The sequence below is a fragment of the Rhipicephalus microplus genome, unplaced genomic scaffold (genome assembly GCF_043290135.1).
Source record: "Rhipicephalus microplus isolate Deutch F79 unplaced genomic scaffold, USDA_Rmic scaffold_21, whole genome shotgun sequence".
In the NCBI taxonomy this organism is placed as follows: domain Eukaryota; kingdom Metazoa; phylum Arthropoda; class Arachnida; order Ixodida; family Ixodidae; genus Rhipicephalus; species Rhipicephalus microplus.
Genome location: NW_027464594.1, coordinates 2340029 through 2484207, shown reverse-complemented (window position 1 = coordinate 2484207; position 144179 = coordinate 2340029). Strand labels below are relative to the sequence as shown.

General features: G+C 47.1%; 1 protein-coding gene across 2 annotated transcripts; it reads right to left on the bottom strand.

Annotated features, from left to right (window-relative positions):
* Window positions 1-26782: 26782 nt before the first annotated feature.
* LOC142785332 (uncharacterized) lies at window positions 26783-139569 on the bottom strand. 2 transcript variants are annotated; one of them, XM_075883796.1, is made up of 23 exons: window positions 139483-139569; window positions 78479-78530; window positions 73269-73656; window positions 63916-64041; window positions 63257-63378; window positions 56102-56643; window positions 55248-55653; window positions 54671-54768; window positions 53557-54466; window positions 53202-53426; window positions 52298-52501; window positions 51048-51718; window positions 48387-48587; window positions 47332-47784; window positions 44796-45003; window positions 43445-43927; window positions 41541-42524; window positions 40778-41098; window positions 34989-35231; window positions 34116-34379; window positions 32190-32418; window positions 30482-30695; window positions 26783-29212 (listed from the first exon to the last, which is right to left on the bottom strand). In XM_075883796.1, exons 2-23 carry the CDS (start codon window positions 78479-78481, stop codon window positions 29209-29211), a joined length of 7299 nt encoding a protein of 2432 aa, XP_075739911.1. In that variant the 5' UTR covers window positions 78482-78530; window positions 139483-139569; the 3' UTR covers window positions 26783-29208. The 2 variants fall into 2 exon arrangements, with proteins under 2 accessions (XP_075739911.1, XP_075739912.1); XM_075883797.1 differs by lacking the exon at window positions 139483-139569 and adding an exon at window positions 113382-113472.
* Between the last annotated feature and the right edge of the window lie 4610 nt (window positions 139570-144179).

Here is a 144179-nt window from a genome sequence, read left to right as displayed (position 1 = left end):
AATCGTCGCAGTATCGAACATCGGTCGCAAGAGCCTCGCTCGTCGTCACCTGCTCGCTACAGGTCACCGAGCCCAGCCTATTCACGCGGCGCTCCGAGGCGCCGTTCACCCAGTCCTGCAAGTCGGGAAAACTGAGTTCAGCGACCTCCGGAGGTGAGGCCGCTGACGCTGACTCTATGGAAGATCCTCCACTACGACGGCAGTGACGGCAGCAAAAAGATGTACAGATGCAGTCAAAAGTGGTACGAAGAGTGGTGACATCAAACATTGCGGTAACTGTGGACGACGAAGTAGTAATGGCGCTAATTGACACTGGAGCAGACACTTCCGTTATGAGCATAAATCTAGCCTGCAGGCTGAAGAAGGTTTCTACTCAGTGGGCTGGGTCGCAGATACGTACGGCAGGAGGCCATCTTCTTACTCCGGTTGGGCTGTGCACAGCGCGAGTCAGTATCCACGGAGTAACGTATCTCGAAGATTTTGTAATATTGCCGAGTTGCTCGAGGGACCTAATTCTCGGACTCGACTTTCTGCGTGATAATGGAGCCATGATTGATTTGCAAGAGTCGCAGGTGACGTTTTCTACGGCACACGCTTTAGCGCGCAGCCCTCACGGCAGTTACGTCAATGCTTTGAGAATCGTTGACGATGACATTACGTTACCGCCGAAGAGTAGCGTGTTCACCTTGGTAGCCTGCGACGTTTTTGATGAATTCAACGACTATAAAGGTATTGCTGAGGCAAATATCCCGCTGCTGCTCAAACGAAACATATGCATAGCTGATGCCTTGTTCGGTTAGAGAATAAACGCTCTCGAGTTCTGCTGACCAAATTCAGCAATGAGTTTCAGCACGTCCCTAGAGGAGCTACTTTCGCTTTCCTCAGTGAAATCACCGACTTTTTCAATATTGGCACATTGAATACGACTTCACTGCATGCAAAAGCTTGTGCTGACCTGGGAAGCCGCTTTCACATTAATCCAGGCTTGCCAGATTCACGAAAAGAGCGGCTACTAAACCTTGTGAGGGAATGCTCGGACTGCTTCTCCACAGCATCGAAAGTTCAGCGTACCACCACTACAAAACACCGCATTATTACCGAGGAGTCGGCGCGGCCTCTTCGCCAACATTCATACCGTGTGTCCCCGAAGGAAAGAGAGGTGATTAAGCGTCAAGATCAAGAAATGCTGAATGATGACGTCATTCAACCCTCGACAAGTCCGTGGGCGTCACCTGTTGTCTTGGTAAAGAAAAAAGACATCACACTACGCTTCTGCGTCGACTATCGACGGCTTAACAAAGTCACAAAACGCGACGTTTACCAGCTGCCATGGATTGATGACACCTTATACCGTCTACGCCATGCCCAGTTTTTTACATCATTAGATCTCAAGTCAGGATACTGGCAAATTGAAGTTGACAAGGGCGACCGTGAGAAAACCGCGTTCGTGACGCCTGACGGGCTCTACGAATTTAAAGTGCTGCCTTTCGGTCTCTGTTCCGCTCCTGCCACGTTTCAACGCATGATGGACACTGTACTAGCTGGACTAAAGTGGCAGACGTGTCTTGTATACTTGAATGATGTCGTTGTGTTTTCAATCACGTTTGACGAGCATCTGTTAAGGCTAAAAAGTGTCCTCGCTGCAATAAGGGGAGCAAACCTTACTATAAAGCCCGAAAAGTGCTACTTCGACTATCAGGAACTCAAGTTTCTCGGCCACGTGGTGAGCCCGGGGGGTGTTAGACCAGATCCGGAGAAGTTGGCTGCCGTTGCCGCTATCCCTCGTCCTGGAGACAAAAAGGCTGTTCAGCGATTCCTCGGATTCTGTGCGTACTACGGCTGTTTTGTCGAAGGATTTTCGAAAATTGAGGAACCTCTTACAAGACTGACACGGCCAGATGTACCTTTTGTATGGACGGAAAAACAAGAACAAGCCTTCGTAAAGCTGCGCAATCGACTGCAGACAGCTTCCGTGCTGGCACATTTCGACGACACTGCCGACACCGAGATCCACACAGACGCCAGCAACGTAGGAATCGGAGCCATTCTAGTGCAATGGCAGAACGGCGCAGAGCGTGTCATCGCTTACGCGAGCCGCAGTCTCACAAAAGCAGAGGCTAATTACTCTACCACCGAAAAAGAGTGCCTAGCAGTCGTTTGGGTCATTAGCAAGTTTCGACCCTACCTATACAGCCGGCCATTTCGAGCGGTCAGTGACCACCATTCGCTCTGTTGGCTTGCCAATCTACGGGATCCATCAGGCCACCTCGCCCGCTGGAGCCTCCGCCTTCAAGAGTAGGACATAACGGTGGTGTACCGATCAGGGCATAAGCATACAGATGCTGACTGCCTGTCTCGTGCTCCTATTTTCCTAACGTCATCTGACACTGTACAAGATTTACCGTTTCTTGGCATCGTCGATGTGGTGCGGATGACTGAGCTTCAACGTGCGGACACTGAGCTACTTCCTGTCATCCAGCATCTTCAAGGAGAAGACGTTATCGTTCCGCGCCGGCTCTCACGTGGTTTAACAACGTATTGCCTACGGAACAATGTTCTCTACAAGAGAAATCTTGAGAGCAGCCAGGAAACTTTCCTCCTCACCGTTCCAACGGAACTGCGTGAGGAAGTTTTGCAGGCATGCCACGACGATCCTTCGGCTGGTCACTTAGGCTTTGCTAGGACATTAGCGCGCATCCGACAGAAGTACTACTGACCACAGCTCTATTCGTCCGTTCTGCGATATGTCCGCACCTGCCGTGACTGTCAGAGACGTAAAGTTCCACTCGCAAAGTCCGCCGGTTTCCTCCAACCTTTACATCCACCTCGAGCACCATTTCAGCAAGTGCGAATGGATCTTCTTGGTCACTTTCCTATGTCATCCTCAGAAAATAAGTGGATAATCGTTGCAACCGACTATCTGACTCGCTATGCAGAAACCAAAGCTGTGCCTAAGGGAACCACAGTTGAAGTCGTCAGATTCTTTGTCCACGACATTGTTTTGCGTCATGGTGCACCTGCTGTTCTCATAACCGATCGCGGAGCAGCATTTACGGCAGAGTTATTGCAACAAGTCACCAAGCTAATGCACACCAACCACCGGAAAACAACAGCTTATCATCCACAAACGAACGGCTTGATGAAGAGGTTAAACAAAACACTGCCCGACATGCTATCTATGTATGTTGATGTAGAGCACAAAACGTGGGATGAATTTTGCCGTACGTCATGTTTGCTTATAACACCGCTGTGCAAGAGACCACAGACATAACACTATTCGAGCTGGTTTATGGTCGTCGCGTCACAACACCGTTAGACGCTATGCTCCCCGTAGACCAGGACAACAGTGGAAATAACAGCGTTGACGACATCGTCGAGAAAGCCGAGGGAGCCCGCCAGCTTGCACGGAACCGCATTCACGCGCAGCAAGATATCGACGCTCGCCGTTACAACCAAGGCCGAAGGAACGTCCACTATCAACCAGGTGTTACGTATGGGTGTGGACACCAGTTCGACATCGTGGGCTTTCAGAGAAGCTATTTCAACGCTACTTTGGCCCTTACGAAGTTGTGCGCTGCTTCAGTGACGTGAAGTACGAGGTAGTTCCCCAAAGCTCCGACACCACTTTAAACCGAAGACGTCCACGTCCAGAAGTAGTCCATGTAGTACGAATGAAACCGTACCACGCCCGCGAGTTATGAACACTTCGATTTTTTCCTTATTATCCTCAACAACGTGGGCATTTTTTTTTCGTTGACGTGATCTTTCTATTTTTCATGGCATTCTCTAGCATCTCAGTGAATCGACCGGGACGGTCGCTTTTGAAAGGGGGCGATTGACGCAAGGTCGGCTGGCAACTATAGTAGCCAGCCTCTGAGGAGGACAACGAAGTAGCTCTGGGTGCGCGTGCTCTGGTGTTCGCGTTGCTGGCCCTTGGGTTACGAAAGTAAACGCCCTATTTTGTACCTCTGTATCTGTGTCTTTGTGACAATATGACGGACTGACTGACCCGTTCAACAGTTTGGCAGCAGTGCGAATACAGCACGCATCTAATCTGAGCTGTCTGCAGTTGCAAGTATCTCAGATAGCAGCGACCAACGCATCCGGAGCGCAGAGGCGTCGTCTTCGATGTGGTGGCCCCTACGACTCAAGCAGTGAGGACAGTTACCATACCAAGACACGTGACCGACTACGGACTGGAAACTTTGCCACCAAGACGCTGCTTCAAATATGACGGACTGACTAACCCGTTCAACAGTTCGGCAGCAGTGCGAATGCAGCACGCATCTAATCTGAGCTCTCTGCACTTGCATGTATCTCAGATGGCAGCGACCAACGCATTCGGAGCGCAGAGGCGTCGTTTTCAATGTGGCGGCCACTTCGACCCAAGCAGTGAGGACAATTACCATACCAAAACACGTGACCGACTACGGACTGGAAACTACGCCCACCGAGACGCTGCTTCAAATATGACGGACTGACTGACCCGTTCCACAGTTCTGCAGCAGTGCGAATACAGCACGCATCTAATCTGAGCTGTCTGCACTTGCAGGTATCTCAGATAGCAGCGACTAACGCATCCGGAGCGCAGAGGCGTCGTTTTCAATGTGGCGGCCACTACGACCCAAGCAGTGAGGACAATTACCATACCAAGACACGTGACGGACTACGGACTGAAAACTACGCCCACCGAGACGCTGCTTCAAATATGGCGGACTGACTGACCCGTTCAACAATTCTGCAGCAGTGCGAATACAGCACGCATCTAATCTGAGCTGTCTGCACTTGCAGGTATCTCAGATAGCAGCGACTAACGCATCCGGAGCGCAGAGGCGTCGTTTTCAATGTGGCGGCCACTACGACCCAAGCAGTGAGGACAATTACCATACCAAGACACGTGACCGACTACGGACTGAAAACTACGCCCACCGAGACGCTGCTTCAAATATGACGAACTGACTGACCCGTTCAACAGTTCGGCAGCAGTGCGAATGCAGCACGCATCTAATCTGAGCTGTCTGCACTTGCAGGTGAGAATTACCTAAATAATAAATAATTCTACTGCGTAGCTGTCTTTTTCAAAACGCACTGCTGCCGAACAAAGTGTCCTTTTTTTCTCTCTTGTTGTGCTGCCATTCTTGCTACTAGTCATGGCACCATCTGTTATTAAGGACATAAAGGAGTTGGGAAGCTCATTGAAAATCTGAAGCTTGACTTGAGAACATGAATGAGGGTATTGAAGGAGAGCATGAAGTATTGCTCGGACACATGCGATGATGTGAAGGGCCTAAGCAAAGAGATAGCAGTACTCAGAGAGGAAGTGAGGGAAATGACAACCCTAAACAGAAAATTAAAACGGAGAATGAAAGACTGTCACAACGAATTGACGAATAGGAACAGTATCAACGCATGAACAATCTGGAAATTAAGGGAATAACAGAACAGGCTGATCCCATAAAAGTTGTGGAACGGATAGGGCAGTGCATTGGTGCCACGATTAGTCCGACTGATATTGACACCTGCCACTGGGTGCAGACTCCGAAGGCAGGAACTAAGAATATAATTGTTCGTTTTGTTCAAAAAAGTTAGCGAGATGAGGTTTTCACACTAGCAAGGAAAAAGTGGTTCAATGCAGCAACACTGGGATATCAGACTACAAATAATGTGTTCGTCAATGAGCACCTAACACAGGCAAACAAGAATTTGCTTGCAGCCGCAAAACAAAGAAGTAACGTGGAAGTACGTTTGGACGTCGAGAGGCAAAGTATGCGCAAGAAGGGACGACAACACTCCTGTTTTGTGCATAACTAGTCTGGACGACCTGTCCAAAACGCACCAGTAGAATAGACGGGCAGTGTCTGAGAGGCATTTCCAAATGGCAATCGAAAACAAAGAAAATGTATACTACACCTTGGGTAGACTTGCGAAAGAGTTAAATGAAGGGAATGCTTTGAGAGCCGTACATATTATTGTGAGAAGCATGAAAAATAAAGTAGAAGATCTGAGCATCTATTTCGAATCGACAGCAGTAAAATTCGATATTATTTGTATAACCGAGACCTAGATGATGGTACATGATCAAACTCCATTTTTTCCTGGCTATCATTTTGAACAACTGGTGAAGAACAAAAAGAAATGGGGCGGAGTGGCAATATATGTCAAAAGCACCCTTTCTTACTCTGTGGCTGAAGAACTCGCAGAAATTAGTGAGGAGGTCGAGTTGTTAACGCTTCAAATATGGAAAACAACAGTATCTGTTATTTACAGGCTCCCGAATGGGCAAAAATTAATTTTAATAATTTTTAGAGCGGTTGCTTCTACAACAATACCAAACAAGTGAACTCTCTATTATCACGGGTGATATTAACATAAACGTGGTCTCAGAAGACACATGGTCACATGAGATAAGTAATTTTGTTCTTTGTCATGCTTTGAAAAACTTTATTGATTTGCCCACAAGAATAACGGCAACTTCTGGTACTTTAATAGACGTATGCCTATCAAACATACGTGACATCAAAGCAGGTGTTCTAGTTTCTGATGTAAGCGATCATCTTCGGATTTTTCGCATTATCAAAATCAGCTACAATATCGGAAATGCACGTCGCCCAGCTCATTTTCATCGCGAGATAAATGATCAAACATTGGAGAATTTTAGGCTGTTGCTGTCAAAAGAACGATGGCAAGATGTTTATCGGGAATCCGAGGCTGGGAAGGCTTACAGTATTTTCTGGCAGCGTATGCGTGAATACTATGACATTGCTTTTCTATTGCAACAAGCTTATCACAGAAACAAAAAAGCAAGAAGCCTATGGGTAGATAAAAACTTGTATAAACGCATAAAACGTAAGAATTCAACATTTCACAAGTTTCTTAGAGATCGCGATCCAGAAGTGCTAAGGAAATATAAAAATATAAAAATAAATTAAACAGCGATATTAAAGGGGCGAAAGACGCGTACTTCGAGGATCTTTTCTATCGGCTGCGAAATCAACTAAAAAATTTTGGGAAGCAGTTAACAATCTAGCAGGAAGAACAAAAAGTGACCAATCCCACATAGCCTTGACGACAGCAGAAATCATAAAACTAGTTGGCGATATGAACAGACATTTTATAAAAGCGAGGGCTTATCCACCTGGTGCAGAAAGCAGTAGAAATAATAATGAAGTTATAACCGAGGTCAGTGAAACTATTCTCTTGAGACCAACAGACCCCAGCGAAGTAGTAGCAGTAATAAAAAAGCTAAAACGAAATGTAGCTGCGTGTATAGACAGAATTACTTCAAATGCAGTAATACATGTCGCGCATGAGATTAGCGAAGTGCTAGCCTATTTACTAAATTTAACATTAACTGGTGGAATTTTACCGAAAGAATTGAAGATAGCCCGAGTTACGCCAATCGACAAGGGGGGGGGGGGGGATAATGGACAATTTAGTAATTACAGACCAATATATATCTTAACTGTGTTTTCAAAGATTTTCGAAGATATAACTTACGTACGATTAGTTGCATTTTTTAACGCACGCAAGGTAAGTACAAAGAGTCAGTATGGCTTCCAAAAGAATAAATCCACTGAACAAGCACTCTTGTGCACCAAAGAGGAAATAATAATTAATATTGAAGACAAAAACTATACGCTTGGTCTATTTTTAGATCTAAAGAAGGCATTTGATTCTATAGATCACAAAATTTTGTTACAGAAGTTAGAGAAGTATGGAATTAGGGGTGTTGCAAGTCGGTTGCTGGTAAGCTATTTAAATAATCGTCAACAGTTCGTACGTATGCAGGATGTTTCGTATAGTTATCTAACGCTTGAACGAGGTGTCCCTCAGGGCTCTAAGCTAGGTTCGTTATTATTCATAATTTTCGTAAACTATATATTTAATATACCTCATTCCCCAGAATTAATAATGTACGCCGACGACACCAATCTACTTTTTAAATCACGGGACCTGAATGAATTAGAATACAGTGTGAATCACTACCTTGTAATAATAGCTTGCTGGATGAATCAAGCTAAATTGCAATTAAACGCTGAAAAAACAAAATTCATTATATTCAGGTCGCGCAATACCACCATCGATAAAGAAATAACCATTACTTATGCAGGAATGAAACTGCAGCAAGTGACAAACCATAAGTTTCTTGGAGTAACGTTTAATGAAGAGTTAAGCTGGAACGCGCATATTAGCCAACTATGTGTAGACTTATCAAAATGCATTGGTATTATGTACAGCATTTCTAAACTGATTCCCCTATGGCTGAAACAACAGCTATACAATTGCCTTTTTTATTCTAAGCTGTGCTATGGAGCTCTGGTGTGAGGAACAATACCAAAACTAACTACAAAAAACTTGTACTTCTACAAAAAAGGGTTCTCCGCATATACTGCAAACACCAAGGAAATTACGCAAACTTGAGGACAGCACCTTTATTTCAAAGATATCATATGCTTCGTGCGGATCAAGTCTATTACATGAAAATATTGCAAATCATATACAGCAAAAAATTGTATGAGCCCAACGAAGGAGCTAGACAACACACTTATCCTATCCGCCGAATCTTACGCCGTCCACAACGAACACGAGCAAATTATGGTAAACAAACTTTTACCCATCAAACAACTTGCACATTAAACAAATTACAACATAAGCCTTATTTTGATTGTACAGAAAAAGCATTTAAGGTACAAGTTAAAGAAGTGCTAATGCAGGAAAACATACTATTTGATGGATCCCAAAAATGGTGATGTTAGCAATGGTAGTAGTCGAGCGATGGAAATCTTGTACTGCATGTATTTTATTACCTATAAAATATAGTGGTATGTATCACATGTCTCTAATGTTCTAGTCTGATTCTTTCCTGTGTGATAGTTATTTAAGTATGTTATGTAGTAAGTATGTTACAAGATTTGTACAGACAGTCAGATTTAATTAGCATGATATTTTTGGCAGCTATTTTTTCTCTGTTGCTTCTTTTGTTCATGAAGTTCTGATGCCGCGAAAGCTGTTTTTTATTTTTATTTTTTGATGTACCAACTGTGTACAAGGGTGTTGGGTCCTCTGTCAGGCTATAAGCCTTTAGCCCCAACATCCTTTTGTTTCTTGTGTCTTGTACAAAAAAACAATAAAACAAATTTTGAAATAGAAATAATTGAATTGACGCAGGGACGGAGGGGCGGATGCATTGACGAACGCACGGACGGACGCACAAACAGACGCACGCACGGACGGGCGGATGGACGCATGGACAATCACACAGATGGACGCATGGACGGACGGAAGCAAGAACGAATGGACGGGCGAATGCTTCGCCCCGCTCTCCATCATTCACTCCGTGGATATGCTGCCAATTTTTTTTCGTCGCGAGAAAGGCGGTATGTGTTTTCAGCTCTAGTAGCTAGCGTGCACAGTTAAAAATGCTATGAAGTGAACAAAACAAACAGCGTTCTCGGCTCGGCGTTGGCGTTCCACAGCGGCGTCCCGAGCACACATTTCCGGAGGCGCGAGCGGATGGGTAAGTGGGGCGCAGAGAGTTGAGAGAAGGAGCGGCCAAGCACTGCACCTACCCTCTCCTAGACTCTCTCGCACCACATGCTCCTGTTGCTAGGAGCGAGGCTAAGCGCGCGCGCCCACAGCTGTTGCAGTGGGAGAGGGAGGTGGGCGGATCCCGAAGGACGCCTGACATAGCCCGACTAAGAAATGCATTCGCATTTAAAATCCACTCATCTCTACCGAAATATAATGATGATAGCGTATATGTATGGTCTACGCCACTCTGGAATTGGCCAAGAAACAAATAACTTGGACATAAACCTGACCCATGAGGAGCACGCGTAGCTCTGGCTATCGTATAGGGGAGTAGCCGTATTTTACTCGAGCCTTGCCTCGTATAATGTAAATTGAGTGACATAAAGTTACACAATGTGACACAATGTAACAAAAAGTAACGTAAAGTGACATAAAGAGTCGACGACAAAGCTAGGTCATAAGGTTCATAATATCTACGTCAACGTTGCCGACTACTATAGAGGGTTTGTACTGTAGGTGTTTTATATTGTCTCATCACAATTCTGATTGATATTAGTCTATTGTTAAACCTTTTTTTCGCGTGTTTCACGTATGTTACAACAATACCACATGTTTTCCCGGGTGTTGCCTGATATAATGTAAATTTAGGAACCTAAAGTAACATAAAATGACCTAAAGAGTCGACCACAAAGCTTGGTTCCAAGGTACATAATGTATACGTTGAAGTGGCCGAGCAGTTTAATTGTTAACGCTTGTATGGGGGGGGGGTGTAAAGAGTTTCTAGGCCACTATCCCATCTATTTTTATGGAAGCATGGTCTGGGGACATTTAACCACATCTGTACGTGTGTTATGTTCTGTCACAATTATAATACGTCTAGTGTTAAACTTTTTTTTGTTTCACATATCGTACGTTACCCAAGCGTTGCCCCGTATAAAGTAGCCGTTACAACGAATCTCGTGGACGGAGATAGATAAGCATCACGCTTAAAGGGGCCCACCAACGCTTCAAAACATCGGTGCTGACTGCATCAACACGGAGTGGCGTTTGCCAGCACTACTGCGATGGAAAATGACGACGGATGGGCGAGGCCTGTTATTGGATAGATATAACGTTAGATGTAATCGCGGCGTTGCATCGAAATAGGGAATCATAATTTAGGAGCGCAGCTCCCTAGACGAGCACGCCCCCACCGTCGAAGCTCCCTGCAACATAGATGCGGTGCCACCATAACAGGACCATAAGGCGATCCATCAATGTCAGACCCAAAGAGGCATTTTAAATGCGAAGCATTTCTTAGCGAACTTCAGCGACTTTGAGCGTATCTATCTATCTATCTATCTATCTATCTATCTATCTATCTATCTATCTATCTATCTATCTATCTATCTATCTATCTATCTATCTATCTATCCTAGCCACCTGCGACTTTTAGCTCTCCTGGCGGTCTCAATGATGGTATGGATACCAAACTTGGTACGGCAAAACATTACTGTATGATGAACACATTTGACTAGTCATAACAAGAAAAATCATGACATGTATGTCATGAATGTCAAGATTTACATTTCGTGGTCCTGCAACTCTTGCGGTGGTTTCGTTCACATGACATGTTGAAAAACTGGTATGGTATGACATGATTGCATGGCGAACACTAGCGACAGACCCTAACATAAAAATAATGACATGCGTGTCATGTAACAACATGACCACGTTCCACGCTCCCGATACGCTCACGGCCATTTCGCTAGCGTCACATATACCAAATTCAGTATTACAGTACGTGAATGGATGACGAAGGTATGTGACTGGTGCAAACATGATAATCATGAGATGTGTCATGTAATAACATGGCTACATGCCACGCTCATGATGCGCTGACGGCCGTTTCGCTAGCTTCACTTATACCAAATTTGGTAATATGAGACGTGAATGGTTGACGAAGGCATGATACTGGTGCAAACATAATAAACATGAGATGCGTGTCATGTAACAACATGATCACATGCTACGCTCATGATGCGCTCGCGGCCGTTTTGCTAGCTTCACGTGTACCAAACTCGGTATTACGTGATGCCAATGGATGACGAAGGTATGTGACTGGTGCGAACATGATAATAATGAGATGCGTGTCATGTGAGAACAAGACTACATGCCACAGTCAAGGCACCAATACATTTAGACGTGACATGGTGAGCGTGCTCGCCGGCGTTAATTTTGTCGCGTCACGCCGGCGTTGCCACACCAGGTGCTGGTCCTATATATATACCATATACTCGCAGGCGCACGCTGGCTGCGTTGCTTTGACGCATGCGCGTTTAACCACGTCCGGCGTCCCTCCATCACGAAAAGAAGGAGACGCAGCGTTGTCTGGCTAACACATGGGCGCGAAATGCAGCATGTCGCATTTCGCGCTGACGGACGCTGGTCACACCTGGCGTCACACTATAAGTGCTTGCGTTTTGCTAACGTAGCGTCGCTGTGCCCAGCGTGCACTACATTGGAAAATATTGGGCCCTTCATGATGCGCTCGCGGCCATTTTGCTACCTCCACATATACCAAATAAGGTGTTACCGTGACGTCAATGGATGACGAAATATATGACTGGTGCAAACATGATAATCCTGACAGGCATGTCATGTATGAACATGACAACATACCACGCTCATAGCGCGCTCACGGCCGTTTCGCTAGCTTCACATATACTTAATCTGATATCACGTGACTTGAGTAGATGACGAAGCTAAACGACGCACCCAAACATGATAATCATGACACGAAAGTCATGTACGGCATCATTTACCTCAACCTCGTAACGTTGTGCTGATTTTAAAGTTACATATGAACACTTCTCATTCATTCTTCGCATATCATCGATTCCCACTGTTCGTGGAATCTGCCAATTTTTTTAAGTAAGCATCGAATTAAAGGCACATATTATTGCAGATGTAGTCATCGATACTCTTCTCTTTAGGTTATTTAATTAGAAACATCTATCTTTTTATTTATGATTAACGTATATATATATATATATATATATATATATATATATATATATATATATATATATATATATATATATATATATATATATATATATATACAAACGCAAGCACGCGATAAAAAATTAAAAAAAATCTTTTAACAAAAATGTTTTTTATGTAGACAGAGAGATAAGAATAAAAGGCATATAACTCTACGAACCACAGTATAGCGGCGAGGCGATAGCAGAACAAATCGTGCAATACGTACAATCTCGTGGATAGCAGCACACCGGCCACATCTGAGGAAAAAAATAATGGGGGGGGGCAGAAGGTTTTGGGTAAAGCTGTATATATATATATATATATATATATATATATATATATATATATATATATATATATATATATATATATATATATATATATATATATATATATATATATATATATATATATATATATATATATATATATAGGTCGCAGGTTCGGTTCCTGCCCATGGCAAGATATCTTTTCGCCCACTTTTCTTTATGCGCATTTACATTACAATGCAGTCTAATAACTTCCCCTATACTTTCCTTGGCATTATTGTCCGTTAGATCTCATTAATATTGTGTCAAAACAAGGAAAAACTAGCCCTTATGTACACACTTCTCTCCCTTATATATATATATATATATATACACCAGAGAAGTTTTTATAATGGGCCAAACATATTCAGGAATAGATGAGATGCAACTTAGCGGTTGTCTTAATTTTATTTCCAACGGTTTCGACCCGTTGACTGGTTTTTGTGAGGGTTTGCGAACAACGGGTAGACCAGTCTTACTTGTTCGCAAACCCTGATGAAGACCGTGGTCCAGTGGTCAAAACCGTTGGAAATAAAATTAACTATTAGTTGTTCCTCATATATATATATATATATATATATATATATATATATATTAAAGAGGGCAGTGGGCATGGAGCTCGAGTATAGAAAAGGAAGAAGACTTGCTGTGATCGCAGGCTTTTGTTCAGTTAGCCCTTGCGCTAAATAAAGCTCTCGTTCACCGAGTCAACTCCTGCTTGTTCAACAACACGTTTCAAGTGGTGGAAGTGCTGGGTACATATTGTCCTCACCCTGGAACTTCGCAGCCGCACACTCCAACGACCTCCTACAATGACTGATCCGGGACCATCACAGGCCGCTAATCCAGGTCTCGCACCTGTGCCTGTCTTCTGCGCTGGCGCTCTCCGGCAGCGCGATCCCCCATATTTGGTGGCACAGAGGACCAAGATGTGGACAACTGGATTGCCGAGTATGAGCTGGTGAGCGCATACAATAAGTGGAACGCAGCCGATAAGCTCACAAATGTGAGTTTTTACCTGACCGACGAGGCAAAACTATGGTACAGAAATCATCAAAGTGATTTCAGTACCTGGTCGGAATTGGAAAAAACCCTTGCGGAAGTCTTTGGCCGTCCTGCTGTCCGCCGCCTTCGTGCTGAACAGCGCTTGCTGGGCGGAGTACAGAGAGCAGATGAAATTTTCACGAGCTACATTGAAGATGTGCTATTTCTCTGCAAGCTCGTCGATTCGACTCTGGACGAGGCAGGCAAGATCAAGAACATCATGAAAGGAATCGACGACGGTGCATTCCAAATGCTGGCTGCGAAGAGTCCCCAGGCGGTCGCCGAGGTGATTCAGCTCTGCCAAAGCTATGATGAGCTGCGTAGGCGGCGCGCTTCTACACGTTGCGCTGCTCAAGACACCGCGGACATCTCATTCCTCGACTATCGCCATGACACCACCGACCACTCTGCGTTCATGCCACTCATAAAGCAATTCATACGCGAGGAGGTCGCCCGGCAGCTACCTATAATCACAAGAACTACCGAGCCGTTGGCACCCTTGTCGCCTTCGATTCGCCAGGTCATTCAATCGCAAGTTGCCGAAGCATTGCCGCCAGCTCAGGCTCCACCAACTGTTACCGCACCACAAACGTATGCAGCCGCAGTTGCTCGGCCACGTGCGCCAGCGTCTCCGGCCATCTACGAAGCTACTCGCCACGTTTATTCGTCGACGCCACCTTCCCGCTCGCTGACCGTCCCGTCTCCGGCTGTATACGAAACAGCTGATAACGTTTATATGACGCCGCCGTCCGCACGACCATTTACGGTACCCTATTCAGCGAACAGTGCCCCTACCGTCAGCCAATGGCGCACTCCGGATAATCGGCGGATATGTTTTTCATGTGGCATCCCAGGCCACGTAGCTCGTCACTGCCATCGTCGCAGCTTCCCTTCTCACGACATTGCAGGGGCCTCACATTACATGCCCACCATGCCCACTCAGCCACGATAACCCGTTCCTGCCGATCCACCTCTAGACGTACGTCCCGGTCGCCGACCATCCGGCGCAAGCCGTTCACCTTCTCCTCGTCGTCGATCTATCTCTCCAATGTTACGTCGCAACAGCCCACCGCGAGGGGAAAACTGACGGGCGCAGTTCCGGAGGCAAGAACTGCGTTGGCAGCGAAAATTTCAAGACCTAACTGCTGTCCCCCGAACGAAATCGAACTCTATATTGATGGCATTAAGGTGCATGGACTTGTTGACACTGGAGCTTCCATATCTGTAATTAGCGAGAAACTGTGCTGAAACTTGAAGAAAGTGACCACGCAACTTACCGACCTATCTTTGCAGACAGCTACGTCCCATCATATTCAGCCTTCAGCTTTGTGCACTGCATGAGTCGTCATTCAAGGTGCGATGTACGTCGTCACATTTGTAGTTTTATTCCATTCTTCGCATGACGTTATCCTTGGGTGGGACTTTCTTTCGTCAAATTCTGCTTTGGTCGACTGTGCTCGTTCCGAACTCGCGTTATCAGTGCCGTGCTATGACCCCGACGATGGCGCTTCGTGTAGAGTGTTTGCTGCTTCTGACGCTGACATTGCGCCTTTCTCAGCTGTTGTTGTCTCGGTGTCATGTGCCTCCCCTCCGAAATCGCCTGTGTTGTTTGTGCCATCGGTCCCATCTGCGTGCCGTCGAAATATCATGCTTCCGTTTGCCGTCGTCATTTTTCGCAATGGTCACGCTGCCACTTATGTGTGCAATCCCTCGGACAGCCCGTCATCCCTACTACTTGGAGAATGCCTAGGAAGCTACGAACCTTACGAGTGCATTCTTCCGGCTACTATACCCGATTCTACGGTTTCGCTCCCAATTTGTGCTGTCACTCCTACCAACGCGCCTAACGATGCTCTGGACGTATTCTCGGATACCATCGACTCTGAGCTCGCACCAACTCAGCGTGAAGAGATTATAAATCTTCTACTCCGCTTTCGCTCTTCATTCGATCGTGACCAGTCAGGCTTAGGCCGAACCTCTTCGGTCGTTCACCGTATTGACACTGGTCAACAAGCCCCGCTAAGACAGCGTCCGTACCGTGTGTCATCTGCTGAACGCCGTGTCATCGACGAACAAGTGGACGACATGTTGAAACGTGGCATCATCGAGCCCTCCAACAGTCCTGGGCTTCACCGGTTGTTCTCGTCAAGAAAAAAGACGGATCCATCCGGTTCTGCGTTGACTACCACCAACTCAACAAGATAACGCGCAAAGACGTATACCCTCTGCTGCGCATCGATGATGCTTTGGACTGCCTACAAGGAGCAGAGTTCTTTTCTTCGTTAGATTTACGCTCCGGCTACAGGCAGGTGCCCATGGCAGAGGGTGACCGCCCGAAGACAGCCTTTGTAACACCGGATGGACTATATGGATTCACCGTTATGCCCTTTGGCCTCTGCAATGCGCCTGCCACTTTCGAAAGGATAATGGATACCGTTTCGCGAGGTCTGAAATGGAAAACGTGCCTCTGTTATTTGGACGACATTGTGGTATTTTCAAGCGACTTTGCGACCCACCTCAGCCGCCTCGAGCAAGTTCTTACGTGCCTTTCCACAGCGAGACTTCAACTTAACTTGAAGAAATGCCACTTCGGCGCTCGCAAGCTTGTAATTCTCGGCCATGTGCTTTCTAAGGACGGCATTCTTCCGGACCCTACGAAACTTAATGCAGTCGCGGCGTTCCCAAAGCCAACCACCATCAAAGAGCTTCGAAGCTTCATCGGCCTATGTTCTTACTTCCGGCGCTACGTCCACAATTTCGCCTCCATTATCGCCCCCTTGACCAATCTTTTTGCCGGAAGTTCTGATTTGTCAGCGTGGTCGCAGGCGTGTGATGATGCATTTCAGGAACTCCAACGGCTCCTCACCACGCCTCCCATACTCCGACATTTCGATCCGTCTGCTCCAACGGAGCTTCATACGGACGCTAGTGGTGTCGGGCTAGGGGCCATACTGGCCCAACGCAAGGATGGCTTTCACGAGTACGTCGTTGCCTATGGCAGCCGCACCCTCAGTAAAGCCGAGAAGAATTACAGTGTAACTGAAAAGGAGTGCCTCGCCGTTATTTGGGCAATCGGAAAATTTCGGCCTTATTTATATGGACGTCCGTTTGATATTGTAACAGACCACCATGCGCTTTGCTGGTTATCTTCACTAAAAGATCCTAATGGTCGGCTCGCTCGTTGGGCATTGCGGTTACAGGAGTTCGATATCTGTGGTATCTACCGTTCTGGCCGGAAGCATTCCGACGCCGATGCCCTGTCACGTTCGCCATTGGCTTCAGAGCCTGTCGGCTCACCTGTCTCCACCAGTGCTGCCTTGGCCATCAGCATTTCGGACATGCTTTCCGAGCAACACAAAGATGCTTAGATTTCTTCTCTTTTGGACTTTCTCTCAAACCGGGCGCCCGCTCTACTTTCCAGGACGCTTCGCCGTCAAGCAGGACACTTTGCTATTCGGGATAACCTGCTTTACCGCCGAAACTACAGCTCGATCGGCCGTAAGTGGTTGCTCGTCATCCCCCGACATCTGCGCTCTGACGTATGTGCCACGTTCCACGATGATCCGCAATGTGGCCACGCTGGTGTGTTAAAAACATACACTCGCTTGCAGCTGCGGTACTACTGGCGCGGTATGTACCGTTTCGTTCGCCGTTACGTAAGGTCTTGCTTTACGTGCCAGCGACGCAAAATGCCCACTCAACATGCCACAGGTCCCTTGCAGCCGTTGCCATGTCCAGCACGAGCTTTCGATCATGTCGGAATCGACCTTTACGGTCTGCTTCCCTATACTTTGTGTAGCAACCGCTGGGTCATTGTCGCTATCGACCTCCTAACGCGGTACGCTGAAACAGCTGCGTTACCTTCTGCTATCGCAAAAGACGTTGCGTGTTTTATACTGCAAAACCTGGTTTTAAGGCATGGAGCACCTCGGGAGTTACTAAGCGACCGCGGCCGCGTTTTTCTCTCCGATGCCATCAAAGCGTTGTTGAGCGAGTGTCGCATCATACACCACCCTACCACGGCCTATCACCCGCAAACTAATGGGATGACAGAGCGTTTTAATCGTGCACTTGGGGATATGCTGGCCAAGTACGCTTCATCCGACCAGTCAAATTGGGATAGCATACTGCCTTTTGTGACATATGCTTACAACACTGCAATGCAAAGCACCACTGGATTTTTGCCTTTCTTCCTTCTTTATGGACGCGAGCCATCATCAACAATGGATACCATACTTCCTTATCGACCGGACCCTTCAGAGATGACTACTGTTTCTCGAGCAGCAGCACACGCTTAAGAATGTCGGAAGCTTGCTCGTGCGTTCACGTCACATGACCAGACGCGCCAAAAACATCACCACGACGCGTCAACCACGTCTATGAGCTTTGCTCCGAACTCACTGGTGTGGTTATGGATTCCTTCTACTCCTCCAGGACTCTCCCACAAGCTTTCGTCCAGGTACCATGGCTCTTATCGAGTTGTACGTCAAACATCCCCTGTCAACTACCTTGGCGAGCCGCTGGATGCATCTCCGGACAAGCGCCGTCGGGGACAAGAAATCGTACAGATCTCTCGGCTCAAGCCATACTATGACCCTTCTGTGTACACCTGTCCCTATGTCGCCAGAATGGCTCCCTCATCGCCCGGGGTGATTGTGACGAGGGCAGTGGGCATGGAGCTCGAGTATAGAAAAGGAAGAAGACTTGCTGTGATCGCAGGCTTGCGTTCACTTAGCCCTTGCGCTAAATAAAGCTCTCGTTCGCCGAGTCAACTCCTGCTTGTTCAACAACACGTTTGAATATATATATATATATATATATATATATATATATATATATATATATATATATATATATATATATCTATATATATATATATATTTATATATATATATATATATATATATATATACATATACATATGTGTGTGTGTGTGACGCTATGATGAATGGGAGACGTGGCCTGGCTCATACGACATGTTTATTCCATTCTCTGACTTCTTCCTTCTCGGCTTCTACCAAACATCGCTACCTTCATACGTCATATATATATATATATATATATATATATATATATATATATATATATATATATATATATATATATATATATATATATAATCTTACAAGAAAACGTATATTTACAGATATTTACAACGATTACACGCGATGACAATGCCTGGCGCACTGGCGGGCTGGAACCAGTCTCTCTCCACTTCGTAGTCTTTTCTTTTAGCCAGGGACCCTCTACCGCTTTATGCCCCAATCCCACTACTGCCTTGTGGCACTACCCCGCGGCGTTAAAGCGCCGACCCGGCGCTTGTCACGAAAGGGGAGTGTTGGGTGACACATAAGGCTTCAGTCTTACGACGTGCACAACAGTGGATGGTGGTGGCATTGTGTGCGCTTCGTCGACGACTCGCTGTATCTCGTAGGTGAGGTTGGTGATCTTGCGAAGGACTTTGTATGGTCCGTCATAGCGAAATAAAAGTTTTTCGGAGAGGCCGATGTGACGACAAGGGGTCCACAAGAGTACGAGAGAACCTGGTGCATACGAAACTTCACGGTGGTGACGATCGTATCGATCTTTCTGAGAGGCTTGAGAAAGCATGAGTCGTTCTCGGGCAATCTTTCGTGCTGCGTCGGCTCGCTCTATGGCATCGCGGACGTATGTGACAGGGGAGCTTGAACCAGCGGGAAGGAGTGTATCAAGAGGCAGAGAGGGTTCCCGTCCATAAAGAAGGTAGAACGGGGAATAGCCTGCGGTGTCATGTCTGGAGGAGTTGTAAGCGAAGGTGACGTAGGGTAACGTTGCGTCCCAGTCACGGTGGTCTGGAGAAACATACATTGACAACATGTCCGTGATAGTGCGATTCAGGCGCTCTGTAAGTCCATTAGTTTGTGGATGGTATGCCGTTGTGAACTTGTGGTTCGTGGAACAGGAACGTACGATATCCTGGACGACGCGAGATAAAAAGTATCGGCCTTGGTCAGTAACGAGCTGTCGAGGAGCGCCGTGATGCAATATGATGTCATGTAGCAGAAAGTCGGCAACATCGGTAGCGCAGCTGGTTGGAAGAGCGCGGGTGATCGCATAACGTGTCGCGTAGTCGGTCGCCACGGCAACCCATTTGTTCCCGGATGCAGAAGTGGGAAATGGCCCGAGAAGGTCGAGCCCTACGCGGTAGAATGGTTCGGCAGGGATCTCAATAGGGTTAAGAAGGCCAGCTGGAAGCGATGTTGGTCGTTTTCGACGTTGACAAAGGTCGCAGCTGGCAACATACTTTTGCACAGAGCGATATAGGCGTGGCCAGAAAAAACGGCGCCGGACGCGATCATAAGTGCGAGTGACTCCCAGGTGACCAGCGGCAGGTTCATCGTGAAGCTGTCGGAGAACATCTACACGCAAATGGGAAGGCACGACGAGAAGGCGGTCAGGGCCGTTAGGGCGCATGTTGTGGCGGTAGAGAACTCCTTCATGAAGGAAATACAAGTTCAGAGAAGTGGGTGGAGTAGCGGAACTCAGGCTTTCTATGATGGGAAGTAAATCCGGGTCGCGGCGTTGCTCAGAAGCGATATCAAGAAAGTCTGATATTGATAAGACGCAAGCCTCCGTAGCTCTCTCTGTGGCGTCTGGTGGATCCACTGGATACCGTGACAGGCAGTCGGCGTCTTGATGGAGGTGACCAGATTTATACACGACCGAGAAGGTGTATTCTTGGAGGCGTAGAGACCAACGACCGAGACGTCCCGTGGGATCCTTTAGCGAGGAAAGCCAGCAGAGTGCATGGTGATCAGTTACAACAGTAAAACTGCGGCCGAAGAGGTACGGGCGAAATTTAGCGACAGCCCAAACAAGAGCAAGACACTCTCTTTCGGTGATTGAATAGTTCCTCTCGGCAGGGGATAAAAGGCGGCTGGCGTAGGCGATGACACAGTCACGTCCATGCTGACGCTGAGCTAAAACAGCACCAATTCCGTGGCCACTCGCGTCCGTACGAACTTCTGTCGGGGCAGTTTGATCGAAGTGGGCTAATATTGGCGTAGTCGTGAGGGCTGCAATGAGCGCCGAAAATGCAGCACTCTGAGGCGAATTCCAAGTAAATGGGGCGTCTTTTTTAAGAAGCTCGGTGAGAGGCCGCGCAATATCGGCGAAATTTCGGATAAAGCGGCGAAAATAGGAGCACAAACCAAGGAAGCTCCGGACATCCTTATGAGAAGAGGGCACGGGAAATTGAGTCAATGCGCGAATTTTGTCCGGATCGGGCTGTACCCCAGATGCGTTAACGAGGTGACCAAGTACAGTTATTTCGCGACGGCCGAAACGGCATTTGGAAAAGTTCAGCTGGAGACCAGCGTTCCGAAATACTTGGAGAATACTGGACAGTCGCTCTAGATGGCTTGCGAACGTCGGTGAAAAAACAATTATATCATCCAAGTAGCATAAGCAAGTGGACCATTTGAAGCCGCGCAGAAGGGAGTCCATCATGCGCTCAAAGGTGGCCGGCGCATTACAAAGCCCAAACGGCATTACTTTAAATTGATATAACCCATCGGGGGTTACAAATGCTGTTTTTTCTCGGTCCCGTGGGCCAACAGCGATCTGCCAATAACCAGATCGAAGGTCAATGGACGAGAAAAACTTTGCGCCATGAAGGCAGTCAAGGGCGTCATCTATTCTTGGTAAAGGGTAAACGTCCTTCTTAGTGACCTTGTTGAGATGTCTATAGTCGACGCAAAACCGCCATGTGTTGTCCTTTTTCTTGACAAGCACTACCGGGGATGCCCACGGACTAGATGAGTGTTCGACGACGCCTTTGGCGAGCATTTTCTCGACCTCTTTCTGGATGACAGAGCGTTCGGCGGTGGAGACGCGGTAAGGGCGGCGATGAATTGGGTTGGCATCGCCGGTGTTGATGTGATGGGTCACAACTGATGTCTGGCCTAAAGGGCGGTTGTCAAGATCGAATATGTCCGCATAGGATGTCAACAGACGGTGGAGGTCTTGTGCTTCGGAGGGCGAAAGATCTGGCGCTATCATTTTGGCAATGTCAATGCTTGTCAGGTTGGGCGCAGTGAGCAGGTTGACATGCGGAGTAGGTTGCTGAGCCGACAGTTCGGAAATATCACACTCTTGCAGCGACGACATGACGCCTAGTTTAATACCAGCAGGCAGCACATGCGTGGAGAAACCAAAGTTCAAAAGAGACAGATGGGTCTGATTGTGGCATACTCTCACCACGGTGTGCGGGACAGCAATGGAGTGCTTGAGCACAACGTCGGTAATAGGTGAAACGACATATTCACCATCGCGCACAGGCGGATCACACACGAGCTGCACGTAAGTCGTGGCTTGCGGCGGAAGATGCAGGAACTCGGTGGCACAAAGGCGACTTTGAGCGTCATGGGCAACAGCGGCGTCAAAAGGCAGTTCCAACTGAAGAAGACCTGTCGAGCAGTCGATAAGGGCGGAGTGCGCAGAGAGAAAGTCGAGGCCAAGAATCACGTCATGTGGGCACTGCTCAAGCACGGTGAACAATACGACGGTCTGGCGCCCAGCAATACATACGCGAGAGGTACACATGCCGAGAACGGCAGATGTGCTCCCATCGGCAAGCATTACTGCACACTTAATAGGAGGCGTGATCACTTTTCGAAGTTTAGTACAGAGAGTAGCGCTCATGACTGAAATTTGTGCACCAGTGTCTATCAGGGCTGTAACGGTAACGTCATCCACCAAAAGGTCCAAAATATTGCGGCGTGTAGGAATCGTCAACAGAGGATTTGCAGAATGGGTCGTTAATGCAGCGTCACCTCCGGGAGCTGCATGGTCTAGTTTCCCGAGGTTGAGGGCCCAGGTCGTGCAGGGGACCTGGATCGAGAAATCATCGGCGAGAGAGATCGGCGTCCTTGGGGTGATGGCGACCGGCTGAACCTTCGGCCCTGAACGTTAGTAGGAGCAGGCTGTGGATCGTACGGAGTAGAAAAGCGGCGAGAACTGCCTTCAAAGCGACGCCATGTCCCAGTGTTCCAAGATGAATTGGATGACCAACGATTGCGACAGTAGCGTGCAATGTGGCCGGCGCGAGAGCAGTGAAAGCAGATTGGTCTATCATCTGACGTTCTCCATTCAGCAGGGTTTCGGTAGCGGGAAGGGTAGCGTGAAGGGTACACCGGAATCTGGTTAACAGAAGCCGAGCTCTCGGTGGTGCGAACAGCGCAAACAGGTGTGATGCCGAGATTTGCTATTTCTTGGCGAACGACGGCTTGGATGAGGGAGACGGTGGATGCGTTGTCTTGAGGACCGTCTGAGGCGATGGCTGCCGGAGCCATTGCTTCGAGTTCGCGACGAACGATTCGGGTGACTTTTTCGGACGATGTAGCTTGCGTGAACTTGGGGCTGTCTTCACAGGTCGAAGTGGCTGCAGTATTAGGCAGACGCGCAAACTGGCGGGTTATGCGACGGTTCTTGGCGTGCTCGAAGCGCTGACACTCCTTCACAACCGCGTCGACGGTGGCGCAATCTTTAACGATCAACAGATTGAACGCGTCATCGGCAATTCCCTTCAATATGTGAGCGATTTTGTCAGTTTCGCTCATGTTCTCGTCCACCTTTCGACAGAGGCCCAATACGTCCTGTATGTAAGAAACATACGATTCTGTCGATGTCTGCACGCGACATTCCAGGTCTTTCCTCGCGGCCTGCTGTCGCCCAAATGGCCTGCTGAATAACTCGAGAAGCTTCAGTTTGCAAACGTCCCAGCTGGTCAACTCCGACTCATGCGTCTCATACCAGGTGAGCGCCGTATCCCGCAAGTAAAATACAACGTTGGCCAGCATCAACGTAGGGTCCCACCTATAGTATTCGCTCACGCGCTCGTACAAAGCGACCCAATCTTCAACATTCACCTTGTCCTTGCCTGTGCCCGAGAAGGTTCCGGGGTCTCGTGGAGGCAGGAGAATCAGAGGAGGCAGCTGCTGGTGCTGGTGCTGGTGCTGGTGCTGCTGCTGCTGCTGCTGCAGCTGCGGCTGCTGTTGCTCTTGTGGGTGGGCCTGTTGAGCCATTGCAGAAAAATGAAGGTGGCGACCACTCCGAAGTTCCGTGTTGGTTTGCCGGAAAAGCCAGGTAGGCGTACCCCGGCTCCTCCACCAATAATCTTACAAGAAAACGTATATTTACAGATATTTACAACGATTACACGCGATGACAATGCCTGGCGCACTGGCGGGCTGGAACCAGTCTCTCTCCACTTCGTAGTCTTTTCTTTTAGCCAGGGACCCTTTACCGCTTTATGCCCCAATCCCACTACTGCCTTGTGGCAATATATATCACCGACCATCATGCACTATGCTGGCTGTCATCACTGAAGGATCCCTCAGGCCATCTCGCCCGTTGGGCTCTTCTCTTACAAGACTACGACATTTGTGTGCTGTACCGCAACGGACGCCAGCATGCTGACGCTGACGCCCTCTCGCGCTCCCCTCTGCCTGAAGATGACGTGCCCTGCTTATAACCTCAATTGCTGTTTCTGCCATCAATGTTGACATCTTCGCTACCGAACAGCGAAAGGATAATTGGATCGCCCCGCTGCTCGACTTGCTCTCTGATCCGTCCGCAACACCATCCACGGGTGCCTTGCGTCGTCGATCTCACCATTTCGCCATCCGTGACGGCCTTCTACACCGACGCAATTGCGACGCTGATGGCCGGCAGCGGTTACTCGTCATACCCCGTTGTCTGCGGTTGGAGATATGTGAATCTTTCCATTCTGATCCACAATGCGCGCACTCGGGGGTATTCGAAACCTACCACCGCATTCGACAACGCTACTTCTGGCGTGGGATGTACCGTTACGTGCAGCAGTTCATACGCTCTTGCCTCGCTTGCCAACGCCGCAAACCGTCAGCACACATGTCGCATGCTGGTCCGCAACCGTTACCTTGCCCTGACCGTCCGTTTGGACGTGTAGGTATCGATTTGTATGGACCTCTTCCTCTGACATTGGCTGGCAACCGCTGGGTCATCGTTGCCGTAGACAATTTAACGCGATACGCCGAAACCGCCGCTCTCCCTGCGCCTACTGCGCGCGATGTTGCGTCCTTCCTGCTGCATCAATTCATACTGCGCCACGGACCACCCCAAGAGCTTTTCAGCGATCGAGGCCGTGTCTTCTAGTCGGAAGTCGTCGAAGCCATCCTGACGGAGTGCCATTCTGTCCACTGGAAAACTACTGCTTGACACCCGCAGACGAATGGCCTCACCGAGCGCTTCAATTGCACCCTCGGCGACATGCTTTCGATGTACATCGCCGCCAACCACACGAATTGGGATAATATACTGCCCTTCATCATCTACGCCTACAACACCGCCCCTCAGAGCACGACCGCTTTATCACCTTTCTTCTGGCTGTACGGAAGGCACCCGTCGCACACCATGGACACGATACTCCCGTACACGCCGGATCCATCTGAGTGTGCACCTATTTCTGAGACAGCCAGACTTGCTGAAGAGTGTCATGAGCTTGCCAAACCATTTACAACGCATGAGCAAGAGCGGCAGAAGTGTATTTGTAATGGCTCCACTACGTCTGAGCCCACGTTCATTCCTGGTGCGCTTGTATGGCTCTCGATCCTGACCTCTGTAGCTGGCCTCTCTTCCAAACTACTTCCCAAGTACGAAGGCCCTTACCGTGTCATCGAGTGCACATCTCCGATCAACTATCTGATTGAACCCGTTGAACAATCTGCGGACATGCGCCACCGCGGGCGCGACATCATCAACATGGAGCGCCTGAAGGATTATTATGACCCGCTCATAGTAACAAGCTGTTAGGTCGCCAGGCGGCTCTCTTCGACCCCGGGGTAATTGTAGCGAAGCGTCCGAACTCTAAAATGGGTCAAACTCTTGAGTACCTTCTAGTGGGGCTACCCAACAAGGACGCCGCTCGCGCTGGGAGTCCGTGCTTGGCCTTCACTGTTGCCAAAACGTATGATCGCTGGTTGCCGGCTAATAAACACCTTAACAATATATATATATATATATATATATATATATATATATATATATATATATATATATATATATATAGACATATAGACGTAGCGAGAAAGGAGGCGCCCTGGTTTCGTAGTAAAAACGAAAGTGAGAAAGCATGACGTACGACGAAACACTTTTAATATTAAAAGTGTTTCGTTGTACGTCTGCTTTCTCGCTTCCGTTTTATGTGTATATATATATATATATATATATATATATATATATATATATATATATATATATATATATATATATAACATTTGTTGTACATCGCCTCTGGGTTGTCTGTGTGCACGCTTATCTTGTCAGCAAACAAAGGAAGGGGGGGGGGGAGCTATGGTTACAGCGATATCGCAGCAAGTATCAGCGCATGGCTCTTGCCCTCCACAGCAGGCGGCAGCTTCTACAGGCTGCGCTATCAACACAAAAAACGGTGCCAAATGTGTACCTGGAGTGGCTGTCCACATATAGATGCGCTCTATATACAAATAAACTGCCACGAGTGGCAACACACAATGTATAGCCCCTTGTACCGGCATGCGCTGCCCACAAGAGGCACTTCTCATCAAGGTAGTCACTACGCACGTGCCTTGTTGTGGTCATCTACTGTGGCCGCACCGCAGGAAGCTTCATTACTTACCAAACCCATGTTTACTACAAATATTACTGCTCCTAAAAATGCTAGTCCTGCTATGTAAAACATTCGAATATGTTCCTATCGCATTCATTGCTCGGCCCTTTTTGCGAAACCGACTTTTTTATTAAAGAAAAAATCCAGTAACACTACTCGCTGATGTTCACTGACATCAACTTGCAGATTGAAAAGAAGTACGCCATTTTGAACGTGGAGGAAAAACGGTTTTATTTTTATTCAAGGCGACAGTAGAGTGGACGAAAAAACCGTCGAGATATTAGCCATTTCAACTCTAACAGCTGGAAACACTGGATGAAAGGCACTCTTCTTGGGGAGGGATCTGACAGATACAAGCACAACAGGGACAAAAAAGTCCGATGGGCAAAAGCACGCATGGGACATGCGTCCGACATCCTCTAAGCATGCATTTAAAGAAACAACCACACCTGATTTGACAATTTAAAAAAAAAATACTAAAAAGGAGAAAAAATTTCACTTTCTACATCCACGGGAACACAAAATGACCACTGCTAGTTAGAGGTCCATGTTCATAAGTGTGTACACACCATGCATACTGCCGTGCATAGTTTCGAAACGAGACAGTCGTGTAGAGGAAAAATAGAAGGAAAAAACATGCATGGTAGTATGTATAATGTATATGTATAAAAACGCGGGTTATAAATGGAATGTTAGAGCTCACGTCTGCACCTCGCACCTCTTGGACCAGCCACGAGAGGTGCAAAGAGCGAATGATGTCACCGGCACAATAGCTTTCACTTTTTTGAGTTTCATTCTTCTACTTGGCCTCTGAACACTGTACAATAGTGGAGCCGTTTGATTTCACTGCAGTCATTTCACGCGCACGACATCGCTGGTGCTCACAGATCAAAGGTTCGCAGGAAGATTGAACCACAAGCTACATGAACTCTCGCGTTTTACAGATCCTGTACTTCGGCACGTCTTTTTGATACCGCGGTCGTGATGATCGTCTCCAGACTGGAATAGACACTGGTGCGTTTGCCTCAACGCCCGTTTTGTTGATGTCACTGTTAGTGGTTACGTAAATGCTCCGGAAGAAAGTGTTAAATGTTTTAAATGGTGTGAGTAGGATCAAGTCGTTTTGTCCCCCAAGATACCTGCGAATTCTAGATTGCTAGACGTGACTCCAGAGTACGTTCCGACCTGAGAGATGTATTGGAATCCATGGGTATTCCGTTGAAGAAAAATCTCGCTTAGTGATTACAGCTCAAAGCTGCACGCACTGCAAAAAGACAAAAAAAGATAGCACCTGGTGTCGTTTGAGAAAGGCGGCACTGCCTTCAAGTCATTCGGCTTGACAGAAGCCTGTACGTTTCGTGGAGCTTTTCCGGTGTGTGGGGCGTCGATAAACTGTTCCTGCCGTGTACATTTGGAGTCGTATTGTTTTCAGTCTTTGTTAAATGGTCTTGACATGAAATCACGTTAAAGTTCAGGATCTGGACCTGGCGTATCACAACACGGTTGTATTGCGGTCATGAGAGATTGCGCGCAGTATGCTACAAAATAGCCATGCTAGCGCTTGGTAGAGTACATAAAACGCGTGACGAATTTTCTCCGATTAAGACTCGGGCTCACATATAACTTGCGAATACTTTCGAAACAAGAGCATGCATGAATCAAGTCTTTGCATTGTCTTATCGGAGTGCATATGAGCAAAAACAAGCCAATTCTAGAGTCTTGATTGATAACAAACAAAATGAAGATATGGACACGACCAAGGACAATTTCGTTTTCTTGCTTCGTTGTAGAATGACACTTACGAAACCTTCGTATCATGCCGCGTCATTTTTTGTTACAACTACGGTCTCTCCCGATGCCATAGGTTACAAGCATGTGAAAGAATCTCTGGCTCATCATACTCCATTCAGAGCACACACATGATCTGTGAAAGACAGCGATTATTTGCGAGCAAACATCGCACTTAGTACGTCGAGCGATAAGAATAATAATAATAAAAAAAAACTGCAACTCTCCAGCAAAGCTAACAAGCTAAAAGAAAAAAATAAAGCTGCTCAAGCAATCTATCCAGCGCGGCACTTGGGGCATCTGGCATTAGTTCGCATTTCGTGTGAGACTTCAAAAACACAATAGGACAGACAACAATGTTACGGAAACACGCACACAAATAATTAACGAGCACTGTACAGGTGATGACGCATCATTTCCTTTCTTCGACATATAGTTTTGATTTCTTCTTGAACCGCCGTGAACAGAGCAGGTTACAACACTGCGCTCTCGTGAGCACTCGCGCGGGTGTTGACGTAGGCTGGTGGCAACCTAAAAAATAAGTAGCGCAAATGTCTTTTTTCCTGCACTGCGTCCACTGCTGGCGGATGGGTTAAGTAACAGGCAGCACAACAACGATCAAAGGAAACATCGTAGCTTAGCAAAGCGTTCGACGTCGTTCAGCAGTGCGGCAGTAGGGTGGGCGACCGCTACTTGGCAATGGCAAAAGCCTCAATGGCCCGCCCGCTCGCTCGCTTCCTCGATGCTTGTTCGTGAGCTAGGCGAACAACTTGTGACCGGCTTGTGGGGTAGTAGGAGGTCTTGTAAAAGGTCCTGAGGAACTAGAAGTCAGCTTGGGTGACCTCACCTGGAGTCAGAAAAATGAAGGGTACGTTAGATATGAAAGCTGACCACTGCAACCTACGAACCACCAGACAGCAGCTGGAGGACATTTTGCCTAGCCTTCTAGTGTACGTAGAGGAAAGCGGAAACAGAATGAAAGGGAGATGGATGGAGTTCGAGGGACATTGGTAGCGTGCTGTGAGGTGTGTGCTCGAGCTACATTTGCCGTATTATGTGTACAAACCTGTGTTACTGCACATGCCGAAGGAGCAAAAAGGGTCTGCAAGCAAACGCTCACTAAGGCAAAAAAGACTCTTGCCTCCTCGCGGCGTGGCCTCCGTTAATAAGCTGATTTAAAAGACTCCTTCTGAAAAGCACTACTAACATACGGCACATTACTACAGCAAACGTGAGACCAAGGAGGAGCGACGAAGTAACAATCATAATCATAGGGAGGTTAGCCAGTTCTCAGAAGACCGGCTGGGAACCATGTGCTGGGGAAGGGGGTAAGAATAATAAAAGATGATAAGAAAAAATGTTACGAGCAACTAAAATATAAAAACAGCAAACAAAGCAAATATAAACTAAAGAAGAATAGAACACTGCGTAAAGGCTGTCTTTAAGGCCAGTTCTTCCTAAGAAACGTAATAATGTTTTCAAAGCCTTCTGCACGGAGAACAGACTTAACCAGTGTCCTAAAATTCTTTGCTCCGACAAATGGTGAGTGTCCAGTCGATAGAGTACGTTATCGTCGTGATAGACTGAACCAAGAGTACTGCAAAGGGCAGTCGTAAGCCGCGGTGATGGAGGAAGACTTCGGTGGAGTGAAGGGTGCTGCCCCATCCGGTGCTGCCCCATCATACACGTTAAGGGGAGAAGGGTCCACGTGTTGCAGGGAATATCTATGTCCTCAATGACAACAAGTTTGTGAGGAGGGTGCTTTAAAACAAAGTCTGTAATGACAAAAGGGTGACTTCTGCAGGAGAGCAGTCTATGATGGCGCTATGACTTGAGAAGAAGTCCCACTCGAGAATAATGTCGTGGGAGCAAAACTGCCTCTCTCTCTCTTATCTTGGTGCATTTAAACAGGTTCACCCACACAGAACATGGGCGACACTTGCAATGAAGGCATGGAGAGCGGCCCTTTATTGTAAAAGTACGCATCTAAACAAGGTCAGTTCTCTTTCTGTGATGTTCCTCTGCATGCTGCCAGCATCTCTACCTGTGATAACTCATTGAACTTATTTTTATCAGCACAATAATGGTGCACATACAGTGGATGCAGCCCACGTACCTGGAGTACGCGACATTGTCGTCGAGCATCATCATGCTCCCGTAGAGGGAGCTCGGCGGCTGGAACTGGCTGCCTCCGTCATACATCTCCAGAGGGTACAGGTCGGCACCCTGCACCTGCACCGAGCCGGAGCCGTCCGACGCGAGGTCGTCCGTCGACAGTCGTGAGAACTGGCCATTCAGCTTCTTGCTTGTGGTCAGCGTGCCCTGAGAACCTGTGAAGTCCAGTCAAGTTTGGCTCAATGTTCTTGTTGCCTTGATACCTTGCTCAATAATAAAACGTACGCGGGAGACTGGACACGCTGTAGACGAGATTGTACAATGTGCCCACTGTGATTCGTTCCCCAGACTCTTGCTTCATCTTCCGACGCATTAACTTTCGTCAGCACCCAGTAAACAGCGCAAGTTCAACGAAAGAAAAAGATCACTGCCAGGCCTATGCGGTAGGTGCAGCACAGTCACAGCGAAATCTAGAAAAGCGGCCTTTCGGAGCCTTTTAAAAACACTCGTTTGGTAACCGCTGCAAGCACACTTCCTTGGTATTCACTAGGGCATTCATAATAAACTTTTGGGTAGTAGGCTGGCATTCGCTATGCAACTTTTCGTCACTCTTCTGAGAAGCATGGTATCCACTAAACACTTGCTAGGAATTTTGTGCCAAATGTCCATGCAGTGGCTGACGACGATAAGAAAATATGGCTGAAGTGGGTTTGCACCACAGTTAATAGGGAAAGAAAAACAAGCTTTTGTAGTGGGTTGGAGCATCAGATGGCCTACTCCTTACGCTAAACGCATTGTGTGACGACTGGTTGTTCTTTCACTGTTGTAAAATGCTTTATAAGTCGTATTAACGTGATTGCTTTCCTGACATCAAGCCTGCCTAAGGCAAGTTTGAAAACAAGTCACAAGCACCGGCGTAACTCAGTGGTAGAATATTGGGCTAGCACCCAGCGGACTCAGGTTCAAGCCCCACTGTGTCATTGGTGCAAGGTTTTTTTTTCTTCCTCATTTCGCCCGATGTGGTTACGGACACTGACAGCGGCGACGGGCAGCATGTAACTGCGCGTAACCCGTGTTGTGATCCGATAATAGCTTTCGCTATAAAAAAAAAAGAAGTCAGACAGAGCCCACTCAATGTGTTGCCTCTATATGCAAGAGCAGATGGCCAGAGACACACATGTTACGACGAAACAGATTTTCAGTTTTGATGTCTTTATGAAGCGTTGCTGCTATGCCAAGGAGTAGCCTATCTAACTTTAAAACTTTATAATTCAAATAGCCACAAATAACTGAAATCAGCTGCCATTTAGCCCCCATTTGGCGACATTTAGCCGCCATTGAGTTTCTACCAACCGGAACTTGCCACAATTTAGTTGATGTCGGCCAGTACTAGACTGGTAGTCAAGGAATGCACATCACTGTTTTCTGATAAAAATTCTTAGGGGATGCACCTAGATATACTCTTGAGTAAGATGTATGCCGTGAAGTACACTTTACGCTCGAGCTCATGCCCACTTTGCACAAGGCAAATGGCTCTCCGCCCATCACGTATTGACTGCTTGAAGTGAGCAGTCTTTGAGAGATGCAGGGAAGGCTGTCTGCACTGGGTGAGCAGCCGTGAGGCAGAAGTGTAAATGACCCTAAGGCGCATGTTCAAGTGGCCAAGTACGAATGTAGCAGCAACGCATCCTGCACACGTACGCACTCACCGTAGAAGACGGGTGCTACTGTGGGTGCGGCTTTGTGGAGCGTTCCGTAGACAGAAGGCGTGTAAGGAGGACCCCTGGGCTGCAGACGCGCCTTAATCTCCTGGTCACGGGCCTGGCGAGCCAGCTTGTTGTACAGGTACACCTTCCTCAGGTACAGGCACAGCATCACCAGGGTGGCGCACACCAGGTTCGCCACGGCAATGGTCGCGTCCCGGTAGCGCATCGGCAGCTGCGGTTGCATGCCAGTGTGTTGTCAGTGTTTGCGCAGATGCCAGCATCCAAACGTGCATTATTACGTCCCGCCGCTGCTTTCTTTTTTTTTACTGTTGCATGTAGTCTGGAATCTGTGTTCTACTTGTGCTTTCAATGATCAGCTCGCTTTTACACATGATGTAATTCTGCAATAATCGAAGTGCTATTGTTGAGACCGTTCTGCATCACAGTACAAGAAATAAGCATAAAGGGCTAGTGACTATGCATCAGGGATGAGAATGGGAATGGTAGGATTTGCTGCAGGCAGATCTCTAAGATACAAAGATCAAAGGTGAAAATAAAATTCCGCAATCTCAGCATTAAAACAGGCCGACGAACGTGGTTGCCCATTAGGCGTTGATTATCATAGGAGGTTTAGCATGCGTCAGAGCAGCGGCGAGTCCGCACCTGCTCATGTGACTTGACAACAGCTAATACTGTCCAAGCCCCACACAACAAAAAGCACAAGCTTAGATATGGGAGTGTGGCAGCTTGGGCTAGTTGGTATGGCACGACGATAGTTATAGCGCGAGAAGTAGTTAGAGTATCTTTACTTTTCTGTTTCGTTTCCTCAGATTTTTCTTTGCCTTTTTTCTGTGCTTTTGTTTTTGGTTTTTGTTTTTCTCTTACTCATGTTCTGCTCTTTGTGCCATATGGTTTTTTGTCACATGGTTACTGTCTCCTCTATATATTTTCGCGCTCTGCGCAATAAACTCAGTTGGAAGTTAGCGCTCGTGTCTTTCTTGTCCTTCTTGTCTTTGTGTCGTCGTTTTGTTCTCGTGCTATAACTGTCGTCTAGATATAGGGTTATGTCGAACACGCTCCAAAGTAAGTTCCTAGCAACAGATCTGGAGAGAATCATTGTACAACCCTTATTTTCGATTTAAAATGATTTTCGAAGTTTGCGCTAGCTATTAACAAGGTAGTGTAGATGAACAACCAGTTTTGAAGGGATCTCCAGGTAGTAAAAACTGTCCGCGTACTGCATGCTTCGCTAGCGAGAATCGTAGAAAAACTAATCTTCTATCTGAAGACACTGCGTGAGATATGGATGCCATCTCTCAGTAATTTCAAGAAATTAAAGTTTTTTCTAGAACGCACGGCCACTGGTAGGTGGCTGCACCATGTCACTTTAGCGAAGCATAGAAAATCAGAGGCGTAGACAGAAGGTGATTTACATACCGGACCCGGGCCCCCTACCCTCTCCTTTTTCAAATATTTTTTCGCCGTGGCATAGAAGGAAAAAAATGACCATTCCAAGGGGGTGCACTCCCCGAAATCAAGGTGCCCCACTCCCCACAAAAAAAAATATATATATATATATATCTGGTTACGCACCTGTAGGAAACACTCCCTTCATTCATAGCGTTGAATTGTCAGCCCAGCGTAATAAGCACTGTGGTTTTTAGAATTACATATCTATCCATTTCATAAATAGAGACACACACCATCTAATACTTATGCACTATTTTACCTCAAATATGCGTAACACTTGCTTTCTCATTGACAATGTTTACAAGTATCAACACAGCCAGCAGGTCACAATGGCTGGGTGTTGAGAAAATGCTTAAACTTTCACCCGGTGGCTAAATCGTGAGACAGACACACCATCAGACAGACCAAAATCGCTGCGTTGAAATATTCCAAGACACACTATAGCCTCTAAACACTGACCTGCGTGCCGAGCACAGTCCAGGCGAGCCACGCGAGCCCGACGGAGACGCAGCATGCGAGTATCCATCGCGACTCGCCGTTGTTCTCTCGGCAGGGCCATGTGAGGACCGAGAAGAGGATGGTGACTGCGAGCAGCAGCATCACGTACACCATGGAGACCACGAGCTCGTCCTCGAATGATGCGGGAGGAGCGCAGCGCCACACGCGCTCATACAAGCCAATACGAGGAGGCATCAGCACCAGCCACGCCGCCGTCAGAACGACCTGCGTGCGAAGGAAACAGAGCAGGGAATTCAATACTTGTTAGTCATGGGTGTGAGAAGGGTTAACTGTCCACCTTTTTTTCACGCTGCCAAAGCACATGTGCCATTTCAGAAAAGATGTGAAGCGTTCCAATATCTGCTCCGCGAGCCTCTCGATCTCGAAGGCTTTCATTCTGCAGGTTGCACTTCTCCCAGATTACCGCACGAAGCTATACGTGCCGCCGCTACAAAAAGCATACTAAAACGGCAGAGGGAGGCATAGATAAATGGAAAAGGTGCCTGAGGGACAGTCAGTTTCACAGCGTTCGTAGTCATTACTTACAACCTGCGGGAAAGAAAATACTAAGGTCTAGCTAATCATTAATCGATAAAGCAAACCATTTATGTCTAAAGGCCATGAGAGTTTACTCATCTTGGAGTAACCCTATTAACCCGCAATATACAGAAGCCTCAACTTTCTGCACATTCAAGTTGTCGCAATAGAGTTTATGAGGACAGCCGTAAACACAAGTTGTTGCTTGCACAGAAGCATGTTGCTCATCCTTGACCATCCCCCCTCCCCCCAAATACCGTTGAGAAGCTGAACACGGACACAGGTGATGGTGCATACCTGTATGACGACGAGTCCGCAGGCGATGACGAGAAGTCCGGCGGGGCTGCTGAGCTGCGTGGTGTCGTGGTGCATGCGCTGGTGGTATCCCATGAGGCGCCACGTGTTGAGCACCTTGACGAGCATGCCGGAGAAGACGATGGAGTAGGCGAGTCCCATCAGGAAGCGGCGCACCCCGCAGGTCGCCTCAGTGGCGCCCACCACGAAGGCGAAGTTCACCGCGTACAGGGCCAGTAGGCCGACCTGAACATTGTTGAGGCACGAAGCCAGAACACTCGCATGCACTATAGAGAACAAACGAGCAGAGCACACGAGCACTCGAACTGAGAATGACATCATCTACGACACTCACATAGACAATCGGTGCATAGAATCTATAATTAGAAAAGTACAGCATGTATATAGGTTCGGTATTTCGGAATGGTATGTAGTACACAACTTATATGATTGTCCAATTGTACTGTAGTTTCTCTAACTGCCGAAAGTGGTGCGTTATTAGCATTACGAAAAATTTACACGATCCCAAACATCGACTTCAAACAGACGGAGTGGAAAAATGTAGCATACAGGAGGGATCTATTTCCAGCATGTACAGTTAAACCTGCTTATAACGAAGTTCCATAACAAATTCTTCAATACAAGGAAGTTTTTTTGTGTCCTGCATTTGTTCTGTAAGAGCACTTGTAATTCCGACCTCTACGTAACAAAGTACCGTAATTACTTGAATCTAACGCGCACCTTTTTTCCGGTTAAGCAAGTTCATTATTCGCATGTGCGTTATAATCGAGTATGAAAAAAAAAATGAATACGGTCATTCTATTGCCATCAGCATTTCCAAAATGGCGGCCCCTTACGTGCGTTGGCATGGCGCGTCGGCCATTTCTGCCTATGTGTTTCCCATGTGCGGCACTTCGTACGTGTGCTGAGGACTTCGTCATCTTGTAGTGCATTAGCACCGCCAGCATGAAAGGGCCCACTCCAAAAACTTGACTGCACCACGATGTCGCTTTTAAAAGAAAAGTGATCACGTGTGCCGAAACGGACGGAAATAGGGCCGCATCACGGTCGTTTGCAGTTCCCAAAACGTGCGTGCGGGACTGGCGGAAACAAAAGCAGAAGATTGTCGACAGCAAAGATTCACGCAAAGGCTTCAGTGGACCACAGCATGGTCGGTTTCCGCTAATTGAAGTGCTGCACGGCGAGTATGTGATTGAGCAGTGAGCGGCACAGCGGCCCGTGACGACAGAACTGCTCTAAGTGCAGGCTATGCAGTTAGCCTTAGAAAAAGGGCTAATTCGGAGCCAGTTTAAAGCGAGCAGGTGCTGGCTAACTAACTTTATGAAGAGGAAAGGCTTTTCCCTCCGAAAGCGAACGGACATGTGCGAAAAGTTTCCGGAGGAGTACTATGAAAAACTTCGCAGTTTTCAGAGGTTCGTCCTAAACTTGCAGCACAACAACGGCTACCTGCTTGGGCAAGTCGGGAATGCCAATCAGACGCCTCTTTACTTCGACTTGCCTGGCACCACAACCGTCAAGAAGAAGGGGGCGAAGCAAGTTCATGCGCTGACATTAGGCCACGGTAAAACTGGAGTGACGGCCATAAAACTGGAGTTGCACGTCAGATAGGCACAAGCTTCCCCCGTACCTCATATTTAAACGGAATATGCTGCCGAAAGGAGTCATTTTCCTGAGTGGTGTGATCGTGCGGGCCAACGAGAAAAATTGGTGCGTGTTGCAATTGATGTCTTACTTTTTTTTTCGTCGTGGAAACTGGGTGCGCGTTACAATCGAGGGCGCGGTAGAATTAAGTAAATACGGTAACGGCGGGAGACAACTTTGATATAACGAATTTTCGTCACGGACGATGTAGGAATTTCGCCTCTCATTTTGTCATTTTGGCACGAGCATGCATATTCCGTGGTCGGCCCGCTGCCGCTGAAGCGTGAAGCGGTGGCAGCCTGCTCGTGGCCCCGGCAACTTCAAGCGTGCGCGAGGCGGCGGGCAGGCGGGCCTGCGCCACACAAGCCAGCGTTGCGGCCGTTCTTGCTCCCACGAGGGCATGCACAGATACGCCCTCTGCTTCCAAACCACAGAAAACAAGAAATAGAAAACTACTTCTGCGCGTTGGCAGTGTCACACTTCTAGTTAGCGTTACATATGTGGGGCCGCGATAGATATGAAGGGTGCTTTAGCAAATAGTTTTCCGCAGTAACCGTGTCCCTTTCAAGGCCATGCATGCGTGCATGGTTTCACTGCGCGCATATGGCGTGGCCCCCGACGATATTCAGGTATGCTTTTTTTTATGCGCGAAGCTCCTTATGCCGTGGGTCTGTCGCTCCTCCTCATCCTCTTCTGTATGTATGTATGTATGCATGTATGTACGTACCTATGTATGTATGTATGTTGTATGTACGTATGTACGTATGTATGTTCACAGCCACCGGTGGCACAGTATGTGCCACAGTGGTTGCGAGGGGGGAGATGGCGGTACTTGAGTGTTCACTAGGTGGACGCACGGACGGGCGGACGGACGGACGGACGGACACACAGACTAGCAGACGTATAAATGAACACGCGGACGGATGGACGCATGAACGGATAGATAGACAGATGGATGGACTTGCGGACAGACACATGGACAGACGAGCGGACGCATGGATTGACGCACAGATGGTCACGCTGACGAACGGAAGGGCGGACAGGCTGACGGACGCTTCGCCTCACTCATCATTCACTCCATGAATATGCTGCGATTTTTTCTTTTAGAATGCGGACAGCTGTGTCATCACTACAGAGGGGAGGTGTCAGATTGGGCGCTGATAGGAACTCTCCGAGGCCACGGTGACGACGAATCTTGGGAAGTTGACTCATCATGCATTTCCGTTTGCAGCGCGAGTTAGAAGAACGTAGCCTTCCCAATTAGCCGATTATATCTGGCAACTACGCGACGGCGCTGATGTAAGCAAATATGGCCGCTTTAGTGAGAAGTGCTCTTTTCACACAGTCTCTTCACGTTGAAAGCGAACTGATGATTGCCAAGATTGCTCGCGCGCCAGCGATTCCGACCACGCTTTTAACATCAAAGTTCACCATATCTACTCGAGTGACCCCCGCACCCTGCGTTTTTTTTACGCTCTGCAAAACTGGTGGTTTCGTTTCTGTATGAGCATCCAAAGGCAGTCCTAACATGTGGGGGAATGTTACGGCATGCGGCTCCCAGGCGATAAAGATGTGCCGGTTCATTCGACCTTTGCTTCAGCAGCACTCGCGTGCTTTTACTCGCTCGTAAAGGTTGTAAAGGTTACTATGTGTGGGTGCATGTACCGTAATTACTCGAATCTAACGCGCACCTTTTTTCCGGTTAAGCGAGTTCATAAATCGCATGCGCGTTAGAATCGAGTACGAACAAAAAAATTACGGTCAATCTATCGCCATCGGCAAATCCAAGATGGCCGCCCCCTACGTGTGTCGGCATGGCGCGTCCGCCGTTTCTGCCTATGTGTTTCCCATGTGCGGCACTTCGTACATGTGCTGAGGAGTTCGTCATCCAGTAGTGCATTAGCATCGACGGCGTGGAAGGGCCGACTCCAAAACTCGAGTGCACCACAACACCGCTTTTAAAAGAAAAGTCATCGCGTGTGCAGAAACGGACGGAAATCAGGCCGCATCGCGGTCGTTCAGAGTTCTCGAAACGTGCGTGCGGGACCGGCGGAAACAAAAGCAGAAGATTGTCGACAGCAAAGCTTCACGCAAAGGCTTCAGTGGACCACAGCATGGTCGGTTTCCGCAAATTGAAGAGCTGCTCGGCGAGTATGTGCTTGAGCAGCGAGCGGCACAGCGGCCCGTGACGACAGAACTGCTCCAAGTGCGGGCTATGCAATTAGTCTTAGAAAAAGGTCTAATGCGGAGCCAGTTTAAAGCGAGCAGGTGCTGGCTAACTAACTTTATGAAGAGGAAAGGCTTTTCCCTCCGAAGAGGAACATGCATATGTGAAAAGTTTTGCGGAGGAGTACGATGAAAAGCTTCACAGTTTTCAGAGGTTCGTCCTAAACTTGCGGCGCAACAACGGCTACCTGCTTGGGCAAATCGGGAATGCCGATCAGACGCCTATTTACTTCGACATGCCTGGCGCCACAATCGTCGAGAAGAAGTGGGCGAAGCAAGTTTGCGTGCTGACATCGGTCCACGGTAAAACTACAGTGACGGCAATGCTCTGTTACACGTCAGATGGGCACAAGCTTCGCCCGTACCTTCTATTTAAATGGAAGACGCTCCCGAAAGGAGTCGTTTTTTCAAGTGGTGTGATCGTGCGGGCCAGCGAGAAAAATGGGTGCGCGTTGCAATCAATGTCTTACTTTTTTTTTTTTCGCGGTGGAAATCAGGTGCGCGTTACAATCGAGGGCGCGGTAGAATCGAGTAAATACGGTATGTAATCGATTTGAACTTGTTACGAAACACGGATGAGATGGCAAGAACCCACCGAGGGTATCCATACAATCGCCATCACAAATAATTATGCAGGTCTTTACCGCTAAATAAATGTTTTGGGTCAACTCTGCTTTCAGTTGTTTAATTTGTGCGTTTATTTTTCAAATTTTCATACAGAACCTTCATATGACAAAATCTTCTTTATAACACATTTTCCGAAAATTGGTCAATTTCCTTACATTCAGGTTTAACTGTATTCCCAATTTTTTGATCGGTCAAGTTATGTGTGATCGTGACAGGTTTGATCCACAATGTGCGTTATACCTTGGCACTTTTTACATGGCAGCGGTTATTTTAACATGAATTACAATTCGGACAATGTGCTGTTGAAAAGCATTTGTCTGTTTCTGGTGTGCAGCTCTGACCTTGCCAGCTAACACCATTGAAAGGGCTGCAGTGTTCATACAGGTCACGGTGATGGGCTCTGAGGAAAGACACAGACAAAACAAGTGTGTGCTGAAACTGATGCCTGAAAAAATTGTTGAGTACACTTCACGCTACAGTGGCTATTGCTTGGAAGTGCTTCGAATACAACAGTAATTGAAGATGCATTCTCAAAAGAGTGAAATGATAAACATATGCGGAGCAGTATTGGCACAGTGTGCCAGCTTCAGGGACTTCCTGTTTGTGATATGTAATCTCTCACTGATAACCAAAGCGAATTACAATGTGTTCAGTTACGAAAGCTTACCTTCACCAGAGTGGTTGATTCAACAAAATATTGATCAGCGAAATATAACAGGATCATGAGTCACAGTGGTGATTATTAATACTAATGTCCTTGGTTAAAAATAAAGATAATGTCGAACGCTTCCATTTTCACGGATCTAAGACTGCAGTGCGCAGTTTACAAAAATAAACTATGGATGACGTCACAGTAACGATGATATTCAGTTGGGTATCAATAATAATGGCTGGCATTTTACGTCCCAAAACTACAGTATAATTACGGGGAACGCTGTAGTGGAGGGCTCTGAAAGATTCGGACCACTTCAGATTCGTAAGTGCGCACTGAAATCTAAAAGAACTTGATGTAGCACTAAGCGAAACACGAACAAGAGAAGGCACAGATAGAAACCACACAGTGCCAGGACTGAAATCTCCAGGACTCCAGGAAATTTCCAGGACTGAAATCTAAGTTCGCGGGTCTGTGGCGTTTCGCCTCCGTCGAAATGCAGCCGCTGCGGTCAGGATTCAATGCCATGCCTTTCTGGTAAGCATGTCGAGCACTAGTCCACAGCAGCGGGTTCACCGGATAATCATTCAATAAATTGTTGAGGTGGCGGGTGCCACATGCTCACCAAAATCATGTAGCCGAGGACGGTGGTGCCCACGGTGACGGGAAACGCCATGAGGAAGTAGAGTGCACAGATGATGACGAGCACCATGCCGAGCAGAGACAGTGCCGTAACCACGATGCCCCACACAGTGCGAAAATTGGCTGCCAGGGACTCGCGGTGCTGACGCAGGTACTCATTGTCCGTAGGCACACCCACAGCTGCGCTGGACGCCGGGCATCGCTCGTCACAGTCGCGCACGCAAGTCGACATAGGCGCCACGCCGCTAAAGAAGTCCACCTGGCCGTCGTCCACAAACAGCACGTTCTTGAAGAAAGAGCCCACCTGCATATTATACAATAGCTATTGTACAATCGCATATTGTACAATAACTCGGCACATAGGTGTACATAGGTTTATCTTTTATTGATGGGGCGGGGAGGGCAGTAGAAGCAGTAGAAGCTTTTATTGAAAGGGCGGAGAGGGCAGTAGGCCAATTGGTTCATATCGAATGGTTAGCGTATTGTGCAGTCATGAAAAAAGAAAGTTGAGAGCAAAAAGAGAGAAAAGCACGAAAGCTTCACTACAATGCATTTTTTTTACACTCCTTCATACGCTCGGTGCGACAACTTCTCGAAAACAACGCGATTACTAAACTAATGAAAACTGAGCTAGCCTGACTGCAACCAATGTTCAGTGTGGTACGGTGTGCTAAGAATCTAGACCCCTCAGGGCAACAATCGCAACACACACATGGCAGATGACTTGTAAATGAAAATTAACGTACATTCTGGTAGGTGTAGTTTCGGGCGCTGCTGCCGTTCATCTTGAGCACTCTGTATCCGAACGTGGTGATGGCGGACGGCTGGCACTCTGAGCAGCTCTCCAGGTCCGTGCCCAGCAGCGTCATGCTCACCTCGCGGCGCAACACACTCTTCTTGCATCCTTCGAGGCTGTCCAGTCCACCAGTAAGCGCCGTCGGGCAATTCTTGGTAACGTGATCCCGTACGGCCGCCGCAATGCGCATCACCGTGTCAACAGTGTGGTACACGTAACGGTCTTGCCGCACTTGCAGTTTCTCCCGGCCCGTGCAGATGCGCGCAAACTGCTCGTGTACTCGGCGCGCGTTGGGCAGGCGACATCCGAACTGAAGCTGCCAGAACTCCTCGAACCAGGCATCTGGAATCGGCTCGTGGCGGCCCAGCGTCAGCGAGGACACGAAGCGGGTGTAATCAGGCAGTGGCTCGTTGTCCAACCTCAGCGAGAAGACGTCCACGTCGGCACCATGCAGTGTCTCGAGCAAGTGCTCGTTGTTGCTGAAGCCCTCGGTGCCGACCCAGACAAAGCGCTCGAGCAGCGAAGCCTTCCGCGCGGCGACCACTATCCGGTTGCTGACCTCCTTGTCTTCGGTGAGCACGACGACGACTCGGACGTCCGAGTCGGTGAGCTTGAGTACCGTGGCCAGGACGTCCTCCTCGGTGGCGTCCGGGTCGACCCTCTGTGAGTCGGCAACGCACAGGCCCAGCCTGGCAAGAGACTTGGTCACGTGGTAGTAGGCGTCATGGCCGAACTCGTCGCCGGAGTAGAGGAAGTACACGTAGCTCCAGTCGTAGTGACGCAGCAGGCCCAGCGCGGCCTCCACTTGCCACACTATGGGAGGCAGAGTCTGGATCCCGACGGGTCGGCTTTCCTGGGTGAACCTTGATGTTGTGCTTGTCAGGACCAGTGGAACACCGGCGTCCTTCAGCACGGGCGCCAGTTCTTCGGCAACCTGCGATGACAATGGGAGCAAAAAGAAATAAGTCAGTTGTTTATAGATGACAAACTAGTGATGCTAAGTGCATACTGTCGTTCTCCTATCTTCTCTTTCATCATTTAAAGGGCCAGTAAACAGGCTCTGACTTTTTTTCATACCCCCAAACAAACTTGCGCATCTTTACTGGGCGTGACCAATCTCCTTCCACACGCAGCGACGTCAACTCCGCAATCGGTGATGTGATGCAGCACGCTGCTTGTCGATTCGGCTAAACTAGGTCTCAATAAACAGTAATGAAGTCAATGTCGCCGATCGTCGAGCTGACGTCACTGAGCGTGGAAGGAGGTTGGTCTGGCGTACGAAAGATGTGCGGGCTTGAATGGGGGGGTGCAAAAAGAAAGGCGGCGCCTTTTCACTGGCCCTTTGAAAAATTAACGGGAATGGTTTCCGAGCGAAGTCACACCTGTTGCATGCACTGCTTATATGCATAACTTTGAACAAGTGCCGATAAAGGTTCATTGTTTTGCACAGCTCACTGAACCTGTGCAAACACTGACACTAAAGAGACAACACAAATTCTATAGTTTACGACATGTGATTATGTTTTCTTGCACTCGTATTTTAAAGATTCAGTTTCTTTTATGGTGAAGCAAGCCAGCTAACTCAGCTTTCTGTGGTTTTACTTCAAACTTGGAGAGGGATGAAACCTAGGCAGGACTGTGTTCAAAAGTTTAGAGTGAAGATATGTTGGTGTCAACGCTGCCTAAGATTATCATATGAATGTCGGAAACTGAAACACTGCGTCATATATGTGTCGAGCAGTCAATCGGGAGACCGATAGCGCATTATTTGCACGAAGCGAACGCCAGCACAATGGTATACCGAACTGCAGGTCACCAATGAACCACACATACACGCCAAATCAACCAACGAACCTTGTTTTCAAAGGTGATCATGGACACTAGTGGCTTGGCCTTGGCCTCCCTCATTGATGATGTCATGTAGCCATACACGAGCGACTCTGCACGCTGTGGGGTGCCACACGAGTCGAACACCACGGCGTTCAACCTGAGGTCATCGGTTCGGTTCCTGTTGGCCTGGTCAAGAGCATAGGCGACTGCGAGCATGCCCTGGAAGGTGCGGCCGTCTTCGTGCAGGCCACCGCAGGAGAACATGTCGGAGCCCCTGCGATGCACGGGCAGCACGGCGCCGATAGCGAGGCTCGGGAAGTCTTCACCCGACAGCATGGGCTGAACGCCAGCATCCCTGAGCAGGGCGTCACCAGGACGTGGAGAGTGTCGCCCGCACTCGCCGTCCACTTCGCACGACGAGTTGATGGTGTACGGTGAACGACCGAGGGACACCTCGGGAAGGCTGGCGTTCATCTGCAGGCCTTCGTCCCGGTTGTAGGTGCCGATCTGCCACAGAAAAGAGCAATAGCAAATTTGAGACAGGTCGCTATCGCAATAAAATACTTACGATGTGAAACTCGTTATCATGACAGCAGCAGTGAAAAAAAAAAGGCAGTGCAAATCAATTGTACACAAACTGTTGTATACTACAATTGATTCAACACATTGATTGCAGCTAGATACATTGGCGTAGCCAGGAGGTGGCACACCAGGCCATGCCACATCCCACCCCCCCAAACAAAGTTTCTACCTATGCCTGTGCTTTTATATATAATGCCAAATAAATTATAAATTACGCTAAGATTAACACAACATTAAGCCTAGAGCCACTGATGCCACAACTCCCGATATACGCGAGCATGAACACCACATATTCAGTGCCATGAGTCAGCAGAGTTTAGGACTTGCATTAACATAAGCTGCTTCGGTGGTACAGTGGCAGTTACGGTGCTCAGCTGCTGACATGAAAGACGTGGCTGCAGTCGCATTTCGATTGAAGTAAAATGCCAGAGGCATGTGTACTGAACAATGTCAGTGGGCACCCTTAACGAAACCAGGCTGTCTTAATTATCCAGCCTTCTTTAGGCTTCGGATGTCATAGAGCATCAACACCCCCTTGTCGCCACCTGGGTCAATTGAACATTGCATCTTGCAATATGTGGCGGCACTCTGTCGGGAGCTCATTGGGCAGGCCCGGGCTGCCACAGAGGTTGTAATATAGGAGTACTGGAGTAGAAATGTTTGCATCGTTATCATTTTCCTGCTGAACTAGGAACCAATTTAACTTCAAAGAAGTCAGGATAACAAGCACCCTATTTTTGTTTCAAGCTAATTAACCCAACCAGACAGGCAATCTTGTCTTCACTGTACTTGCCTGCGAGAACTCCCCTGGCATGCCGCCCACTCCGGGGCTTCTATAGTAGATGACCTGGACACGGCCGTTGCCGCTGCTGCCATCAGCGAACTTGAATACCGAACCATCGTGGCGCGTGATGCGAACATTACGGGTGAAGTTTCTCACGAGGTTTCGATAAGCGTCGTCCATGGACAGCTCGCATGGCTTGCTGTCCTCGCCCGCACACCTAAACAGAAACACGAAAAAAAACGTAGCTGATCCCCCTATGTTGGAATCATTATAGCACGAAAGTGAAACATGTCCTTACAGAATTACTAGTTGAGTATTTATTGTGCACTGTTTCCACAACAGTAACAAATTTTATTGCCGCATTAAGAAAGGAGAGTCTCAAAATCTCCAGTGCACACCTCAAGCAGAAAGCATGCACGAATTAAGCACACACACAAGAAGCGCGAAATACCAACTATCACGTCTCGATACTTAAACCACATTGTTCAAACAAAACGAAAGACACACGAAACAAGCAGACAAGTGTACACAGGATGCGTGCAAACAATCGTTACAATTGTCTACGCGTCGTGTGTCAGCACCGTGCTCCGATCGTAAACGCGGCCGCGGCAGCATGCTAAGTGACCTTCGTCCTCTCCCGAATTACGAACCTGATAAGCGCGCGTGCAGGAGAGATCATGCTTCGTGGTTTTGGCACTTCGTGGAGCCGACGACCTTTAGAGCACGCCCAACACGAGCACGTCGTGCCATCTCGCCACTGATAACGAAAATGCGCTAAAGTTTCAAAGATGATGTATATAAATGGCTTGCTTTTAGCATCTGCAACAAAGCCCACTCCGTGGCGTAGTGATTAGGGCTGCGCGCCAGGAATACAGAAGTTACTAGTTCGATTCAATATGATGAATGCTTACCTTGTGTTTTTTCTCAGCAATTTCTTAATATATATTTTTCAACGTCACTTCTCTGACGAAAGTATGTGAGCAGAGCCATGGTGGACCCCACCAAAGACACTTTCATGTGTAAAGCAAAGGCACTTTTGTACAGTCTGCCACATTTCGGAGTCATAACTTGTAGTATTTGAATTATGGTAACAGGCAATGCTAGCAGAGAAAGTTAAGAAAACTTTTCTAACTTAGACGCCACATAGAGCATTTTTTTTTCCTGAAGTACGAGAAACTTAGAATACATGTTCTCTGAAATACCTGTCAGGTGACTTCTATATGTAGATGACTCGGTGCTTTGGCCTAGCTAATCAAGGCCCGTAATACAACTGAAGATGAAGTGTTAGCTGTCTGCGCGAGGCCTCGGATTCTTGGGCTGTTTCATAAAACCATGTATGCACATTTGGTCTCACCGAATAAGCAATTCGAGCTTGCACATGCCGATTAAAAATAGCAAACCATCTTAACAAGCTGAATGAGCTTAACAAGCTACTTCAGTAGAAAGCTGTGGCTTTCACGCTGAGTAAAAGATGTCATTGTGTCTTTTCTAGAGTTGCCACTGACTTTCAAGTAAGAGTCGCCAAACCAGGAGCAGCAAGTCACCAAAAGTCGCCATTTTTCTTGAAATATCACCGAAAATGTCGCCACTCTAGATGTGTTTGCCATGTCTACTAAAAAAAAAGTTGCAAATTATGGGTAGCCCCATACAATACAGTACTACCGAAAACCCCTAAATTATATTGACATTTTTCATTGCCAGTTGCGTTTCCCGGTTTATTATAGGAGTGCTTGGCACGCCTTGTTCTGCGACTAATCGTGAGAGACAATTTGTGGTGCAGGGCTACACCCATTATGAATAGACCGTTTATGACAATCCTTTCATGGTGATCTGCTGAACACTGGAAAAGTGAAAATAACTTCTTCAAAAATACTGTGTAACCTTCATAATGCGCGCACCAAGCTTTCTGCGTGGCCAAGCTTACGCTACAGATTGGCTTTACTCATGTTGCTGAAAGCCGCTCAAAGAAGCCGACCTCTTGGTGTGACCGAAAAAGTGGTAACAACAAAATAATGTCTGGGTAGTGAAGTAGCAGGTACTGCAGCAGCGAGGAAGTCGACAAGCTATTCAGAAAAGTTGGAGCTATGGTGGAAACACGCCGCCTATCTATTGTCTAGCCACTTGAGAAGCCGAACTTTAGAGAAGCTTAAAACACCTTGTAGATCTTAGTTTTATACTGCAACCTCGCCGCACGCACAAAGAAATCTGCTGATTTAAACTAGGCTGGTAGGCTCCTGGGGAACCACCAGCACCTCCATTAACAAGGCTGACGTACTGAAGTGTGCAAAAAGTGTGACATTTACTTGCGGGTCATAAAGAAAGAAAAATGAAAAAATATGTTGCTCATTCATGAGGAATACGCCGAGCATAGAATGCGTAATTAAGTGGAGACATAGGCCAAAAATCGGCAAAAAAATCGCCATGTCACCATTCCTACTTTTGGGATGCCACGAGCCTCTCAAGTTCACCAAATTGGCGAAAAGTAGCCACCAATGGCAACCCTGGTCATTTCATTGGCCGCGAAATTTCCAAAATTATAGCTCACCTCGTCTTACGTGCTTGGTCAAGGCCACTCGCCAGGGCGAACACCGCGGTGACTGTAGACTCCGCAGCGCTCACGTCATCTGCATCCAGCGAAGATATCCCACTGCCGGCGCCGCCCCCGCTGGCCAGTGGTGGTGCCAATGCGTTCGCGCAGGCTGCAGGACCATGGCACCCAGTCTTCTGCTCAACATAAGCACGGTACCAGGGGTTTCGGCCATTGCCCGAGTAACTCAGGTGCTGCAAGTGGTCGCGGAATCCCGGCACGTCTACGGATGCCAGCCGGAATGAGAGAGATCCTAGCGCCACGTCGGGATGCCGAGACAGGATGTCGCGGAGGCCCAGCGCAACGAAGGTCAGGTCCGGTGCTTGGGGCGACTCCGCTGAGGACGATGCCTCGTGAAGAGCGGTCAGCAGGGCGTCGGCTGCCTTGTCGTTGAGGAACAGGACCACGACCCTGTGCGAAGAGTGCATTGAGCATTGTGCAAATGAGGAGTTTGAAGAAGACAGATCGGCATCCATGTTGGTGAATGTGGAACAAGTAAAAAATTATCATAAAAGGTGTCTTCTATCGTCATAGAAAATGTCTAATGGCATACATTTCGAAACTAGAACATAGTTGATAGCCAGCAGACATTGAGCCAAGAGCATGATTTAGACCACTGTCAGCGCGATGCACGACGTGGCACGCATATAGATGTATTACTTAGTACGGCAAGCAGTGCAACGAGGCAGGTGCCTCAGCGATTCATGTAAGTCCCACTTCTTTCTGAATGCACACTGGTAGATGCCACAAACAAAAAAAATTAAGGGCAACACTGCTAGAAAGAGAGTTTTTCTCTCCGATGACAGGGCAAAAACCTAAACGATTTGGGTGGGATAGCATCAGCTACAACGCCTAACCCAAACAATTTAGGTGGGGTAGCGTCAGCTACAACGCAGGCAGTTAGTTACTCAGGTGCATTAAGGTGATTATATAGAAAACGCAATATGAATTGTACAATGTTGCGCTGACGGGAATCGCAGACACCGAGGAATGCCTTTACGGCGGCTACTGACCGGGCACCCTCCCTGTGTCTGCGGAGAAGTTGGGTGGCGGTGGCCCGTACGTCCTCGTCCGAAGTGTCATCCGTGAGGTGGAGTGTGGTGGCGAGACGAAGGGGTCCGCCCTCCAAGGCTCGCTCGAACTGCTCCCACAGGTCCTGCAGCTCGTCATCTTGGTCATTGTACACCACTGACACGTACGTCCACTTAAAGTGCCTGCGGTGCGTGAATGACAGGCATTTGTAATACAGCGCGCGATTCTTGTGCATAAACGCTAATGCTAGAGGCAAGCAGGTAGCAGATATCTGCCATGAATACAGCCGCGTTGACCAAACTGGCGATAATGGTACCTTAAAATGCCTTCCTTTCACAATGTAATGACATCATTAAGCAAACACATCCTTTGCAAGAGTTTACTACTGCACATTGCGGCTCCTCTTTAGGCAAAAGCCTGCCTTGCTTCAATAATTTTTATGCATAACAGAGGAAACATTGGTCTCTACTCCAAGGGATATATTTTATTTCTATTACAATGTGGAGCACCCCAAGTAACCACGGATATCCGGTAGGCATGTGATGGGACGTACAGTTCGGATATTCCTCACACCGACCAAATGTCCACGAATGTACACTGCACGTCCGATGGACATACATCACATGTACAAGTAAAAAGGTAACGAATTTGTACATCCGCGCTCGACATCCCTTCAGGACAGCCAACATGGATATTGACCGGCCCTTCAGAGGATATGTATATATATATATATTTATATATATATATATATATATATATAGTGCATATTCAAGAAAAACCTTTCACGTGATCAATGCACCCACACAGCCCACTCGGAGGCTCGTCTTTTCCGCGGAAGCTTTTCTGCTGGGAATATAATTCTAAAAAAAATGAAGTCCACGTGGGCTTTCAAAAACAATCGAACCTTAACTATCTACATATATCAAGGCTAAGAAGCACATAACTCACAGTCTGCAGCTGCAATTGTGAAAGTGTGTACGTAGTCTTACAAGTTTTCAGTGTTCAATGCCCTTCCGCCTCAAAGTGCAATGACGTCTTAGGTAGCAGCAATTGCTTCTTTACGGGTTTATGATTAAATTAGGTTATTAGCGACAAACCCAACTTGTGCATGCTGATGGCAATTTTATTCCAGTAACTGCAATACATACATACAGACAAGCACAGGAGAAAAACTAATGGGTGTAGCACATGCCTCTAAAGAAGGTGTACAGACAGTGACCACGTGCTGGTCCTAAATCAGTTAATAGCAAGGGATATGCGAGCAAATAAAGAGCTGAAAACGTGCCACGTATTAGCAGGGCTAATACAAATGACGGACAATAGTTAACGCGTGCTAAAAATGGATACATGTCCGATATGAGACGTAAAGAACAGATATGTAACATGTGGCCTTATCTGTTCTGTGCAAGTGAGCGGGGTTGCTGCTGCTTGCCAAGGCAATCTCTGCCGAAAACAATGGTAGGCTCGCGCCGCGTTTCCATGTTTCTTGCAGGAATGTCATCCTGTGTAACTTCACATGTTGCTGTTGATGTCCCCACGGGCGCACTTAAAAAAAATCTACCTTCTGCCGCTCGGAGACCGACTCAACGTACAAACGTGCGGTGCGATACGAACACCCTCCTTTCCAGTGCTACTTCCCTCAGTGCGTGCCTCTGGTCAAGCAGGTTTGGAGACAATAGGCACAATGACGCGCGTTTTCTCCCAACACATCCAGAGGTGCACGGCTAACACGACGTGTACGTTCGACAAATCTGAGCTACTGCAGTGCACCGCTTGTTGAGAAGTATCGAGGCTGGCGCATGAAAGTTTGCCTACATGATGACTGCTACTGTGCGCTTGATCCGCATTTGCGTTAGTGTACAGGTGATAATAATAACACTTAATACATTATACTTATGGCAAACTACGATACACATATTGAATCAGCCAGATTGTTTTGCCTCGGGAAGCAAAATTATTTGGCAACCTGGGATCAAATGCTTGTGCCAAAAATTAATTTCAAAAAATTTTATAGCTTCTTTAATGAAATTTTACAAGATTGGCATTCTACAGATCTCTATATATTTTCACTACATTCTAACATTATAATATATGATGAGCAAATGCACATATCCTTGGCATGTCTGTATAAGGACAGCCAGTCAACGTTCAAAACAATGTCCAGTCGGACATCCAATTCGGACATCAAGAAAACAGCCACACAGGACATGAATTTTTACTGTACATCCATTGGCTATCCGTCTTGGATATCTGTATGGTTGGAAATTTGTATACACTTGGAATGAATAGCCAGCAGATATCTGTGGTTAATTGGGACGAGGCAACGCAGAAATAGCAATATTTGTGTGCTGTACTAATATGAAGTGGAAAATTGCTTTAGACGCAGTGCCACCAGCCACGCCAAGATATTAGGCAGCGAAAACTGTAGTAACAGCACATTTATAAAGCAGCAAGTCAGCAGATCGGCAAAAGCTGTGATCAGGGAACGGCTGACAGCACGGGAAACCATGGGAGTAAAGATGCATCTGCGCTTGCATGGCAAGTACGTCATAATTGAGCCAAGTGGCCAGGAAAAAGATTTGTTAAGAAAATTGCAGAGCACAATGGTCAACCACACACATAAACGATTGATATCTGCGTACCTGAGGACACGCAGGACGGCCTGGGCGACCTCCGCATTAGACGGGAGCACGCGAAGGAGGCTCGGATAGCGGCGGCTCCCGAGCTGAGACAGTGATGAGTCTGATGCAACCATGGGCATGCCAGCAGCTGCAGCGAGAACTTCGGCCGCCGGCTTGACTGTGCATTGACCGGCGTTGTTACTGCCGGAGGCGACGAAGCCGAACACGTGCCGAAGTGCGGGCAACCGGATGGGCCTTGTGAGCGAGGCTAGCGAGTCACTGGCAAAGTTAGACAGGTCTCTGTAGGTCTTCTCCCGGCTGCCGCACACGTCAAAGACCACAGCGCCGACTTTGACTCCTGGCAGGACCGAGGGGCTGGCGTTGATCTGGTCCAGGGCCCAGAGGAAGGCCTCCACACGGCGCACGCCGGACTCAGTGACTCTGTGCGAGCATTGGAACGGGGCGTCACCACGTTCGTGCACAGAGAAGGCGGCCGCAAGATAGACGTGGTCGGGCGAAGGCACCACCAAGAAGTCGACAGCCTTGGGAGCACAGTGAGCCCGGCACGAAGCAGCCTGACAGGCGGACCGGAGCTCGTTCAGCGCCACTTCCTTGACTTCACTGCTCCTGCTACCTTCGTAGGTGACCACAGGCATAAGCTCCATGAAACGATCGTCAGCCAGGTGACCGGCCTGCCGAAGACGAAGAAGAGAAGTGAATGACAAGTCAGCCACACCCGCCAAAGAACGAAACGGCCCGCACTTCATTAACGTCACGGCGTTTCGGTAGTTTCAGGGAAAATAATCAGGTGGACTAACACAGTAATTTGCTTGCAGAGCTGTGATGGAGGTTCTCATTCCAAGGAGTAGAACAATGACACTCTGTGAGTCAGAGTACTTGCGTCTTCTTTAGAGCTTTAAGAAACTGAATGAGCCCCATTTATGCAGTGTAAGTAATGCATGTGCAGGTTATTGAATATATTTCTACCCGTTGTGCATTAGTTTGTGGATGATGTGAATATTTGCTGTTGTATAGCATAACGTATATCTTCAGTGTGGGAAGCAGTGTAAACCTTTGGATACACAGACATGCATACTTGAACGTGTTGCGCTACGGTTAGTTCGAAACGTACTACCATATCAGCGTGGAAGACTGGTATTGATAATACCCACTCAGAATAATTCGGCTTTCTATTCTATTCATAGCACCTAAACGCCGGCAGTTACAACATGATATGTGGAGTCGCATCATTAGCCACTGCGCACGCTCACCCTTTGAGGTGCGATGCCGGCGGCTGACCTGCGGACGTTCCACAGGTCGACGGCGATGTCTCCATGGCCTCGTTCGGTGAAGACGAACATCTGATTCTTGTCACCAACACGCACTGTGTTTGCCTGGCGAACCAGCTCGTCCAGCGCCTCTCCCACGCCCATGGCGTTAGCCAGGAGCCGAGCACAGTAAAGGGCATCCATTGCCTGCATCGCAGAAGTACATCTGAGGTGCCTCTTTGCACACCATTGTGGAACTAATATGAGACATCACTCATAAGCTGGACGTTTTAGTGTGAGACCTAGCAATAAGTTTGATTTTGGCAATGGCTGGGCCATGGATGGGCTGAGCCGACTGATAACGGCTGACCTATGACGACATCGGGCAAGCAGTCTTTAATGGGGAGATGCCATGGAAGACAATAAAATGAAGCCTGTAGAATGATGGAGTCTGGACTTTTTTCTACTGTTACCACAGAAGGCTGCAGAATTAAAATACACCATCTTGAATTTTGATGACAAAGTTGGTACTTCGGAAAGAAGCCAGCTGTCATCCAAGCGCCCCCGACCGAAATGAATTGCGACTCCGAAGACAGTGCACCGCCACCGGAGTGCCCCCGCCCTATGAACAGGGGATATTTAAGTAGGAGGGGAAAGATAGACATTGTGTATGTAAAATCTCTAGTCTCTAGCCGTATTATATGTCCTTGAAAATATTTCACAATATATTTTATGAATGTTTACACATATCGGTTTTCAGTAAATACGAAAGTAGGCTGCTTTGAACGCCTCTTCAATGCGGAGCCCTCCTTATGCAAGGCATCTACCAGAGTCCATATCGCGTCGACTTGTGAAACGGACACTCAGCCAATTAATAAATCAATCAAAAGAAGAAGTCTTTGCTCACCTCTCGGGACCCTCCGCACACCTGTTCACGGAGGTCTCTGAGCGCTGTGGCTGCGACGAGCACAGCCTGCATGACGTCCACCACCGAGCGACTGGGCATCAGTGGCACTGAACACACCTGGCCACCTTGAGTCTGGTGGCACGTCCTCGCCTGAGACCACAGGTCACTGAAGAAACGATTCTGGTCCGGACGCAGGCGCTCATAGTAAGACTCGAAGTCCAAAACCTACGCGTACGTGGACCAAATATATGTATCGGCGTGTCTTATATCTAGCCCGGCACTCCAGCAATCGATTCCCGTGGGGTTTTAAGAAGGTTTTCTGTTGCGTCTTTATTTAAAAACGAAAAATTCGTACCTGTCCATACTGGGGCCGCAGCAGGACAGCGCCAAGAGCATCCTCCTCGTGGCCGTCGAAGCTGACAGGCTGGCCGCCGCCGTGAATGAGGACCAAGTCAGCGTGGTCCAGTAGTCCCTCTGTGCGGGCCCTTCGCAATGCAGCCAGAAAGCGCAGAGTGTCTTCGGAATCCGTCCAGAGGACGACAGCGCGGGCGCCGTTTGCAGCAGCCGTCGTGAGGCGCGCGATAATGTTGGGGTCCAACTCGCGTCCGGCGTTCAGCGTAGCCTGTATGGCGAGACAGATGCCGACGGCATCGGCACGCTCCTTGAAGGCCTCGAATGCGCGGGACTCACTCTCACTCGACACGACGGACACATAGCTCCAGTCGAGGCTCTGCAAATAGGTGACCGCTGCTTCGGCGATCTTTTCAATGGGCAGCGGTATTTGGTAGAGGTAGCTGGGCCGGCGGCCGTGCGAAGCAGCCAGGTCAGTCGTGGTCACCAAGGTGACGTTCAGGCGAGACAAAATGGACGCGGCTACCCTCGTGTGTTCCGCCGACATGGACGAGGAGATGAACACGGTGGGCACGCCCAGTTCCGAGAAGTGCTCCAGCACAGCCGAAATGTCCCGTGTGAGGACAGACGCCGAGGAGCATGTGTCAATGGCGCGAAGTTCGAGCTTGAGTCGCGGAAGAAGGACGCCATTCGAGTTGATTTTGCGCACCATCCAAGAGGCGGCCTCTAGGTCTTGCACAGCTAGGCGGTTGACCATGTCTCCGCAGCCAAATGCACCGTGGCCAGCGTTGTGGAGGGGAAGCAAGACAGGAAGGACAATGTCGGTGGCAGACAGGCCAGCTTCAGTGCTGGTCGGGAGTGACGAAGCTGACGTGATGGTCGCGTCTGCTTCCTCCAGGCGAGTGGTGCGAAACCTGCAGGAGTTGCAAGACCATTCGCGACATACAATATCAAATGAGGCAGGTCATAAGGCGACAAACGCATCCTGTGTTACTAATAGGTGCAGATATTATCGCAGCATGGCTGGCAACACCCTATGTCAGGGAGTAACAAGGTGCATAAAAACTAAAAAAAAATGCTGTCACATGTCTACGTGTGTTGTCGAATGTCTGACTTACCTGATGCAGTTCTGGCACGTATCAGAAGAGCAAAGTGCTGGCATGAAGCGAGTGTCTTTCTGCAAAAGTTTCGCCTCCTCGGAGTCGTAAAGTATCAGCTGCAAAAAAAGAAGAATATTTTAAAAAATGTTCCCAATAATATCGAACTGAAAGGCCCCTGTTTCATTATGACACTTTAACAAGTTATTGAGAAGCAGGAATGAAATTTAGAAAATCTGTAGAAGTAAACATGAATCGTCCAAATCCTCTTGGAGAATTTTTCTCCCTGATGTTCGAGATTTGCGGATTTGTAATAGCGTTTATAATATTCGTACCTGCATTCTCTTGTGAGGTTCTACCTTGCATATCTCGATGCATTGTTGTAGCGGAACACATCGCGGCACTAATCTTCATTCACGAGCGCGCTCTTGAAACACAGTGTGACCTACAGCTTAATCTGACCAGCTCGCAAGCACATGTTTCGCACCATTCTGCAGTTGGTTAGCTCCTTGCGAATGTGCTATAGAATGCAAGAATAGTCTTAGCGGAAGACACACATGCAGACAGCCAAAAAAGTGCACACACGTAATGCACCAACCTGTTTGAAGTCCGTTCCTTTGACCGCGTCGTACAGGAAACGAGTCAAAGCCAGGTGACTCGCGCCGAGTTCTCCCAGGACGTCAGAGGCAGCGCGTGCTTCACGGCTCACAGCGCCCGTTGCTTGGACTGCAGGTAGACCACCTCCTGACCTTGAGAGCGTGAACGCCGTACCACCGGGCTCCAGGAAGGATCCGGCAAACTGACTCCTTGTGAGGCGTCGCAACTCGGGACACAGTCCGGGCTGTCCTCGGCACAGCGCTTTCCAGGCTGAGCGCAGCGCCTGCGCAAGTGTGAACACACCCCGCGCGGCCGGCAGGGCCCGAGCCGTTTGCACAAGGGCTTGCACAGGCTCGTGGCTCAGGGACAAGTCTGGACACGGCACTGCGTTCTCCAGTCCAGGGATTCTGCAATAGTGTCAAGGAAATGAAAAATGTCCCTTTTGTGAAGCCTAAGAATCGTGCCAGGACTCCTTCATGAACGTCCTGCATGCGATAAAGAATGTCTAGAAAGACGACGCATTTTTCACAGCACTGACGACTTCCTGAAAAGTTTCCTTCGTGTAGGTCAGCTCTTTGAAACAAGTGCTCTCATTAGATTTCATGCACAACACAAGATGTATGTAGTAGCTAAAAAAATGATGAACTTTAAATCACTTGTGCTCAGTCTCACCAAAACGGGAACGTGGAAGAATCTTGAACTCTTAGGCAGACTAAGCATACATATGTGTTGTGATGAATACGGCCAAGATCCCTGTGCACAATCAAGGAAGTCCTCCCAGCGAGTTTCCATTAACCATTTAGTGCCAGCGATCCAGCGATCCCCCACTATGACTGATAAGATAAAGTGACGTACTTGAGACCCTGTATTCTGCAGCGCTTCTGCATTGCCACAAGCTCCAGGTACCAACGATCCCCAGCATTCTTTACGTCGGCCGTACGGCTCAAGTTACTCCAGTGGTCCTCGAACGAGCCCACGGTGGGCGGGTATGGGGCGAGGGCGTAGAAGCCTGCGCGGTTGAGCAGCGGGCCCAGCCTGCGCAGGGCTTCCTCGCCAGGCACCCAGGCGAAGAACCACTGTCGGTGGCGCAGGAAGGTGTCCGGGTCCGAGGCGATGAGCTCTGCGAGGGCCTCGACGGCATCAGCCGAAGCGGTCACCACGAAGACTGGTGTGGTATCCTCCAGCTGGACGAGGAGGTTGCGCAGTCGAAGACGGGCCCGCTCGCCGCCTTCATGGGTGGCCGTCTTGGGCAGGGCCTCGATGAGGGTGACACAGGGAGATGAGGCCGACACAGCCCGCTGACTAAGCGCCTTTACCACGGCCACGCTGGGCTCGTCATGAGAGTGCAGCACGGCGAAGTGTTCCCACTTCATGTCGAACGCGGCCTCCAACAGCAGCTACAGGGGAAAGGGAGCAAAAGGAAGTGGTGAGAGAAAGGTGATGGCACAAAATTATGGGCTCACAGGCAAGCGGAAAGAGAAACTATTGCCTCATATAGCCCGAAAACGGCCGAGAAACTCATAATTTATCTTGAAGTGGGGCCAGCTTGCGCCCATTTCATTGTAAAGAAGGAGGAGAAAAAAGGTTATTTTTTATTGCTCCGGGCAGACGATTGAAGCCTGGAGCTTACGCAAGTTCAAAAAGTCACAACATTCTCTCATTCTTTCTTTTTATTTTGAAAAATGAACTTTTTTTCTGTTTACAAATCCCACATGCCATAAATATGGCCTGTAGTTGTTGTACTATACGGTTCTATAAAAAAAAAATCTGTTTCCCCGCAAGGACGAAGCAATGGATGTGATATCAACAACTTAGAATGTAACACTGAGAATGGCTAGCAGATCGAAACGTGCAGCGCGCTGTTCACGCACAATTGACGCGCGAAAACAACACACACAGCACGAGAGCTAACTAACAACATTTACAGTTCGATGCTTAACACGCTGCTTTAAAAAGTTATGCATGAAACATAATCACAGGTACAAATATATTAGTGCAAACTAACGAGTGTCCCAGTTATTATTTCGCTGTCTTTGAAAAGCGCACTCTTTTCACAAATGGGGCGTGCTCAGGGAGCCAAGTTACCTGCGTGGCCCAGGGAACTAACGCAATCGTTTCGGTGAAAGACCAAGGCACACGATTCTCTACCCCGAAGGATAAGCGCATACGCACGAGCACCCAACCTCCCCCCCCCCCCCCATCCTCTTCCCGCTCCCATGCCTGGGGCAAAGTATGCGTGGGAGATAAGCGAGCGTTGGCTCATCGCGATGAGCTGGGGGCCGAGCGCGGGCGGCTTTTTTAAAAGGCCACTCGCCAGGTTTGACGATTTTTGAGCTGACAAGTGCAAGGCGTAAATGAGGCATTCATGATCACTTCTGCCGAAATTTGCAACGCTCCGCGCTGCGGAAACAGGTCAAATTTCAAGATGAACGCTGCTCCCTCTTCTTTTCCCGGGCGCGCGCCCAGAGAATGAGGGCATGGCGTGCACGTATGGATGGCCTTATGTACACGGCAGTGCATTGACGTTGATCCTCTATGTAGACGACTGTGTTCTGACATTGCCATCAATGGCACATGACATGGCGACAGTGGCGTAACTAGATAGGACGGCGCCCAGGGCAAATATATTTCCGCGCCCCTCATTATGCCCGTGATAATGTTTGTTATTATTATTATTAGTATTAATAATAATAATAATATTATTATTATTATTATTATTATTAATAATAATAATATTATTATTAATAATAATTATTACTACAGCTCCTATTAATAATAATATTATTATTATTAATAATAATAATATTATTATTAATAATAATTATTACTACAGCCCCCCCCCCCATTAAAAGCGCTAATGTAGGCTTCCGCGATTGCCTACTGGCGCGCGGCGGGCCATTTCGGAGGCCAAGGGCCACCAGTTCTGATTTCGATGAGCTACGCCCGCGTTTTTGTATAGTATTTTTCTTTTTTTATTCAAACTTCCGGAAGTCCCTTACCCGTCATTGTTCTCTTCCAGTCCACACTGCAAAAATCTTGACGGCACGGGCGCTTCCCAGGCCCAAGTTTCTCGTACCTAAGCTTTCGCGCTATTTGTGCATCCCAAGGAATGCAGGGTGAGTACAAAACAAAGCAACCAGCTAGACACCGCGCCCTCGGGTCTGGTATGGGGGTTAAACTGGTCGGAGTGTTCTGCCGTTTCGCTCCGTTCGCTGTTCCATTGATGGAGGTCATCCTTGTGCGGCCGCATTCTTTCAGGGAAGTTCTTGGTTTCTCCAACGTACGAAGCGGGGCAGTCGGCACATGCTGTCGGGTACACTACGCTCTGCGCTTTTTTCGCAGGTGCGTGTTCTTTGGGCCAAAGGATGAACCTGCCCATGGCGGTGGATGGCATGTGGGAAACGTTGACCCCCGCCCTTCTATTGCTTTGCTGGCGCCCGCGATGCAGGGAATCAACAAACGTCGCCGTCGTGTCACGCTTTCTCCGTCTTTCCTCCAGAGAACTCTGCGAATAAACGCCTTTGTTTAGCCTTTGGTGCCGAGGTCACGGATTATATTCGCCCTTCCTTCCGCCGCTGCGTGGACGATTAGTCGTTGGACGATCGGCTATTTCGTTGGAGTTTTCTGTTCTTACTCAAAAAAGGTGCATTCGAACTTTTTTATTTTATTTTGTTTACGTACGTGGTTGGTTTCAGGGAAGCTTTCAGTAAGTGGTTTGGGAGGCTGGTGGGGTTCGCTGAAACTCATCTAACCCAGTGCTGCGGAGCACAAAACAAAGCTTAGCCGAGGGTCATGGGAAGGCACGGAGGTAGCGCAGCAAAATGAAAATAGAGGATCCTTTTCCCGATGCAAAAGCCATTGCGGCAACCCTTTCCTTCACCACCATCCCCACTTCCAGTCGTACATTACAACCTCGCCCCTCCCCCCTTCCAGGCGGTTTTACGGAAAAAAACATTGACAACCTTTCCAGGGGGCGCCAACCCGAGGACTCGGCTTGGCGCCCCCTCCCTAGTGGCGCCCGGGGCACTTGTGCCCCCTTGCCCCCCCCTAGTTACGCCACTGCATGGCGAAAATTATTTAGCACAACATGCGTAGTTTATGCAAGTGGGAGCTTGAAGAGGTTCTTCTCTGGATAAATAAAAAGACAATATTATGCGCGTCTTTTTTTTCCCCCGTGAATCGCAACGAGATGCAGGGCTAAGAGTTTTGCATGCGTTCATGTCCCTGCGGTCAGCGCATTGAGCAGAGGACAGCCGTGGAGAAGAAAGTAACGCTTCTACGTGTTCGCACACTCATTAAGCTCATCTATTCCACTTCGTTTAAGCCAGCATTTCCAAATCATCTCGCGGAAACGGGCAGTAAACTGCAATGTTACGCTGGCCAAAAAAAAAAAAAAATGCCACTCGCGTGTTTGGAGGGTAGGGCTTGTTCGAGTACGTCATGCTCACGTGACCTCTTGGTCAAATGCCAGAGAGGGCAGGGAAGACTTTTGGCTAGCGAAGGCTGCGCGATGGAGCGGTAAGGATTTCGAGCTCGCCTTCTCTCAACCTCGTTTCACGCCGCTTAAAAAAAGAAAGTTTTCTCAGCTCGTAATGAACCGATTGAAAAAAAAATTGTGGCGAAATGCTTCTCATTCGACACACAACTTCCCCCGTCTAACTAAAATTAGTTATGGGCCCTGGTGAGTGGCTCTTTAAAGACGATTCTTTTTTGGGCTACTTCGGCGCAAAAAGTTTGGCCTGCCTGCCTGCCTGCCTGCCTGCCTGCCTGCCTGCCTGCCTGCCCGCCCGTTAACATGTTGCATCTGCCCGTTTGCATGTTGCTTTTTCTTTTGTCATACACATAGCCGCATGTACGTGTGCATGAATGTAATACTGAAAATTTAGTCACTACATGTAGACTGTCATCAAGAGGGAGCCGCATTTGGATTCATCTACACGAATGGATGCCTTGATCTTGTTGAGCAGCAGATTTGCGCGATGAAATTTCAAAGTGGCAGAGGAGAAAATGAAGGATGAAAGTGCAATGTACTCATTCGCGTACGCCATGGATGATTTCCTTGGGGCAGAAGGGTTCGTAGTGCAGAATTGTTTTCTTTTTTGTTAAGAGGTGAACGGTCAGCGGCAATGCGGGGGCATCGGCGGCAGCACAGGTCTGCGACGCCGGCTCAGCCGCTGAGTCTACGATCGCCGCATCGGCATGTCGTCGGCGCCGTTTGAACTTTGCTTGCTGCTTATCGTCACGCCGCTTTTCCTCGCGCTCATGCCACGCAGCGCCTGTATGCTTGGAGCCGTAGCCGAGTTGCAGAGACGGCGCACCCTATCTGGGTTCGTCTCATAGAACAACCTGGACGGCTTTCCTACGAGCACAAGAGCATCCACGTTAATTATTGTCTTCATGCTTCCTCTCTCAGTCACTCACCTCCTACGAAATAAGCCCCACATTCCAAAACGGTGCCGTTTTGTTCATCAGAATGCGCACTCTTTATGCGTGCCAGCCAAGTCCTCCGACGGTTCGCGCTGAATTTTTTTGTATGCTCGCACTGGTCTTCAATAACCTTCAGTGGTTATAAAGAAGCTCGTACTAGTAGGCTGCTTATTGCTTCTGCAACTGTGGCTACGGTTAGAGCAGCCTACAATGCGCATATACCTATTGCGGAGGAATAAACTTGTAGGTTCAACGAGACGCGGCTGAACAAGGCCTGAACACGGTTTATAAAAATGGCCGACTCGCTGCGAGCAGCGAGGTCGAGTGACATAGGTGCAAGCTATGTATACGATGCATGACGGCGGCGGTGATGACAAAAACCAGCCAGGTCGGTCCCTATAATCGCTATCCCAATAACATTGAGCATAAGAGCATTTACGTTCGTGCATAACGTCCCTATGTCCACGTAGAATTTTGGAACGTGGTACAGGCATCTCTAGTATTAGAGGGTGAAAGCCTGAATAATGAGAAAGTGTGACATGTTGGTTTAATGGGTTTGACCTGAATTCTGCCTACTCATGTCAACTTGCCATGCTACAATTGCACTCATCCGTTGCCTGGGACGATTCAGCATGGTAAACAAGAACTGTTCATGAAAGTTTTCAGTCAGATAAAACTTCTCGTACAGTATACAGCCGACGATCTATATAGGATGAACTTCGGAGTCTACTTCACGAAAAAATAAATACCATGTTCTTAGTATAACACGCAAAAGACCACACGAGTGAAACAATATACCGACTCACTTTATGCATTCATATGAACTTTATTTCGAAGGAACAGTGTTTATGCTATATTTTTGTTGCCTACGCACGTGTTCCCATTGACGCTTCACCACGTGCTCCGATACGGCAGTTATTAGTGTGCACTGAGTGTTCGATTGCGACATTATTTATCTGCAACCCATTTTATACTCGTTCATTAGACTAAGAAAATGGCCCCAGCCACCTAAAGGGGTCATGACACCGAATTTTCAACCATAATTTCTGTTGAGTGGGTTGATTCTTGTACGTTCACAGACAAGCGGGCGAAATTTGAGAGAATTTGGTCGAGCCGTTAATTTATAAACGAATATGCTTATGAACGAGCGACAGTCGAGCAACACTGGCGCAATCGCTAGCCGTGACACTCGGAACCGCTTGTTAAGCGAGCTGCCGCACAGTGTGCATCTGAAGGACGGTCGTGTTCTGTTGTCAGCTGCGCTTGCCGTCTAACTTTTTCCACGTTGTTCAACTTGCCACTGGGACTAAATGACTTCCAGGGGTTGAAACAATACCAGCGCATCACCCGTGTAGCGCTGGAACTTGCAGCAAGCAATTTCGGAGGTAAAAAAGTGCCCTGTGAATGTGCAATGCATATGCCGTTTGCCACTATGGATAAATATTCATTGAAACGCCTTGCAGGCAGTGCCACTGTTTAGCGCCACACTTGGTATTTTTTTTTACCGGAACAGAATACAATCGACAGAGTTCAAGCGAAAATTCGGCCAAAATGTAAATCGTGAGTAACCCTAGGTAGCGCTGCACTGACATATCGTTCACTTTGTCTTATGTTTATATATGTCGCACGCAACAACCGATGAAAAAACAACATTCCCAATGCGTATCTGTTCAGCACCGAAAGTCGTGCATGTACGTATGCTAGCCAACAAAAATCTGCACGACGCTAAGTAAGACTTGCTCGCAAAAGGAGCGTCAACAAACCCCCGTATCCCAAGCTTGATTGATAAATGTGCGCCCAAATCTGAGCATATGGCCCTAAGCGTTTCCGCCTCCATAAGAAATGCAGCCGCTGCAGCCGGGATTTGATCTCGCGACCTCCGGGTCAGCAGCCGAGTACCTTAGTCACTAGATCACCACGGCGGGGCCGTATCCCAACTTCGCTTTTAAACCTGACACACATAAAATAGAACTGTCTATCATATGGAAAACAGTCTAGAACGTCTGCCACAATGGCCAGGTCATTGGAATTCTTGTTCACATAATCTTCGACGCTTTCTTTGCTTGAACTGGTGGCGATGGAATCGAAGTCAAAATACTCAACGTATACACGACGTCGTCGCCGCATATGGTGATGGTAATGGTAACACACCGCAACAGTTGCAGCCCACTAACACATGCAGACGACGCGGCGAGCAGCGCTCGCAACACTGACCGCATGCGGAAGGGGCTGTTTGGTAGCAGACTTCGTCACTGCTTTTTTGGCTTGTGACACGTGCCATGACAAAATGGCGGTCGCCGGTGGTGGGCGGAGTTTACAGCCGATGACATCTACGGCTTATTTTGAACTGAAATAATCTCTTACAGTCCAGCTTTCACACGTGCAAAGCATATTTGACCCTTTACTTTCGTTTTCGCCGACAAGCGTCAATTGTAGGGTGACTGTCAAAACCCCTTTAACCGTACACAGCAGTGCTACTTGCAGTGTATGTGTATCAAGAGTGTGGAGCGCAACTGCTTGACTTGAGAGAAACGGAACACGGCATCTTGCTCAGGACATCGAGAAACTCCAGTGCGCACTGACCTTGGCCAGGTACTCGGGTGGTGCTATGGCACTGCTTTCCAGTGGGATGGTTGGCACGTCGTGGTCCCTAAGAAGGCCGGCAATCAGCTCTTCGTTTCTCAGGGTGCTCGTCATCAAGGTGCCTGGTCAATGGTAAGCAAAAAAAAAAAAGAAACACAGTTTAGGAACTCCTGCAGCTCTTTTATTTATTACTGATGGGCAAGTTATGCATTGTAGTTGAATTCAGAGACCAATGTGTGACAACGACCTACGACCTATGATGTGGGGCTCGGCATAAATTTTGACCGCATTGGGATTCTCGAGTCAAGCTTATTTGAACCCCTGTATTGCATTACAGGTCTAGGTTATCGTGTACATGCATCGAAATTGCTTTAATCCAGTGAAGTCGCCCTTCTGACAGAGTGAATACACACTAAGGCCTGCAAATTCGAATCCAGTGAGCTCAACAATGAGGGGGGACAGTAGTAATATAAGGAAGATAAGCAAGCTAGCTAGATTATGTCCAGTTTGCTACCCTACACCTGAGGAGGGGATTAAGGGAGTAAAAAGAGCGAGAGAGAAAAGAAAGGGCACATTTCACAACACACACACAACGCAGAGTGTCACTGTCGCCTTCAGGCACTGCAGGAGAGCTCTTGTGGCTTTCCGTGCCGACTCACCTATAACTCTGGAACTGTTGGCGGTGCTGACGCACGTCTCAGAGTTCCCTCGCAGGACAGGCAGGAGAGCATCCAATTGTAGGTAGGCCCTGGCCTTGTGGCCGCAGGAGTCGAATACTCGCATGCCTGGACAAGTCGCAATCGCAGTGTGTGCTAGTCATTTGCTAGTAATATAGACATGCAGTATAATTGCATAACGCATTCTTGCAAAGAGAACAACTCACCGCATGATACACAAGAAACAACAAACATTTGCCAGTTGTGATGTACAATAAATATGTACGCAGAGTACACTGTGCTGTTCTCTTGCCTTGGTACAAAAAGACGGCCATTATGAATGTCAGTAGTCTTTCCCAGAAGTCCTCAGCATTTATAAATTAGCATTTATATTCCCGAAAAAGTTTTCAATGATAGATACGTCATCTTTCCCGTAGGGAGCTCTGAAGCCTCTCATATCCAATAGCTTTAAACGTGCTTTGCGCTGTGATAGCGCATGTTGAACAGACTTGTCTGCCTCGTAAAAACAGGGAATGATGTGCAACACTGAGCAGTTTTTTTGGCAATGCTCCCGATGGTCTACAGTAAACCACTATTTGTCATGATTAACTTACGCAGTAACTATACAAGAAAAACTCGTTGCAGCTTTTATACGGAAGGGTGTCGAAAGATACAAAAGATACTTCGCATAGGCTTTGAATTCTTTGACAAATTTATTTATTTATTTGCCTAACTATATCTCGCGGACACGGTTGTATGAGGGTAATCAACAAGCGAAAGGGTTCAAGCGAAAGTAATAAGTTCTTATGCTGAAAAGGCAGCGCTTTGCAAAGAGAACAATACAGCAGCTACGAGCAAAAGCCAATCATTGGTTTTCTGGTTCGTCATGAACATCGATGTTGCGAAGAGTTTAGAGAAGACATAAGGAATACGCTTATTAGCCATTCGAAGAGTCCTTAATAATATAAAGAATCACAGCATATCCATGGAGTGCACGATGATGAGTGGAGTGAAGCAACCATCAGTCCGCCCGTGCTTCCATCCATCCATTCATTCTTGCTTCCGCCCATCCATCCTTCCATCTGTGCGCCCGTCCGTGCATCTGTCTGTGCATCCATCCGTGTGTCCATCCGTCCATCCACCCGTGCCCCGTCCATCTCTGCGCGCATCCCTCCGTCCACGCGTGCATTCGTCCGTGCATCTGCCTGTGCGTCCGTCCGTCCGTTTGTCCATCTAGTGAACACTCAAAGTACCACCGCCATCTCGCACCTTTTCCTCATATATTCATCATATAGAGGCACCGCCATCCAGCGGGCATTCCAAGGACTAAACGAGAGGTGGCACGGTCAGACTAGAAAAGCGGCAGGCGCGCACTTTCTTACGGCCTGCGCTTCGTATCTAGTTCCCATCTTTCACCACCGCTAGTTCATGGCAGTGCGGCCCAACTCTCACCAAACCTTGCTAAAACCATGGAGCTTACGCCCCGCGACTTTAACGTGCCAACCTTTTCTGGTCAGATGGTGTTTGAAGTGTGTCCTTCTGTTGCTTGTTTTTTTAGTAATAATCAAATTCAAGGCAAATTTTATTAGAAATTAGGTCACCGATACTTGTCTCTGTAGGTTGTTTTATCAGAAATAATTATCTTTTTATTCATGATTATTGTGCGTGAGTTTCCTCCTCAATTCAAAAGGGTGCCCGCGTGCCGCTCCTCTATATTGTCCGGCCGTGGAGGTGGCTACCTCCTTCTCCCCCTCCTCCTCCTCCTCCTCCTCCTCCTACTACTACTACTACTACTACTACTACTACTACTACTACTACTACTACTACTACTACTACTACTACTACTACTACTACGACTACTACTACTACTACTACTACTACTACTACTACGACTACTACTACTACTACTACGACGACGACGACGACGACTACTACTACTACGACGACGACGACGACTACGACGACTACTACTACTGCTACTGCTACTACTACTACTACTACTACGACGACTACGACTACGACTACTATTACTACTACTACTACTACTACTACTACTACTACTACTACATACATCGCAGACGCCCGACCCATGGCTTAAGGAGCTTCACACCTAAAAAAAAAAAAACACTATCTCGCCAATCTTTACACTGGGCACGAATTCCATAAGAATGGTAGCTTGAGCGAGTCAGTATGGGTTCACCTTGGCTGGACAGCGCACACGGCACGAGGACAGAGGAAAGAACACAGACAAGCGCTGACTCGCAACTAACATTTATTTGGGAAAGAAACAGATTAAATATAGGTGAAGTGCAACTTAACAGAAAATGCAAAAACACCAAACAGCAAAAACAATCAAGCACGCCGCAAGCAAGGGAAAAATATAACATTGGTATAATCTGCAGATGTTAGAATTTTGCGTCGCTGAGTGCAATTGACAGCACGCAGACACACTTATAGTTTTTTCTTCGGATGTGGAAAGCTTCAATCGCTTCTCTTGCTAGCTGGTTTCTATGACACGACAGTATCGTGTCATTGAATAAGGGTACGCAGCCGCATCTGCGACAATGAGCAGCGAGGGAGTACGGTTTTGACTCCGATAATGAGCGTTCATGTTCTCGCAGGCGAACGCTGATACGTCTTCCACTTTGGCCAATTTAAGTTCTACCGCATGATAAGGGAATATTATATACAATACTACACATTCTGTATATCAGAAGATGTGGTTTATACCACAGTTGCCCAGAACACTTTCATTAAAGTTGAAGTTTATTTTAGGCAAAAGGAAAAGCGGTACAATAAAATTAATCATGGCTTTTGCTATGCTTAGCAATGCTTTTTTGATCTTAAGCAAAAAGGGACACATGCTTATGAGGAAATGAAAAAACAACGCCATATCGTTTGGCCACGTTTTTCAGGGGCGTAGCCAGAAATTTTTTTTCGGGGGGGTGGGGGGTGGGGGGAGGGTAGGGGGCGCACGAACATCAGCTTTTCTCTGTGACGTCACTATCGGCGGTAGTTTAAACAGATGCTGCACATGTATATCAAGTCTTGAGATTCCCCCTCTCTCCACGCATATGGTTTTGAAAAGAGTGAGCAAAGTTACTGTAAGGATGATTGATTGATATGTGGGGTTTAAAGTAGTGGAGTGTTCCAGAAATTCCACCTGGGGTTCTTTAACGTGCACCGAAATCTGAGCACACTGGCCTACAGCGTTTTCGCCTCCATCGGAAATGCAGCCGCCGCAGCCGGGATTCGATCCTGCGACCTGTGGGTCAGCAGCCGAGTACCTTAGCCACTATACCACGGCGGCGGGGCAGTAGTGTAAGAAGTACTCTGAATACAGTAAACGACAGGTACAGTGACCGTTTGGAGCACTGTACTCTCGCCGCAGCATTGATTGGACTAGTCTTCGAAAACGCATTATCGCTATTACCCACCTAATCGAAGAAGACCCTGTTAACCGTTGATCTTCGTTAAGCATGGATTGCGTAGTCCTCGTCGTGGTGAAGTGCGTTTGACAGCTCAAGGGCGGTTCCACTTACAACGAGGAATCAGAGGCATACATAGTAAGTTTTTGTTCTTTCATATTTTTATTTTGGTTTCGTTTATTTGGCTGAGCGAATTTCTAACTGCCGATATCTGTGACTTCATGCCTATGGGGATGATTCTTGTGTAAATCTCTATTTGTCAAGCCGCCCTGATGCAGCGGTAGCTTTAGTCAACATTTTTTTTATTTTACTGCGTGCATCCAAGCATGTTTGCGTTACGCAATAAGTAATTTTTCTTGTAAAATATGCTGTACACTGGCAACACAATTTTGCACACGTTAGTTTTCGGGCAGACTTTCAGTTGCACTGTGACTATTGATAGCAATGAAGTACTCCGATCGTACAAGTTTTATCGTGCAATCTGCGAGGGCAAGGTAATCACTGAGAAATGTTCACTTAGCCTCAATCAAAAGTGCACGTGCGACCAGCCTATACCTACTCGCATAAAACTAGCTTGATCGCTGCATTTATGCACTAAAACACCTAAATACGCTCAAAAGACGCGATATGTTCTCGTTTTTTTTTTACCTTTCTTCACTCAGCTTTCTGAAACGATGGCGTTCTGGCATAGTGTCTTACGTCGTTCGCAAGCGTGCAGCCCACTTTCCTTTTACCGGAAGAGATTCAGAACTACACAAAATATTTCACCTTGCAATATACGTGCATTCATGTTTCCAGCACTTACACCAGCGTGAACAGGAGTAGCCTCGAACCACACAAAGTCTTCAGTGATCAGTTCACCTGTGATCAAGGAATGAACAGAAGAGTTGCTCAGAGCATAGTGCACCATAAGCCGTTTCTCAGAACGCGTGAACTCTAGCGAGAACTGCCAGCGCATGCAACATGAGTTTACTTACGCTTTACTATGCAACGTCCATGCCTGTTGGTTGTCTGTTACGGGCATTCTGATGCGAGTCGCTGGAATTTCACCACTGCCATCACCTCCTTCACATTCATGCATGTTTGTGGTATTTTATCACAATGCGACAAAAACTAACCAGCCTTCCGTATGGGCGCAATCACAAACCTGAGACACCTCGCACATAGAGTAAGATACTGGGCGAGCGCGACCTTACCAGCACCTGAAGGGAAGCGGAGTAAATGTATACCCACGAATCTTTTCGCCAAGCAAAAAACGAGTGGTAGTGTTTAAAGAGACCCACAACCAATATTTATGGTACCCGTTTTCTTGAGTGCAACAAAAAGCTTACCAGTCTGAGCTTGTAATCACGGAACGGTAACGCGGAAAATGCCGTAGAACAATTATAATCAGTATGTTTAGATTTGCAGCGATTATGAAGTTTCAAGGAGACATGCTGCAAACAGTGGATGTGGTGGCAATAACAATTATACTCCAGTGTAATGCCAGCAGTGAAGAAAAGTGAAACCCTAAGTAGAGATAATGTTGTGTTTGTCAAGCTGCAATTCCACGACCACTGCTTTCTAGCGTGCTAAATTATTTCAATAGGAGTTGCACCACTTTCCCGGGGCTTCTTATGCAAGTACTTTTGGCCGTGCACAGGTTGTTTTTCTGATTTGAGCTAAGTCGAACTAAGCCAAGTCTTCGAAAACGAAATGACGCGTTTAGACGTGATCGACAATTCCCGCATGGTACTTCACGTGCGGCCTTAGTTGGACGGCTTCGTTATGTCATCGCTTGACAACTTGAGCGGGTTAAAAGAACGAATTTCGCCTCGCATGTGTGTGTGAAATTCGAACACCTATCAAGTAGTGCCATATAGCGACATCCTTCGATGGATGACAGCGGTAGCAACAAATCCAACAAACACCACCATCACCACCACCACCAGCACGCATGACTGATATCAATTTTTCATAGAGCAGTAGGTTGATGGCATTTCACGTGTCACAGCGATCGCATTCACAAGCTCGCGTGCTTCTTTCAACACGACAGAAATCGAGCTACTCTGGCAGCGCCGCGCAGCCATGCGCCTGGGCAACTGCACTTGTTTACTTGGAGAGGTCACGAAAGCAGCGCAGATTTTTGTGCACTACATACTTCTTTTACATTGTAAGACGCATAGAAAGAAACGAAAATGAACTAACATACATATTCGAAATTGAAGCCCTTGTTTCGGTGCTCTTCAAGTAATCACAGCAAAGTTATTAGAAATTGCTATTTGTGGTTCATGGCTCTTGCACTAGGGGCGCGACACGTCGGTTTTGGCCACTTCCAAACATGATTTAAAAATATAAATCCTACTCAAATCATGAAACGTATGCTGTGACCCGTCACCATAATTCACACTCTTTTCCTTTCCACCGGAATCTAAATCACCCGTTCTTGCCAGTTGTAGGTCCCCTTGAGGCGGAACTTTACCAGCCGACATGTATCGTCACTTAAGTTCTCGTTTTTTGCATATAGGGTCACTGCCCGAACATTGCTGCGCACGTTCCTTCCTAGCAATGCGAAGTCGCCCCCTTGAAATACGCTGCCTACACGCATTGCTTGGTAGTTCGTGTCCTCGGTCGATCAGCGCCCTTCTACGAGACTCAATGGTCGCGCCAAAATGCCGTACGGTATAAGGCTTGATGATTATTTCCCGAAAAGCAACGCTGCTCCCAGTGCACACTTGACAACTGGGGAAAATGAGAATGCCGCTTGTCGCAGGCAGGCAGCTTCATAGAAGTAACATGCCAGTGGCTGGCGTGGAAGATCACTTTGGGCTTTCCGTATTTCCGGCCTTTTCTGGACTATTTATCAGACCACTTCAATGAACGCTTTAAAAGGCATCAGTACACTTTGAAGATGCTTTCTTCGCTTCTGCCTCAGAATATTCCCGAATCTGCCACTAGTCCCAATGCCGAGAAGTTTGCTGACGTGTACTCGAGCATTATCTCAACTTCAGCATAGCAAGGACACTTGGCAGTATAGGCTGCAAAATGAAAGTGAGAGAAGCAAGAAATGCTGATAGTGTCTGCGATGCAAGCGGTTGCCCGTTGCCCAGAGGTATTGTTCTCAAACGTGCACCATCTTCTAAAGATTCCGGCAACTCTGCCGGTGAGCACAGCTGAAGCAGAAAGGTTGTTTTCATTGCTGAGACGCCTAAAGTTGTACCTGAGAGCTATGACAACAAATGAAAGATCGTTTGGTATCGCTTGAACGCGCCCGGAAGACATTGGCTCTGTTTTTTAACGGGAACGTAGACGGCTTCAGCCGAATCTGTGTGTAATGTCAACCGTAGGCGCCAGCTCAAAGATGAAAGTTAACTGAAGTTAATCTTGGATTGAGATGTTCAGAACAATAGTAAAACATAGTTGTTAGTGATCAATTCATGGAGTTTAACATCCAAAAAGCCCAATATAACTACGAGAGACGCCGTAGTGGGTGCTCAGAAAATTTTGCCACTTTGGTTCATGAACATGCACCTAAATCGAGGAGCACGGGCCTCAAGCATTATCGCCTACATCGAAAATACGACAGGGATTCGATCTCGCCACCTTCGGGTCAGCAATGAAGCACCATAACCACTCGACCACTCTGGCGGGTAGTAAAAAAGACGTTTTTGGTACAATCACTATGCACTACTTTTCGTCCAGTTGTAAGGAAGCAAGTTCAACTGTATGAGACACATTGCTGAAAATCACTTTGACAGCATGGCCGAGTGATTCCTTTCTCTGCCGTTCCCTACTCCTTGCTTTTCAGTGGCACTCTCACTCGCAGACGTTGTTGGCGGATATAAAAGATGTGAACGGCAATGCAACAACCCAAATTTGCAAGTGGCGATTCTCGCAAATTTTCGGTAACATATGAGGCATATAATGCGACATGTAATGCATAGGATAGTCTTTGTATCAATTGAAAAATATAATCAACTGTATTCCGCTATGTAATGTGTCTGTGTGCGGCATAAGACATTGTCCACACAGTTTCTTTTGTTTCTAGTAAAAAAAACTATGGTTACTATGTATATTGCTCGCAATTTTACGTGATAACACACCCACCCATGTTTTTTCATTCTGTGCATTTCTTGTCGTCATTCATGTCACTAGTTGCAGAACTTGCTCGGTGTGCCCTTCTATAGTCATGTCAATGTAAAGAAATGAACAGATGAAGCCAATCAATATATGTAATTTGTTGTATATTTTTTTCGCTTTAAATTCCTTATTCATGTGCTGTTTGCCACAGTACTGAACAATAAAGCTTGTGCTCACTACAGCTGCCCACACTGCATTTCTCATTACTGTGCTTTAGATTTATGACCACCATATTTTAATTTATGAGCTTAAGTTACACGATGAGTATTTTAGTAGGCCTTTGCAAGGCTGTGATTAGCATGCACCTTTGCCTGTGTTGCATCTTTGACACTAGACAATACTACGGAGTGCCTTAGACGTTATGGCATAATAAAAATATGTGTAAATATATTTTATACTCGCATACAAGTTGAGTTAGGTGTATAAACCAAATATTCAATCACGCGCGTGCATGTGCGTGTGTGTGCACGTGTGCGTGTGTGTTTATACTTTAGCAGAACATGCGAAGGTTCAATAGAAATGTTATTCTCTGGCTTGAGTATATCTTAATACAGATATACGAAGAGTCGCATTGTAATATATACTTGCAAACGTGGCCCTTGAAACTGACATCTGGCTAGTTCTATTAAAATGAACCTCTGCCTATTGAAAATTATCGTAGTGATCGACTCCGGCAAGATCTGTTCGAACGTGTACAAGTATGACCACCGCTTGAGCATTTATGCCGTTGCCAAGCCAACTTAAAACGCTCGCGGCTGAGATTGCTGCCCAAAATCTCACAGAGTGTTAAGCCTTGAGAAACACCGCGGCACGTTTTTTTTTGTATGCAGACATTATTCATTGTAAAAGCGCCCAGCAATGATATTGTGATAGCAGCGCTTAGATTTTAAATCATGTCAGCACAAAGTGACGAAAAAAAAAAGTTGAATAAGTGGTGGGGGGGGGGGGGGGGGGCTTTAACAAAATATTTTGGAAGGGGTTTGAATTGCCCCCTACCCTCTCCTCTTGGCTACGCCCCTGACATTTTTTAAACCGTGTGCAACTCGTTGAGTACACAGTATGTCCATGTATTTTTTTTTCTCTGACGGTGCGTTCCTCATTCCCAGCCCGTGTTCCATTTGTTTAAAGACAGTTGTGCATCTTCTCGGACGCTAGATCTGCGCTCCGGGTAACCCGCTTGCTTAAGTCTAACTACTTGTTCATTATAGCTTACTTGTAACCTTTCCCTGACAAGAATTCTGCTTTACAGGATGAACACATAGAAATGGTGTATCCTGCTTCATTATTCTAGAATAATTTGAGGAGAAGTTGGGTAAGATCTTCAAAGAACAAGGGTGGTATAGAGCCAACACACATGAGTTTGTAAAAATTCAGCTCCAAGTCAAGGAATTCAAGAACTCCTTTCTTTATAATCTGGATCGTGAAGTTTAGGCCACTGCCGTTCTTGTGAAACATATTCAAGATATTCGCTGAATCTCGAAAATAGTCAGCTGCATCGAAAAGCACTAAATAATCGTCGACGTAACTGGAAACACGTCTGACGATCTCTTCCAAGTTGTCTGCCAACTTTCTGTCCACGAAGCTCAGAAAAATTTCACAAAGAGTAGGCACCAATCTAGAGCCAATACAGACTCCCTTCTTTTGAATGTAGATTTCTTCTTCGTGTTTAACAAATGTGGATTTGAGCGTTTGTGTTATTTCCCTCCACAATCGTCCCTACTACTACTACTACTACTACTACTACATACATCGCGGACGCACGACCCACGGCTTGAAAAGCTTCGCTCTTAAAAAAAAAAACTAGCTCACCAATTTTGACACCAGGGACGAATCCCTGGTCCCTGTTGAGGAGGCCGATGGCCCACTTGAATAGCTCTAAGGTCTCGACCCCCTGTGCCAGGGGTAAGCCGCAGCCCAGCAGGGCGTCCCTGGCGGGCTCATGCGCCTGCACGAACGCGCCCAGGAAGACGTCGGCGTCAGACTCCAGGAGGACGCCATCGTCACCGCGCCTGGGCGCCGGGCAAGCCGGCTCCGAAGCGGTGTCACCGGGGGCCGCAGCAGTAGCGGTAGACGCGACGAGGACTGCTGCGCCGAAGAGGACGAGGACCGCAGACATCGGCGGACACATCACGCGGTAGCCGGCGAGGCTGCGCGGCCCAGAGATGCTCTTGTGGAGCTGCATGCCGGCGTGGAAGCCCTGCAGGTTGCGGAAAGAGAGGTAACGGGTAAAGCAAACCACAAGGAACAAGTCGGAGAGGTGTAGTCGTCTTCCTTCATGTCGAGCCGTTCCTCACTTTTTATTTTATTTTACCGCGTTCCGAGAAGAGCTGCAGGAGCACGGCCCGAAGGAGTCAAGAGCCCGGACAAGCTTCGCTTTGTGTCTCATCTTTTGTTTTTCTGGGCTGTAAGTCTTATTTCTCTCTTTGACGCTTTAAAGAATGCAGGATGTATATGACAACTTGGGTGCAGAGGGCAGCGACAGAACCAACGCTCAACGTTTTGCGCTATGGAAGGACATCGCATAGAAAATTACAATGCAGACAATATTATAAACTACAGTCCCAAATCCTCGGTCTGTAGTCATTGCGGCCGGACTTCTCTTGTACTTAAGACTCTGCATAATTTTACTTGAACAGGAGAACCGTTCTTTATGGTATATCGGCTTTCAAGGGAACGACCTCGGTAACCTCGAGGTCGTTTGTCTGTAAATATCCGCCAAAAGTCACAATCACACAAAAGCTTATCAGTTACAGTGACGCTGAAGAAGCGATTTACCCAAACCAAAATTGTGAAAGTTAACGTCCCGTCTCCTCACAGATCATTACAAAGTTGTCCATATAGCAGTGGACTTCAGGTTTCATTGACAGGTGGGGCTCAACGTCCCAAACCCACCATATGATTATGAGATACGCCGTAGTGGAGGGCTCCGCACACTTAGACTACCTGAGGTTCTTTAACGTGCACACAAATCTGAGCTCGTGGGCTTACATTATTTCCGCCTCCATCGAAAATGAAGCCGCCGAAGTCGGGATTCGATCCCGTTACCTGCGGTTCAACAGACGAGTACCTTAGCCACTAGACCGCCGCGGGGGGGGGGGGGGGGGGACTTCAGGTTACTCATGGCTGCCTCGAGTTCACCGACGTAGACAGGTATTTAAACTGCACGTGCGCCTTCCACGCCAATCTAAATGTATACCTTACCGTGTTTGAGAACCAGCGTCCTCCAGTTCAGCAGCGTAACGCACCGACCCTGTCTCGGCAATTCTCATTTGGCTTCGAAGGAGCTAGGTTACATTTCGATTAAATATATATATATATATATATATATATATATATATATATATATATATATATATATATATATATATATATATATATATATATATATATTATATCCCACATCTTTTCGCTTTCTCTGGATTCAATGTATTTTTCGTCATTATTTCATGACGACATATCCCGGCAGTTCTCAGTTTAGTAGCATGTTCACGACGGTTCACATCCACATTCAAAATAGTATAACTAATAGAAATCGAATAGAGCCGCCGCAGCGCGAAACACGGGACAGTGGAACTGACGGACGAAGCGCTGACCCCAAGTTTTATTTCTTTGTATGGTGTTTCATGTACTACCAAGGAAGTTTAGGTGCGAAAAACTATCGAATTCGCACGACTAAATTTTCATCCGTGGCTTTTGATGTTTTATAAACCTGCGTATTCACGGTAGCACCCCATTTTTTATCTTTGCTAATTTATTTTAACTGACCAACACCACATGAAAACGAGAGAATGTGGATATTAACTCGACAGGTTTCCTGGCTACTGCGACAAATTGAGAGATGAAAGAAAAAGGCGGGAAATTGTTTATTTACAGCACACGCACAAAAACACGAGAAATATTTGTAGTACGGAAGCGCATTAGTCCTTTATTACTTGCAGCTCGACGTTTAGAAAGACCGTTCCGCGCGACTTCACTTCATTGGAATTATTCACGAAATCCTGTCGACATCCATGATAACTATTCACTGCTGATGTATAGCTATTGATAGTAAACCAGAGGTATACTGATAGTTGAATACCTTCAAAATAATCCAACCAAAAGACGCCCATCACTAATAATTAAAGATCTAATCATTTCAGTTAAAGGAAAGAAATTAAAATCAGGAAATGTTGCTCACGTAACAGCCATTATCCAACATTAACTATGAGCTAACACTATCAACATCGGCCATATCTCAGCGACATTAGCCAATGTTGGCATTCCGAACCAACAATTTTCATTACACTGTATGCGGGCTACGAATGCGTCGGCTCGTCAACAGCTGATGAACACATTAGTCACTCGCTATGCAGTTCAACTAAGTGCTCGAGGTCTTTTTCTTTTCTCGTATAGTGCTCCCTCCTCTCTCTCAGTCTCTCTCTTTCTGTGCGTGTGCGTGTGTGCGCGTGCGTGTGCGTGTGTGCGTGCGTGTGTGCGTGTGTGTTCCCTTACCATTTTGCCTTAGCTCGTAACTTCAAAGGCCGATCAGCTGTCATCCGGCATAAACACGCCGGCTTAGAAAAACCAGCATTCCAGGTCACGATCGCACGCACAGAAGAACACATAACTAAGAACTCGCGAATCACACGAACACATCGCATGACATGCACTTCTCTTTCTGCGCTATAAAAGCTCGCTTTGTCAAACAGACTCAAGTGTCTTAAAAGTAAAACATGAAAGGGCCACTCGTTTCGGTGAGTGATTGCGTGCGCTTTGAGTGTCAAAGATAAACCGGTGCCTTCTTGATAGAAGGGCGATCTCTTCTGCCGGCGGGCAATAAAACGGAGACAAATACCACTTTTACTTTTCTATAAGAGACTTCGAAATCGATGGAGCATGCACTCCCAGCCGAGCGCTGTTATCGGAGCGCGCACATCTCTTTTGCTTTCCGGTAGATGTGGGGTATAAATGTACGTGTAAGAATTGCGATGGATTTCAACTTTACTTTGAACCTTAAGGGCTCGACATAAAACAAGAGTTCAATACTGCTGAACTAATACACGCAGAGCCATCACTGTAATAAGAACAGATACGAAGAGGACAGGTACAATGAGGCCAAGATACAAGGACTTCTCCCGTTTGTATCTGTCCTTAGCAAAGTTTAGCACTGTCTGCAGTAATTAGGAATCAAACTGTCTGTTAAGTTGCACCTGAACTTTCACGCGTAACCGTTAGATGAGGAGGTCGCTTAAAAAAATGACAACGACGCGTTTCAGGCGTTATAGTACAGTGGCCTTAGTGGACTTTCAGACGGAACGTTAACACGAAAGCCACTTGTCTTGGTAAGGTTTTGTTTGTGTTCTTTCTTTCTTTTGTGTTCTTTCTATGAAGGCGATAGCAAGAAATGAGAAGGTCACGCGCAGAATGGCAAACAGACCGAAACGTGCCCCGCGTTACGCACGCACAAATGACGCACAAAGCGTACTCACAGGTAAAGATAAACGCGAATAAGCGCCTCAGTTGTTACTTCGCTGTGTCTGAAAACCGCGCTCTTTTCGCAAACGGATGCTATGCAACGATTACAGTGACCTTTGTGCGCCCGGTAACTACAACAGAATCGTTCCGACGCAACCTAAAGAGTGTCCAAGACGTACGATTTTTCCCACTGCAAGATAAGGGCACGCGATAGAGCGTACACCCCATCATTCCCTATTCGGGCCAAAGTACGCATGATAGACAAGAGCCGTCGCGCGCTCATAGCGCCATTTTTCTGATAATGCTCAAAACACCATAGTCCCCCCCCCCCCCTGATATGCCCGTCAACAGCGGTAAGTGGTAGATATGAATAGTTTGCCGTTTGAACGTTGTACCCCTCGGTGGCTCTGTGATTAACGCCTCGCATTAACGACGCGGAGGGTCCCACGTTCGATTCCGCGCGCCGGAGTCTTTTTTGTTGAATTTTGTTCCCTTTGTTGCGTTTTCACATTTTATGTATGTATATATATATATATATATATATATATATATATATATATATATATATATATATATATATATATATATATATATATATATATATGTATATTATGGTGCATGATATCAACGCGGGCGGCGAAATCCAGCCGAGAGTGCCCATACATTTGCTATTGCAATAATATGGCGTCACGGTTACTGGTGTTAAAAAGGCATCGAGGCACAGCTTATTTTAGGCGGCTCGCACAAGTGAAATCGCAAAAAAAAAAGTATTTTCGTTGCCGTTCAAGCCTTGGCCACCAACGAGCGCAATTGTGGTAAGATTGTGGACGGCAAGCGCGCGCGTCTTTGAGGGCCCGCACCCGTTTCCGTCGTTCGCGAACGCCACTTTGAGTCCGTTGATCACACATTCGCGGTGCGCTGTGCTTGGCACGCTCCGAGAATCATCCGAATTGATCGGGTTGCGGCGAAAAACGACCAAACTAACTAGCGTTTACCGTAATAATAATAATAATAATAATAATAATAATAATAATAATAATAATAATAATAATAATAATAATAATAATAATAATAATAATAATAATAATAATAATAATAATAATAATAATAATAATAATTATAATAATAATAATAATAATAATGATGGTGATGATGATGATGATGATGATGATGATGATGATGATGATGATGACGGGGAGGACGAGAACCGTTCTTATGGCTACAGTCAATGTCATGTGCTTCAACAGAGCTGCATATAATTTTCCAATTTCTATAGTTACCAATCCCCTACAAATTTAGCTTCCCCGCCGTGGTGGTCTAGTGGGCAAGGCACTCGGCTGCTGACCCGCAGGTCATGGGATCGAATCCCAGCTGCGGCGGCTGCATTTCTGATGAAGGCGGAAATGTTGTAGGCCCGTATTCTAAGATTTGGGTGCACGTTAAAAAACCCTATAGGTGGTCGAAATTTGCGTAGCACTCCACTACGGCGTCTCTCATAATCACATGGTGGTTTTGGGACGTTAAACCCCACATATCAATCAAGAAATAATGTTGATACAGCTTACCATTTCATCTGCGTACAGTTCCTGGCGTTCGCATCCGCGGTCACATCACCACCTGCAAACAGTAGAAAGAAAGAAGGCACTTGGCTAAGTTACACACATAATATAAGCAGACTTCATGGTACAGTAATATGATATGGGTGTTGTTCATTACAAAATTCATGTACAGAGAACGAGACAAGCATGTCGAGTTATATGGGAATAACATTAAGCTCGCTCATCCCAGGACGCTATTAAATAACATGTCATTTCTTATAATGGTTGAACGACAATTCTGTAAATTTCTTCAGCGATAGGCTGTGGCCATTCGACTGACTATGCGAAGGGGCAGAATCCACAGCTGTGGTGGCGCAACGGATATGTGCCGTCACGTGATAGCAGAGAGAGAGTTAGGGGTAGAGGCCACAGCTGGCACCTTTGCAGAGCACGGACGGACGGATGGATAGATGGTCTGACACCAAGAGTATGAAGCATTAAATGATTTCACCTTAATACAGGTAACAGAAAGACCTGTTGATGGATGAGGTAGCACTGACTATTCACGCGATGGGCATAGATCCACAAGAGCAACAACGCACGCCCACGAGCCACGATGCAGGAAACTTGAAGAGCAAGGCATACCTAATATTGATGTCACATGACCACTTTTGATCGCAATCAGGGTGGACCCGAATCAGATTTCTTGATCGCGGTCAACAATCATCAGTGCTACTCGGTACAAACAGATTTGGATCGAGTTTGGCGCAGACATCTGTCGAATCGCCATCTGGGAGCCAGATCTCGATGCACAGGTAGCCGTAATTTTGATATCGATCGGGAATGATCGCGATTATAAGTGACCGTGTAGCAGCACCTCATAGCGACCGAGCCTAATCCGGATCGGCCGTGATCGCGATTAAGGGTGACCATTTCGCACTAGTATATCATGGTCAACCATGGCGTTCACTAAACGTACTGCTTTGAAAGCTTTAACTCGAATTTACCGAGCGGAGCTCATGAAAGCATCGCTAAGCATCAACTGAAAAACGTATTGCCATGCAATATCATTCCCCTCTTTGGGATAAAGATTAGCTTGAGGAGTACACCTTCGCTACACTACTTTCGAGCAGGAGCTGAAAGTGGCCTGACCAGAAAGTATACTTGCTGGACATTTGCCGCGCAGAACCCCTCAAATGCACGTGAGCAACTTAATCAATGTGCAGTACCGTTATTAGCTTCACAAGTCGTGGGTAGCTATGCGAGCTTGCTGGCGACACATTTTCCTCAAAGCGAACAAAGTCACTTTCTTGATTGATTTGTGGGGTTTAACGTCCCAAAACCACCATTTGATTATGAGAGACGCCGTAGTGGAGGGCTCCGGAAATTTCGACCACCTGGGGTTCTTTAACGTGCACCCAAATCTGAGTACACGGGCCTACAACATTTCCGCCTCCATCGGAAATGCAGCCGCCGCAGCCGGGATTCAAACCCGCGACGTGCGGGTCAGCAGCCGAGTACCTTAGCCACTAGACCGCCGCGGCGGGGCAAAGTCACTTTCTTGAACTAGTCGACTGTGTGGATGAAGTATTCAAGACCACGAGGTGTGGCCTGCTTGACAGCCAGCCCACCTGCCAATAAACCAATCAATCATTTCAGGGATCAGCTTTAGCAGAACTAAAGCTGTACTTTGCGTGCCCTTCCAGTTCTGTTAATGGCAATATCTACTATACAGGGACCAAAACTTGACATTGGGTGTGTGCAAAAATAGAAACGGTACAAACTACCTAAAGGACTCAGTTTATTGTTTTTTTTACGATCGGCCACACCATGTTGAATGTACCAATTCTCGTCTGCTGCTGACGATACGTCTGGGCGTAAGCCACCTCGCAATGCTATTTGTAAGCACCCGATAAGCTGTGCCTTCAGAAAGCAAGCGTAATGGTTCAGAATCTCGTTACCATGAGTTTCCTTTCCCTAAGTGCACACGCTGTGGGGCTCCCCGAGAAAATCCTTCGAGTATCTCAATTATTTGTATATATGTACTTTCCCCTTCACGCGTTTCGTCAACAGACGTCCACAAGTAGAAGTGATCGTGAATTACGGAGCTGTTGAGTGATCCCAACGTGCCGCTATGCGATGCAAATGGAGTTGTCCAATCCAATCACCTTCCCCACGTAGATTATATAGTAAGTAAGCGATTCCTATACGCCGGCTAAGTTATCTGCCTTTCAATAAACAGTTCTCTCGATGTATCGACCTGATGGCGGCGAAAAGCAGTATGCGTGCCTCCCATTTCCCTAAAAAAAAAAAAGCACATTGCCATCGTCACGTCGTTTCTTAACATTCACGCTCTCAAATGCACAGAGAGCGCAATACCACGCATTACGTGATTTTAAGTAACATTTCATTCGCGCAGCATATTGCAGCGATACTGAAGCACACAGGCCTATGAAACAAACCGAGTTATTAGGGGTGAGCCTGTGCCCACAAGTTAAGGTAACTGAGAGGAAACTGAATCCGTCGAACACACACACACACACACACACACACACACACACAAAACCAGAACACCTCTTTCTTTCCTTCACCAGAACCCCGAGCACGTGACGCGTGCAATCTGAGTCTGGCCAGGTGCTCGTGCTGCCACGGTTTCTGTGCGGCACGGTGAATGGCGCTGTATTTGAATGCTGCCAATATATCGCGTCAATATAAAGCGGAAAACGCCCACGGCGGTCGGGATTAAGACCCGAACCGACGATTGTTGTCACGCTGTAACAATCGTCATGACCAGCCAACTAGCCCAAACAGCCACGCCTCCAAGTCAAAGCCCAAACCTCGTATTCACGGCGAGTCCACTGCATGCACATAGCGGATAAATATAGCGCCTATAAAGCACGCACGCACAACGTGATTAGAGCTGACGTCACGAATGTTCGAGCGGCTCACCACTCGCTGCGGCAAAAGTCGTGCAGCACGTTGGGTGCAAAAAAAAAAAAAAAAGCCAAACACTTGCCCTACCGGGAAAGCGGAGGCAAGTGAAGCATTGCATCAGCGTGCATAACGTACTAGCACTTTTTTTTTTTACTTTCTGTCCCCCCTCTCTCTCTGTTTCTTTTTTTCCATCTTTTTTTTCTTTGTCTTCCTCTATTTCATTCGCTTCTTTCCTTTCATTCTGTCTCTCTTCATTTCTTTCTTATCTCTTTCTTCCTTTCTTCCTCTCTCTCTCGTTCTTTCTCTTGCTTTCGTTCTCCTTATTCTTTTCTCTCTTTCGTGACATAGGATTAGGCAATGCTTCCTCCTCATAGTTTCCTTCCTCTATGCCAGTGGTGGGATCCACGTGCTCACAAGCAACACGTGGCAACAACAAGACTCATGTGTCCATTTACAGGTAACAATGATTGCAACGACAAGTCAATAACAGACAGCCAGATCAGAAACGGCTCATCACCTACGAGCCCACGATAGATAAGAGCATCAGTTACTGAAAAACAGCGCATACAAAAGAAAATTGAAAAACACTTTGTAGATCCCAAAGTGTGTTGCGCAAAAGCCTGTGACCATTCGACTGACTATGCCACGTTGTAGGGGTGAAGCTCTTTATAGCGGCACCCGTTCGTCCATCGTAGCCGTTGTAGTGTGTAACAAGTATAACATTTTGACCTCCAAGGTGGTGCCGGTGAGAGATTTCTTCAGTGCGTTGTTGAACAATAAAAGATAGTGCTCAATGTATATGCCAATGGATGCTAAGGGGTTTTAGTTAACGCGCACGCTGCGATCGCCATTAGCAGCCACTGGCATGTACATTGAGCACTATCTGACAAGAAAGGGTTGCTACATTATACTCGCTGGGTGTAACCTCCTTAGTTTTAGATAGGTTTAGCGAGCGTTGAGCCACAGTGCCACAAATACAATGAACTAGTATATACCATGAACTCGAGGTGGTTAAAAGTGGGAAGTAGACCCGAAGCGCAAGCCGTAAGAAAGTGTGCGTGTGCCACCTCTCGTTTAGTCCTGCAGAAGACAGGCGCGGGCTCGGACGCTTGAGAGGCAACACGGCTCCCGACCTGGTGTATTCTACGTAGATATAGCAGGGCCTTCGCCCACGGGATTTTACACGGCCTCTGTAGTTCACCGGGAAAAGCATGTCAATGGGCTCTCGTTCCGAGCACAAAATCCAGAACGCGCTGAGGAAGTCGCGATAGCGCTTGCTGCTGCGGACCCCAATTCGAAAGTTATCATCACGGACTCCCGGAAAGCATGTGCTCATTACATGGTAGGAGAGATATCCCCCCTAGCCAGCCAAATTCTAAAACGGGCTCTCGCTGATCCAGCCCCGAAACGCATCGTATGGGCTCCTGGCCATCAGGGCTTACGAGGTAATGAGGCCGCTGACGCGGCCACCCGAGCGCTTACCCAACGGGCTCCTCACCTTGGCTCTTATGACTCGGAGGCCAATACACCGCTGCTGCGCTTCAAAGAAATTCTGACCTATTATCGCGACACTCACCGCCTTTACCCGGCTCCTGCAAAGGGGCTGAGTAAGGCGGAAGAGCGAACTCTAAGGCGCCTGCAGACAGGTACTCTACTCTGTCCTGCAATCCTAAAACATTTCGATGCGAACACAGATGGGCGGTGCCCACACTGTGGGGAGACGTGTGATATCTTCCACATGGTATGGGCATGTCCGAAAAATCCCCACCTACCCCCTTCCTCTACCCCTTCCCGAGAGGCATGGGAGACTGCCCTCCTCAACTGCTCATCACTAGAGTCTCAACGGGCTCTGGTGAGATGGGCGCGAGTAGGGGCCTCGTCATGCGGTGTCCCGGACTAAGGACGCCGACCATATAGCGGGGTCATGCTTTGGCCCCGTACCTCTCTCTTTTATAATAAATGTTTTTCATCATCATCATCGTTTAGTCCTTGGAATGTCCGCCGGATGGCGGTGCTTCTATATGGGGAATATGGCTAGAAGTGAAAGTGGCAGGTCAAATGACATTCCTTGGTTTCGTGTACTTGTGGACGGGAACAAAGGCCAGAGAGGAAAACCAGGCAACGGTAGAGTGTATATCAAAGGACATTCAGGAGTTAGGAAGAGAGTGCGAGATAATTATACTAGGAGACATGAATGCGCACATAGAAGATATAGATGGGTATACCGACCCGACAGGCAAAATGATCATGGATATGTGTGAAAGGCTTGATTTGATCATTTGCAACAGTACCGAGAAGTGTGAAGGGCAAATACCATGGGAGGTAGGAAGGCTGCAGTCGACGATAGGTTATGCACTGATGTCACATAGGATGTATGATAAGCTCAGGGGAATGCACATAGATGGAGGTGGCTCCAGAAGTCTGGGTAGTGATCACAAACGTATCAAGCTAAGTTTTGGAAGAGCAGTGAAAGTGGGAAGGAGACAAGATGAGCAACTACAGGAAAATTTTTATTCAGAAAGGCAAATTGAAATAGCCACTAAACAAATTGAGAAAGTAATCACGGAGGATAATAAGACAGTGTGGACATACACAAATCTAATTAGACTCTTTGAGCTAGAGCTTGCTAAGACGCGTAACAAGTCACCCCGGAAAAGAAGACACAAACCCAAAAGTTGGTGGGATGAGGAAGTTAAGAGAGCCATAGCAAAACGTCCGGAAGCCTCTAGGGAACACTGACATGCTAAGCAGCGGGGTGAACCGACAGATGATGTTGAAAGAAAATGGTAAACCTTTCTAAGCTGTAGAAGGGCTGCATCCCTTCTGACAAATGAAAAGATTAGAAGAAAGGGAGCTCAGTGGCTGGCAGAAGTACATAAAAAAGATCGAAAGGCAGCTGCGAAATTTTGGGACCATCTAAACTCCCTAAAAAATGAGACGAGCCTAGAGCAGAGTTTTATAACTACAGCCCAAGGTTCCAGGCTAGAAGGGGACAAAGCTATTGAATATATAAGAACAAGGGTGACAAAAATTTCAACAAAGAAGCATTTTATGCACCACAATAGACAAGGATGAATGAAGTGGTGCAATGGCTCTCTTTTCACAACGAGAGTGGGAAAGGGCTGAGGAAAGGGTTCCTAGTAGTACATCAACAGGCCCAGATGGCATTCCAATTATGCTGATAAAGACATTAGGTCCGAAGTCTAAGCAGGCTTTGAGAGAGGCAGTGAGCAAACTAAAGTTCGATGGTGAAGTTCCCGATGGATGGAAACTCAGCAGGATGAGCATGATCTACAAAGTAAAGGGGGACAAAGCTGACATAAACAACTACCGTCCAATAACAGTGACATCAGTGGTCTACAGGCTGGCGATGCAGATTATAAAGGAAAGACTGCAGGCACGGATAGAGGATGAGGGGGTGCAGAATGGGTTTCGGAAACGCAGGAGGTTGGAAGACAATCTGTTCATCACTGACGCAGTGCATCGAAATAGCAGAAAAGGAACACAGACCCCTGTGGCTAGCATTCTTGGACATCAAGGGAGCGTACGATAGCGTGGTTCAAGAGGAACTGTGGAGAATACTGGACACACTAGGCGTGGAACATGTAGTCACTAATCTTTTAAAGGGTATCTATAAAGGTAACAAGGTAGTTATAAAGTGGGAAAAACAGTTATCCAAGCCTGCAGAGGTAAAACGGGGGCTTAGGCAGGGGTGCTCCCTGTCGCCCTTATTATTCATGATGTACCTACAAGGATTAAAGGCAAATTTAGAAGGAAGTGGGCTGGGCTTCAACCTCTCTTAAGTCAAACATGGAAAACTTATTGATCAGGCACTACCAGCATTAATAAACGCAGGTGATATAGTGCTAATGGCCAACAACAAGGAAGATTTGCAGAGATTGATGGACATTTGCGGTAATGAGGGAGATAGGTTAGATTTTAGATTCAGTAAGGAAAAATCAGCAGTCATGATTTTCAATGACAACGAAGGTAGTGAGCCTAGGATACAGGAGGTCACGCTTGAGATAACAGATAAATACAAATATCTGGGCGTATGGATAAGCGATGGGACCGAGTACCTGAGGGAACACGAAATATACGTGACGACTAAAGGTAACAGGAATGCAGCAGTGATGAAAAATAGGGCACTGTGGAATTACAATAGGTATGATGTTGTGAGAGGAATATGGAAAGGGGTCATGGTTCCTGGGCTGACGTTCGGCAATGCGGTCTTGTGCATGAGATCAGAAGTTCAAGCAAGATTAGAAATTAAGCAACGTGGAATAGGTAGGCTTGCTTTAGGAGCTCACGGGAATACACCAGATCAGGGAGTACAAGGTGATATGGGATGGACATCATTTGAGGGCAGGGAAGCTAGCAGCAAGATAAAATTTGAGAAGCGATTGAGAGAAATGAAGGAAGAGCGTTGGGCTAGGAAGGTTTTCAGCTACTTGTACATGCAAAATGCGGATACGAAATGGAGGAAGCGAACCAGGAAGTTGACTGGTAAATACTTAGAAAACAGCAGGTGGCCGAACCAAAAAGAACTATCGGTTAAGAAGAAAGTGAAGGAAACGGAGACTGACGTGTGGAAAATGGGCAAGATTAAGAAGTCCGCACTAGAGATCTATCGAACTTTTAAGCAGGAAATTGCCAAGGAAAGGATCTATGATAATACTCGGGGTAGTTATCTACTGTTTGAGGCAAGGACGGGAGTACTGCGAACCAAGACATATCGGGCCAAATACGAAGGGAAATACACAGTATGCAGTGCGTGTGGAGAGGAAGAAGAAACTGCCGAACACTTGATAATGTTCTGTAAAGGGCTTCACCCTATAGTTCAGGATGATGGCGCAGAGTTTTTCAACGCACTGGGGTTTAGGGACCGGGAGGTCAAAATAGACTTTAAGCAAGTAGACTTATCTAGAAGGAGGTTATCTGATTGGTGGCTAAAGTCAAGACACGAGTGAAAATTAAACTCTTCACTGCAAAGTACGAATCCTCAAACTCACTTTTTAGGGAAAAAAAATAAATATAGTTTTGGGTTCATTAAGTATTACGGATTGGTGGCGCTAGCCACCGCCCGATCTAAAGGGTACAGCCATATCCATCCATCCAATATATGATGAAAAGATGCGAGATGGTGGTACTTGGAGTGTTGAATAGATGGACGAGCGGACACACAGACAGATCCATGGATGGACGCATGAACTGACACAGGGGCGGATGCATGAACGAACGCAGGGACGGACGCACGAACAGACGCACGCACGGACGGGCGGATGGACGCATGGACGGTCACACAGGCGGACGCATGGACGGACGGAAGCAAGAACGAATGGACGGATGAATGCTTCGCCCCACTCTCCATCATTCACTCCGTGGATATGCTGCCATTTTTTTTTCGCACGTTTAGTGGAATGGCACACAAACCAAACGTGTGCATGTTTTCTTTTTCATTTTTACTGTGAATGGCAGCGAGACTAACCTTCCCCAGTTTCGCATGCGTTCGTATTCTCGTGCTTTGCGTATTGAGCAGACGCCATTCGCGTTCCAGCGGTCATAATTGTTCATCTCTCCTCCCATTTGACGAGGAGACGCCACAGCTATAAAGCTTTACCACTGATAGCACTGTTCGAGGGGACCTTTACTTGTATGCGGTGCTAAATGTGGGGTTCCATTAAAGAGTGAGCTGGGGCACGCCTCACCAGGGCTGCCTCGCGTTTTGTCATGGAGTATGGAGGATCGGAACAAACCCTGCGATTGTTGCGCATCTCATCTAATCGTTGGCGCCTGTCTGAACAAGCCATGACAAGCAATACAGTGCGCTTAAGAAAATCCGGCCACCACAAAGGAGAGCCCGGGAGATTTACATACAATGCAAAGAACAGGTCCCCTTCTTGCATGGCCCACAGTACGTGACTTCATGGATAACGCTTGTACGTTCTGTAGGTCTATCCGGGGGGTCTTGCAGTCATAGGCGAGAACCTAAAGCACATACCGACAGATCTAACACCTGTGACCCTGGAGAAGTGAACTGTTCCCCAGAAATCATGAAGGCACTACTCGAAAATTCGAAACTTCTAAGCCTGTCTTATGGATAGACCTTGTTTTAGGGGTGAAGCTCCTTAGGATGCAGGCTATTCTCTTTTCGTCCGTCGTAGTCATTTCTAGCCCTTGGAGTGCTCACTAGATGACGTTGTGGCGCTCGCTCCACTCCGATACGTTGGAGACGAATGTTCTAGTGTGATAGGAGACGGACGGACGGACGGACGGACATACATACATACATACATACATACATACATACATACATACATACATACATACATACATACATACATACATACATACATACATACATACATACATACATACATACATACATGCATACATGCATACATACATACATGTGGACGGACGGATGGGTGGACAGATCATTCGCCTAGTGGATATGGCGTATTTTTGATCAGTGGATCCAGACTGGGATCATTTATTTTTAATAAAGTGGTTCTCTCTCACTCTCTCTCTATCGAATCGGATACCGATCACTGAGAGTATGAGATATTAAAGGGTTTCACCTTAGGGGACAGGGTAATCGAAAATATTGAAAAATGTCATTTTTCTTCTTGCGTTATTTGAACTCTGTGGTCATTTCTGAACCAGAATCAGTCGTTTGTTTGTCTCAGTGGTTTTTATTTTTTCTAAAGATGGCCTATTTCAAAACTCGTGCGGTGGCCTGCCGTGCTCCCATTCTTACGGTGCAAGGGGATTCCTCACAGTTGAGGCATCGTGTCTGTATAGAGAGGTTACAGCTTGCAAGCTGGGGTGCATTTGGCACATTAAGAAAAAAGTGAAAACGAAAGAAAGCAGGGACTTCAAGCTTCCCGTCCGGAAATCTTCATCTGGCCGGGGAAGTCTTAGTAGTGCCATCATTGCAAAGCACCAAACAATTATCGTTTGGTCATTAAAATAAATAGAGCCAGCTGGGAGAACATGCGAAAAGCTGTCCGGGCTACATTATGTAGGATCAAAGGATACCAATCCATTTCACGACCTTTGTCTGAAGGACGTCGAACCTTGGCGTAAATTCAGCAAATCCCAGTTCAATGGTGAGCCACTCAATTAGAAAGAATATACCTTCCATTATGTGTTATTAAGGCTGCTAAACTGAATTACCCGGAACTAGGTCATTCAGAATTATTTTCTAAATGCATCTATGGGAAAATTCGAAACCCTAACGAGTCGTTGAATTGTCGTGTGGGAGTGCAATCCAAAAACCGTTTTCCTCGACGACAAACATATAAAATATGCACCTTTGATTCTGTCTTCACCTTTAATGGTGGCATTATAGCCTGTGTGAATGTGCTGAACTCCTCTGAAATGAGTGCACAGTGCAGTGCCTGCGCACTCTTGACCGGCGTCAACAGTCCTTTGCTAACAAGGCGCTGCACAGCAGGCGACTAAGGAGGCTCGCTAGGGAAGACGTTGAACGCAAAAAAAAATTATATTGGTGATAAGTATCTGGTTGGTGCCTAATTAGCGGGCCCGTCAATAAGCTGACGTCTCGTTGCACGTTTGAAAAAGTCCACACTTTTTTGCTTTAAAACCGATTATCTCAAAACATGCTTTTTTTTGTACTTATGATCTTTTATTTCAGCCACGCAAGTATCTATAATCATATATTTCGGCTAGTATTTAGATAATGTAACAGGCAATGTAGTGAAGCAGAATTATTGTTTTGTGAGGAAGCTCTGTTTTTCAACACGACATGTCATAGCTATTACAGAGTGATAATAAGGCCCCTGAAGTAAACTATTTATAAAGAATATATATTTACAATCTTCAGTACTAAATCTGCTTCACTCAAACGAGGACTGTCTTATGATCGCAATGATAGTAAAATAATTGCCGTAACTTCTATGGCTACGGAGAAAAAGATACATAAACTCCGCCCAAAATACATATCGGATATAGGGGCTTAAACCCTGTTTATTTAATGCGCATGGGAGCGGCAAGCCTGCGCTCGCAGACGTCGACATTTTCTCCCGCACGACGTACGCCATCTGTGAGCGCTGTCGTCTGAACGCGTCCGTGAGATGCGGGTTGAATAACTCGGCAAGCGTCCGGTGCGTTCGGCCGATTGTCCGGTGTGTTCGGTGGTCATACTCGCCGCCAAACTGACTCGCGACTCGTAGTCGCAGCGCAACGTGGCCATGGGAAGATGAATAGGGAGCGAGGCGGTCCACCCGTGGTGTGAGCGGATCTGATATCGCGAAATGACAAGCACGAAATGAGCGTGAAGCCTCGAGGGCAACGCACTTGCGAGCGACAAGCACGAAGGGGGAGGAACCGCGCATACATTTCGGTTGCCTCGCACGGCGTCGCGTCGTGAACGGGAAAAACCTGCGTGCGCGAGTGATTTTGCATTGCAAACGTCGCGTCAAATGAAGAACGCTCCTCTGAAAAAAACCCCACACCTAAGGCTCCGGTCGATCACAGTTTATCACACTTTGCATACGTTTTCCGCTGCAAAAGTATAACCTTTTCGCTGCCTCAAACTGCTCAGTATCGTTGAAAACCAACGCCTTCAACCTTTAACCAGACTCCAATAATAAGCAGTTGAACTTCGGCGGTGGGCTTGCGCACAAAACGATGTGGTGGTGAGCAGATTTCTCTCTCTCTCTCTCTCTCTCTCTCTCTCTCTCTCTCTCTCTCTCTCTCTGTATATATATATATATATATATATATATATATATATATATATATATATATATATATATATATATATATACCTCTTTGTATTTCTTCCTGTTTCTGGTTTCCTTCCCTTTCTCTCTATTTTTCTCGTTCTTTCTGTACTCTGCGTTACTTTCTCCTTTTCACCCTCAATTTAGTTTACCACGCTTTTGGTATAGATATACCATACAAGGCTATCCTATACTCTGCTAGCGTGCCTGCATGTATCATACTTCGGATCGAGCGTGCGCTGGTCCGAGCAAAGCCTTGCGAAGAAAGTTTTTTTTTTTTCGCCAGGAATTTCATTCGTTATTTCTATCTCTTTCTTTCACGCACTCTATCTCTCCCTGTTCTCGTTCCCTCGCGAATCACAATTATTCTATTCCACGCCGGGCAAATTGCCGGACGTGTCCCGATAGCGAAGCGGAAGATGAAGAAGACGACGAAGGTAGCACATGCCGAATCGTGATGTTGATAATTCAGCGCTCGGGGAATTCAGTCGACGACTGGCATAAGCACCTTCACCATTCAAAAAAAAAAAAAGCACGTGCCAACAAGTAAAAATAAACCATGCGAAGAGATAAGGACAGTATGCACAACGCAATGCGGAAACATTTTTATGCCGTATAAAAGGTCCACGTAGCATAACTCGCTACGCTTTTTTGTACACAGGAAGCGATTATCTGCACTATACATACGGTAAATGTGCAGTGTGTCCTGTGTTTTACGCCTAGAGACCTCGTTAGGTATGAAGTTACTCTTCCGAGATTTCTCGCTCTATTAGCTCAATCTGACTGGCAAAATTTAAGCCTAACATACAAGAGAATGAATAGACAGAACAAGAGAAAGCAGAGCGGGAGAAAGGGAGGAGCGATGTACACTGACAGACGGCCATTTAGTTTCGCAACTCTTCAGATTCACTCCGAGGAATGCGGTGGCGTGGGAGTGCGAGCTCTCATGAGAGCCTTGTGCAATGACATTGCGAGGGCAGTTGCGCGCTATGGGCATGCATTACGAATGAGGCGCGTTTTTCTGTGTGTGTGTGGAAGACGAAGCCGGGTCCCGCACGACTCACACGGATTGCGATTTCGCCTACCTCTAGAGAGATCACAGAGATGCTCTGAATAGAAATACGACGCCTACACACGTAAGCACAAAAAATTAAGAAAACAAAGAAGAGGGAAAGAACGGGAGTGGCAAGAAAGACGAGCCCCCCTGGTAACAGAAGTCAGAGAGCGTCCGAAAGAGATCCAGTCTTAATTACGAACTTCATTATGGTGTCGCTGACTCCTGTTACGCCACTGCTTCTCGTTCGAACTAAGGTGGGAGAGAACTGACTCGGCTGACGTCAGCCGCGATAATATAAATTGACAAAAGCGAGCTGGATTAATATTGCCACTAGCGTTTTACGCGTAGAAGCCAACATGTTATTACGAAGCAAACCATACAGCGGGAGGGACCCTGTTTGATATTGAGCAACTAACTCGCACCTAAATCTCAGTGCAGACGTCTCGTTGCACTTCACCACAATTCAAATACGGCTGACACGAATGATAGTCACCACAAAACTCTAACTGAGGCCTGTTACGAGTACTATATATCTTGAATTATTACCGACATCTAAAATCAAAAAGAAACTTTTTACAGAGTCTTCAAAATTACTCATAAAACGCTTTCGCACGCTGTCTCTCTCTCTCTCTCTCTCTCTCTCTCTCTCTCTCTCTCTCTCTCACACACACACACACACACACACACACACACACACACACACACACACACACACACACACACACACACACACACACACACACACACACACACACACACACACACACACACACACACACACACACACACACACACACACACACACACACACACACACACACACACACACACACACACACACACACACACACAGACACATACACACACGCACGCCCACAAAGAGAGATGGAGAAAAAAGAACGCGGATTCTTGTGTGTTTTTCCACAGTTGTTGAACACGCCCACCAACTTGTCTACTTACGAGTCATCATTAAAAAGTTTTCCAATTTGAAAGAGCGAAAGAATTGTCCCAGTGAGCGACAATGATGACTCATTATTTCTTCGAACTAGCTCGCTGACATGGAACACGGCGAAGAGCCCCGGTAATGTATAATATGCCACATCGAATTTCTCAAAAGTCGATTGGTTTGACAGCCTATACGATCACACAAGGCGATATACGTGTTCTTTGTTCTTTCACTGTCCTTTTTTCTTTCCGAATACAATTATTTTCCTTGGCCTATTGCGCCTCAATATTGTAGCAGGGTATGGCGATTCATGACACAAAGTTCGAGCCGATGTAGAAGGCCCTGCAATGTCATAGACCACGTGACTTAAACTACCCCTATTACATGCACGCACAGACACTTGTTATGACGGCCTACACACTTTAAAGTTATTAAAAAGAGAGTCCTTTTACGGTTTTGTGAATTCTCGCTTGCCACCTATACGACTATCTTTAAAAAGGTACGTAAACTCTTTTTGGACATTATTATATTCTTTTTGGAGAGTAGCAGTACCCAAAAGAGCTAACGTGTCCCGTCAAAAATAATCATACACGTGGCAGGCGTAGACTCGGCGAAAAGGGCAACACATCCTCTTTTTTTTTTTTTTCATAGAGAGGAGTGTTGGCCGCTGTAGGCTAACGGTAACGGACGTCTGCTAAAAACGGCTAAAAATATGGGTAATGGTGGATGTGTCCGCTACCATCATCATCGTCACTTGATCGCAATGTGATGATTGAGTTATATACCAGTCTTTCCTGCTTTGTATGTGCTCGTGTGTGCGTGAACGGCGCGCGCCTCGAAACAAAAGCTCATTTTGGTATCTGGGTGCGAAATGAGGATAATGTTGGCTGCTCACTTTCGTACCGCGAATGTTTGGTGGTAGTCTGATGAATAGCAGCAAGAAGTCCGAGCCTATAATAAATGCGGTTAGGTTAATTGGTTGCGTCGGGAGTCCTTCGCGTAACGCCCTGCTGCCTTTGCAACGATAAAACTGGTCGAGCGTGCTAGCCGATATTAATCGACGCCCACGTACCATCGCAGAGATCGAAGCTATACGCCACAAATTAAGCCCTCACTCTATAACACCGGACGCACGCTGTCATTAGCTGTGCCCATGCGTTCAACGTATTAAGCGTTGAACTATAATAGAGTGGCACGCCACGTATATAGTGCTTACAGTCACATTTTTTTTCCGCCGTGCTTACAGAGCAGCCCTCACACAAGCCTTGAATATGCGAAGAACAAAAAAAAAAAAAAAAGATGAACATCAGCATAGGTCGTTCAGTACTGACCTTGATTACTTGCGATCGGAAATTGCCGATCTCCACAACTTTTTACAACTATGCGAGCTAGTCGTAAATTGGCGTGTACCCACTGGCTGGAAGCCGCTATAAAGCACCATTAGGGCCGAGACCAAGGACAAGACTTTGAAACGAAAATGCGAAGTGTTGCTACACGCGTAGCCAGCGGACAAGCGCGGCAGTAAACGCCTACGCGCGCGATAAAATTAACGCGTGAGCTTCCAATCGATCACGCTTACGACGTAGCCTCGGCTTGAACTAGGTGACTCGGAGTAATCGGTCAAAAAGAAACTTGGTGCTTTAAAATGGGCACCCACGCTCCGAGTCCACGAAAATGTTGCAGAGAAGCAGTACATCTCTCTAACACTTTATGAAAGAAAAAAAAGCAAACAAACCAGAAATAGAAATGACAGGACAGCAGCAAAAGACGAACATAATGTTTCTTTCCCCATGCCGTTGTTTTTTTTTTTCTTCTATGTTCCACGAAGCATGTACAATCAGCAAGACCAACCACTCGCATTTTTTAAATACATCTAACTCACAGTGATAATTGAATTCTGCGGATTTACGTGCCAAACAACTACAGTCGAGCCCAATTATGGCAATACCGGTTTCAACAACATATCGGCTATAAAAATTAGAAGCTGCTGCACTGGTGGCTTTCGTGCGTTTTATATGGTAAAATAACCCGCTTACGGCAATGCCCACGTGGTACATTATCGTTTAAAAGAATCAATTTGTGCCGACAGGCAATGGAAAAGGAAATCCTCGAAAAAGAAAGAAGAAAACGAGAGGTTCAAGCCGCTGAACCGCCACCCACATCTCCAACGAGCCTCAGCGCACCTTCAGATTCACAATATGCTTCATTGCATAGCACTGAGAATTGCAAGAAAGCTGACTTTTGGAATCCACTACAGCGCGGAAGGGGCGGTCGCTTCTTTTTAACGCACTTTCGGAATTGCAGTTTCAGTAAGAAGTTGAGGCATGGAAAAGCGGTGGTCCCGTGAATGCTGTTGAATTTTTAAGCATGTTCGAAAAATCGGCAGCATTGTCATCTTTCCCACTGATGTCTGTTGACGTATCGCATTCGAGATTGTAGTTTTCTCACGTTAACCTGCCGTTCGTCTATACTGCTTTTCTTCATGCAACCCGTCGATTGCGAATTATCGGTTATAACAATGAAATTATTCTGGCGCTTCAGAGTTGTTTTAGGTCAGTTCCATTGTATAAGGTTATGATAAACGCTGTACTGTGGTGGACTCGCGGTTGATTTTGGACGCCTGAGGTCCCTATAGATGTACGGCCACCAAGGGCTGTGACTTAATATTTCGCCATCATGCTCAACTGCGCAACACCACAGCCCCTAAGCATCTTGCGGCAACGAATGCAGCCAAGGGAAGCAAAGGGAGGTGTTACTTGCGGGTTTCATTTGAAGCGCTTTAGTTATGTAAAAGAAAGCCACACGCGAGTACGAAAAAGTCCACTTTAACACATTTATTATTATATCTTTGTCTCGTAGTTATATCACTTGACTGTTAGTGTAGTTTTATGCCCACTGCCGGGTGAATGCTTCTCGCACTGATCTCCGATTCCCCCGTCTTACGCTAGGTAATGCAATTTATTACACGGCAATTTGTTTTCAACTAAATCTCCGCCAGCCCCGTTTGAATTTCCATTTCTCTGACCGACCACAAGTACTGCCCTGCGCATCACGTGGCGTGCTCGAATCAATTTCGTTCTCTCGATGTCTACAACAAATTTGACGCCAGTTAAAAAAAAATGATTACACGTGCTAGGTTCCGCCCCGCCGCGGTGGTCTAGTGGCTAAGGTACTCGGCTGCTGACCCGCCGGGCGCGGGTTCGAATCCCGGCTGCGGCGGCTGCATTTCCGATGGAGGCGGAAATGTTGTAGGCCCGTGTGCTCAGATTTGGGTGCACGTTAAAGAACCCCAGGTGGTCTAAATTTCCGGAGCCCTCCACTACGGCGTCTCTCATAATCATACAGTGGTTTTGGGACGTTAAACCCCACATATCAATCACGTGCTAGGTTCCAAACTAAGAACTACAAACGAATGCCCTATGCTTACGTTGGCTTTATCTGTTGGCTTCGTATAGGGGTGTTCCCCCTTATCCACTCTATCGTACTTAATACATTTATTTTAATCCCTCTGAAAAAGGTGATAAACTTGTCAGAGTTTTCTGGAAAAGCAGTTACTACCTATTTAACTTGTGATAACAAAATTACACAAAGTTAGACTTAAAAAAATGGAATTATTCTTAATTGGCGCCAGTTGTGTTATGATTCATATAATATTTCACACAATATTTTTAGATGAACTACACAAAATAAATAAAAATGTCCTTGTTTTCTGAGAGTTTTTTTTTTTTTTAAGGCAAAATTGCTGGTGGGCATTACAGGGCTATTAGCACAACAGTGAATACTCTGCCTCACCAGCCACGTAGCCCGTTGGACCCACGTCTAGACGGACGCGCTGGCTCCGAATACGGCTGTAGAATACCAGGGCGGGCAGCGCCATGATTAACAGCGCACGCAAAATACGACTGGCAAGCAATATCGCGTGTGGGGGTAAGTCCAGAGTACGGCACACGACGACGCGACTGCGTCAGCCAGACTGCACGGCAGATAGACGCTTTTGTAACTCGCTGAATGAATCCGGATAACGAGCTAGCCGCAGCCAAGGCGAAAAAAGTGCTTCCAGTAGAGCTCGCTACCCCCGTTTCAAGGGCACGCCACGAGCGTGCGCATGGGCGCGGCCTCCATCACGGCGTGTCGATACACGTATACGCACATTCACACTCGTTATACGCGTGCGTATGGGTGCGTAAACGTGCGAAGCCGCCGTACGTGTACGCCTCTGCTACTCAACACCGGCATGTCCGAACTACCACGGCACAGCACACACCGTTACCACGCTGCAGGGAATCACTGCTCGTGACCTGATAACCAAGCAACGAGGGTCCCTTATTGCGAGCTGAATGCACGGTGGTGGAGGAAATAAATAAAGAAAAAAAGAAAGAAAGAGGAAGAACGATCGAAACAGCAGGCCGTAATAGACTAATTATAAGAACATACGCTAAAAAAAACTAGAGCACGGAACGTCCTTCGACCTTTAATATATGGAGGAAGAAGAAAGGGCGAAAAACACGAACGTGCAGGTACATGACGGTTGCTGCTGTACACCCATACAGTGAGAATATAAATTTAGCACGAGGGAAGGCGTAGAGCTGCATCTGGTGTTTATGCGGCGCTGCGGGAGAGTGTAAGAATGCGCTCTGGGTTGTGATTCGCACAACGTGGATATGTGGTGCACACGTGAATTTGTCTATGCAGATACATGGAACACCGAAAACACAGCTGTAAAACACGCATTCGGCTTTCGCTTCAAACAAATGGCTCTTGTTACAAGAAGTGCAAACCTATGTATATAAGTGGCATCGAACGAGATAAAAATGGGTGCATAGCAAGCTGAAAAGGTTTCATGCACTAAGTGTTTGAAGCACACACTAGGTACAGGATATCGCTGTCGCGTTCATCTTAAAGGCCAAGCTTTAGGGTCTGCTTTTTTTTTTTGTTCAGAGATTTCAGTTGAAAAAAATGACGTTGAATATATGTGCCAATAAATCAGCAATGAAATGTAGCACGTGCTTGATGGCTTAATCTGGATATCGTACGCGTCAGAGCATGTGCTGTTTTTTCCTGAACAGAAAACGCGAGAAATCTTGCTGGCTGCTGTGGGCGCCAAAAATGCTCTCTCGGAGGTACTGTTCAATAAATGTGTAGTACTAACTGGATCGTGCGCTTGCTTTGTTAAGAGCACAAAATAATCATCGAACACGTTCGCTGAAGAAGTGCGGATAGTGTCACAATATACCACAAACACAGTGGGTCTTAAGTTGTAACCGTTAGGCCCGAGAAAGTAATTCAGTCGTGACCAAGCTTTCTCCGATTCGTCATTGTTGAAGGTATTCTTTTGTTACTGATGGCACTCTTTAGTTACTTTCTCTTTTCGTGACGCAGCTATTTTTGCTTCCTTGGTCCTTGAAACGTTATAGCGTGTCTCCATTTTCATTTTTCGAAAAAGTTCGAATGGTTTATTTTTACGTGTTATTTCTCTGATGCTATATTTAGTCACTCAAAGTTTTTTTTTTTTAGCTCTGCACGCAGACCACAGTTATTTGAACGGAAAGAGAACATTCCTTGCAAACCACTTCTTAATTTTTTGTGGAATGAATTATAGAAAAGATTGGGTTCGTGCTCACGAATAACGTTAGACCCATAAGTGAATGGTATCTCATTGCGAAATGCAGCCGATGTGTGCTGATTAATATGTTGAATAACCACCGCTTGTTATTGTTGCGACTGTTCATAACGCACAGTTTCATTTATCATCATTAAAATGACAAATTGTCATTAATGGGTACGCTGAGTAAGTCTGAAAAAGATTTCACAGCTTGTATGTTAGTTATGAACATGTGGGGCGATGTGGCATTTTCTTTTTAATGTGATTGGGGCGATGGTAATATTAGCAAAGCCATTTGATTGCATTATATGACAGACCTCAAACTGCGACTGGGAGAATTATTTTTTTTTTTTCAAATGCGGCGTCTACTGGTCGTTCATCCTTTACTGGCGAGCTATTTATTTGCACAATTTATGACTGGTGGTACGCTGAGTTCGGAGGCTTTTCCGCGTGATCTGTTTATCACACGCGAGATGACGTGAAAGGTGTGCTTTAAAGGTGGTCGCCCCGCTCGTTGCTATGAGCGCGTTCTTCCACCTCTACCATTTGTATTTTGCCCTACAGGGCGTGGCCAGACCGTCCATGCGCGCTTATCTCGTGATGGTCACTAGAATTTTTTTTTAAAGTACGGTAAGTAAATACGGTAACTAAATACGGCAGCACTGCTCCCTTCTAGTGACAGTGCGTACCCCGGACGACAGGTGCCTCGTCCAAAATGCGTAGGCTGACAGATAACAAGGCACGACAACCTCGCCGTAACTTTTTGAAAAGCTTTTGTGGCGTTGGGGCCCCTTTCCTGGCGAAAAGTCAGCGACCGGGAAGGAAGTGGTATACTGTTGCGTTTGGCGGGCCACCCATCTGCCACGGCCTACAAAACGGAAGAAAGGCAGCCGCCTCATTTTGTGGAGATAAGGAGCAGCGCCAAGACGCCCAGCTGTTTCCACGCGCTGGGCGCTGCGTGGCTGAAATTACTTCACGGAGCACCACTGTCCTTCGGGTCCACGCAAAGGTGCGACACGTGATGTCTTCCTACCCCGGTAAAAGCCACAAGGGCGAGCTTCCGCCAAATACAGACGTCGGACCATTACGCTGTGCGTCTCTGACTGATGAGCCGCCGACGCTCAAGTCAGCACCAGATATCTAGGCATGGCCCCTCGGAGGCGCTGTTATGCCAGCGAGTCCTCGTCAAACGTCCGTGCCTCTGAAACAGGCAATCTGGGTCAAGGCCAGCCCGCAGCCCGCCGGGCGCGAACAACTCCACGGCGTGAACACGCGCGGCGCATCTGTGGCCCACGTGCATTGAGTCAGCGTCGCACGTGACAGCGAGCCGGCGTCCTCATGTCTGGTGGCCTGACGCATCGCGCGGCGAACCCCATTGGAGGAGCCTGCTCTGAAGACCAGCGGCGCTTCTGATTGGACATTTTAGTTGGGCCCGGTGGAAATAAAAGAAGCCCTGCGGCGTGTCGCGATCAGCGGTTTTAGGCGAAAGGCTGACCTATGTATTAGAGAGAGGAGCTCGGCTCTTCGAGTCTCTGCCGGCCCCAGTGCCGAAATTGTAACGCCTCTGTATATATGCTGTACATAAACCTTGTTTAACTCACCGTCGTCTCGTCCGCTCGTCTCCTCAGCTCTGCGCAGAAGCAGTCGCGAGCTGAGAAACATACGCTACCAAACGGCTGGTGACCTTCTCTCCGGGGTCGAAAGCAGTGGCGCCTCCGGGACCGCGTCGGCGTCGCCGTCTTTCGCAACAGTGGTGGCAGCGGTGGGATCGGTCCGCCGTTTCGCAACAGTGGAGGTCAGCGGCGGGATTCGGAGCTGGCTTCGCAACAGTGGTTGGCAGCTGCGGGATCGGCCGGCGTCAGCGACATCGATGCGGTGAGTGCCTGATGTTTTCCCCTCAGTTCACCAGACTACTCTAGCTCAGGTTGTAGTAGTTTAGAGAAGGGCTGTGTGAAGCATTGAAGTGAGCTTTGATCGTTTCAAGCCAAGTCGAAGCGCTTTGAAACCAAAGTTAATGCGGAGGGGGTAAACACGGGAGTGTGAAAAATTGCTTGCGCGTCTTGCTAGTAGGCTTATAGTGGGTACGGCAAGTAGATTCTTAACAGGGGAAACAGCAAGAGGCTAGTGTGAACGATGGAGAACCTTAAAGTGAAGGAACTCATCGAAATTTGTGAGGAACTCGGCATTACTTTGGGCCGTGCGAAACGAAAGCAAGCGATCCTTGATATCATGAAGGATGAGGGAGTGTCGGCTGAGGAAGTCGATGAGGCCTGGGTGGATATTAAAGCACGCCGTGAGGAGGCTGAAAGGCGAGAAGTAGAAGCTCGCGAAGAGGCTGAAAGGCGCGAAGCTCGCGAACGTGAAGAAGCTGAAAGGCGCGAACGTCGCGAGGAGGCCGAGAGACAAGAGCGCCTAGAGTTGAAACGACTAGAATTGGCAATCCTACAGTGTTCGCAGGCGCCTAGCGTAGCTTCTCCGACGAGTCAGGTCAGCGGTATTAGAATTCGGGATCAACTGCCACCGTTCGTAGTAGGCGAGGACATGGCGAAGTATCTCGTCAAGTTTGAACACGTCTGTGAGCGAAACGCTTTGGAGCGGTCTCTTTGGGCGCAGAACCTGTTAGCTCTTCTTCCCGGCGAAGTGTCCGACGCATTAACTTGCTTGTCTAGGGAAGCGTTTGAGAGCTATGACGAGGTTAAGGAAGTGCTCTTGAGACGTTATAAGTTGTCACCCGAGGCTTTCAGGCAAAGGTTCCGGTATGCTAAAAAGGGGAATGAGTCACACGTTGACTTCGCGTTTCGTCTTAAAGCCGATTTGATCGAATGGCTCAAGGGCGAAGGTGTTTATGACGACCGCGATAAAGTGGTGGAATGCGTTGCATTGGAGCAATTCTACCGCTGCATCGAGGAGGATGTCAAACTTTGGCTGCAGGACAGACTTGGGGAAGTACGGTTAAACAAGGCAGCTGAGTTAGCTGAGGAGTATTATACTCGCCGAAAGTTGCATAGCAGGGCAGCGCGCGTTGAAAAGGATGAAAGGAAAGAGGGCTTTTCAAGGAAACCTGATCAACGGAAACCCGCTCCGCACCGTAATTTCAAGAAGGACCCGTCTCTTACGAAGGACAGTGTAGGGGAAGGGCAAACAGAAGCGGAGAAATCGAGTGAGGTTTCTACCACACAGGCATTAGAACCGGAAAACAAACGGAAGCCGCTAATCTGCTACAACTGTAAAAAGGAAGGGCACATCGCGAGAAACTGTCAGGAAAAGTTTGCCTTCGCAACGATCCGAGAATCAGAAAAAAACATGCGGTTGTTGGAGCCGTATCTCCAAGAAATTAGGGTCAATGAGAAAACGTGCCGAGCACTTAGAGACTCAGCGGCAACCATGGACGTTGTCCATCCTTCATTGGTGTCTCCGGATGACTTCACAGGAGAATGCGCGTGGATAAGGCAAGTCGCCGAGGAGCAGAGTGTTCGCTTACCAATCGCCACCGTTGTCATTGAAGGCCCGTTCGGTAAGCTTTGCACCGAAGCGGCTGTGTCTGCCGCGCTGAATGGTCGTTTTTCTTATCTTTTCTCCAACAACTCGGAGCAGCTTCTCAAAGAGCAGGGCAAATCGTTCTTCCCCAACTTAGCGTGCATGGCTCCCACGCGATCGCAAGCGCGAAAGCTTTCGCGGAAGCTTGACTTGGTTCCATGCGGTGAACTCTCAAGTGACCTTGTCGGCGGGTCGACGGAACCCCAGAAAGGAAATTTTCCGCATGAGTCATGTGAGCAGTCACGCGAGCGGCCCGTCGCGGGAGCGGCCGGCGCGGTATGCGCTGGGGGAGACGACGTGGCGCCATTGAGTCAGAGCGAGAGGGTTGCAACGCTCTCGCCTGTTGCGGAAAGTTGGAGCGAGCTGCCGAGAGTTGACCGAGAGACGCTCATTCGAGGGCAGAGTGAGGATCTCTCGATTGAAGCGCTAGTGGAAAGCCAAATTGAAGCGCTCGTGGAAAGCCAGAAAAACGCGGCAAAAGTGCTGTCGAAGGAGCACTACGAGAAATCGGGGAAGAAGCGCGCTTTTGAAGTTGATAATCAGGTAATGCGGCTGCAGCCACCCAAAAGGAACAAGCTTGAGGTTGATTGGGAAGGGCCCGCCACAGTATTATCGAAGCCTTGCGATACAACTTATGAGGTGCAAGTAGGAAGGCGGCAGAACAAAATTTACAACTTGATGAAACCCAATGTTCAACATCAAGCGGTCGTAAATCAGCTGTTGAAGGCTTCAGAGGAAGAGGGAGCAGAAAATTTGAGTTCTAGTGAGGTGATCGAAGGGGGATCGAAAGTAATTTGGGAGCAGATAAACCTAGAGCCTAGCTTAAGTGAAGGAGGACCTGAGAAAGAGGACCTGAGAAAGATTGGTTCCGAGTTTGAAGACGTGTTTTCGGACCGCCCCGGAAACATGAGGGTGATCGAACACGATATCGAGCTAAGCGGTGAGGAGTCAATCAGTAGCAAGCCGTATCGTTGTTCCCCTGTGCAACGTCGCAAGTGTGAGCCGCTCTTGGTGCCGCATAGGTATCGTCGCCTAAAAGTGGCCGGTTACTGAGGTGGAGCATGTTGCTCCACAGCGCAACTTTGACGTTCGCTAAAGAAAAAAAAAAAGGGAAAGGTAAACGCTAATGCAGGTGCATTGAGCAGTGCGTTCCAGCTAGTAACTTCTCAACCTTTCGGTTTCTGGCTGGCGATTCGGGGCAAAATTTTGACCTCATCACGACCTGGGCTGAGCGCTCTCGTTCAGAGTGATCTCAAGGGGCCAACTTTATGTGGTATTCTAATCCGTTACGTTGTTGTACGTGGAAAAAAAAATTGAGTTGTCATTTTAGGGGTCTTTTGTCCCACATGTGCCTCTTGATGTAGAGGGAACAAAATTCCGATAAACACGTAGATAGGTATATATATATGTTGTACTATACTTTGTCTGGTGTTCTGTCGGGTGACCGAGGGCACTTGCTTGTGTCGTGTGTTGTCTGTTGTCGAACCGTTCTTAGCAAGTTGCAGAACCATCGACAAGTGCTGAAACCGAAAATGGTCAGAAGAGACGAGCGAAGTTGGCCAGCAAGTTGTGGCGACAAGCCAGTGGAGCGGGGATCCGTCGTCAATGATGGGATGTGTTCCCGGAACAGTCTGGAGCTGTATTCTCCCCATGGCCCTGGAGGCGAACCTGGAGGGACCTGGCGAACGAGCGCACCTGACATCCGAGCCCCGTGGAAGCAGCTCGTCTTTCCGGTGCATTGTCTGGCGGCGGGGGTGCTGTTATGCCAGCGAGTCCTCGTCAAACGTCCGTGCCTCTGAAACAGGCAATCTGGGTCAAGGCCAGCCCGCAGCCCGCCGGGCGCGAACAACTCCACGGCGTGAACACGCGCGGCGCATCTGTGGCCCACGTGCATTGAGTCAGCGTCGCACGTGACAGCGAGCCGGCGTCCTCATGTCTGGTGGCCTGACGCATCGCGCGGCGAACCCCATTGGAGGAGCCTGCTCTGAAGACCAGCGGCGCTTCTGATTGGACATTTTAGTTGGGCCCGGTGGAAATAAAAGAAGCCCTGCGGCGTGTCGCGATCAGCGGTTTTAGGCGAAAGGCTGACCTATGTATTAGAGAGAGGAGCTCGGCTCTTCGAGTCTCTGCCGGCCCCAGTGCCGAAATTGTAACGCCTCTGTATATATGCTGTACATAAACCTTGTTTAACTCACCGTCGTCTCGTCCGCTCGTCTCCTCAGCTCTGCGCAGAAGCAGTCGCGAGCTGAGAAACATACGCTACCAAACGGCTGGTGACCTTCTCTCCGGGGTCGAAAGCAGTGGCGCCTCCGGGACCGCGTCGGCGTCGCCGTCTTTCGCAACAGTGGTGGCAGCGGTGGGATCGGTCCGCCGTTTCGCAACAGCGCCTAGACCGCGACTACCGTTCGACAAAGCATGGGTGGTCGGCCCGAGCGGCGAGATGACAGACTCGTTTCAACCCGCTCAAGTAAGATTTGCCGAAGGAGGCAGCATCGCCAACACCATACACGTGTTTAGTTTGTGTATGTGTGTTAGTTGGGGGCGGTGCCAGCATAATGACACTCGTGTGTGCTGCGGGACATTTTATTGGAAAGTACCGTATGGATCTATTCTCCGATCTAGGGATCTGGGGAGATGAGACTGTATTTAATCAGCCCTTGGGGCTGCTTAGTGTGTGTGGTTCACGGAGCTTGTTCAAGAGACAGCCTTTTTAATGTAGAGCTCTCAATGTAGAGCTTCGGGCCTGAGAGCCCGTGCTATGTAAATAATGTAAGTAAAGCCTCTCTACGAACTTCAACCTGCCTCGACATATTGATCCCGGATCTCCGGTGCCGCAAACCCCAGTCACAACAGTACCGTCACACGGTACCATATTTACATACCGCATTTCCGTAACTTTCAAAAACTCTACTCTGTGTCCGTCTATAGTGCCTTCCCCGCAAAGTTTGCGTCGAAGTCACAGAATGCACGAAACGAAGGTCACTTTGTTCGCTGCAGCGACCCCGTTTGCGAAACGAGCGCGCTGCTCATACGCAAAGAATTAATTGTGTCAGTTGTTCACGTTTGTTTTGTGTATACCGTGCGTACGCTTCGCGCGTGCTTTGTGTTTGAGCAGAACGCTTTAAGTACCGAGCAGCAGCAGTTAGTTTGCGCTCGTCCAGTGCGTGTTCTTTGCTTGAGTTCTTTGTGCTGGAGCAGCGCGCTGCAAGTTTCATGCTCCTCGCCGTTGTTCGCATGACATTCAAATTTGCTGCTATCTCGTTCATTGCTTCGCGCTTGCAGTGAAACCCACTTCTTGTATCGCCTGTCAACTTAAAAGGAAAAGGAGAAGATGGCTTTCACCTTCCACTCGACTGAAACAGACGCATAGAAGACCCTGTGAGATTTATTATTTTTGATGCGCGCACACTGGCTAAGTTTGAGGAAGGTTTTCAGCATCACTAGCTATACAGCCTAGTCAATACAAGCTGTGTTTGAAAATACAAATGTTCGGAATGGTTTCTCCTCCACTAAGGGAGCGCTACGTACATGCAGCTGTCCCGACGGTTAGGTAATACTGAATATTGTTCGAAACAATATTGTTTAATTCAAAATGCTACATGTGGCGCCTGAAACAACGTATTCCCCTCTCATCATAGTCGGAAATCACGCACGCTTTCGTTTGAAATTTCTTGCATTTATGTAAAAGTTTATTGGCCTATATTTGCTATAATGGAAAGCTAAAGCGTTGTGCCGGCCTATTTCCGACTCTTCAAATGCTTTTTAATGCCTAAAAATTCGGCTTTTAGTAGTCACGCTCGCAGTAAGGCGCCATGAAGCGGCTAGTACTGCTCCAAAGCGAGTTGAAATGAACAAATTAGGTCTAATATAATACAATTAACAAAAATAACGAAGAAGTAAGAGCAACATTTAACTAAACGTTACAATAAACGTTCCGGCAATCCACGACAGACTCCGGGGCCGTGCAAGAGAAGCCGCGCTCGCATCCCCCTACGCTTCGCCGGCACTGCGTCGCTACAAACGACAGAGGAAACAAACAGATGGAACTTGCAGCAGACGAGACGTATCTCAGGAGCCGTAACGAGCAGAAAATCGATAAAGCGTAGCGAAAAGTAGCGCGCATGGTTCACACCAAGTTTGCGAATCTCCTCAATTAGGATTCTATACTGGTGCCGGGCAAACACTGCATGCTTACCTCAAACACGGACATAATCGACGCTTCGGTAAATGGGGCGTCCGTGCTACGTGCTTCCTGAAGTTTCACAGAACTGGAGTCTCCATAAGGCTCCATTTCAATAACCCGGATGTGCAAAAAAAGTCTCCGGGCGTTGATGTAGCGATATTTACTTACTTCGGTGTGTATTTTATGTTATGCGCAGCAATTGTGTGTGCCAATCGGATCTTTCTTCAGCTGTCATGGAGTACGAGTTGGCGAAGGTTTACCCAGCTTTTGCGCGATCGTATATAGTTTATGCGCGTTGCAATGACATGAAGATGGCCGAGGCAGATGATGCACGCGTTCTTCTGGGTGAAAAACTGAGCACTATAGTATACCCATAATGCCTGTGTGTGACGAGCCGTGGTTTACAGAATGCGGTCGGTGTAAACTTTGCTCGAAGCGTCATGAAGTTTTCCAACGCGAATTGGTAAGTGAGAAGGTACCTTTGGTCTTTTCGCCGATTCCTGTTACCCTATATTTCATAAGTTCACGGAGGCAACTGCCACGGCTGAATCTCGGCAGTACCAAACGCTTAAGGTTCCATCGGATGCCTCAAAAGAATGCCTGTTACTGCTTTTGGCTGTGGTACAATGCACAACAAACGCACAAGCGCTCAACAAAAAACAAGTAATAAAAACAGCCCTTCGTTTGCCGAAAAAATTGGGTGAGCGAAGCTTGTCGTGTGCGTGCTTGACATGTTTTGTGTACATTGGCCAGTTAAAGGTTTTCCACGAACCAACGCGAAATCTGCAACCCGTAGAAACTTCACTTAAAGAATAGTTAAATGGTAACTTAATGTAATAGGCGCTCGTGTAGTGCATTCGTGCACTGCGTTCAAATAAGCGGATGGAGCACTTCGCAACAAACTCGTGTTAAGGCGAAAGCCTTGGATACCTCAACAAAATGCGAAAACTGAACGTCGGCGTCCCACCGCCACGCCGACGAGTGATTCGACAAATCGTGATAACGTGATGATGCCCTTATATGACGTCACGAAGACGTAATAGGTCAAAAAAATTTTGCGACGTCACCGTGACGCCACGTCACATGACGAAGTGATCACACTGCAAGTGAACTTTGACACCTTATTTTTCGAGAACAGATTTATTCAAATTTTCTTTTTTTCCCCGCACCGTAACAGACTGGAATGATTCATTGTAGCATTTAAGCGCATTGGGATCATTGCTCATTGCTAATTGCATGACTATACTTGTTTGCTCCGTTTTGTTGTTGTTTTATTCTTCCCCCACCCTGCTTGGATCTGTACAAGGTCTGCAGTATTGAATAAAGAAGAAGAAGAAGAAGAAGAAGAACTTGGTCAAAGGTGCTCCGATTTACAGAGGCAATGCAAAATAGAGTGAGGTGTTGCCTCCCATCACGGAGGCAGTTCATAAATAGGTTAGGTGCACAAAGCTCTCCAAGGATAGCGCGGCAGGAAGGACAATTACTTTGAGTGAGAAGCAAATGAAGATGAGTTTCGCGTTCGAGTCCTCTTATGCGAATGCCAAGGGACTCTGAGATTTTATATAACACACCGAGTATAACGCCTCCTTTCAAAAGCATAAGCTAAACGGAAACCAACTTGCGCCCCAATTTGATCCGAGTCGTATACATCCGAATGCCGTTTATAAACAATCCAGCCCGACCCCCCGAGCAGGCAGTATATATATAAATGGAATCCACGGCATATTGCTCAGGCGGCGCACGTCTTCCTTGCGAACACAAGACGAGCGCTCTTCTTTCTCTTTTCCTGGCCAGAGATTCATCTTTCCGGGTTACCGTCCGTTTGCAGCGCACACGGTGGGATATCTCAGCGGGACGCTCTGTTTGCGGCGAATGCGCGCGTGCCTTTCGAATCAGCCGCGCGGTATTACAGATCAAGCGGAGGGGCAGGCGCAAGTACACACACAAAGAGAACCGCCTTCGCTCAGTTGTAACTACGTTTTTTCGCCTCTTTTTGTGCATTTGCGCGAGTCTTCCGAGCCATGAAGGATAAAAAAGACAGGGAAGAAGCGCGTTATTTAAGCCTGATTACATTTTAATGTAGCGCCCGTAATGCACGCCCGTCGCCTCCACACTGCGTGGCTTATATGCATTCCATTTCGCGTCCGATATGAAGCAACTGGAGGTGAGGAAAATGCCTCGAATTTCTGAGATACATTACGCGAGGAGGAGCAAAATATAAAGTCACACACCTTTGGCAAGCTGTGGAGGTTTCATATTTCACATTTCTGCGCGTGCGAAAATGGTCGGAGGAAACACGGGGAGCGGAAGTACATGTATTTATAAATACCTTACTGCTCTCGTCAGATGACTAGGGAGGGTGCGGACAAAAAAAAATGCGATACGAGAGAACGTCTATCCCCCAAAGAAGGAATGCGCCGATCGAATTCAGAATTGTGCTGAAAAAGTAAAGACTCACACAACTTTCGTCTTTTCTTTTTAAATATTGTTCGTTTCATTTACTATGTAGTAGTCTGGAATAAGTGGTTTGGGCCTAAGGCAAAAAAAAAAAAAGACTGACCAAAATAACTTTGAAACAACAAGGTTGGCGTCTTGTTTTTATCTTTCACCATGGTCATTCCCGACCAGACTAGTTTTCGTTGAACTACTCATTTGAAGTGCTTCAGGCGTAGCCTACGCATCTCGAGCACTTGTCGAAAAATCTACAAAGGCGACATACGTAGGTAGTCAACGTTATCTTACCTTTGCAGTTCGCAAAGATCAACAAATTAAGATCCCGTATGAATAAGGGCGAGTGCCTTGCATAAAGGTGAAATGTATACGCTGCCTCCGCTCAGGACACGCATCACCCGCACGGAAGCGGGTCTCAAAGAGCGCGCGATTCAGCGGTGCGCGAACAACACTCACGCCTCGGGTGCACGGGCAACGATTCAAGCAACAAGAGAAACAACGGGCGCGCTCAAAGACAAAGGGTGCGTGGCTCTCGGGCGGTCAACTTCCACGTGAAGAATACAGAAGGTAGGTCGCTGCTACTGCGTACGTGAGTGCATGGCTGCCTATTTCTCTCTGTACGTCTATCTGTACGTACGTCTGTCTGTCTGTGTACGTCTGTCTGTCTATCTGTCTGTCTGTACGTACGTACGTACGTCTGTCTGTCTGTCTGTCTGTCTGTCTGTCTGTCTGTCTGTCTGTCTGTCTGTCTGTCTGTCTGTCTGTCTGTCTGTCTGTCTGTACGTACGTCTGTCTGTCTGTACGTACGTCTGTCTGTCTGCCTGTACGTACGTCTGTCTGTCTGTACGTACGTCTGTACGTACGTCCACCTGTCTGTTGGTCTGTCTTTGTCAGTCAGTCTGTCGGTCTGTCTTTGTCAGTCTGTCGGTCGGTCTTTGTCAGTCAGTCTTTCTGTCTGTCTTTGTCAGTCAGTCTGTTTATCTGTTTGTCTTTGTCATTCTGTCTTTTTTTCTGTCTGTCTTCTTTGTGTGTAAGTGTGCTCGTCTGTCCGCGTTTGTGCGTGCGTGTGTCATCTGTGTCTGTCTATGTGTACGTCTGGCCGTGTGAGTGTATGAGCGTGTGTGCGCGAGTACAGAAGGCGAAGACCTCAGGTGAGGGAATTAAACGCGCGCGCCCCAGACAAGAGGCCATGCGGAGGACGCACCGGCTGCTGCTCGACAGAGCAAGACGCGTCCCACACACACAAAAAAGCCGGCAACGTTCAATCAGTTCCGGCAGGAGCGGTTCTCAGCGTGGCCCACTGGCGCAGCTAGGCCATTCCTTCGTGCGCGCTTTGGGAGATTCGGCAGCGGCACTGCACGCTGTGAATGCGAGGAAGAGGGAGAGAAAACATGCAAGCAGCGGGATTACTGCCGAAGCATGCACTCCCGTGGCCTACTTCTAGAATCGTCGTGGAACGCAGAAAATTGGAGCAAAAATTCTGATATCGCGAGAATCGGGCTACCGTTATGTTCACCCCTTCTCCTCATACCTGTCCTGTTTTTTTATTTATATATTTTAAATGTGCCTACTATGAAACAGCCTGTAGTAAACAAAGCAAACGAACCGAATATTCTTGCTAGTTAGGTGAAACTAGGCGCGACCTCTAAGTAAGATATGACCCACACTTAACATTATCTATGTGCAAGAACGTCCGGGTAATTTTTCGCGTAAAAGCGATGGTGTAGTATAATATTGTGCGACAGGTGAAGTTGCTGGCCGTGTCGAAAAAGCGGCGCTGGGCAGAGCGTTCCGTGATAAATGTGTCGGAGATAAGTCTCTTGTGTATAAATTACTTCCGTGGGCTGTAGCGTGACATATCAGAAGGCAGTGTTGGTTCACGTGTGTGACACAAAAAAGAGTTTTCTCTTACGTTTTTGGCCTTTTCGTAAATTTGATGATTCAATTAACTAAAGCACCAGCTGTTCTAAAATCATAGCTGCAGAGTTAAGAAACCCATAAAAATATGCCGAAGAAGACGAGATACACATGTTTAGTGGTATCTACCCTGACAGCTTCAGTATACTGACCAGTTGCAAGTACACATTATAAAACGATGGGTTGAAATATGCAGGATGATTCAGCCAGTGAAGGCAGAGAGAGAAAGAGAAGGAATGTAGGAAAGGTAGGGAGGTTAACTAGACTATGCGTCCAGTTTGCTACCCTGCACATGGAGAGGGGAGTAAAAGAGAGAGAGAAGGATATACACATGTCACATCACACACACAATGCCGAGTTTCAGAGGCGGTCCCTCAATGAAGTTGCTGACAAGTATCTCAGGAGGGCTCGTGTGGCTTTCTGTTCTGATGTGCTGCGCGACCAGGCTCCCAAGATCTTTGCTTCACTAAATGACCGGTCATCGAGTCTATTCAAGGCCCACTGGAGAGTCCGGCGATCTTCATCAAATTGGGCACAGTGGCACAAGAGATGTTCAATAGTCTCTATACAGTTGCAGCTTTCACACATGGATGAATCTACCATGCCAATGCGATGGCTGAATGACTTGGTAAACGCTACCCCAGTCCACAGCCGGCACAGCATTGTAGTGTCACGTCGAGAAATCTTGGATGACAGTTGTTTCTGGAGTAATGACTTAAGATTTTCAGGGCGATGATTGGAGTAAAGTGGAGAATTCCAGTGCGCAAGCGTGACATTATGCGCGATGTGACGAAGTTCTCTAGCTGCGTCTACTCTTGACAAGGGTATTAACAGTGTGGGCGCTCCATCTGGGCACATCGGGCAGCGTCGTTGGCGAGGTGGTTACCACTGATGCCACAGTGAAGGCAAAAGAACTAGCAAAGTACTACTGGTAAGTTGAAAGACTTTGCTTTGGCGGAGTAATGCCGATTCAGCATGAACGCACAAACCTCTCTCAAAATATTGATTTTGGTTGTGGACAACGCACACTGCATGCATATTGCGTCCGCACGAAAAGTGGCAATTGTCTGCGTGCGCACTGCATGCGCTAGAGGTTTTTGAGCTCTCAGGCTCTCAAACTCAACCCGGCTAGTGGACTATATAAACGTCTATATATATATATATATATATATATATATATATATATATATATATATATATATATATATATATATATATATATATAAAACGTCTATATAAACAGGTGCTTCAGATCAGTCACATCTCTGTAGCTTAAGATTATTATTATTATTATTATTATTATTATTATTATTATTATTATTATTAATAATAATAATAATTAGTTGGACGAAGCAACTAAGGTCCATGTCAGTTCGCATGCTTTATCCCTGCTCTAGACACTTCATCTCTGGCCACTTGGGCAATTTGACTTTTCAGTTAGACCGCACGCCAGACATACGGACGGAAGTCACTGTCTACTAAGTGCGAAGTATCTTATGGTCGAACTCAATCCGGCGTGCGGCGTGACCACTGCGCGTGCACGCGCCCTCCCAATTCTCTGCTGCACTCCCTCCTCTCCCGCTTCGCAAAGCCGACGCAGGCAGTGTATTTTAACAAGTTTCTTGACTGAAGAAAAAAAAACGACTGCTCACGCTTCACAACTGTTCACTAGTCATGCCACATATATAAGCACTGAATCTTGACCTCCAAGGTAGCGCCGGTGGGAGATTTCTCCTGTGCGCGGTTAAACAGCGAAAATTCGCAGCGTAAGCGTTAACTAAAAGCGGACTGCGGGTCCTCGTGTCCAATCTGAGTCTTCCGTCTCTGCCCATCGGTAATTAGCATCGATTGGCACGTTCCAGGAAGAAACACCGGTTCGTCACTGCGTGCTCTGCGCTCCCCAGGCTTCTCTTTCGCGCAACGAGCGGCGGCGTCAAAGCCAGTGTAAACGTTATAATGCCTGCTGCTTCGCATCTACACTTGGTTCGCTTCAGCTTGAAATGGTGTATTTTTTTTTGGTGACCTCTCGTGTACAGACCTACTGACATATTGCAAGGTGAAACACTGAGTACGAATGTACGTTTTGTACCCTGCTTGGTAATTTTGACATTGTTGAATGACTTGGGCTAAGCATGGCAGATCTTTAGGACCGTGACGTCACGGTAATTACAACATTGGCAAAGATTGGACTTTTTGAAAAAGATAGCGACAGGAAACATATTCCCCGCCGCGGTGGTCTAGTGGCTAAGGTACTCGGCTGCTGACCCGCAGGGCGCGGGTTCGATTCCCGGCTGCGGCGGCTGCATTTCCGATGGAGGCGGAAATGTTGTAGGCCCGTGTGCTCAGATTTGGGTGCACGTTAAAGAACCCCAGGTGGTCTAAATTTACGGAGCCCTCCACTACGGCGTCTCTCATAATCATATAGTGGTTTTGGGACGTTAAACCCCACATATCAATCAATCAATCAAGGAAACATATTCCAAGAGCAAAATGCCACTAAGATAATTATGAAAAAAAGACAAAAAAGGCTGACACGCTAAAGATAGGAAATATCTTGGGCCGAGGCAAACTGTGCGATCGGCTTCAGACAGAAATAAATATTGTAGCCCTCCGTCCTCGAACACCGACGCAGGGTGTACGGGAATGAGATGTCCCAGCCGATTTCGACCGGTTTTCTCCGGAGGGATCGGGCTGCTGCATGGCCACCGATTGGACGTACCGCCTCTGCAACTCGTTGGGTCGAATACCCTACTGTCCTACAATGCGACTAACCACGTAGGCCGCCTTTTGTTCTTTTAGGTGGAATACCGATACCGCCTTCGAAGTGTCGTCAATCCCGCATTCTTTTTTTCAAGCTAGATTGCAGCTGCCAAAATATCGACTGCATCGGAGCAAAATAATAATAATAATAATAATAATAATAATAATAATAATAATCTACGGAAATATTGACCAAGTGCACTGACATCGCGGGCCAAATGCACTTCACTTTCACCCAATCACTGCTGCAGAGATCGGAACTGCGACCTTTGTGATAGCAGCTGATCAGCGTAACCACTACTCTGCGGTGGACGAAAGAAAAAAAAGTTGGCGACTAATCAACAGGTTAATAAGTACAATTCTCCTGTCGTAAACTGGCTTTCAGATATCTTTGACCACATATGTCCCCGAAAGATGACTTTTTTTTTTTTGCAGGATGCCGTAATAATGTGCTTGCAGTGCCCGTTTCAGTACAGCCTTCGCGGTGGACCGATCACTTATGGGTATTCAGAATGGTCCGCAAATGGTATTGATAATGGTTAACGAACTTGAATAAATAATATGCAAGATGCACGTCGCGCTCGACATACACAAGCGCCATGAAAGGTACGGCTCTGAGAGTCATGATGACACCGACCATTCACGTGCTCTTTTGAACGTGATTGACATAAGCCCATTTTTTAAGACTCAGATTCGTTTGATTTGCAGCATCGTTCGAATGCAGACCAGGGTTACGACGTGGACGATTGTCCCCGCAAAGGCGAGTTCTTCAGAGAAAACGAAAGACACCCACCTGTATATGCCCTAGAAGGCGCACTAATGGCACATCCGGCGGCGATGATGTTACGCAACATTTGCAACGCATAGTTTACGTGAACTCTTGTCAGTGCATCTTCTCGCGTCCTGGTGGCCTCCCACGCTGAATACATATACTCGCCGTGTTTAAAGCAAGCATTTGTTCAGAGACGGGCGCACGAGCCTGATCAAACTTAATTCGAACGACGAAGACGAACGGACACAAACGCGGCGATTACCAAACTGTTAGCTCTACACCCTCACCACTTAGATTTCTTCATCTTTTCCACTCGCCTCGCTCACACCGGATATGCTTCGACGCGCCGCTCAATGACTCCCAGACGTCCAACTTCAAATATACGAGGCTCCTGTAATATAGCATCAACTCAACGCTCAGCAATAGCAGTACCAGAGACGGAAGACACTGCCGCATCAGCGGCGGGCTTCGTATTATCACTACACGGGTCCGGACGAGGCAGTTGCTTTTTTACGCCCGTCCGGTGGGCACATGCGAACGCGGCACAAAACGGTAGAGGGCTTCCCGTCTGGCACCGAACAGTGGCGGCGGAGGGCGCTAACTGAACCGCTAACGCCAACGGATGCGCCAGGGAGAGAGCAAATGATAGAACAAAGCTGTAGTAGCTCGGAGCGGTGGCGCGTATATTTAGACCCCGGAGCGGGCTTTGCAGGCTTCTATACAGCGCACACTGCGTACACAGAGAACCGCACCACCGTCCCTTCGAGAAGGTTCCCCAATAGCGAGTTAATCTGTTTCGTGAGGCATGTGTGCCACGAAACAGATTAAATTGTCGCCTCGTTTGTGAAGTCAGGATAAGTTTTCAAATGGTTTTCTGCCTGAGGAGTACACGTTGCTCGTCGTTCTAATCAGAGCGCGGGACAGCACTGTTGCCTGGGAAGGAGATTTTTTTCTTTAAGTGCTATATACCATTAGGCCAAAGGCTACAAGGCGTCGTTTTAAGTGACCGACAGAGCGTAGATGGTGCGAACCAAAGGTCGGCAAACATTGCGGAGCTCACATAGACACGCTCATGAAATATATTTTGCGTTTGGGACTTTCTCAGACTCAGTCAAGCTCAGCAAAACATTCCCGAGACGGGCTCTCTCCGACTCCCACTCATTAAAATATATATATATATTTTTTCAAACGGACTCACTCGGTCTCAAAGTCAAGGCTCGATCTGAATAGGTGAGTCGAAGGCAGCCAAATCACGAGTCCGTTAGTCCAGAACTAGCTTTATCGACCATGGTCTTAATGGTCTTTAACACCGATATCCCCCGAAATCAGTGTACCTTTTGGTGCTTTTTGATTTAGTACCTGCGAATATGAGTCATGAGTAGTTGCAAACTAGCATTTTTTTTTATTGAAAGAGATGACAACATAAGAGGTATTTATCAAGGCATTCCCAATAAGAGTAGGTGAGGGTGAGTTCAAGGCACCCTACTAACGTAATTCACGGTTGTCATCAATAAATATTGAAATGGTTTAACGATACTACATAGGAATATGTGTCAATAGACGTAAGCATAAATGTGAATCCAGTTAAGGCTCGCCATAATGCTGAATATGAAAAAATAGGAGTGACATACATCATGCCTACATAACATATTAGTCCTTGTGAAGTTTACCTTCGTTTATCAACTAGTTCGCACTACCTTCTTACAGAACACACACATATTTTCTCTCTCACTCACTCACTCATTGTGCCTGATTAAGCGACGCTTAAAAGTCGCAAATCCGTGAAGGGTCAATAAGTAGCGCTTACGGCCAACAAAGGCGTTCAACATCAGCTACAATGAAATTTCGGGCGGGCCGTGAGAAAAAAAAATCACAACATATCCACGGAGTGAATGATGATGAGTGGGGCGATGTCTCGAAGTGTTTCATCGGCGAACCATGAATCATCCGTTGGCAGCGTCCATCCGTCTGTCTCTCTGTCTGTTTGTCCATCCGTCCGTCCATATCGCATACTTTGATCATATATCCACGATATACAAGTACCGCCATTCAGTGGACATTCCAAGGGCTAAAACGAGGGGTGGCTACTGAATACAGGAGACGCACGACTGACGACTTACGGAGCTTTGCGACTAAAAAGATGCGGCGGACGTGAAACATGCTCCAAACAAAGTGTCCTGTACTCGATATGTGAGTGATCGCACGACGCAAAGGCGTGTTGCATTATAAGAATTCCAGGAATGCCTCCACTAACCCTTGCTGGAATAGGGGATGGAATAGCCCACTGTGTTGTCCTCTTTGATGTGCCAGTCTCTTAGCGCTCATTATGTCGTCAAAAAATGAAACAAGGGACGCGTGACAGGCAACGCTTTACTGGTTTACTACTAAAAATGGTCAGACAAGTACAAGACCTTCAGGTCTTACAAAGGTACAGCTAATTTATAACCGATTTCGCAAAAGCGAACCTTCACTATTACGTGTACAAAAAATTAGACACTAGCTATGCAGTTTGCTGTTGTTGTTGTTGTTGTTGTTGTTGTAGTTGTTGTTGTTGTTGTTGTAGTTGTTGTTGTTGTTGTTGTTGTTGTTGTTGTTGTTGTTGTTGTTGTTGTTGTTGTTGTTGTTGTTGTTGTTGTTGTTGTTGTTGTTGTTGTTGTTGTTTTCATATCTCATCGCACGCCAGCCAACCTTGACACACGTGCTTGACAACCGCACAGCATCTTTTCCACGCAACTCTTTCCCAGCCCATTCGAGCGAGACTTTTTCACGCCCGTTTGTGACACGACGTGACGCAAACGCACCGTGTATACGGGCACGTCTCTTGAAAGTGCGCTTTCTGCCTTCTCCGCAACGGCGCGAGAAACAAAGCGGCGCGCCCGCGCTGCGAGCAACACTTTCTCTGCGACCTAAACGTTTAGCGCGAACCAACAAAGGAGTCACACGCAGTCGTCGCGAGAAGTTGCGGCTGCGTCAAAGAGAGCCCGACACGCTTGAACGCTTTTCATGTTGCGCGTACAAACGGTACACGCGCGCGACTACGCACGACGTACCGGTGCGCCACGAAGGTGATGCGACAGCAGCGACGCCTGCAACGCAAGAGGTTTCAGCCATAGGGTTTCCTAAAATTAACTAGAGGGGACACTGGAGCGGCGATCATTCAGCAACCATGGCTGTGATCCAATCTTTAGACAGCACGTAGACAGTTTACGCAGACTGCTTAGCAGACAGCATCGAGCCCACGCTGTCCGAGAGTTGGAACCAGTCTGGACGACTTTAACGCGATGATGCGCCACCTCACGTCGAAAAGAGAAAGCCGAAATAAACGTAACAGTTGCACTTTCTGGCTTATTTCAGGCTGAAAAATAAAGAAATTAAACTTTACTCACATTGAGCGCCTGGAGAAGAGTCTGCTTGGGTGCAGACGACCATTCCGGCGAGATTCAATCTATCTGAGCAATTCACTGAGCCGCCATCTGGTTTGGACAGCAAAGTAGCCTGGATCGTCTTTGTCAACGATGCGGTCTTCTGGGAGCTGTCTATTTTGCCTACTACGTGAAAATTGGAATTGGACTTAAAGATGGCCGCCGTCTATTTAGCTGTCTATTTAGCCGTCTACAGTGAGTATTGGAACACACCCAATGCATAGTAATTAAGGGTAGTGCATAGATTTGCGTAATATTTGTACTTGCGAGCCTTGTATCACACTTACGGCTTCGTTTATTTCTGTGTTTCGGTTTTGTTTTGAAGCACATAACAAACACTTATGAACTTTGTGGCCAGGTTTGAATTGGTGAGCTTACAAAATCCAAGTGGTGAACTTATAAACTATTGCTGATAGTTGTTTCATGACAAAACGGCTTCAAGCCACGCGAAACCAAACGGAACGTAAAATACGATGATTAGGGAATTCCGTATACTACCCTTGACTCCCACGCTCGCTGAAGCGCCATGCGTTGCAGCTCCCATAGACACTAGCGCCCGAATTCCCGGTAGTGTATTTGCAGGAAACTCTATAGGTTTACCCACTGAAACACTAGAGCAGCTACAATGAGTCTGGAACACTAGAACAGCGGTATCAAACACGGGCCCTCGGATCTACCGCTAGCAGCCCCAAACGCACATGACTATCTTCGTCCCATTTCCTCTTTTTTTGTTGTTGTTAACAACTATGTTCATGAGCTACAAGACGTGTCCGGTCTTGAGTGTTAATACTTTTTGCGTTATAATCCCCATGTGGAACATAGGTCTTAAAACATAGTCACGTAACGAGAACGCTGTCTCGCAGTCAGCTTCCAGGTTTAAGCGATTTCGACGGTCAGTACTATCAGAACTTGACGTCGAATACGCTCTTAAAAAATCGCCCACATATGAAATATGGAGAAAGACCTTTCAGATGTCAACCTGGCTAAACCTTGGTTGAACCCCCCTTCCCCCCCCCCCCCCCATCTTCTGTGCTAATTCTAAATGGCGTAGCGTATCACGGTAGGTACAGAGAAAAGGACACACACAGCATTGCGCTGAGCCTGTGTGTGTCCTTTTCTATTCCTGTCCTGATGCAATCCGCCATTTGGAATAATAAATCCTAACTCGGACGCGTGTTAACATCAGTTCCAACTTTTTTCCCTGTCCTATAGACCTTGCCGTACACTGAACTTGGTTGCTGCTGCCCGCTAGCTGAAGTGAGCTCCAGACCGCCGGTCTAGAAGAACTCTATCTCACCAGCAAGGCTGCAAAGGTTTTTACCGGTACCAGATACTTTCAAAGCGTTGAATGATTCTATGAATAGTCACACCGCACACGATACAGGAGGCGCGCGCACAAGTGATTCCCCCCCTCCCCCCCCCCTCCCCCCCTTCATTCATACACACAAAGCTTCCGTTTCAACTCGGCCCGCGCCCAAGACTCTTACCGAGTTGCGCTATTCAAAGAGTGCAAGCGTTATAACCGCTGCGACCCGCCGGTGACACTTTGACACAGTTGTGATCCTCGACGAACCGAGAGCTCGTTCATGCCTCCACGGGGAGAGAGCAGATCGAGGCTAATGTAGAGCGAGATCGAAAGAGTCAAGACTGTGAATTGTGGCCACCATGCAAGTTCGCGCCATGCTGTGCCCGTGTGACACAGTGAGAAGAATAGCAGAATTTTCTACGCACGAGCAGTGAACTATATACTTTACTAAACACGTAATTTTAGACACGTTTGTTTACGCACCCAATTTTTGAACTACACAACTTTTACACTAAATTTCATTATGTTTGTCTCATAAAATAAATCACGTCGGTCTCATAATGTGCTATGAATGTGAAATCATGCTAAACTATGAGATGCGGGACAAACTGTGAAACAGTCTGTCCGGCATCTCCTAATTTGACTTGATTTCACATTGATAGCACAAAATGCTGCATTTCGATCCTCGGGTTACACGTGGTTAATGTTTTCTTCAATTCTGTCCTAATAATAACTGTCGGGGTTTTACGTCTGAAAACCACAACGTGATTGAGACACCGTAGAGTCGGACTCCGGAAATGTAGACCACTTGGCGTATCATCCTCAAGCATTTTTGCCATAATGCAGCCGCCGCAGCTGCGGGTCAGTTGTGTGCTATTTCGTTTTGCTGAAGCTTTAACTCTGTACGAAATGGTGGTACGCCTCGGTGGAACAGTGGATATACGGCACTCGGCTGCACACGTTTGATCCCGGTCGCAACGGCCGCATTTCGAGGGAGACGAAATGATAGAAGCCCGTGCACCGTGCGATTTCAGTGCACGTTAAAGAACACCAGAAAGCCAAAAGTTCCGGAGCCTCCACTACGGCGTCTCTCATCATCATATCGTGGTTTTAGACGTAAAACCCCTGATATTATTGTACGAAATCGTGCGTTTTTTGTACCCACTTTAACTGACCGACATGTTAAGCATATTTCTTTAATTGGATGTTGTTTCATTCTGTTGAAGCTTTGATACTCTACACAACGTTTTTTTTTCTTTTCCTCACGTTTGTAAGCCCTCTTGCTAAAAGTCTCTCACAGGCGGGCAGTACATTGGATATTTACTAAATAAATAAAAAATGCAGTTGAAGCGTGCTTCGCCCAATGAGAGTGTGAGTGCACCGATGAATCGGTAAATAAGCAGGTCGAACAATGAGTCGGAATGCAAGAACAAGTGATCGCAGCCGCGAGCGAATCCAATTTATTCCTGCAGCGACTAAAACCGTGACGGTAAGAACACGCAGTAAAAACACGCAGTTGCACGGAAGACCAGCAAGACGGGGCCTGCCTCACCGGCTCGATATGAAGCCCACGCCATTGTTTGCGGAAAAGATGTGCGTCTCGAAAGGAAAATTATTTATCGATTTCCTTTGGAAGGACAGCTCCGTTTTTTATTGAGCCAGTATATGGTTGGTTCGACAGATCCTGGCGAGGAAGAGTAGCTCCAGTCAATTGTATTTTCTTCTTCCTCTCTCTCTCAACAGCCTAACTTCTAGCACAATTCAATCTTATCATCACAGTGTTCATATTCATTTATTTATTTATTTAGTTATTTATTTATTTATTCATTTATTTATTCATTCATTCTGCTTGAAGTATTCGTGGCATAGTCACGCTGATGCCTGTGTGTTTCTTTGTTTGTCTGTTTGTTTGTTTGTTTGTTTGTTTGTTTGTTCCTCAGGGTCCTTGCGCAACCCACCACGGGGGATCGGCCATGAAAGGGATGGTGCCTCTTTTCTGAAACGGAATTGTTTTACCAGCCGGAATATTTGGATAAGGATGTTTAACGAAGAACCAATTGGTAAACATTCTATTCATTTTGTTGCCTTTAGAAAATCGGATTCAACCTCGCAAACGTTCCTGTGGGTAAATCCCTTTTCAGTTGCTCCGAAGGAAAGGACCACCGGAAGGGATAGCTTCAGAGCCAACCTACGGAGAGGTTCTAACAGTCTCTTCCTTTGGTTTGTTACGTGAGCCGAAAAGCTGTTTTTCAGCCCTCTTCTGCTCCCTCTTCCTCAGCCGCACAAAAAATTACAAAATCGCCCACTAAAGGGAACCTTGCGTAGATGCGAAGCAGCGGGCACTATCGCTTACACAGGTGGCGGCGGCGTTGACGCTGACGCTCATCGCGGCTTCGCGCAGGAGAAAAACCTGGGGAGGCGCAAAGCACGCAATGATGAACCGGTGTTTCCTACTGGAACCTGCCCATCGCTTTGCTAATGGGCAATGAGAGACAGAAGACACCTATTGGACACAGATACCTTCAGTCCACTTTTAGTTAACGCGCACGCTGCGAATTCTCATTGTTCAAAAACGCGGAGGAGCAATCTCCCACCGGCAGTATACTTTGGAGGTAAAGATCCAGTGGCCAGTGAGCGGTTGTCCAGCGAGAGCAGTCGTTTTTTTGTTTTTCTTTTTTATCAAGAAACTCGCTAGCAGGCACTGCCTGCGTCGGCGTTGTGAGACGAGAGAAAACGAGCTTAGAAGAGAGAGAGAGAAATGGAACGTGCATGCGCACTTAGGGGTGTTATCACCGCGGAGAGCGACGCCTAAAAAAGAAAGAAGGGGGAGCGTAGGAGGTGAGAGAGAGAGAGAGAAAGAGTGAGAGGTGGGCGCATGCGCAGTGAAGCGCAGACGCCACCGGATCAAGCTCTCTCATAAGATGCTTCGCTTCTAAAAATGTTAGTTTCACCAAAAGGGCGAAGCAATGAATACGACAGCAACATATTCGAATGCTTTACGAAGCAAGGCTAGCATGTTTAGGAGCAATATTAATTGTAGTGACCATGCAATTGCTCAGTGACCAAGCTTCCCTGCGGCACGGCCACAGTAGATGACCACAATAAGGCTCGTGCGTACTGACGACGTTGGCGAGAAGCGCCTCCCGTGGCCAGCGCATGCTGGTACTAAGCGTGTGTTCAAACCAGAATGATACCGTACGTTCAAAAAAAATATTAGGGGCTTTTGGCTTGTTCGTATACTTTATTGAACTAGCGTGTTACCGGATACCGGTTCGCGTTTACGGTCTTACCAGAATGCATCTTCATCAACGTTCTGGCTCTCCACACGTAAACGTATACGTACGTAGGTAAATGTATACCTTTAGTTCACCCTGGTTGATCAGTGGCTAGGGTGATCGGCTGCCGACTTGAAGGTCACGTTTTCGACCCCAGCCGCGGTGGTCGCACTTTAATGGAGTCGAAATGGTAGAGCCCCGCGTACTGTGCGATGCCAGTGCACGTTAAAGAACATCAGGTGGTCAATTTCCGGAGCCCTTCACTACAGCGTCTCTCATAATCATATCGTGGTTTTGTGACGTTAAACACCCTAAACGTACACCTTTACGTTCCAGTCAACCATAAATGACGATGCTAACTACATTTAAACTATTTTCAAGTTAGAATTGAATCCCAGCTCAGGCATAATCACGAGACGTTTTTTTTATAACGCAATCTGCCCGTATGCTTAAAAGGGTGTGAAGTACAAGGTCACTGCAACGATGATGTCGACATCTTGTGAATCTTGGTGCGACCACAGTCATGAGCACGTTGCCTTAAACGTAATATTTTTGTTGTGCAAATGATTGAAAAGGTAACCAATTCGTTATAACGCTGCTTCGAAGTTTTTGCACCAGACGTACAATGCACGATGTTTCTGCAGCAAGAATTTGTGATTGCCTAATTAATGTTTACCTTGTTAGATGGCGCCACCTATTCAGCTTGTCAAGGGTCTACACATTTACGGCTTCGATGTTTTACGCCATTCTAGCTTTGGTAATCCGGCTGAAACAATGTAATCGCAATTGGCACTCGCCCTTAGGCTTATTTTGACTCGAAGGTTATAGTGTCTCCGCAATGCGGATATCGCTAGTTCCTACGAACGAAGGTGGAATTGCGGGATATGGCTGCAAACGTAAAGCTTCTCCGGCGGGTAGTTTACGTCACGTAAGGACTTGCGCATGCGCAGATTCTATCCGGCAACATGGTAACGTAAAGAAGTATACGTACAAGCTAAATTCCCCTAATAGGACATCTTCGTTCTAGTGGTGCCACACAAGGAGGACGCGCGGAGCCGGGATGGCTTGTTTGACTTTTTAATGTCCTGTCATGTCTCTGTCTCTTTTCTATCTTTTTGGTTTCTATTTATATTTCTTGCTTTTTTTCCTCTTTCAATCTTTCTTTATCGTTCTTCGCTTTCTCTCTTCTCTCCATTGCTGCGTTCCACTTCACCTTTTTCTTTCCCCCTGTCTCTCATTCGCTCTTTTCCCGTGCGATTTCTCCCTTTTCATCGGTGTAAGCTTTGCTCCATCCCTTCCTTTTTTCCCCTCTTACTTTTAATTCCCACCCCCTTTGCTGTAGTGAACTAGAGAATGCTATATGCAGTGTTCTACTGGCGTTCCTGAATAGCCGAGTCGTTACGAACCTCACCTTCGGAGTACCGTCGCGCCAAAAATTTCTCTCCCCAGTTTCTGTCTTTTTTTTTAAGGCGAAGCTATTTAGGGTCGTGCCATGTTCCCTGCATATCCATGATAATATATATGGTAGCGCAGACAAGTGACACGGACGGACAAGAGAAGGCACATTGAAGACAATTGCCTTGTCCTTAGTCGGCGCTACCATGTATTATCATGCTACCATACCAACAAGCCCAAATCGTCACTCTCATCGACTGGATATCTATATTCATTTGGATACCCATATGAATGGATGTCTATGCCTATATGGGTACCAATACAGATATTCATCTCAAGACCATAGGCGCATTGTGATTAATAAACAACTTTGTACATGATGTACACACGTGTTGGCACGCATTTGCATGATCAAGTGGGTAATGTACGGGGTTTAATGATCTCCCGGAGCTTCTTCGCCCACTCGTCATCATTCACTTTGTGGATATGCTGCGATCTTTTTTTTTTGTCTTTCTGTCTCTCACCAATTAAAGTTATCGCTGCCCATACTGGAACTAATGGACGCGTGTCTTCTGAGAGCGAAGCTGAAGAGAAAGAAGAAGAGTGCATGCCGATTCCATGATGACGATACTTTTTTGTCTACGGTTAACGGCGCACCACCACAAGCTCAACAGTTCATGTGTAGAATATAAGGCGTGGCATATTTTCAGTAGTTCTCCTAGACATTTATTTAAACAGCTAAAGTACTCTGCGAGAAGATCTGGTTTCCTGCGCCGCGTTTACAGAACGTTGTATGCTCAAAGTAGTTTTTTTTTCTTCAACAGCAGGGAACCAGATGCACGAGATGTTAATCGATGATCGTGCAATTTCGCAGTGAATCGTTCTGTTTTCGGAGAGCTGAGTCGCGCTAAACGGCGTAGCCTACGGCCGCGCGCGGTGCAAGCCTACACCACGGGCTAATATGACACGAACAAATTTAATACAAGCCCGAGGCTATAGTGGTACGGGCAATCACCTGAAAGGGCGACGGTGCGCAATTATAGAACCGGGGTCATACTTGGGTTACGGGCTGTAGGCTATAAAGCGTTGGCGGCCGCTACGCCGTCAACAACCTCGCTTAAAATGGGTCGCAGCTGTCACCTCATTTATAGCGAAAACGCAGTATCAGCGGGCATACAGTTTCGTATAAACACACTAGAGGGAACTCAAGCACTATACTGTCTATGGGAGCTACCATGGGAGCTACAACGCACGCCGGTTCAGCGAGCATGGGAATTATGGGTAGTACAGGGATTTGCCTAGTCTTCGCACTTTACGTTCCCCATCGCATCGCATGGCTTGTAGCTGCTATGTCACGGAACAACAATCAGCAATAGTTTATCGGTTGCGCTTTACTCCCTTAACCTTTTAGGTTCACCAATTCAAATCCGGTCACGAACTTCAAAACGGCTTGTTATTTTATTCAAAACTGAAACCAAAACGCTGCCTTAAACGAAGCCACAACTGCGTTAAAAGCCCGTAAGCACAAATATTAAGCAAATCTATGTATACACTACCCATCATTCTCGTGGTCGCTGAACGATCGCAGCGCCAGAATTAATTTTAGTAAACTATGTCTGCGGGTGAACGACGCTCCGCATCCAGACGCCAGAAGCTCTCTCCTTAGGTCTGGTCCTCTCTCTCAACGCGTTTAAGGACTACACAGTGGCTCGGAAACGCGTTGACCCCGTTTACGACGCGTTGCGATATTTGCAGTGCTCATCCTTTGTTCCAGTGCGCAGGCGACGTGTCGCACAAACTATCGAAATGTCAAAGATAGAAATATCAGAGAGACGGGTTGGGTGTGTTATTGGAGACGGAACAGTATCCGCTGTGTCCAACGCCAGCACTAAGTATAGCTCTGCTACGAGACATTTTTCCGTTCAGCTTTCGGGGTGGCTAAATGGAAGCTGTCGCATGTACGCGGCCGAAGAGCACTCCTGGTGTAGGTCTCCTGAAATTGGTTGTGCGGTCTCAATTGAACCTTATTGGTGATAATTACAAGTATCTGAGGCTTTACGCGTCAAAACCATGGTCTTTTGTCCCGGGGTCGCGACGTCGATGAAAAGAGCAGACTGGGTTGAATATTAAACTGTTTATTAGATTCGAAGCAACTCTTTGACTAGCCTGCGTAGCGCTGTCTCTCCGTGCGTCCGTACAAACGCTCAGCAACACACTCCCATCCCCGCAGGTGTTGGAGCGGTGCCAACTCGGTCACACCACAGCTGCGCATTGACGTTACGTTTCCCTCGCAGTGCGCACTGACGTCACTCTCTTCCTTGCCTGCCGCGCGCTCGCCGCATCGCCCGCAGCTGCTGCCTTGTCCGTTCGGGCCTTTCCACGCGCTACTCGCACAGTCACAACGCATGTGCCGGGACACCTGCCAAACCCAAGCGCGGGGCAGAGGGGGATGAGCGAATCGGCGACGCTCTTTTATCCTCCACTTGAGTGCGGCAGGGGTCCAAACACGAGCGTTGCAGCTGCGCGAGTAGCGCGCGGAAAGGCCCTTCGCCCGCAACACCTGCCGCTACCACGACCGCCGCTCGCTACACTGCCGACTCGTCGGTTCACGCGCATGAAACCCGACCCGAGCCGACATACGTGATGTGCACTCGCTGCAGTGCGTGTTGGTGGAACAGCAACTATCCACCACGGTAAGAGAACCTGCATCGATCTGGTCTTGGCCAACTTCGACGTCAAATGTCTGCAGGAACTGCTCAGCGAGCACTTCACCGATCACAATGCCGTGGTAGTCGAGTCAAAACACGCGCAAGCTCCGGTACAGCGCCCGTGTCTACTATGAAGAAACGACCGGACCTACGCCAATTATCCCTTGAAACGAACCTTTCGGCGCTCACCACAGCACTCGCGTTAGCGCCGTTCACCCCGTGAGGCCACCCGTGCGCAACGCTGCTGCTTCGCACCCATCAGTGAAATTTTTGGCCAACTTGTGGCTGGTCAATGAAAAGTCAGATTACAGCGGTACACTGTCACTGATAGCGACGAAGTGAATGTCGGCCGTCAATCAACTGACAAGCGATGACGAGCGTGAGATTTTATACATGCGTCATCGAATATTTCAGCGCTATCGCTAACAACCACGCAAGTTCCAGAAGAATCTGTAATGTTCCCGTCGTTGGTGTTACCGCAACCGAAGGTTCTATGATTATCTCGATGGTTCTTGAGTCGACCGGCATGGTTGCGCAAAGCAGCACTTACATATGTAATGTCGCGATAACAACTAAAAAAAAGCCTGGCAGTATGATTATGAGGAATGCTGTGTGGCGGATATCAAAAATTTTGACCACCTAGGTGTTTTTTTTTAACACGCACTGTCGTCACACACGCCACGGGCCATAAACATTTCGCCGATATCGAAATACGACCAAAGAGGTTGTTTCCTCATTTGGGCAACCGTTGACACGAAGAATCACGTGCATGGCTGTGCTTATCCGCTATATTTTTATATAGCCAAACACAAAGAGTGCATCGCCTTCACCTTGACGTTGCATATATTTAGCGAAACTGAGAGCGAGTTGTTCAACTTGCTACTGAATGACTGCGACAAAAACTGCCACCGTCTCCTATGCATTCACCTAAGACGACTGGAAGTGGAGAGCCATACTCTTCTGCTTCTCATATGCAGGCGATCTACTCAACTTGACCCGTCACACTTTGAAATATTTCTGCGTAAAACGACGTCTGGATTCTTGTTACGCAACAATGCTTAGATACGGATAAAATAGGCAGCTATATATACCGACGCCCACATAGCAAGCTCAGCACTGCGGATGCGATCGCGCTAAGAAGATTGCAGACAAACACTTGTATAAATCTGCACACTCCCAGCCTAATCTATGCCTCACGGCATACAGAGACATACGTCCATGGCATGGAGCCACCCCAAGACTCTTTCACATCACGTGGGAGTGCGCAGAACACGTCGATGAGCTCGACATCAATGGCACATGGGAGGAATGGGAGGCGCTGCTGTCTAGCCCGGCTTTGGTGGATCAGCTGCGACTGATCAACACAGAGAGAGAGAGAGAGAAATAAAAGGAAGAGACAGGGAAGTTAACCTAGACGAACTGGTTTGCTACCCTCTACGGGGTGGGGAAAAGGGTCAGAAAGAGGATGGATATAGGTAGATATAAAATAAATTAGAAAAAAAACACATGCGCACACATTCAGGGAGTTCCGATCACAGTCGTTTGGACAGGCCAGTTGAACACAAGAGGCGCATGCGCGCCTTCACAGCCTTCTTCTGCGACATAAAGTCCTGTCGGCAGCACAGGAGTCTTTCTTCCGAAAGAAGCTGGTTGTCCAGTTCATCTAGTGCATTGCAGAGTGACTGTCTCTGCGAGCAGTATTGTGGGCATTCACACAGAATGTGCCAAGTTGTTTCATCACTGCCACAATGGTCGCATGCAGCAGTGTCAGCCATTCCTACGCGGAACGCGTACGCATTGGTAAATGCGACGCCCAACCATAACCTGCACAGAGCTGAACTGATGGCTATAGGGGTGCTACCGTGCGGGACAGGCTACGCCCTTCACCTTGTATATTTCTTACGCGGCACTCGAGTGCTAGCTGGCCTGGTTTATGTAATAATAAGGTTTTGTACTAATCTACTACTACTACTACTACTACTACTACTCCACATAACGTGGTTTTGAGGCCTCCGTGATCAGATGCACCTTTGACGAAGCTAGGATGTCATGCGATGACGTCATGTGACGCGAATGACGCCAACTGACGTCTCGCAGTCTGGCGTGATCAAGCGATTGTTCCTCACGTTCCTCGGTTTGACACCGCCGGTGGGGGACGCCGATGCGGAAGCCATTCTATTTTCGCGTATCATGAGGAGAGAGACTCCTAGATTTGTCCATGCGAAATTAATGCCACGGAATTAGTACCCATACTCATGAATGATTGATTTGTGGAGTTTAACGTCGCAAAACCGCCATATGATTATGAGAGACGCCGTAGTGGAGGGCTCCGGCGTCTCCACTACGGCGGAGACATCAGAAATTTCGACCACCTGGGGTTCTTTAACGTGCACCCAAATCTGAGTACACGGGCCTACAACATCTCCGCCTTTATCGGAAATGCAGCCGCCACAGCCGGGATTTGATCCTGCGACCTGCGGGTCAGCAGCCAAGTACCGTAACCACTCGCCCACCATGGCGGGGCACAATAGCCATACCCATCACTAAACGAAAGCCCACGTTCGCATTTTTCCCGTGACGTGTTCACTGCAGAGCAGCGCAGCTCTTGCAATTACTTCCTTAAGTTGGCTGCAACTACACCGCATTCAAAAATCTCAACAAGACGTGAGCAACACAAACAACGAAGCAAATGACAACGGCCATTAACTCGGGCGCACTCATTCGGCGATTCCAAGAAAGAGGGAAATAGGAAACTCTACAAACTTGTTTCGCGTATGCACGAATGCATTCAAGATGAACGAATGACTACTCTGACACTTTGCACGGATTGCGTCCAGTGTACAGAGTATACGGTCCGAGAGAATCGAAACCATGCCACGGCGCGAAAGAAAGAAGCCGCGATGGTGAAATTCGGATACCGCGAAATAATTAATGGCGATTGTTTCAGAGAAGCGAAAGCGATATATGTAGGGGTACGCCAAAAACTCCCGATGTAGAAATACGCCGGCGGCGACAATTTGGAGCGCTAATCCGTACATCACGCCATCCCGTACAATGGAATGGGAAAGACGGATCCCGCAGTCGTATATTACGCCCGGCTGTTTCGAGGCGCTGCGCCGTGCTTCCTATACCGGGCTGCAGAAATTATTCGCCTTCTTTGTTCTTCTAACCACTACCACCACCATTTCGCTCTCCGAATCGCTGCTAAGCTCAGAGAGCCCTTCACGGTTCCAATCGCGATTAGCGCTCCCAATGCTCGCCTTTTCGGCGCTGTCATTACTGTTTTCTTTTATATTGTTACACGCCGCGTTTACTATTTTTAACTGAGTCAGAACGAGGGCCTCGATTCGGAGATACCACTTCGCGATATCGAAAAAGAAAAAAACGTGCCGCCTCGTTCTTACGTTTCACATTTCGTTAGTCGCTCGTTATTCCTTAATCGAGCCGCTGCCCAGCACGCTGCTTGCGAACGCCAGAACGATCAGCGGCGAATGTACACGGCGCGCAAGGCGTTTATTGTAAACCAAACGAGGCTGTCTGCTACGAGGTAACGCTAGACGAGCTTCCTTTTAGCTAGCTGAAGGAAGCTCGAAAACATCCATAACCTCAGATGCTCCTTCCGAGCATCTGAGGTTATGGATGTTTTCACACCAAGAACGCAGCACTTCAAGTAAGCAAATATGCGCAGTATACAGTCAAGTCTGCGGGCTCCGTGTATATAAGCCAACGATCGAGCCACGAGAATAAAAATCACAGTCCTTATGCACTGTACGGACGCGTAATGATATACTCGTTGGGATTTAACGTCGCAAAACCGCAATATAATTACGAGAGACGCCGTAGTCTAGGGCTCCAGAAACTTCGAACATGTGGTGTTCGTCAACATGCACCTACATCTACAGGTACACGGGCCTCGAGCATGTTAGCCTCACTAAAACGTGCGTCCACACCGGCCGGGCTTCGCTTTCGTGAACTGCGGGTCAGCCGTCGTGCACCATGGCCAATATACCACGGTGACGGGGTACCATGTGGAGACGGTGAGAGCGGCGAAACCGAAAGGGACGGTGCCGCTGTTACCACTCGATCTATCACGGAGCTATGCATGCCGCTCTGTGAAGTTGTATGGCCATCGAAGCTGAGTAGCGCATGGCACGTACGCTAGAGGCGACACTCAATTCGGACGAAATGTACAGAAGGCCACATCATTTTTTTTTCTTGAAATGTACACAAAGTCCCCTTTGAATGCCGCGTATGTTTCCGTGAAGTTTTCCACTTGATAAGCAAGCGTCTCTTTTGCCGCGACGTGCGTCGTCTTGTCCGGCTTGCGGGATACGCACTTGTCGTTTTCGTGCAACATATTTTTTCAGATTTAGCCAAGTGTCCGCAGAGCTGCTGTGGACGCTCAACTAAATCTGTCTATTCAAGAGGATCGCTAGTGAATCACATACAGATCCGGCAAGTCACTAGAATCGATATTGAAGCTTCACGTCACGTTATTCCGAATGCTATGCTAGGTGCGCAAACGCTAAAAATGACTAATATCTCATAAAAAGATCCTAAGTATAGGAATTTCATGAGCTTCACTCTTACTCAGAACGGTTTCTGTGTAAGGGGGATTTGCATGGCAGAGTAAAGTCACGTTTCCATAATTCGCTTTATCTTACCTTAATGCTATTTTAATCGAAGTTCTCGCATGCTACCGAGCTAACAATCAAGTAACAATCGCGGAGTAAACCCTGAAAAAGCACGCGACTTCCCTGAAGATGCCCAAACGAAGCGGCAATTTAGTCTGACTATAGTTAAAGCGCGAGAACAAAACGAAGACACAGAGACAAGAAGGACACGAAGGTCTCTGTGTCGTCGTTTTGTTCTCGCGCTACAACTATCGTCATGCCATACCAACTAGCCCAAGCTGCCACACTTCTAAGGCAATTTAGTGTAAGCCTTAACTCGAATACAAAGCGGAGTTGAAAAAAAAAACATCCCTTTAATAATTTTGTACAGCAAACATATGCTGAACTATAAAATTAAACGCGCATTTACTTCTCATTGTCTCCGTAGTAGTCGACAGTCGGTTGAATATATGTTCGCCCCTCCGCGGTGGTCTAGTGGCTAGGGTACTCGGCTGCTGACCCGCAGGGCGCGGGTTCGAATCCAGGCTGCGGCGGCTGCATTTCCGATGGAGGCGGAAATATTGTTAGGCCCGTGTGCTCAGATTTGGGTGCACGTTAAAGAACCTCAGGTGGTCTAAATTTCCGGAGCGCTCCACTACGGCGTCTCTTATAATCATATAGTGGTTTTGGGACGTTAAACCCCACATATCAATCAATGAATATATGTTCGCCAATGCACCGTTAACGATAGTTCTGGTTCTCCACGCATATGTTTGACTTCAACACTCAACTGCTCAATGTTATTGACAAATGAGCCGTTCGTGAGACTGTCACTAAGATAACATATACTTACTAGAAAAATACAAATCACTGCCCCCCCCCCCCCAACAAATAGCCCCCCCCCCCCCCGACGAGAAACGAAGGGCCAATCTGTTTATGGTAAGTGTAACTGGCTACTCTGGATATAATGGCTTCCATATATCGCTATATTTTAAATGTAAACATTTTGACATAAGTATGTGAGTCACCCCCCTGAAGAAGGGACGAAGCTGGTCTCCAAACATCGGGTTTTCTCCAATATTGCCACTGGAGGTAATTGAACTTAAGCTAAATGTTTTGTATCGAGTAGACCTTTTAACTTAGTTTTCCTTGTATATATATTTGTGCAACTTTATACTTAGTTGTTAGTCCCAGTTCTCAGCCATAGTTTGCCATAAAGCTATTGTTCTTTAGATGAACCCAGCATATCTTCCGAAAACCAAGCTGACCTACAATTTGACACTTCACATTCACCCAGAGAGATTCGCGGTATTTCTGGTTCTTGTTGCAACACGTCCTCAATGGGAGCAACTGTAGACTAAACAACGAGAAGTCACACGCAGCATGACTCACATTCATCAAGGCGCGTCGTCAGTCGCAGAGAACATTTTGCCGAGAAACGCGAGCGATATCTGTTTCGGAAAACAACTACGGTTCTCTCGCTATAGCTCGCTGCTCTATGAAATGACGCTTACCCTCAACTGTTTATAGGCCGAAAGAAATCAGTGGGATAAAAGATTAGAGGTGAAACGCTACACACGGTTACAATTTTAGAAGGCAGCAAACTTTTCCACCTCCAAGATTCACAAAAGCGTGCACCAATGAGCACGCGCTCTGGACTGACGTCATAAGCTGTGCGGGGCGACGGCACGGTCCAGCTGCTGGAGAAAATCACCCACTTGATTAGCGACACTGTTTCTTAAGCTGCGAGGCGCGACATGGCTGTGGCGCTTCGATCATCTGCATATAAGGTGTACACTGAAAGGAAGGAGGTAGAGGGGGGAGGCCGCTTCCCCCCTCTCAATTCCGCCTAAGTGGGGGAAACCAGTCTAGCACGTACTTCGATGTGATAGAGGGGGAGGGAAGCGTTGCGATACACCTTCAACCCCCCCTTCCTTCCCCTGCCGCGCTCCCGTAAACCCTGCACACGCTTATACGATCATCAGGGCTCGCCAGCCTCTTTCTTAGTTTGCATCTCACCATAGCTGTATATTTAGAAAAAGTGAGTATGCTGTAGCTGATTCTGTGAACATGAGATAGCCTTCTAGCATGTGTAGCTGATGTTCACAGGTCTATGTTGTTGCTGTACTTGTTATTGCTTATGTGCGACCTTCATGTGAAGAGTTGTACATGTGTGTCTTTTTTTTTTCTTGTACAATCATTCCCTGAGGTTGTCAAGCCCACGGTTATATACTCTGCCAAGCGTGACCACCAAGCGCCTTTGAGTGCCACTGATGCAGAAATAAAATGCTGATTCACTGGTTGCTTGATTGATTAATCGTCATTTTTGAGGCCCTTTCGTAACATTCTTGTGCTGAATTTGTGGGTATAATACTCTGATGGGCAGCATTAATTTCGCAACTATTCAGCGGTGGTCACTTCGTGTACGACACACATTCAGCTTACATGCCTGCAGCTGTTGAACTTCCGAGTCTGAACAGTTGCACTCCATATACATGAACGAAGTGACAGTATAATTCATATTTCACAACTCAAAGCGCTGCCAACGTTTCTGACCAAAAATGAAAAAAAAAAAAGATGAGTGAATACAAACAGTTCATTAACTGGCTGTTGTTTAGCAGCCGCACGCGATATCCCAGCCCGAGAGATATTGCCCGGGCACAAAACGTTACATGACAAACTTTATTTGTATGGTTTCACGCGCCAAAACTATGATGCGATCATGAAGCACGCTGTAGCGCAGGGCTCCGGAGAGGTCACGTGGTGTTTATTTAACGTGCACTGGCATAACATCACACATTGCGCGGGCTTCTACGATTGCACCTCCATCGAAAAGTGACCACCGCAGCCAGATTGAAACCGGCGACCTTTGTGGCCAGCAGCTGATCGATCACCGTAACTCCAGTAACACCGGGGAGTACTACATGACAAATAAAGTGAGGGGCACTTTTAATGATTGGCGGGGTTAAATGTCCAAAACCCACCATATGAATACGAGAGGCGCCATATAGTGGAGGGCTCCGGAAATGCTGACCACTTGGGGTTCTTTAACGTGCACCCAAATCTGAGCACACGGGGCTACAGCATTTTCGCCTCCATCGAAAATGCGGCCGCCCCGGCCGGGATTCGATCCCGCGACCTGCGGGTCAGCAGTCGAGTGCCTTAGCCACTAGACCACTGTGGCCGGTTCGAAGGGTCCTTTAGTCTTTCTTCGTCATCCTGATCCTCGGTCAAAACATAGCAGTGAGTTGTTCTGCGTATAGCCACGCAGGAATGAAAGGGCACGTCACCGCTCTAATTCATCAAAGCGACATGAACAACAACCAAGTCCAGCCACTCAACTAACGTTCTGATTACCATTCTGATTGCCATTGACGATGTCAATGGCATCATGAGCGGCCATAAATTACGTCACACGATTACGGCGCGATGTACGCGGCGACGTCCAGATATATACACGGTCGTGGAGGGGAAGTGTACGGATTCTGGTGAGACTTTACTCAACACGCAGCGTCATCACACTCTTTGTGCAACGAAACCCCCGCGAAAGGTTATTGCGTCTTTCGATAGAACTGCTCTCGCAGAGACGGCCGGACTCCATAGTGTGCACTCTATATAAGAGACGATACTGCGATCTCCGTCTCGCGAAATGTCAAGCCGAATAAATGGTAACGTGGGGTGGTCTGGCGCGTGCAGCTAAACCACTGGCTTGCGAGAATCGAACACAATGAAGTCGCACGCGATGGAGTAAATGTAGTGGCTCTCTAGCGCAGTCCACACCGACAAAGCCTTACGAACTGTACGTCTAACGAGAGCAAAATTTATTAATTTAACGAAGCTAGCTTGCGTGGCTTAATTACGATTTCGGTTGGAGATTAGAAAAAGATAATATTCGCAAAAGAGATGACCGCTTCACGCGAACGTCATTAAAAGCTCGCGCGGCACGAAAATAAATTGACCGGGAGCGGGAATGACCAACAGAAATTTAATTATGACAACAGGGTTTCTCAGGATCAGTTTATAATGCGACATCGGGAGAAAAAAGAGTAACAAAAAAACAACGCCTCGAGAGAATTGCACTAATTGTCTTAGTACTGTTCTATCTGATAGACTCAAAAGTTTGTCGTGGGTGGGGCATGAAGACGTCAGATACATTGACGAACAAAGAAACAAGATGTCGTGCCTTGGTCCCCCGTAGTTCACGTAATTGTCGTTATGCAGAGCAACGATATATATATTATATATACAAAAACTAAAAGCAACAATTCCGAAAATCATTAAAATTATGTTTCAGACAAAGCAAATGACGCGGCTTTCAATTTTTTCATTACAATTTTTTCAAATGACGAGACTCAGTCGTTACGCCAGTATTTCTTCGTTCGCTGCTGCGCGGATAACGAGAGATACCGCCGAAAGACATTTACTCTTCTTTTCTTTTACTTTTTTTTAAACTATCGCAAACCAGACGCCTCCGCAAAGCTGGCACAGCGTTAAAGTGTGGACAAGCAGTCCCTGTCCTAAATGATGTTTACTTCGAGCAAACCTCCATACGCTGCACATGTTCATTCTTATTTTCTTAACTTTTTTTTCAAAGCATCAGTACCCTAAAGCGAGGAGAAACAAAGAACAGAAAAAAAAAAACTCATGAGAAGAAGCGCGAACAGCTTTTTTGCGCACCGTCCAAGGCTCGCCCGTTTCCTTTGGGCGTACGCCATACAAACACACGAAAGCGTTAAATCGTTTTCTCAAATATCTCGAACCACGTCAATGTCCCACAGAGAAGAGAATGGACGGATGGAGGGGAGTCGTCGAGCTTGAAAGAAATAGTCATTTGAATTTGTGTATCTTTTGCGTCCGCTGCTTCCATTCTGTAGACGCTGTTCGGAGTTTCTCTCTTTTCGCACCTGTTTTTTCCTTCCTTGTGCGCGAGGGTTCGCGGCTGCATGCAGCGCTGTTAGGCACAAAGCGCGTATGCGGAGTAGAATGCGTTGACGCCCGAGAAATGAGGCGCATACCGATCCCGTCGCGCCCTTGGCCGACATGGCGTCTCTGTACCCTCACTCACTCACTCGCGTCTAGTCTCTGCCTTCCCCTTCCCTTCCTGTGCACGGGAATCTGTAATTTCTTCTTTTGAAAAAAGGAGAGATAAACTTATTTTTACTTTGACTAGGTGCTTTGTACTTCAGTCGAAAAACAAATGAGGGCCGACCCTAAAGCTTCACCTTTATGAGTTGAACGCGATAGCGATATCCCGGTACTAGTGCGTACTTCAAACACGAATCACCGTATCGACGACTGAAGAAAACAGCGTAGTTGGTGTTCTCCTTCTCACACTCACATCGCTCCTCCTCCCGCTCATTTCCTTTTCCGAACTCTTGCTGCAGCATCATATACAAGGCTGTACTATGCTTCAACCTCTCCCTTCTTTCCCGCCTCACCCTCCCTTTCCCGCAACCTTGCTATACTATACCACTATACTACTAGTACGTATAGTACTATACACAACGAGGTCATGCTTCACCTACTCCCATCCTGCCTTCCATTGTCCTCCCCACCTTGCTTCGCTTTACCACCTCCTGCCTTGTTATGCATGAATATGTCGTGCAAGGGGCTGCTTAGTCCACACTTTTTTCTCCACCCCTTGCTACGCTATACTGCGCATGCTTATAGTATGGATGGTTTATGCTCTCACGTGATCATATCGAGGTTTTATAATCGTATCGACGATTTGGGACTTTAAAAACCCAATGATTATCATCACGTTCTCACGTGCCCACCTGGTTGCCCCACCAGGAGACTTCACCCTGATTTGGCTTTCCCATCTCTTTGCTAAATTACAGTTCATGCTCCATGTTTCCGGGTTAATAAAAATACGTTAAGTAAACGCTCGCCCGTAACACTTTTGGCAATTCGGATTCACCGGATAAACTCCCATTTTAAACCTTTCAGAGAGAGAGAGAGAGAGAGAGTTAAATAGAGAGGAAAGGCAGGGAGGTTAACCAAGCTTGGCTCGGTTGGCTACCCTACACTTGGGGTGGGGGAAAAGGAGAATAATAGAACGGAAAGAGACAGAAAAGAAGAGTAAGAAAGAGACACATAAATAGTCAGCTCGAGACTACACAGCACGGTCTCGCACAGTTCTTTCACAAGCAGTCGTGAAGTTTGGTGCTCCTTAAAAAGTACAAGAGGGCTTTCGTGGCTTTGCGCGTATGGGAAGCCGTCGGCCAAGGTCCCAGGATCTTCTCTTCTGTAATCGGCCGTGAATGCAGCTGACAGAGCTTGGCTTCCATAATACGTCGTTCGGTCTGGTATGCTGGCCAATGACATAGAATGTGCTCAAGCGTTTCCTCGCAGGCGCAGATGTTGCATGCCGAAGTGCTCGCCATTCCAAGGAGACGAGAGTACGAATTCACATCTAAACTGCACCTTCGGGGTTCACATATTTGCATAGTCAGATATCACTTCATCTGGATTTATTAATAATAATAATAATAATAATAATAATAATAATAATAATAATAATAATAATAATAATAATAATAATAATAATAATAATAATAATAATAATAATATTATTATTATTATTATTATTATTATTATTATTATTATTATTATTATTATTGCATGATAAGACACATCCACAATCTGACGCCCACACACACACAAAATATAATATATATATATATATATATATATATATATATATATATATATATATATATATATATATATATATATATATATATATATATATATATATATATATATATATATATATATATACATTTGGTAAGTCAGAAATGTGCGTTCAGTATAGAGCTACCGTCTGTGGACGTCGGCTGTTAGCGTATGTGCACCCTCCTCGATTTGGCCGCCGTAAACTTAAAAAATTTCAGCACCTATCTACGTGCAGTAGTTTCCCCATATAATGAATTGCTTACTGATCAAAAGAACGATAACGATAAAGAACAAGAAAACAATTTAGATTGCAAAACACTTTTTTCAAAACGTGCCCAGACTGTGAAAAGATGTTTTGGCACTTCGCTCACAGAATGCCGCAAAAATATAACACGCCTGATGAGTTGGCCAACAACATCAACGCTTCCGCTCACGGTAATATTAGCTTATTTAGGATTCCTTACGGCTAGCGCGCTAATACAAATTAACGTAATATTTTTTTTCAGTTTACCTCGCTCCTGAGAAACCCGCAAGTCCGAGCTTGAAGTCGGGAATTGCGATCATCGTGATGGCGCCCATGAAGTCGCGAACAGAATGCGAAATCAAGGTGGGGTCGAGATTACAGCGAAACAAACTTCGACAAGCTCCGCTGAAGTTTCCTGAACCGAGCAAAGGACACGTCATTTCGGAAAGCACGGCTTTTATGGTCGGAGTAAGAACCATTCTACGCAGCCGAGTTACGTTTACGGAGCGGCGTGAGTTGGTTGTCTGCCCCTATACTTATTGAAACGAACGACTTTCACTAAAAGGGGGAAGTATACAGGGAGGCACGGTGTGGGAGACTGAGTGAAGTGGCTTGTTCAAGGGGGAAAATGGCACCTTTGCGGGAGCTGGCCCAGCGCTATAGGTGTGAGAGAGAAAGAGGGGAAGGAAGGCGTGAGTGGGCACAGAAATTTAGCGTCCGGTACCTTAAGCTCCAGCACAACAACGAAAGAAAGCAATTCACTAGAGTACAGACTATTTCCATGTTTTTCACCTTTTTCTCGTTGAGCAGATTACAGGAGCAAAAAGAAAAGGACGGATGACAGAGACAGACGGGCAGACAGACAGACAGACAGACAGACAGACAGACAGACAGACAGACAGACAGACAGACAGACAGACAGACAGACAGACAGACAGACAGACAGACAGACAGACAGACAGACAGACAGACAGACAGACAGACAGACAGACAGACAGACAGACAGACAGACAGACAGACAGACAGACAGACAGACAGACACTCTTTACTGGAAAAACAAATTTTTACCTTCGTTTTTTGTAACGTGAACATGCAATTTTATATGTGATGGTACATGGAATGAGGAGACTACGGAAGATGAAGAACATAATAATAAAAAAGAATATAAAGAAGTGAAATGTCGAAGTGAACAGCTCTACAATGAAGATGAAATGTGATGTAACAGCACTGGTGGCAGCGGAGAGCCAGCATTCATTGGCGCGAAAAACTAAGTGCGGCAAGAATGGTGGTATTAAGTTATTAGGTGTCTGTTGCTTGTATATAAGCCACTGATCTACACACGTTTGCGCACGCACACACACGTGATGCGAGTGAATACCTCCCGTACACTGTATAAAATCATCGCCCGCAATAAAATCTCGGCTACGCTATCACCAAAATTGGCCTCCCTTAGCCTACAACTACCATGATTTTACCTGCATCGGCTTGCGCTGGTCGCGACAGTATACGATGGAGGGGAACGAGATAACTCGGCCAGGACACCCCATTACGGAAAGTGCGTGGAATAGGCCAAATGAATTATAGCCTTAAGAAACATTTCTTCGGAAACCAGAAGATGATCGTCAATGTCAAACGACACACTTCCAGTGACCATGCTGATGTATGTTCCGGTAGGCGAGACTTCAATGCCGCAACGTGACGCTCTAGATCACCTACGAGCGCACCAAGCAGATGTGCTGGCTCGGAAAGCCAACATTCACCTCGAATCCATTCAGCGATGGACTCACTGTGCTCCAGAAAGGTGGAATTAGTTCTGGCGCATTGGTTGTTCGTCATCCCACTCCAGATACCATAGTGTGATATAGGAAAGAAGGGTAAACTTAAGGGCTCGTATTCTTTACTAGAAACAATAATAGTGAGGACTGACAGATAAGTATGCCAGAGAAAGTATACAGGTGATATTGCTAGAAGTAATTGTAATGCGAATGTGATGAAAGAAAAATAACACGTTATTCGAAGGTCGCAAGTACGGTCCATTTACCTACGGCAAGTTAACTTTACATTCCCTTTCCTTTCTTCACAGTTGCATACAATTACTTCTAATATTATGCTCTAACCTTTCTTTGGCATAATTGTATGTCAGTTATCACTCATAGTGCAATAAAAAAAACACGGAACACGGTGGAAAGAGGATAGCCGCTGTCTTCATTTTATCCGTTGTCCGTATTTTTTTTTCCTCCCGCGCTATACCACTGTTCCCTTAATGAGGAAGTATTTTGCGAAGAGTCAAGGAAAGGGAGCCCAGAAGAATGTATATCAGCGTTCTTGTCGAGCTCCGATCGAATGTTCCGAATGACGGACGAATATCTCAATTTGTACGCGCGAAATGGCAAGCCGAAACCATTTCGAACGAATCAGTCATTTGTTATAGACGTACAAGCTCTACGACGCAATTTCTTCATTTGAAACAGAGGTTCTTACCTGTCGCAGAATTATCCGCAGAAGCTACTGGTTCAAAGGTGCGACGTCCACGTTGATCACCGAAGATGGGGTTCACTGTGACGTCAGCTGCAAAGAGGAGGAAAAAGAAAACTTACTGATGACAAACCACCATGCCACAACATATAATTACACTTGCGCTGTTCCACGAAAGAACAATACAGCCAAAAGTAAAACAGGGTACTAGTTTCATAGACACACCTTTCATAGCAATGCGATAAATATGCACTTGAAAGGAGGCCAACAGTAAACGAAACATGTACGCATATATCGACTTCTGTAATGTCAGTATGCAAAAACCAAGGTCACTTCAAGGCACTAAACGGCAACAAACTGTTGTGTTCTTCAGAACGGCGCAGATTAACTCGAGAAACCGTTTATTGTAAGCTATGTTATGCGACCAACGTCTTTCTATGGAGCTCTGACGAGCCTAGGCAAGCAAACCCACTCACGAGTCGACTCGCTCGACTCGGGCAGTAAGTCTGGATCCACGCAAGCCCTAACCACGAAACTTATTTCCTCAGTGAGACTGATTGAGTGAGCTCCAACTTCTTTGCCAACCATGCTGGCGAGTGACGTAAGCTTCTCGTGACGATCGAATAACTCGCTCGGGCAACAGATATTGAAGATATGTATGCATCCGTCCCGGTTAGAGCATGCATGTCATAATGCGTATATGTATAGGTACGTAGGTGCGTATGTATGTACGTGTGTGTGTGTGCGTGTAACATGGATTCGCCATATCAAGAAGTTTCTACAAAATTTAGCAAAGCGCAACGCCAAGTAAAAGCTTGACTTCCAAATCAGTTACGAATCACGCAGAACATCAGTTTTACAGTGGGCGTCGGTTAGGTAGGAAAACGAAAGAATAAAGTAAAACAATAAAAACATAGTGGTACTTTGACTCCCTTGACTCGCGTATACATAAAAGGAGTAAGCTCCCTAAGCTTGGACCTTTATGTCACTGAGACAAACTTGGGCCTCACGGTCGAAGTTTGGTCTAATTTTCTACCAAGTAAATAGGGGAATAGCCCCTTTACACCGGATCGTAAAGAAAGTTGTTCCACTCACTGCCAAGTAAATACATAGAGTAGGTAATGCAGTCTGATTTTTGTAGTGCCGCGATATGGCGCACGCAACAGCTACCATGATTCCCATTGCCATTTCGGAATACTTTTCGAAAGTCCCCGCTAATTCCACCGAAACAAAACATACAGGAGCGTGCATATCCATGCAGGTGCCAAGAAGAGCGTGTTCAAAACTACGTTGAGCAAAGTTCAAAAGCTGTAGATACGCCTTGCTCAAGAGTTTTAAAGCGATCGCTCTACTTCTCCAGGTACATATCCAGAAAACGGCTCGTTCCATCGATCTGACCTTCAAGCTTTGCCAAGGTCACTCTAGCATCTCTGAGGTATGTTAGCGCAGCAGAAGAACTGTTTACATATTGCCCGCGAGACGGCACAACATCTTTGCCGATGAATTCACACCGACGCTTCAGCAGCGCCTAAGTTCGTTGATCAGGGTCTTCGTTCCCCGCGCGTTGCGTGTCGCTCGCATCACCGCTCAAGCATAAATTAGTAGAGAGGTTTTAGAAGTGCTGCTGTGGAGTGAGGACCCTGCTTCGCATCAACAAGCCATCCGCCTGGCAGAGGAAGCCGCTAAGAACCAAAAGGGTCCCTTTTGTCTGCCTCGGAGGTGCCGACCCTAGGGCTGTGTCTCGGGGACATGGAGTGCCCCCCCCCCCCCCTTTATCTGGCGGAAAGTTAAGTTGTCATGAACATCACCATCATCAAGTAGCTTCAAAAAAAATAAAGCTAGCGCGACACGTTCACGAAAATACGCAGCGGCTCAAGGTCAGTCTCTCGTGTCGCCACCGCCAGAGGCACTGGATTCTTTCAACTGCACAGCATGATAAGACTCGAGGTAGTTGTCTACTGTTTGAGGCGAGGATGGGAGAATAGCGAACCAAGACATATCGGGCCAAATACGAAGGGGTAGACACGGTATGCAGTGCGTGTGGAGAGGAGGAGGAAACTGCCGAACACTTGATAATATCCTGTAAATGGCTTCACCCGCTTGTTCAGGATGATGGCACAGAGCTTTTCAAAGCACTGGGGTTTAGAGACAGGGAGGGCAAAATAAACTTTAAGCGGGTAGAATCAACTAGAAGGAGCTTATCTATTGGTGGCTAAAGTGAAAGCACGAGTGAAAGTTAAACCGAAAATTAAACCATTCACTGCAAAGTACCAGTCCTCAATCTCACTATTTAAAGGGAAAAAAAGATAAATTTAGTTTTTGGTTTACTAAGTATTACGGCTTGGTGGCGTTAGCCACCGCTCGATCTAAAGGGTATATCGCCATATCAATCCATCTATCCATCCATGCACTGCGCGTTCGTGCCAAGAGCGCCGACCAGCGTCTGCGCGTTGTGGTGTGGTACGATTGTAGATGCCGTAATTGCTACAAAAAGTGACTGTCAGGGAGTCGCTTCGCTAAAGGCAAGTGTGAATGAATAAAGATCAGGAGAGGGGCTATAGAGCCGTCAGGCAATATAAAGTTAAATCTCTGCAAACCAATGGCTTGCTCCTTTTCCCAAAGCAAGTTAGACCAAGCTATTCCTCGATAGACTTCTTTTAACCGTATTCAAGTACGAATATTCTTAGCATGGCCTCTAGGAAGAAAGGTCTACAAAAGTAACAAGGCAGGGCGGTCAACTATACAGCAGACCGGTTGCGTATACTCTAGGCTGCGGTAGAGTATGCGCAGATTGAAAACGTGAGAGAGAGGGAGATACAAAGTAAAGGAATAAAAGAAAGAAAATGGTCAATAAATGCACACAGAGTTATGCGACGGTGGCAGTGCACAACAGTCACAGGCGTTCACAAATGTCCGTAGTGCTTGAAATGTCCTCAATGGATCACTAGGGAGCCTCTTTTCTGTGTCTTAACAAACGACTTGTGTTCAAACAATCATGTTCGGATTTATATTAAAAAAAAAACATCTTACAGCTCCTCGTTCTGCTGGCTGCATGCGTCGAAAGCAATTCTCGTAGCCAGAAAACGACCTAGACATAAGGCTTTCTGTGTATCATTTGTTTCAACTGTATATAAACATGGTTACGCAGTGACAGGATCCAAGATAAAAGCTGCTACGAGAAACACTTAGACCCGGGCGCTTAACCACTGCTGAAACTACAGTTTCACCAGTGGTTAAGCACTGCGAACTTAAATGTACGGCTGTAACTACAGCAGCACTGGCATTTAGTTCTCCACGAACAACATGAAACAAAGGGACGGACAACTTCACACGCAAGCTGACCATCGGAGGCCGGACGATCGTTCGAAAGTGAACGGCAACCCGCCTGCACGAATAATGGAACGCATCCACGGCCTCAATACTACTACAACTCGGCGCCTCCTACACCTATTCACCTCGAATTCTTTAATACAGCTATTTGTTTGTTGTTTTTTTATCACGCAGCTTCTAACAAGGTCGCAGGCATCTTGGCCGGACTTGGTGGGTGGGAGGGATCACGAAAAAAAATCTATTTTTCTTCTTCTTCAATGGTGCGTATCGGGCAACGGACACAATGGGTTTCAAGGGCAGATTAATCCTTGCTGCCGGCAACATAGCAATCCACGACGGCGTGGCACTGGCGGCACACACAGGGAACAGAATTTTAAAAAAATAATAAAAACACCCACGTAATCGAGGACGGCCAACAATGGCTTAGCAGTCCAGACGAAACACGGTAGCAGCCGTTCAAGTCCGATGCTTCCCAAATGTTTTTCTGAAGTTTTTTTTTTTTTTTTTTGCTTTTTTCTGTATATGTGCCTCCGCGTATACGAAAAGGTAGGGTTGAATATGGGTGCTATGGTGATGTGGCGAAAAAAAATAGAAAAAAAAGCAAGAATTGAAAGAACATAGCGATCGTATTGTGGGAAGCTTTTTCGGCCGCAGTTCAAGGTCTACTTCTTTTGTCGGTCAGGACGAAGTAGAGGATGCGAGGAAGGATTAGAGATGATCGCAGCACTCAGCGGGACTTGTCGACGGAAGCCGACGAGGAAAATGAATGAATAAAAGATGCCAGAAAGATTACAAAAAAAGTGCAGCGAGAAATTTCGAGAGATAGCAAGCAGCAATGGCAAGGAAAGAGACACAGAAGAGCGGGTCTATGTTGACCACAAGAACAAGAAATACGGCGAAGTAAGGTTGAATGTAAGGTGAGTAGTACTATAAAGAAGTGAATGCAAGGTTAAAGGAGGCGGTGGCGCTGCATTGCGGCAAGTAGGGCGTGGAAAGAAAAAGTGGAACTGACCGACCGCGGCCGCCGTGGTCTGCAGTAACGAAAGGGAAAGAAAGCAACGGTCGTGAAGTTGCACTTTTTTTTTTTTTTTACCCTTGCGAGCGATGAGGCCAGACCGTCTCGCGAGGCTAGCGAGAAGAAAGCGCGCACGAGGATGGGTGCTAAGGCGAGAGAAAGGCAAAAAGAGAAAGCTTGCCCAGCGCTGAGAGGACACGCAGAGCATTTAAAAAGAAAAAAGGCCAGAATGGGGTTCACTGCGGCCACGTATACATACAAGCGAATATGCGTCGAAACTGGGCGAAAAGAATGGCGAGAGGCAGACAAAAATGGTGCTTAGAAACGTAAGAAAAAGAGCGTCAACAAGAAGAGTGCG

Coding starts and splice junctions, on each gene's coding strand:
- LOC142785332 (XM_075883796.1), bottom strand. Junction 53,427..53,556: donor TGCGGCCCCAGTATGGACAG/GTACGAATTTTT, acceptor ACGTACGCGTAG/GTTTTGGACTTCGAGTCTTA. Junction 45,004..47,331: donor GACCAAGCACGTAAGACGAG/GTGAGCTATAAT, acceptor GTTTCTGTTTAG/GTGTGCGGGCGAGGACAGCA.